Source organism: Anser cygnoides, chromosome 12 (assembly GCF_040182565.1).
Source record: "Anser cygnoides isolate HZ-2024a breed goose chromosome 12, Taihu_goose_T2T_genome, whole genome shotgun sequence".
In the NCBI taxonomy this organism is placed as follows: Eukaryota; Metazoa; Chordata; class Aves; order Anseriformes; family Anatidae; genus Anser; species Anser cygnoides.
In genome coordinates, this window is record NC_089884.1 from 76,336 (window position 1) to 189,962 (window position 113,627).

The following is a 113,627-nucleotide window of genomic DNA, read 5'->3' on the forward strand; positions in this document are numbered from 1 at the left end:
ACCGGAATTGTAGCTAGTGTGAGGAAACAGAATATCCACATGCTGAATAGTATCACGTAGGCTGGGAAGTACCCACACTTCAGTGAGGTTAGAGAGAAAACCGGAAAGAAGTTTCCAGCTTTTATACGGTTCAGAATCAGGGCTGACACACAAGAGTGCACAACTGAACAAAGGACAGTCCTCTTCACCTAAAATCTCAGATGATATTCGCGAATGCTGTGTTGTACACTGATAAACCGGGCAACTTAGAAATATGTATAAAGGCTAACTATTGAGTTCTGCAAAGAAAGGACACAAGACTATAGACGCACACTTATTCATTTTAAATAAATATTGTACTTTTATTTAACTATGTTCTGAGTTGAGCGATACTTCTGTTTACCTAACATGTAAACCCTAAACTCTACCGCCAAACTTCCCAGAAGTTCTATGCGAACAAACACGTCACAGATTAAAGCGCACAAGTGAAGAGTACCTGAACTCTTCCTTTACAGCTTGGGAAGGAAAGGACACTTCTTTCCATAAAGAAGATACCACAGCAAATGAAGAAGCTGTGAGGAAATGGGAGCGGTGTTTTCGTTTGTTTTTTATTTTTATTTTTTTTTAAGTTGTTTGGACTATCATTTTTGTTATTTTTTTTTCCTGAGGCAGTCATTTCAACTAGAATCAACCATGAAATCCATCTGAAACAGCTGGAAGAAACTGTGGTTATGAAAAGCCAACCTCCTTCCTTCTCGGGGCCTACAATATGGACCAAAGTCCAGAAGCCACCGAAGGAAACACGTCTGGAGTTGATAAAAAGAGTACGTGATTTTGTTGATGTCCTGGTGTGAAACTGTACCTACCACCTTCCTCTTTCTAGAAAAGTACCTTCAGCATCAACAGGTGACAGACTTCACGGCAGCACAGCTCACAAGACTAGACCACTACCAGCCACACGTCTGGGAGACAGAAAAGCTAGCAAGCTCCAGGTATCTGGAAAGCAATATCCAGGACATGTAAAGTACCCATAAATCACTGAAAGACAGAATCCACTGCCAGAAGGAGCAAACGATTGTAGAATAGCGTTCGGCTTATATGCAGGGAAAGACTATGTATTTAGAATCAGGAGTGTTACTCGTGACTATATACAATTCCGAGGACCTAGCAGAAGTACCGTAGCGTCCACACAGGGCGTGCCTTCCAATCCTTTTACCGGCTTTGTTGCCCTCCTCTGTACGCTTTCAGGGATCTTAACGTTCTTTTTATATTGTAGAGCCCAGAATCGCACACAATATTGAAGGAGAGGCTTCGCCAACGCTAAATACAGTGGGAGAATCACCTCTTTTGACCAGCTGGCTACGCTGTGTTTAATATATCCCAAAATGCTAGACGATAACCTGTGCTTCTGAATCCTTTAGCTATCTTCCCAGGGCCCTGAAATTTATTTTGATTGAACACAGACTTCTTGCTGCAACTTTGTTGGTACCCACGTGAAAGAGCAGGAGTAGGGAATAATCTGAAGTTTGAACTAAGCTCGTAAGCTCGCTAGCAATGTCCCTGATCCAAGCCCCAGGCTGGTAGAAAAGCTCTCGGTAAAGATGGTCTGGTCTGCAGATGGGAGCCTCTGTTCCCTTCAGAAGGCAGTCACCTGTGACTATAACCTGGCACTATTTCTTCACAACGCTGGCCTTGATCTCTCGATCACTCTGCAATTCCACGAAAGGAATTGCCTCCCAAGTCGTTCTTGACTGACCACAACTAGCGTTCCGGAAAGCCCTGCAAGCACTTGTTCATTATTTCTAGGATAATTCTTAAAGCTGAAGCGGGACAAAGTTTTGTCCACAAAGGCCTTCGGGGAGACTTCTGAAAGGAAAACCAGGCCAAACCAAAAAACTAGGAACAGCAAGCGGCGTGTACGTCGGTTTTGCTAACAGAGTAACACTAACGTACTAGAAATTTCCACGTTCTTTGCCCTCTACCTTGAAAGTGTCACCCAATTCTGTCAGTGTTCACCATCAGCTTCTTTTTTTTTTTTTTTAAATTTTCACATGGACATCTGAGAAAAACATTTCGAGTCCCCGTCATCGAGGGAGAAGAGGAGAGGAAAAAAAAAGAAAAAGAGAGGGGGGTGGGGAAGAAGCACAGCCATTCCTTTCCTCAGTAATGTGAGCAAAAAGCTCAGGCGCTCGGCAACAACAGAATCATAGAATATCCTGAGTTAGAAGGGACCACCGAGGATCATCGAGTCAAACAACGCGCTTTGAAAGACAAAACGCAGAAGAACCTGCACGTTATTTAATCTCAGCGATGGAGTCATGTGTATTTGTACCCGCTCATTTCTTCACCTGCCAGTTTATTGTGCTACAGATGTTACAGAACACGCAAACTACAAGGTTACTACTACTTTTCGTAACCGATGCGATCTTTGGTAGGACTAGCTGTGTAAGAGAGCCACCAAAATCCCCTTCACGCCTGGATTTCACCCGGAGGTCGCTGCGACTTACCCAGACAGCTGGGACAGACGGGTTGCTCTTTCTCCTGGGAAACCTGCGACTGCAGCACGCCAGCTGCAGCTTTCCTCCCTTCAGCTGCCGCGCCACCTTCGCTCGGCGACAAACCCCGCGGGGGTCCCAGCGGCGGGGAGCTGCTTCTGCCCTGGTGAGCCGCAGGGAAAGTAGAGAGCCGGCCGTCAGCACGCGGGGGGAGGAAAACCTCCGAGGCGCAGCCCGACGATCGAGCGCAGCGAGGACCCGCGCCCGGCCGCCGCAGCCCCCACCCCTCCCGGCCCGACGCTCCGGGGAAGCGCCCCCGAAGGCTCTCGCTCGCCTCACCGCCGGCAGCCGCGCTCGCAGCCAGCGGCAACCTGCGCCTCCCGGCGCGCACGGCCCGGCCCCGGCCCCGGCCCCGGCCCCGGCCCCGGGAAAGACCGGCCGCGCACCACAGAACTACAGCTCCCAGCATGCCGCGGGACGGAGCAGTCCATCCGACGCAGAGGGGAGTCGGCCAAGCGCACACAACCCCCCCCCCCCCCCCGCCGCACTCTCTGTGCCCGCCCGCCCCCCCCCCCCCCCCCCCCGCGCCGCTTCGCCCCCCTCTCCCCCAGCCCTCCGAAGCCCCGCGCAGTGCAGACCCCGCCGCACGCCCGGTCCGCTCCGCTCCGCTCCGGCGCGGCGCCGCCCCCGCCCCGCACAAGGGCCGTTTCCGTAGAAGCCGCCGACCGCGTGGCGCCCCAACCGCCCGCCGCCTCGTCCCCTCCCGGCCCGGCCCGGCCCGGGGCGGCACCGACCACCAACCTCGTTGCGGCACCGCGCCTCGGCGGCCCGGCCCGACAGCTTCCGCCCATAGCGCCGGCAAGCCCTGCACGGCACCTCCGCCCTGGGTTCCTCCGAGCCAATCACGGAGCGCTTCCGCCCTGAGTTAAGGCTAGCCGTGACGCCACTTCCGCCCTCACGGTCCAGCCAATCACGGCGCCGCTTCCCTGTGGGAAGGCGACCCTGAGACTGCCCCTGTGATGCCTTTTTTTTATTTTTTTATTTTATTTTTTTTTTCAAAGAAGGGCGGTGTGTTCTTGGTCCTCCCTCGTCAAGTATATCTGCGAGAAACATCTCAAATAATTTTCTTGACACACGATCTTCTCTGAGGCTATTTTATTCGCGGTTGCAGTGGCGGGCGTCCTGCCGATCAGGAGCGCATTGCAGTAAGCACAGCATCAACTTTTATTCCCTATTCCCCGACGCCTGATCCCCTCCCCTGTGTCCTCATTGGCCGAGTACGGCAGGTTCACAAGCTGCTTGACGCTCCTCTATACCATGTATGTACAATTTTACTTCTTTTTCAACCCTTTAATTGCTCCCTTCTTATTTACTTTTTTTTTTTTTTCCCTTTCTTATGTTTCAGGAACCTGTGATCTTTGTTTTACCGTTCCCACGCTGCTCAACCTGTTTTTCCTCAAGCTTCTGCCTTATTTCGGAACAGTGAGGCCGCCTACTGTCCGCTTACCCACGTAGCGTTTCTCCTTATTATGACTGCACAACTACCTCGGAATACAGAAAATTAGTTCTCTACTGCAAAAACACAACTTAGTTTCTCACAGTTCCCTCCTCTCCTTTCCTTACTCCTACTGTTGTTTTTGCACCTCTTCACGTACCGTGCTCTTGAGTTTCTCCAACGTTAAGGCGCAATAGTCTTCTTCGGATGTCACGGGGGATGGTAGGCGTACAATGCCATTATTTTTACAATACCAACAAATAGTTGTTTGAGCCAATTCTGTTCAGGTAACCACGAAGTTAGTTTCTCCCAAATGTTTCTAAATGCCCAGGAACTGTCATCTTGAGCTACTCTATGTAGGATCTTTCCCCTCCACGCCCCCCCAGTATACTTTTTTTTCCCCCCAAATATCAGTCAAATTCGTCCCGTTTGATCTACATCTATACAGCAACTAGCATTAATTACAGTGCACGCTCCTCCTTATGAGGTTATTAATGAATCTAATACTATTTGATTCTACAGTCCTATTTTTGCAAACTTATCAAACTTATTTTCTAGTTCTTCAGTTATAGCGGAGATATTTACAATCGCTTTTTCTAATTCACCCACCCCTAACCAAGGTAAAAACCACCTTGCAAAGCTGTGAAATACTAGAGAATTTTACTAGAGAATTGTCTGGAGTCCGCTTAATCCTGCGTGTGGTCTCAAGGGGCCTTTGGCTTTGTGGGTCTTCAATAATAGTTACGTTTGGAATTATTGCCTCCAGGGTGCAAGCTCCCTTCCATCCCAGGGGCAACACCTTCCTGGCTTTATTGCCACGTAGCCAGTACCACCTCTCGCCATTTGGGACAGGCCATCCAGTTGCAGGATTCTCACGTTGCATCTGGCGTGCGCTATGTATATTGGCATTCCTGTGGCTACCATATTTGGTGCAGTGTGGATTATTCCCTGCGTGGATAGTTCCACACCCAGGGTCAGTACTATCGCCCCCTGAGTTTCTATCAATGTTGTTTAAAAGGCACCTTCGATAACGCGGTATATTGTAGCCAGGATTACGCGCAGGGAGTGTGAGAAACACTCCGTAGCCAGTAGCTTAGGCTCAGGCGAGGATCTCAGTGAAGTAGTAATTTATTCGCGATCGCAATGGCACGCGTCCCACAAGCAGGAGCGCGCCTACTAGTCACACAGTACGGTTTATGTACTTTCTTTCTCGACGACCGGGACCCTCCCCTGTTTCCCCATTGACTGGGTATTCCGGGTTCACAACCTATCCGACGCTTCACAGACACTACGTGGCCTTCAGTTGCCGGCCTGTTCAATTTCAAATTTCTTTTGACTTTTTTACTGTTTGAAGTGGTAATGTTTCTTCACTGATCTGACTTGACACCGTGATTTTCATCTAGCTGCTCTGAGGAGTCCGGTTGTCTGCATTTTACAAGGTTGTCCGTTAAGCTTTCTTATCACTGGAGGCCTATCTCAACACCGCATTCCTTCCCTCTAAACAACGTAACTCTGCAAAAGCAACATTTTTATTCCCACAATTCCCCCCTTTTCTTCTTTATAAATTGTTGATTTTTGCAAAACTTTTCTCTGCGGTGTAATTTGGTAGATCTCTTCCTCTTCTTCACCTTCTTTGCTTTCCATCCCCTCTAATATCATCACCTTACGTGAGTAAGGTGGTGGCTCCACGGTCATTTCTTTCGATAGTGCAGTTTCAGTGAACCACTGTACTAGTCCTTTTACACAGGGGATAATGCAACAACCAAGGGTCGTCAAAACTCCTGCTACTACGATCAAGGATGCAGATACGGACGCTAGGACCCCTTTCCATTTACCAAACCAAGATTCCGAACATCCTGTGATGGAAGTGCCTGTTCCTAATCATTCTGCCAATTCACTGGCAAGGGTGGTAAGCCCTTGCAACGCTCTAGTTACTGTGCCATCTGGGGCAGTATTGTTGGGTATAAAAGTGCAACAATGGTTGCTCAGTATCACATACACACACACACACACACACCTCCTTTCTCCGCGATCAACATATCTAATCTATTCTGTTTTCCCAAGCCATTTTGCTGGTGGCATCTAGTTGTTCAGCGATTTCTCTTATCGCATCCCTTGTATGATTTATGAATATCTGCTGACTATAATAAATACTCTTATTGTTACCCACCAGAACAGCGACTCAAACCCTGCAGCAATTTGATTCCTGGCTTTCTGTTCATCGGGAACTCCTCTAGGCACCCCAAGAGAATCTATGTACCCTCTATCATCAAATGATATTCCTAAGCCTCTTTTACTTCTTCTGGGTATTTGTGATGTTTCTCTTTCAAATGCCAGGGTGAAGGGTATAGCTAATTGAACAAGTGCAAAAATGCCTCCCGAATTAGATGGTAGGGTGGACCATAAGATCTTCCCTCCGCAGTACCACCACAGATCTGCCCTGGGGATCTCAAGTCTTGAGCAGTTTCCCATCAGGTCCTTGGTAGCATTCAAGGTCCTCGTGCACAAGGCAAATTCTCCCAGATGCCGGGTAGCGCTCACACCCTGCCCTGAGAGGCAAGCTGCATGGTCACCTTTAGCTGTAGAGAATGCAGGGGGAACCCTGATATTGCTATCACGCAAGGAAGGGAACAGCAAAGAGAGAGACCTACAGGCCTCATTTCCCCAGGCAGTCTTTTCTTGGTACAATGCAATCATACATCGCATCCCCTGGGAATCCCTGGTCCACCCCAATGGGAAGGGCACTATCCGGGCAGTCGGTCGCCCCGAGGCACAAGCATAGCAAGTGCTACGGTTGAGACTCTGGACAGCATATTTGACCCATTCTATCCAGGCATTCACATCCCCATACCCTGTTTCAATCTCAAATGTTTGAACTGCCACATTTCAAAGAGAGCCTCCTCTTTTCTCTCCTGTTTTCTCCTTGAGTTTCTCCCTTTCTCTGATGGCAATAGAGGATCGTTTCCATACAGCTGTTCTCAATCTGGCTGTTGGGTCTCTCCCAGTTACTTGTTCTCTCTGCTCAGTTGTCATTGGGCATTTAAATCTCCACAAGCTAACACCTCACAAGCATCAAACATGACAGATTGTGGTACATAACCCTCTGTCACATTCACCCCTATTTTGACGGGGTATCCCATCTTACTATTATCTGGTCATGCCTTTTCCAAGTTGCCAATTGACCAAGCCCTTCTCTGAGGCCTACAGTCACTAGAAACAAAATTAATAGTTGATTTTTCCCGGTCATTATTTTTAACCCTTAGGTTTCCAAATAATTACCAATACAAAGAGTAAGATATATGTACCCTACTACTAGAACAAAAACCCCTTGGGAGCACTTTGATTCGCTATAGGCCAGTCCTTTCTCATATGATTTCTGTGTTGTGCATTATTATTATTCCAGCCAGGATCAGCAAGGATCCTACTAGTTGTTACCTCACAAAGAAGGATGTACCTATCTCTACTTGGAAACGCATCAGTCCGTAGACTCTGACCCACCTAAAGACCCCTGCAACTGACTGAAGCAAAAACAAAGCACTTACCCCAAACTGCAGCCCAGGCAGAATGAGCTCTCTGATGGGATGCCTGTGACTCAGTTACCATTAGGCCCTGCCTGGAACCCAAAGCCAATCACCTGGGAAAGGGGAGGGGCAAAGCACAAGAAAGTAGAAAGCAGAAAGAGAGCAGGAGAAGCAGCAGCTGTTTTTCTTTTCCTTTATTTTTTTCTAGCTTATCTGAACAGCATGCAGAGTGCAGACCGGAGAACTGGCGTCTCTCTAGAAGCAACAATACCAATGCTTTTGCTTCAGCTTTGAATATTGAAATGACAATATGAGAAAGCAAGTTACTGAAGCTAACTGGAATTAGCTCAACTTTTCTTCTGCACAGGAAGAAAAATTTAGCAGCATAACATATTACACCCCAAAACCAAAATCAACGTAGTAACATCACTCGCAGGAAAAAATGTAGTAAATGATGTAGTAACATCACTCGCGGCCCCGCGGCGCCTGCAGTACCCACTTTCGGCCACCAGGAGGCGGCAGAGGGCGCCGGGGGCGCCACCGCGCATGCGCGGCCCCGGGGCGCCTGCAGTACCCACTTTCGGCCACCAGGCGGCGGCAGAGGGCGCCGGGGGGCGCCACCGCGCATGCGCGGCCCCGGGGCGCCTGCAGTACCCACTTTCGGCCACCAGGCGGCGGCAGAGGGCGCCGGGGGGCGCCACCGCGCATGCGCGGCCCCGGGGCGCCTGCAGTACCCACTTTCGGCCACCAGGCGGCGGCAGAGGGCGCCGGGGGGCGCCACCGCGCATGCGCGGCCCCGGGGCGCCTGCAGTACCCACTTTCGGCCACCAGGCGGCGGCAGAGGGCGCCGGGGGGCGCCACCGCGCATGCGCGGCCCCGGGGCGCCTGCAGTACCCACTTTCGGCCACCAGGCGGCGGCAGAGGGCGCCGGGGGGCGCCACCGCGCATGCGCGGCCCCGGGGCGCCTGCAGTACCCACTTTCGGCCACCAGGCGGCGGCAGAGGGCGCCGGGGGGCGCCACCGCGCATGCGCGGCCCCGGGGCGCCTGCAGTACCCACTTTCGGCCACCAGGCGGCGGCAGAGGGCGCCGGGGGGCGCCACCGCGCATGCGCGGCCCCGGGGCGCCTGCAGTACCCACTTTCGGCCACCAGGCGGCGGCAGAGGGCGCCGGGGGGCGCCACCGCGCATGCGCGGCCCCGGGGCGCCTGCAGTACCCACTTTCGGCCACCAGGCGGCGGCAGAGGGCGCCGGGGGGCGCCACCGCGCATGCGCGGCCCCGGGGCGCCTGCAGTACCCACTTTCGGCCACCAGGCGGCGGCAGAGGGCGCCGGGGGCGCCACCGCGCATGCGCGGCCCCGGGGCGCCTGCAGTACCCACTTTCGGCCACCAGGCGGCGGCAGAGGGCGCCGGGGGGCGCCACCGCGCATGCGCGGCCCCGGGGCGCCTGCAGTACCCACTTTCGGCCACCAGGCGGCGGCAGAGGGCGCCGGGGGCGCCACCGGGCATGCGCGGCCCCGGGGCGCCTGCAGTACCCACTTTCGGCCACCAGGCGGCGGCAGAGGGCGCCGGGGGGCGCCACCGCGCATGCGCGGCCCCGGGGCGCCTGCAGTACCCACTTTCGGCCACCAGGCGGCGGCAGAGGGCGCCGGGGGCGCCACCGCGCATGCGCGGCCCCGGGGCGCCTGCAGTACCCACTTTCGGCCACCAGGCGGCGGCAGAGGGCGCCGGGGGGCGCCACCGCGCATGCGCGGCCCCGGGGCGCCTGCAGTACCCACTTTCGGCCACCAGGCGGCGGCAGAGGGCGCCGCGGGGCGCCACCGCGCATGCGCGGCCCCGGGGCGCCTGCAGTACCCACTTTCGGCCACCAGGCGGCGGCAGAGGGCGCCGGGGGGCGCCACCGCGCATGCGCGGCCCCGGGGCGCCTGCAGTACCCACTTTCGGCCACCAGGCGGCGGCAGAGGGCGCCGGGGGGCGCCACAGCGTATGCGCGGCCCCGAGGCGCCTGCAGTACCCACTTTCGGCCACCTGGTGGCGCAGAGGGCGCCACAGCGTATTCGCCGTCCCGAGGCGCCTGCAGTACCCACTTTTCGCCACCTGGTGGCGCAGAAGGCGCCACAGCGTATGCGCGGCCCCGAGGCGCCTGCAGTACCCACTTTTCGCCACCTGTTGGCGCAGATGGCGCCACAGCGTATGCGCGGCCCCGCGGCGCCTGCAGTACCCACTTTTCGCCACCAGGCGGCGGTAGAGGGCGCCACAGCGTATGCGGTGCCCCGAGGCGCCTGCAGTACCCACTTTTCGCCACCTGGTGGCGCAGAGGGCGCCACAGCGTATGCGCGGCCCCGAGGCGCCTGCAGTACCCACTTTTCGCCACCAGGCGGCGGTAGAGGGCGCCACAGCGTATGCGGGGCCCCGAGGCGCCTGCAGTACCCACTTTCGGCCACCAGGCGGCGGCAGAGGGCGCCGGGGGGCGCCACCGCGCATGCGCGGCCCCGGGGCGCCTGCAGTACCCACTTTCGGCCACCAGGCGGCGGCAGAGGGCGCCGGGGGGCGCCACCGCGCATGCGCGGCCCCGGGGCGCCTGCAGTACCCACTTTCGGCCACCAGGCGGCGGCAGAGGGCGCCGGGGGGCGCCACCGCGCATGCGCGGCCCCGGGGCGCCTGCAGTACCCACTATCGGCCACCAGGCGGCGGCAGAGGGCGCCGGGGGGCGCCACCGCGCATGCGCGGCCCCGGGGCGCCTGCAGTACCCACTTTCGGCCACCAGGCGGCGGCAGAGGGCGCCACAGCGTATGCGCGGCCCCGAGGCGCCTGCAGTACCCACTTTCGGCCACCTGGTGGCGCAGAGGGCGCCACAGCGTATTCGCCGTCCCGAGGCGCCTGCAGTACCCACTTTTCGCCACCTGGTGGCGCAGAAGGCGCCACAGCGTATGCGCGGCCCCGAGGCGCCTGCAGTACCCACTTTCGGCCACCAGGCGGCGGCAGAGGGCGCCGGGGGCGCCACCGGGCATGCGCGGCCCCGGGGCGCCTGCAGTACCCACTTTCGGCCACCAGGCGGCGGCAGAGGGCGCCGGGGGGCGCCACCGCGCATGCGCGGCCCCGGGGCGCCTGCAGTACCCACTTTCGGCCACCAGGCGGCGGCAGAGGGCGCCGGGGGCGCCACCGCGCATGCGCGGCCCCGGGGCGCCTGCAGTACCCACTTTCGGCCACCAGGCGGCGGCAGAGGGCGCCGGGGGGCGCCACCGCGCATGCGCGGCCCCGGGGCGCCTGCAGTACCCACTTTCGGCCACCAGGCGGCGGCAGAGGGCGCCGCGGGGCGCCACCGCGCATGCGCGGCCCCGGGGCGCCTGCAGTACCCACTTTCGGCCACCAGGCGGCGGCAGAGGGCGCCGGGGGGCGCCACCGCGCATGCGCGGCCCCGGGGCGCCTGCAGTACCCACTTTCGGCCACCAGGCGGCGGCAGAGGGCGCCGGGGGGCGCCACAGCGTATGCGCGGCCCCGAGGCGCCTGCAGTACCCACTTTCGGCCACCTGGTGGCGCAGAGGGCGCCACAGCGTATTCGCCGTCCCGAGGCGCCTGCAGTACCCACTTTTCGCCACCTGGTGGCGCAGAAGGCGCCACAGCGTATGCGCGGCCCCGAGGCGCCTGCAGTACCCACTTTTCGCCACCTGTTGGCGCAGATGGCGCCACAGCGTATGCGCGGCCCCGCGGCGCCTGCAGTACCCACTTTTCGCCACCAGGCGGCGGTAGAGGGCGCCACAGCGTATGCGGTGCCCCGAGGCGCCTGCAGTACCCACTTTTCGCCACCTGGTGGCGCAGAGGGCGCCACAGCGTATGCGCGGCCCCGAGGCGCCTGCAGTACCCACTTTTCGCCACCAGGCGGCGGTAGAGGGCGCCACAGCGTATGCGGGGCCCCGAGGCGCCTGCAGTACCCACTTTCGGCCACCAGGCGGCGGCAGAGGGCGCCGGGGGGCGCCACCGCGCATGCGCGGCCCCGGGGCGCCTGCAGTACCCACTTTCGGCCACCAGGCGGCGGCAGAGGGCGCCGGGGGGCGCCACCGCGCATGCGCGGCCCCGGGGCGCCTGCAGTACCCACTTTCGGCCACCAGGCGGCGGCAGAGGGCGCCGGGGGGCGCCACCGCGCATGCGCGGCCCCGGGGCGCCTGCAGTACCCACTATCGGCCACCAGGCGGCGGCAGAGGGCGCCGGGGGGGCGCCACCGCGCATGCGCGGCCCCGGGGCGCCTGCAGTACCCACTTTCGGCCACCAGGCGGCGGCAGAGGGCGCCACAGCGTATGCGCGGCCCCGAGGCGCCTGCAGTACCCACTTTCGGCCACCTGGTGGCGCAGAGGGCGCCACAGCGTATTCGCCGTCCCGAGGCGCCTGCAGTACCCACTTTTCGCCACCTGGTGGCGCAGAAGGCGCCACAGCGTATGCGCGGCCCCGAGGCGCCTGCAGTACCCACTTTCGGCCACCTGTTGGCGCAGATGGCGCCACAGCGTATGCGCGGCCCCGCGGCGCCTGCAGTACCCACTTTTCGCCACCAGGCGGCGGTAGAGGGCGCCACAGCGTATGCGGTGCCCCGAGGCGCCTGCAGCACCCACTTTTCGCCACCTGGTGGCGCAGAGGGCGCCACAGCGTATGCGCGGCCCCGCGGCGCCTGCAGTACCCACTTTTCGCCACCATGCGGCGGCAGAGGGCGCCACAGCGTATGCGGGGCCCCGAGGCGCCTGCAGTACCCACTTTAGGCCACCAGGTGGCGCAGAGGGCGCCAGGGGGCACCACAGCGTATGCGCTGACCCAAGGCGCCTGCAGTACCGGATTTTCACCAGCAGGTGGCGGAAGGGGGCATTCAAAGGCGCCACCGCGCATGCGTGGCCCCGCCGCCTGCAGTACCCGCTTCTCGCCGGCAGGACGCGTCCTGAGGGCAGCAGGGACGGCTTCCCAGACCATTTTCTCAGAGAAAGCACAAATGAAAACAGCAGAAATTTGCACCCCACGCCGCCTCAGGGAGGAAGGGTCTGCCTTGAGCAACGTGCCGCTCACGGCTGGGAAGCTGAGTGGCGGCAAGCTGAAACAGTACATTTTTGATCGGGACAAAAAAGGCAGGGAGATAATAACAACGAACCCAACGGGGGCAACGGGATGCTCTGAGCCCAATGACCACAACTCCCGGCTTGCTGGGGGAATGGTGCTCCTGGCGGCTTGACACTGCAAACACCACAGAGCCAGCCCCAGGCTTCCCCACCTGCAGCCCAGCACCCACAGACCTGTGCCTGCCACCCCATGCCACCCCCGCCTGGGCTTTCCCTGCCCCAGCCGCCAATCCCCCAGGACCCGGCCTACACAACGCCATCCCCTGCCCTGGGGGTCCTGCCGGGAACCCCCAGCCCCCTCCCCACTTGCGCCTCTGCAAGCAGCCCCCGCCACACAGAGCAGTCCCCCCAGCCCGGGGAGCAAAGACAGCAGCGAGCTGCCCCCCCACCCGGCAGGGCTGGCCCCGCACTCCGAGGGGTCGTCAGCATCCTGCGGCCGGTGGACACGGGGCCACCCCCCCCCTCCACACCCACCCCGCTACGGAACCTGCACCCACACACAGATGGCGACAGCCACTTCCCCCCATGGCAACCACCAAAGGGGGCACGGGCCGGAAAGCAAACTTTATTAAACTGCTGTGCAGGACTCCCGGGAGGGGGTTGCGGTGGGGCTCCCTGCCCGGTCGTTCTCCCCTTCCCCTGGCGGGCAAGGCAAAGAGCGGCGTCTGTCTGTCCGTCCGTCCGTCCGTCCCTGCGTGGGGAGCGGATGCTGGAAGTGGGCTTCTCACTGTCGCTGCTTTGGGCAGTTGCGGAGTAATTGCCTTAAGTAACAAGGCAAATTAAACTCATATTCACCTTTTAAAGAAAGTGTACAGCATCGAAGAAGCTTTCAGGGTGGAGGGCAGCTGCGCTACCTAAGCGTTCCCTAGGCCTCCAACTTTACGTGCTATCGCACTAGGGGAACTTGGTGTGCTGACTCTAAGGAAGGGGACGGAGCGTAAAGCGGAGTGGAAACACCACAGATAGGCTCTGCGACCAGATGGGGACCAGATGCTCTTGTGCACACTGAGACCGATAAGCTGCACGTTTGCTACCCTGAGCCAACGACCTGTCACGTTTTTAACAAAACACTGCACTCTAGGGAACTTTTGCTCATTCTAGTATCATCATAATACCAAAACACACCTCCATCCCAAAAGCTCCGTATCTCCAAGGTGCGACCACCCCTCACTGAGGGCATGCTCTGAGTTTCTCAGACCCCTCTACCTTTAAACGAAAGCAAGAAAACTTTACACCAAACATAACCAAGGTATGCCTGACTAGAGTCACTCAAGCCCCACCTAAAGGAGAGAAAATAAATGTAAACTGTCTTAAGTGAAAGGGGGTGTTAGGGAAGATACCATCACCAAGGATACCTTTCTGACTTCCAGGATCAGTCGACTGGCTGAGCCTCTCTTCCCCCCGCACTGGGACGCTGTGGGGTAATACTTGAACGCTTGGTTGTACCAGGTGTCTCCTTGGAAACTTAGAAATCTCTAGAGCCTTTGTGCCTTTTAATGCGTTAACAGCCAGGACGAGTACCTGTGTATTTCATGCGTGCTTGCTTGCTTTCGCGGACAGTGAATTTATCGCTGGCGATCCAAAGAACCTGTGTCCTTGTTGCTGTAATAAATTGCTGTTCATTGCATTGTTCCTAGCCGTGACAGTTCTCATTGAACGCGACTAGAGCGAGGGCGTGCTACGTTATTGGTGAATCCGTGACCGTGATAGTTCAGTAACCTGAATCCGACCAGACCCGTAACAGTTAGTCAGCTACGCCCCTTAGCGCGACAGTATTTCATAGGGAAAAACATTAAGCCTAAGATTTCCCATGCCTAAGGCCCTGGGGGTCAGGCAGAGAAGGAACCCGAGACTCTTAGCCATGCGACTCCTGAGAATCGCAGCTTACAGTTAGTCACTCACCGTCTTCCGGTCTCACAGGATGAGGCAGAGGTATAATTAATTCCTTCTCCATCTCTCTGGAAAGAGCTTTTCTCCTATCTGTGACAAAGGAAAAAAAAAAAAAGTTGTGATCATGGGAGTCAGTACACAAAGCCACACGCTGTGAATTCACTACTACAGTTAGGATCATTTTTAGTCAAAAAACACCTCGGCAGCAATGTTACCACTGCAAACATAGCGTGGCAAGAAAAATTCCACTCAAGGTAAAGTAAAGGGCAAGCTAAAAGGACGAATGACGTGACCAAAGGCAACTGCAACAACCATCTACCAGATGGTTCCACAGCCCTCGTCCACAGCCCTCAGATTTCACGGTTGTCTTTCCTGACGAATGAATCCTGGAAGAACAGAAAAGATACACAAGGTGTCCTTTGTGGAGCCTTTGGGGAGACTACTGAAAGGAAAACCAAACCAAAAAACTAGGAACAGCAAGCGGTGTGTACGTTGGTTCTGTTAACAGAGTAACGCTAACGTACTAGAAATTTCCACGTTCTTTGCCCTCTACCTTGAAAAAGTCACCCAATTCTGTCAGTGATCACCATCGCTTTTTTTTTTTTTTTTTTTTAAATTTTCACGTGGACATCTGAGGAAAACATTTCGAGTCCCTGTCATCAAGGGAGAGGAGGAGAAAAAAAAAAAAAGAGAGGGATGAGGGGGGAAGAAGCGCAGCCATTCCTTGCCTCGGTAACGCGAGCAAAAAGCTCAGGCGCTCGGCAACAATGTGCTTTGAAAGACAAAACACAGAAGAAACTGCATGTTATTTTATCTCAGCTGTAGAGTCACGTGTATTTGTACCTGCTCATTTACTCATCTGCCAGTTTATTTTGCTACAGACGCTACAGAACATAGAGACTGCGAGGTTACTACAACCTTTTGTAACCGATGCGATCTTTGGTAGGAATAGCTATCTAAAAGAGCCAACAAAATCCCCTTTGTCGACAGCCATCTGAACTTTTATCGTCTAACAACAGTCCTACAAACATCCCCCGGGATGCTCAACTTCAGAAACTTTCCGTTCAACCTGAGGCAGAACAAGCCCTTACCCTGGACACCTTCACCTGGCTCTCCACTGCTAGCAGGGTAGCACTCCGATACTGCCCAGTACACGCTGCAGCCTACTCGCTTACACATATTTACTGCGGCTTGGTTCGATACGCTCACAGAGAGACCCATGAAAAATCCACCCTTTATTTCAGAAAAGTAAATAAAGACATACATACATATGACACAGTAAGGAAGAAAAGCTGAACACACGGGATGCCGTCCTTTACCGAGGGGCAGATCCAACATCAGCACAGGGAGCTTTGGGGCACGTGAGCGATCATCTACACCAGCCATCGGAACAAGCCAAACGCACGCACACAAGCCTCGATTTAAAACAAACAAACAAACAAACAAACAAACAAAAGTTAAGTTCCTTTATAACTTATGGAAGTAACAACCTACAGCTTAGATGCAGTTGGATTGCATCAGCTTAGGGACTGCCTCCTTCAAAATGCGCGGGGGGGTGGGAAAACCAGTCTCGAAAACCTGTTGCCTAACAGGAGACTGTTGCCTGCTCCTCCATAGGTTACGTTCCTCCAAGCATCGTCCTGTTCCTGGATTTTACCAGCCACAACGGGATGGTCCCACTGGCATGATTCGGGGACGCTTCGCACGGGGTTTATTTGACGCTGAAGTAAGTCTTCTGTGGGTATAAGTAATGCAGCACAAGATGGAAAGTAAGCTAAGGCACCGTCTGCGGCACAACGCTTGTGCGATATTGGACCTGAGGGGACCAGTCGAAGCCTGCAATAATCGCTGAACGGGTGGGTAAGTAGGGAGCCCTACGGGAAACAGAGCTCATGTTCTGCGAAGCTCTTTTCCCGTCAAGAAGAGGACCTTTTCTATTCAGCGTCTTTACCAAACTTTAGGCTACTTCCTATTCGCTTTGGCAAGTTAGCCTCCGTAGAAGCCAAGAGATTTTAAACTGCCAAGCACCATTTATAGTTCCTGTTCTCCAACGACAGGGAATTTCAATCGCGGCGCTAGTTAATAGGAAAGTCTGGCTCTGTTTCACGCAAATCAAGTACCTAAACCACAGACAGGAGTCTGCAGAAAGAATACTTTAAAAGGTGAATTTAAAGAGAGTGATAATACTCACTTTTCCAATATTTCTGCAATGACTGTGGCAAAAAAGGCTGAACCAGGGACGTCTCTATCATCCACTCTAGGATTTAGCAACTCCATACAGTTATGGGTCAAATACCACAGCTTCAACGCAAGGCAGACAGGGACCTCGAAGGTCACGTTTCTGTCTGCGTACTGAGTTCCACTGGAAAGCCCCCAGCCGCTCAATTCCCAAGCAACTTTGCCACGGCCAGCGCTTACCTGGAGTTTTGCTTTCTCTCGCTGCTCAGTACGGGCCCAAGGCCTCTTTTGTTGCACACAGGTCAAGCAAAACTCTCGGGACATAACCAGTAGACAGACAGACAGGCAGAAATTGCCTCTCATGTCTGTCTTGACCGACCACAATCAGCGTTCTGGAAAGCCCTGCAAGCACCGGTTTATTTCTAGGACAACTCCGAAAGCTGAGGTGGGACAAAGGTTAGCCTCTTGTACCACAGACTGAGCAACAAAGAGACAGAGCTCGACAGGCCAATTCATTCTAGGTCTAAGAAGCTACTACAGCTCGGCAGGCACCACGCGGCTTTCCTTTGCGCTTCCCCGCGCCGAACAGTTCGCGCTTCTGCAAATTCGATTAAGCCTTTGAGCCTGGGCTGCAGGAAGTTTACGAGCACACCTCAGTTTCTCCCAAAGGTTGCTGCGACTTACCTGGACAGACGGGCTGCTCTTTCTCCTGGGAAACCTGCGACTGCAGCACGCCAGCTGCAGCTTTCCTCCCTTCAGCTGCCGCGCCACCTTCGCTCAGCGACAAACCCCGCGGGGGTCCCAGCGGCGAGGAGCTGCTTCTGCCCTGGTGAGCCGCAGGGAAAGGAGAGAGCCGGCCGTCAGCGCGCGGGGGGAGGAAAACCTCCGAGGCGCAGCCCGACGATCGAGCGCAGCGAGGACCCGCGCCCGGCCGCCGCAGCCCCCACCCCTCCCGGCCCGACGCTCCGGGGAAGCGCCCCCGAAGGCTCTCGCTCGCCTCACCGCCGGCAGCCGCGCTCGCAGCCAGCGGCAACCTGCGCCTCCCGGCGCGCACGGCCCGGCCCCGGCCCCGGCCCCGGCCCCGGCTCGGGGAAAGACCGGCCGCGCACCACAGAACTACAGCTCCCAGCATGCCGCGGGACGGAGCAGTCCATCCGACGCAGAGGGAGTCGGCCAAGCGCACACAACCGCCCCCCCCCCCCCCCCCCCCCCCCGCCGCCGCTTCCCGCCGCTCCGCGCCCCTCTCCCCCAGCCCCCCGAAGCCCCGCGCAGTGCAGACCCCGCCGCACGCCCGGTCCGGTCCGCTCCGCTCCGGCGCCGCCCCCGCCCCGCACAAGGGCCGTTTCCGCAGAAGCTGCCGACCGCGTGGCGCCCCAACCGCCCGCCGCCTCGTCCCGTCCCGTCCCGGCCCGGCCCGGGGCGGCACCGACCACCAACCTCGTTGCGGCGCCGCGCCTCGGCGGCCCGGCCCGAGCCGAGCCCGGCCCGGCCCGAGAGCTTCCGCCCATAGTGCCGGCAAGCCCTGCACGGCACCTCCGCCCTGGGTTCCTCCGAGCCAATCACGGAGCGTTTCCGCCCTCAGTGAAGGCGAGCCGTGACACCACTTCCGCCCTCAGCGAAGGCATGTCCTGACGGCAGTTCCGCCCTCGATTCCCAGCCAATCACGGAGTGCTTCCAGCCTCAGTGCCCGCACGCTCTGTAGGCCGCTTTCCGCCCTCGGTTCCCAGGCCGGTACAGAGCCAGCCCGGCGCGGCTCCAACTCCGGAGAAGGGCGCCGCCATTTTGCCGCGGGCAGGGGTCCTGCGGCGCCGCCCGGCTCCCCCTCGTTAGGCGAGTCGGCCCGCTCCGCGCATGCGTGGAAGCAGAGCGGCAGGCACGGCTTCCCGGAGCAGACACAGAATCATCTAGGTTGGAAGAGACCTCCAAGATCACCGAGTCCAACCTCTGACCTAACACTTAACAAGTCCTCCACTAAACCATATCACTAAGTTCAACATCTAAACGTCTCTTAAAGACCTCCAGGGATGGTGACTCAACCACTTCCCTGGGCAGCCTATTCCAATGCCTAACAACCCTTTCAGTAAAGAAGTTCTTCCTAATATCCAACCTAAAACTCCCCTGGTGCAACTTTAGCCCATTCCCCCTCGTCCTGTCACCAGGCACGTGGGAGAATAGGCCAACCCCCACCTCGCTACAGCCTCCTTTAAGGTACCTGTAGAGAGCGATAAGGTCGCCCCTGAGCCTCCTCTTCTCCAGGCTGAACAATCCCAGCTCCCTCAGCCGCTCCTCGTAAGACTTGTTCTCCAGACCCCTCACCAGCTTCGCTGCCCTTCTCTGGACTCTCTCAAGCACCTCCATGTCCTTGCACTAAGCTGTGCTGATGTGTGAGCTAAAAAAAAAAAAAAAAAAAAAAAAAACAAACCGCCACTCACAGCTTTATGCGTTTACACAACTTAGGGCAGAGGTTGCCCTGTGGTGCCTTTTTTTTTTAACCTTTTTTTTTTTTAAAAAAAAAGAAGGTCTGGGTATGCTTGGCCCTCTCCCAACAAAGCTTGCAGCAGGTGGCATCTTCCTATCGTTTCTAGCCGAAGGGAAAAGTAGCCCTAGCCTAAAGGTAACAGGACTTTGTCTTTACTTGTTTGGAAGTAAGCTAAATGTTTCTAAGTGCTTCCTGCAAAATACAAGCTACCAGAAAACGTAACCACAGAACAAGAAATTTTATCTGCAGAATAAAATTCTGCACTGCTGAGGCACATGCCTGTTCTTTAATCCCAGTCCTTTCGGGAATACCAAAATCCGCTGGAGGCAAATTGATGCTAGACAGGTAAACTTCAGAAGGGGGTATATGTTATACTTAGGAAACACCTTGCACTTGGCATCCAAGGTCCAAGCTGACAGCGTGCTCTGTTTTGCCGGTGACTGCCACCCGAGCTGACTGTAGGAAAGTCACAGTCCTTTCTGAAGGCGTTTAAGAATTCGGTGCAACTTTTTCCTCAAAGCACGAACACCTCCACGACTTTAAAGCATACTCCTAAGCATGGCTTCATTAAAATATTTTCAAAACTAAGAAGTAACAAAGTACGGGCGTTTAGAAAAGGGTTGTCGGTTAGCCACCCCAGGCAGCCCTGAGCGCCCGGCAGACCCTTGCTCGTTTCCTCTCCCGAGCCAGGTGGGGGAAGACAATCAGAAAGGTGCAAGCAAGGAAAGTCACGTGTTGAGGTCAAGACAGCTTAACGGGCACAGAAAAAGCAGCATGCACAAGCAAAGTAAAGTAAGGAGTCCAACGTCCACTCCAACCCGCCCCATCTTAGCCCCAGCTTTTACTGCTGAGGGTGCCACACACTATGGTCAGCCATCCTGGCTGCGTGCCCTCTGACATACAGTTAAACAAGAAAACAAAGCAAAAAAAAAAAACCCTCAGGATCTGAGAAGGCAGTGGGTGTCCTCAGAGGGGGCATGGAACCAATAGCAGCACGGTACAAGCTGGAAAGGACGCTGCTGCACAAATGTGAAAGACCTGCAGGACCTCCGGAGGGTCCTGAGCAGAGCACGCAGGTCCTTGGGAAGTGTGTGTGTGTGTGGGGTGGGAACTAGGATGTCTAAGTAGAGGAGAAAGTAAGTGTTGTGGGCCTCATGTGTGCACAAGAAGGGTTCCTGAGATGTAGCCCTGGGGGTACCTCCCTGCACGGTGGGCATCCCACTGTCCTTCAGGCCCAGCAGCTGGCTCTTGTCACGTCTCACAGAGTCCTCCTTCCTTTTTGTAGTGTCCGATGGCGGAGAAGGAAGAAAGAAGAGTCCCAGTGTGGAGCTGCAAGGCAAGAAGAATGGAGGAGGTAGCCAGAGAAAGGCAGCCTGGGCAAAAGGACTCTCCTGTCACCGGGACTGCGGGCACGTCAGAGCATGTCTGGTTTGCATTGGATGCCCTCCCTGTAAGCACAGCTGGCCTTTAATACAGATGTACTGTATTAAAAGAGACACCTTACGTTTCTCAGTGACCTTCAGTAATAATACCTGTAGTGTGGAAGAAAGGGGATAATGATGTACATTGCATTCGTGGAATCAAGCATGTGCCTACTCCGTCACAGCATTAAAACACACAATTGGGACAGCATTATATTCCACATATTTCCACAGTGACTCCCCTCAAAGTTTCTTTACCTCTTTTCTTTTTTTTTCCATCCCAAGAATAGAGCTGTCTGCCAACTTCCCATTCAAATATCTGACTACAAAATCTGACATTCCAGACAAAGCTCTAAGAAATCTATCAGTATGTGAAGCTACTTCTAAAGCCTTTTAAAACAAAACGACTGCTGTTATCCCTGCACTTGGAGAATGTTTATGTTGAAATTAAAAGCTTCAAAGGAAGCCTAAAAAATACACAACTGCACAACTTTAGAACAAAAGACAAAAGTCAAGTGATTCTAGGTAAAAAAGTGAGATCAGTTTCTACTTTGTTCCCTATACACAAGTTAAAGACAGAAATTCTTGAGTATTTAAAGCACAGACCTATAAGTAAACTATTATCAATGATCAAACTTCTTTAATACAAAGTATTTAAATTATATTTTTAAAACAATGATGAGAACAGCCCAGTTCTGCCGTAAATTCGCAATCACACAAGTACCTTGCTGCATTTCTCATGTGTTTTTTGTTGTTGTTCTGTAGTGTACGGAACTCAGGAAAAAAAAAAAAAGAAACTGCTTACACTACTTGGAAAACCATCAGACAGGAAGCTAATTAACCTCATCAGCCAGGGATTTTCATATTACTTATGTACTGCACAATAGATAAATACTCCCCACCCCTCACCCCCATCTTTCAAAGTAATGTCTTAGTTCTTTGGATTAAATGATGACCAGCTGAATTGGTTTTGTCTTCTTGGCAACACTAAATCCAGTGACAGATCTCTTTGTTCTTTTTCTGAATCCACTAGCTGATAGCCAAGCATGTTTATAGCACCTTTGCAAACTTCCTGTATTTTCTTAATTTTCTGGAATGAAAGAACATTTCTCCAGGCCTGGGAAACATTAACTGCATCTCGAGACGTGATTTTGAAGGCTTCTTTTTTTCTTCCTGGCCCCTGTCCATGGGTGATGTTATAGACCCAACTTTTGAGTGTGGGGGTCAAACTAAGATCTGCAAATTTATACATTTCTGAGATTTCTGACAATGGATCTCTTACCAGATCTTCAAAACGGATCATTAGATAGCGATCTTTAAGGAAACTAGGTGGTTTCAGAGTAGCTGTTTCATAAATCTGAACATGACTTCTACAAATCTCTTGCATTACTTTGTATTTGCTATCTTCCACTTTAGTGCCATTGGTACTCAGAACAATTCCATTGTCACGGGCTAATGCTTTGACTGATTGTTCTCGTGACTTGACAACTGCCCTGGGGTCACGGACCAGGTGAATGATTTTGAGGTTCAGGGATGGATCAGTGAGAAGTGGGTAGAGGACCTTCAAGTCAAAAAACCGAACCTCCTTGATGACAACATGGCTGTAAGTTTTACAGGCTTCCTCCACCTTGGTGAATGGGTACCGTCCACAAAGAGTCTTGCACGCCATTTCACTGGTTATGTCAGTACGCTGAAAGGAGTCACAAGCAGGAGCTGAACATAGAGCTCGACTCACTGCCCACTGGAAAAGATCAGATAAGTTTCTTTTCCAAGGCATGTAAGCGTCAAACACAGACATGTCACACAGAAAGACCGACCTGACTAGGTCCCGCACTGCCATGTGCAAGACCTTGGCACTGTTCTGATACATCGTAACCCATACGTGCCAGGCAGGCTCCATCAGGTAGAAGACACTGGGGTGCTGGCTGAAAAGTTGACCAACAAAAGAAGATCCTGACCGCCAGGAGGAGAGAATGAGGATGTGGACTTGAGACGGTTTCTCCTCAGACTGAAGCATGAAGCTACTGTACCGGGCATACATGAAGACTAAGAATCCAGTCTGAACCATAACAAAAAGTATAACAATTGTGCTAGAGATCCGAATCCTTGCCATTCTCACCGAGGAAAAGCAATTTAAAACGCTGAAAAAGAGAAGGAAAATGCTGGTGAGCCGTTGATGCTATGGCGTAACAATGATAAAACTTACACAATACAAACTCTTGCATTAGTAAGACCTTTCTTTAGATGTTCATATACATAATTCAGCACTATTTGGTTCCTTTATCAGTAGTACTCAGAGGAGAACATCTGCAGATGGACGGGTGTTGAAAACAGAAAGAAAGAAATGCATTACAACAAGGTCACAGTAAAAGTAAGTTTGTAGTGAAGGTTTGATGCTGAAAGAAATCTTGTGTTGAGGCTGCTCAACTGCTGGAATAAAAACAATAAAAAATATAAAAAGGTCTCAACTTGGATTCTGGGAAACGCTGCCAAGGAAAAAGAAAATCTTAGTCACTCCACTCCACTGTAGTTCAATCTCAGTCTAACAGTACAAGGGTTTCTATCGCTTGAAAGGAGTAGATGGGAACATTAGCAACTGTGGGTACTGAAATTAAAATCATCTTCTCATTAACTGTAAGCGTTGCACCCTGTGGTGACTGTAGGACACTACACCAACTGATGATAGTGCACAACTTTCTATTTTTCAAAATTACAGGAGATGGGTGAAAACTTGCAACCTCGAGCAGCTTCTGGCTATAAATGTTATACGGAACAAGCAGCTGATGCATGCCTTTCGTATGGAGTGCATATTCCCCATGACTGATTACTCTGAGATTGCATTTAAGGAACTATCCATTTTTGAGTTAGAATTAGCTACATGCACTCCTCACAGCTTTTCCCTAGAGATTTTTGTCACCTGACTCTTGGTACTCTCACTTTAGCAGATTCCACTTGAAAGTAGTTAGTATGTTAACAGGCTGGGTTTTAGGGAAATATGAATTCTCAGGTACGAAGACCATATCAAGGCTTTTATATGTAACTATTTACTATCTAACTGCATTTAAACATTTTTTTTCTTGTTACAATGAATGGCAGATATACCAACACACTCTGGACCGTTGAAAACAAATAATGCATACTAGCAAATACAGATGCAAACCCATTTGAGGTAATACGTGAGCTAAGTTCTTAGTGCTAGCATTATGAAACATGAAAAAGACTATTTACTAGTACTGAAAGCTGAAACAAATGGTTAATTAAAAGAGATGGTAGAAACAGGCAGTCTCAGCTCTTTCCACTGCCCAAATGTCTTGTCAGGATATAAACACTATTTTAAATGAACACAATTTTGCTACTAAACTTTTGTTTATAAGCCGAGAAAAGCAGCAGAAATATTTTTTTTCTCCCAAACTACTGTCTTTCACTTGCATGATATACTCTTTATATTCACCTACTCAGCTACAAATGCCTTTTCACTGCTTTATTATGTTCCCTGCTTCATCACATAATATCATTCTGTAGCTACACGAAAGCATTTATCTATCTCTAAAACCATGGATATCCCCAATTTTGTTACGCTGCCCATTGAGGCAAGGACATTTTGTCCAGTGACTCCACATTTGCATCAATGCTGCACCAATATCCATGACACATGCCTGCAATAGCACCTCTGAGGATGAAACCCAAGGCCCACTAAGCCTCCCTTGCATAGTTCCCAATGCTTATCAGACGCTCTGCTAAGCCACTTCAGTCTGCTAGCTTGGAAGAGAACTACTCACTCATTTTTTTGAACCTAGCTCTTCAGTGTCTAAGCAACGCAACACTGTACATAACAGTACCGGAGCTGGCACAAGGAAGGGGGGGAAAAAGGCATAGTTACAAAAGGAGGAGCCCCAGATCACAGCTGCCAACAAAATACATCTCGAGCCATACACTCAGATCTTTACAGTAACAATTATTAGACCTTTTGAACATCTACTGCATAATTGTGTCATGAAATTATTTACATATACTTTTCAGGTGGAGTTATGCTAGGCCTCCCTTACGATCGGTCCCTCAAGCCTCCTGGGTCACTACTCACATTACAGAACCACACAGCTAACTGCCGAGCTTACAAAGTAGAAATGAACAGTGAAAGGTATAAACTCACACACCTTCTGTGAAACAAACCAATAAACAAAAAAGCACGTGTTTTTCATCAAGCTACTGCAATTCTTTTGCCATGTCAAAACAGTGATTAAAGGACCCTGGTTAGTCTCACAGTATCACTGAACGATTGGGGTTGGAAGGGACTTCGGGAGGTCTTCTGGTCCAACTCCTGCTCAAGCAGGGACACTCAGAACAGGTTGCCCAGGACTATGTCCAGGATGAATATGAACCACGGGCAGAAAGGGAGCACAACAGCAGCCGGACTTCCTACCCATTACTGCCACTTCAGATGCCTTCTCAGTGACCAGATCCTCTAGCAAACACCTTCTCATTCGCTCATGAGACCAGAATGAACAGAAGTGGCAATGGTGCTGCAAGAAAATCTGATTGATACGGACATCAAGTTGCTTCACACCTTTCATGTCTCTGCAAAGTCTGAAGTATCACAACAGTTGGTATCACAATATACGCTTTTATACATAAAGATGCTGCTAAGCATAAATTATTTTAATAACAGTTACAATGGTATTAACAGAACACTTTTCAGACCTAAAATGGTACCAAAATATGGAGAAGGGAAGAAATAATTTGTGCAGAGGATGATCATTTACCTCATGCTTTTAGGGACATCACATGAGGGATTTGTCACATGAGACAAGTAATATTGTAATCAAGCAAACATCTTTGCAGGTCTGAGAACAGCATTACTGTTGAGTGAACTTCCTTTCAGTACAGATTTCAACCTGAAAATTAACAAAAATTAACTTTAGAGTTAGAAAAAAATCCTCCTATTATATTATACTAAAGACAGAAAGAGAGCAGCGCATATGGGCTCTCTGAGCCTAGGGCAAAAGACTGGCATGAAAGACTCCCTCGGAACAAAAAGATCTGGGTTTGTTGCAGGAAGACTGAAAATTTGGGCTAGAATAAAGCAAAGAACTGAAAACAACTGAGGGAAGAATTACAAGTACCTGCTCCCACAAAATGAGTTCTGAGCAACTGAATCTTAGCTGCCTTTGCCAAAGTCTTCCCCAGCCATTTTGTGTCTAAGAACATTTCAAGCACACTTTCTTTTAAAACAGCTTATATTTATGAAGTATTTTTTAAAGCCAAAGTCTTTATAGATTACAAAGAAATTAACTTCCACAAAATGCAAAAATACAAATTTGAATGAATATCCAATGATGTATTATATCCTCAGGCTTTCACTAGCTGAAAATTATTTTGTCCAGTATGATTGTCAAACACTAAATACTGACTTTCAGACCAACCATTAGAGCTGAATGTACGTAAGATTTATGTACTTATAATTCACCAAGGTACACCTCAGTACTGACTGTGAAAACGATCATATTGGTGTCATGAATTTTACGGAAGTAATACGAAAATGTTTGTGCATGGCTTGATAAACAGAGCAAAGGTCACTTGGAGGTCTGTATTTTACGAAGGTGTTTACTCACTACATACTTCAGATATAAGACATTACACCGATACGTATAAGAGAAAACAAAACAAAACAAAACCACCACCACAAGAATTGCTTCTGTGAGCTTACATTAGAAACAATTTTGCTGCTCAAAACAGTGAAAATGCATGAACATTACAAAACAGATCCGAGAACAATGCACAATATTACAGTAATTCTTCCTATAAATCACACAGCTGACAACACATTGCTTAACAATAGTATTCCACAACTGGAAATGGAACATCTTCAAAAGACAAAAGCTTGCTGCATTGTCAACAATGTGTGGTAAAAAATAAAAAATAATAATAATTTAAAAAGCTTAGAGGGTGCCTTCTATAACCACCAGTACTTCAAAAAGAGTTAAAAGTCTTTCCAGTAGTTGTTGATTGCTAAATCATTGAATGGACTGCCTGCTTAATTATTTTAACCTAACGGTGAAAGTACAACAACAGAAATAATTAAACTACAGTAAAAGTACCATAATCAGATGTTTCAAATTCTGACGTTATATTAGCATTTTAGCTGATAGTGCTATTTCTGCTTTCGAAAACAGCGTTTCTTTTACAATTTAGTGGTAAAAGACATGCAGGAGTCACTCCCAGGTAACCATCAGGATTCAACACTTCATAATGCAATGAAACATACCACAGATTTCATGATATGACCATAAAAGTTTTATATATATATACATATAAAAGGTATCGGGAATTGATTTTTTTTTTACTTCTTTTTTTTGGCCAAAACAGTTTGGAGTTAGATAAAGTTGTACACCTTGAACAAACAGCAGTGTTGAGGCATAGCCCTACAACACCTGTTTTTCCATGCTGAGGATCACAAGGTGTTTTCAGCTACCAGAAAACAGACTGCAACTGAGCAGACCTCGCGTCTTCCGATCTGCGTTGACTGCTTCTAAGGATGGCAAAACTGGGGCCGTGGGGACACCTGCGGTGACCGACCGTTCCCCTGCCGCGGACTTTGGCAGCACCAGGGCGGCGGCGGCCCAGAGCGGCCGGGGACGGGAGGGCGGAGGCGCGCTGCGCAGAGCCCCACGGAAACAACCGTTACAGGTAAGAAACTATGGCAAGGTCGTTCGTCCTACACGCCGCTTTCACCTACAAACAGACGCTGGACACTGCAGAAAAGAGGGAAGGGACTTCCCGGAACGGCAGGAAATGCTCTCTACAGCACCTGATTTAACCGTCTAATTCCAGCAAAAACACCTTAACTCGGATCAGCCATATTCTCTAGGGAAGGAAAAGACAGGAAAAAAAAAAAAAAAAAAAAAAAAAACAAGGCAAATTTTCAGCAGCGTTCCCTTGACCACAACCGACCGCACCGCGCGGAGCCCCGCCGCCAAGTCACCGGCGCGCGCGAGCGGCTGAAAGAGAGCGGGCGCTGCCGTCGGACGGGCCCGTCCTCGCCGCGGACCCCGCGCCCGCCCGGCTTGCCGGCCGCGGCAGGGGCCCTGCGAGACGCCCTTCGCCCCCGCCGGCCCGGCCGTACCTCCCCGCCGCCTCCCGGCACCGCGAGGATCCGCGCTCCCCACGGAGACAATGGGCCGCTTTCAGACGTGGCCAAGGCGCCGCGGCAGCGGGAGGAGCCCGGGAAGGCGCCGATCCGCCCCGCGATGGAGCATCCCCGGGCAGGGCCCCGCCTGACAGGGGCCGCCCGCCCCGCCCCGCCCCCGGCCGCCCAAGCGGGACCGGCGCGGCAGGGAGCAGCCGGCCGGGCCCGCCCCCGCTGCCCGGAGGCGGCGAGGAGCTGCCTGTAGCCGTCCGCTCGCAGGGTGCGGGGGGCCTCACCGGAGCCTCTCCGCTGCCACGCCGCCAGCCTGGGCCGTGTCCCCACACCCCCCCCACGGCGCTCTCGAAGGGCCCGGGCCTGCCGCGTTCGACGCCCGCGGCCCAGCCGCGGTGCCGTTAGCGGCCTGGCGCGAGCCGTGCAGGGGGGCCGGGTGGCGCCGCCCGCCGCAGGCCGCTCGGCTCCTTAAACGAGCGCGGAGGCGTTTTCAATCTGGCATCGCCCCTGAAAACGCTCCTGAGGCAGGCTCTTAATACTCGGCCCTCCAAACATTTACGTTCCCGCTTTTATCTATGTGAGAGACTTTTAACCCACTACTTACTTCTTCTCTTAATGAGACACTTCCAGAAAGCGAAGTGATTTTAGCATGCTTCTGAATCCACCCTCAGTGAACGAGGTTTAGATTACTCACTGACATGTGCATACACGGTAGTTCTGTGCAGTAGCATGGTGTTGGACTGCAGTGGAATTTTTATTTACTGCTGCTTAGCAAGCCAAAGGAATAGTCCTTACAGCCAGCCTTCCAAGAAAAGGAGCTTCAGGAAGAAGTCTCCCTACTAGTTGTTATGGATCCACATGCAGGTATATTTTTTCTTGTACTCTGCCCCTGTGGCCACATAATCTCATCAAAAACAAAGAACAACCTGTTTTATGGTGTTTTGTTTAACTGTCCAAAATTAAACATTTCAGTCCCAGAGCAATGTTCCCACAGAAATGCATGAATGAACATATTTTAAAAAGAAAAAAATTACATAATGTCATAGCAACATATAGCAAAAAGAGAACATACTCAGAACATACGTACCAAGTTCTATCTTTCAAAGTAAAAAGTGTGTACAGATAATAAAAGCAGGTACTTATTTTTGAACTGGGTTTCATTAAAGTTTTCTCAGGCATTTCCTCAGGACTGATGCTGTTTGTAAGACAACACTGGAGACAATGGCAGAACTGCTGATATTGGAGTTGTAGCGAACACCTGATTCTGGAACACAAACATTTTAATCCTACCAAAGACCCAGAGAAAGATAAGGAGAATGCTGACATACTGGATCCAGGCAAATTTAATAATTTCCCAAAATCCTGGCTGATATTTAAAGAGAGTCAAGGAGTGTTAATGAAGAAGCTTCTGATACAACCACTGCAGTAACTAAACAATAGAATCAGAGGTGAAAAGGCACCAAATTGGTTAAACATCAGTTTGTGTGGCAACTGCAAAGCTTCTGAGTCACAGAAATCTCAAAAAGCATTTTACCACAGAAACGCTGTACAGAATACCTATCCTTGAAGATGTTCAAATCAATTCTGTGGGAAGAGTCTATTTTGTCCCTGCTTCACCAGAAAGTAGATATTGGTAATACTCAGGCAGGTAAATAAACCTTGTGAGAGATGTGCTATATACATTTTCTTCAAAACACAGGCCAGCTCTTGTCTGAGAAACTGAGTAAAGAACATAAATCATTCTTTTGGAGCAAAACGTTTTCAGGTCTGTCTGCATATATAACAGATTTGCCACATCCACTTCAGGGGTTATTGTTTGCTGAACCTACCTCGTATACAGATTTCTGCTTTGCTTTAGGTCAGAAAATATAATATCATGCTTTGCCAGTAGCAAACATTACTTCTCTTCTGTATCCACAACAAAGTGCAGGACCAAAGCAAGGCTTACTGACAAAATTCCCTATGAATTGCTCAGAAACCACCTTAAATGGTCATTTTAGTAAGGGTGAAAAGCAGCAGAGGTTCCTCCCAGTAAAGACAGAAAGTAGTTACGTAAGCAGAACCATCTGGAGGGTGCACACATGGAGTTATGGGCAAACAGGTATTCAGCTAACTCTGAAACTACAGCATATGCTGAGCAACCAAAGCAAAAGTTTAGCAAGAAGTTGAGAGAGAAAGCAGTGTTCATTTGGCCTGTATATGAAAGGCTCAAATAATGCTATCCAATTGTGTTTCAGTTAATGCAGTTTTCTAAGGATATAGGATAACTTCCTCTGGGTAATGAATTGTAGCATTAATGATGAATGGTGTATCTGCTGCTCTTCCAGTCATCCAAACAGGGTTGGGATCTGAAAAAACTGTCGTCACTAAAATGGGGAAAGAAAACATCCAAGTTAATGGGGTTTTCAGTCCTAATACAGAATTTAAATCCTCAAAGAGCAGCTACCAATATGCTAACTACTGCTGTGCTGCAATTAGCAGCTGTACAGTCAGGCTTACCATTTCTATCTCGATATGCTGCAATGATGTTTGTTAGATCATAGTCAGCTGCAAAGGGACTTGTGCCATTGACCACAGACACCTGTTGCCACAAGGAGATATTTGCATTATTTGTCCACTCTTTAAGAAAGTAATTCTACCGAGTGTGTTAAGCAAAGTAACCATGTTTTGAAAGGAAAGCACATAGATGTCAGACTAAACATCTTGGCAGAAGAACCTCTTCTACCCTTCAGCCTTACAAATAAACAAGAGTTCAGAAGTTCTACGGTCCACTCTGTGCAAACATAGAATCACAGAATATCCCAAGTTGGAAAGGGTCCCCAAGGATCATCGAGTCCAACTCAAGTCCAACAAGTCCCCAGAGGACCACCCAAAAAATCAGACCAAGTGTCTGAGCATTGTCCAAATGCTTCTTGATCTGAGGCAGGCTTGGTGCTGTTGCACCTTCCCTGGGGAGCCTGTTCCCGTGCCCAACCACCCTCTCAGTAAAGAACCTTTTCCTGATACCCAGCCTGAACTGCCCCCCCCGTTGCAGCTTCAAGCCATTTCCTTGGGTCCCTCAGGTATGAATAACTAGAGTGTCACCTATGGTGCTAGTAAGGGAGGAAATTAATGGACAAGAGAAAAAAAAAAGTAAAAAAAATAATAATAAAAAAGTCCTCACATTGTATCTGGTATCCAGTCCACAGTGGTTAAGTAATTGCCTCTGGTTCAGTTTCAGGTCTCCATTCATATAGAGCTGAGACCCTGGTACAGGAGAAAAAAACTGAAGAAAAGCCATGCTCTGCATCACAAGTGTTGACATTCTCTGAAACAGTGAACATGAGAAAAAAAAATCAGGAAAAGCAAACAAAACCACAGTTTTCTACCTCTTTGTATCTATAAATTTTCTGCATAGATTTTATTTTATTGATGCCCAAGTTTCAAATCATCACATTATTCTAAAGAAGGGAGGACCAAATGAGAAATAGTAATAAGTTTTTGTAAGTGAACTAGCATAGTTCTTGATTAACTAACTTTGATTGATTTATAAAGTTCCATACATAATTCAGCGAAGTCCAACAGTTTGTGGCTAATGACAAAAAAAAAAAAAAAGACTTTCCATAACATGTTAAAAGCAGCAAGATAATTAAACACATTCATTGCAGGTAAACTTTAAAATATTCAGACATCAAAACCAATACCCTGCAATAAGGGCTAGATAAGGAAGTTCCTCTGCCCTCACCACCCACCCAATCTGAAGAAAAATTTTCACATTTACTGTAAAACAAAGGCATTGTGACTACTGGAACTTTCCACATCATATTAATGACTAACCTGATGCTTCAGCACATAAATTTAGGACTGTAAAGACTTTTACTCTGGAACTCAGAGGTTTAAGGTTTTTTTTGTTTTGTTTTTTTTTTAACCTCAGCTGTTCTTGCTAAACTTGTCCACCTGCAGCCAGCAAGAGTCTCTCAGACAAGCTAAACCTAATCTCTCTAGTAAAACGTCCTCATCTGTTTGGCTACATCAAACTCTATGCTATATATTATTGCTCCTTTCAGATGCATCCATGGCTTCTCTGTGCAGCCGTGTTTTATCCACTCTTCTAGCTATTAATCACACTGCTACTTGAGAGAGACAATGGCAGCAGAAGCGTTCTTGTCTCCCTGAGACACCTTCTTGTCCCCTCACACCTATGAGGTACAGATGATCCTGACAGATGATTATCATTGCTTCAAAAGCTCTTAAACAAACAAAACCTATGGAGTTTCAGGATCCTGCAGCAGCCTGTCCCTCCAACCTCTACTACTGTGCATCTATCCTCTATGCTGCACTATAACCCAATAGGATGTACAGCTTCAAAAACAAACAAAAAACAACCACAAAACAACGACAACAAAACACACACCAGCCACAATACTAATGGAACAAACCAAAACTAGGAATGACCCAGTAGAGAAGGAAATCAAGTATGTTAGCAAAATAAATCTTTTGAATAGGAATTTCAAATGCATAAAGATTCTTTCTTCCTTTGCATAACCACTGCTGGAATATTATATTGGGCCTATATGTCACAATGAATAAAACGAAAAATGCTCACGTAGAGCTGGTAGGAAAAGATTAGAATCAGCTGAACACCAACTACATGCTCGGTAGGTTGTAGTGGAAGCTCCAATTTAAAATGCAACTGATCCATTTTGCCATCTTGATTTTTGTCTTCTTCCCTAGTCTAAAAGAAGCAGTAAGAATGGTTTTGCGTGTTTGCTTAAGAAGTTCCTGTTAAAAAGAAATACAAAAAATAGTTATTGTCCAGGAAATCTCCACAACTGCAACATACACATAAAAAGGAATCAAACGAACCACGTCAAAAAACCAGTAAAAAGCTACTTTAAAGACACGAGGCTAGAGACAAGCAAGAAACCTAAATTTTGTTTGTAACACTATGCCCCAGGTGCTCCACAGGGAGGGAAAGTTCATCAGGCTCTATAAGAACTCTTCTGCCCTATGCCGTTCCAGCAATCTTCCCTGTATGCTGGCATTGGTATGCATAATGATGGATCTTCTGCCACATCCTGTGTGAATGCACAACTTCTGCCTTCTGCCCTTGTAGCCTGCTTCTTATTGGCTTCTGTATGCCTTGTACAATCCCTGGTTGGGAACCAAGACTTGCTATGCTTCTGTGCCACAAATGCCCAGTTCTTCAGCCATCTGCAAACGTAACAGGGAGGCATAACAGAGCTTTTACAGATAAATAACTGCTACTGTTGAGTCCCAGAAGGAACAATTGGTTGCAGAGGAGAGACTTCAGGCTTTTGAAAGCACATACCTGGATTCAAAACCAGGGGTTACCTGTGAACCCCTGCAAGCTTCTGAGTGCAATAAATCATACAAGGAGGAAAAAAAGGAAAAAAAAAAAAAGAGGGAGGAAAAAAGAAGAAAAAAAAGAAAAGAAAAAAAGAGCTGATTAAAAACTACCTGTCCCGAGAGAGTCGTGCCATGAGGCGCGAAGTTAGGCACGAGGCTGCTGTTCCTCGACGGCAGCGGTGCGCGCCCAGCCGCTCGCTCGCGGGCACCACCAACGCGACCCGCGCCCCCGCCAGCACCGCCCGGTACGCCTACCGACAGAAGCGGGACTCGCAGTCTGTCCTCCTGGAGCCGGTTGAACGCTGGGAACGTGCTCCATGCCAAGAAACTGCCCGGGCCGGGCCCGGTAGTTGCCACGAAAAGCACCTCGTACCGGAACCGCACAGTGGGCTGCTCACGGTACGCGCTCTGCTTCAGCCAGAAACCTGCGGGCAGACACAGCGCGGGGCCTCAGCGCCGGGCCGGGCCGGGCCGCACGGGGCCGAGCGGCGCTCACCGTGGCTGCGGTAGGCCACCAGCAGCGGCGGCACGTAGGTGAGCACGGCGATGAGCAGCAGCGCCAGCGCAGCAGCGGAGCAGAGCCCGGCTCGGTACCGAGTGTGGAGCGCGGGGTGCGAGAAGAGCTCCACGCCCGCCATCGGGCGCCCGCCCGCAGCCCTCGCCCTCACCGCGGCGACGGCGAGGCGCCGGACTGACGGGACGCCGCGCCTATCAGCGCGCCGGGGCGCCGAGGAGCAACGGGCGCAGCAGCCAATGAGCGTTGGGCTCGCGCGCTCCGGGACGGCTCGTTGCGGCCGGCAACGGGAGCGGGACGCGGCCGTGGGCGCTTGCCACGGCACCGGGACCCGGGACGCGACCTCCAGCGCCCCGGGAGCGCCTCGGCGGGGCCAGGCGCGGCCTCGCGCCCGCCGCGGAACTCAGCGGTCCGACTGCTCCGGCCCCCAGCGCTGGGCCGGAAGCGCTGCGTTTCGGGCGGTTGCTAGGCAACTGACCGGAAGTCCCGCCTGCCGAGCCGCGGCTGTTGTTGTTGTGACAGGTACCGTGACAGCGACAGGCCCCGCCGCCCGGCACGAGTCCCTGCCCGCCCGCACTCGGGCCCCGCCGCCGCCGGCTCCGCTTCCTGCCCGGCCCGCGCCATGAAGTGGATGTTCAAGGAGGACCACGCGCTGGGTAAGGGCGGGCCCGGGCCAGGTGCTGCCCGCCGGCGGCCCTGCGCCGCCCCGTCTCCTGCGTCGCCATCTGCCCCGGGCCTCCCGACTCGGTACGCGGTCGCGGCCGCGACTCCCGGTCGTCGCGGCTTTGGGCGGACAGCCCCCTGCGGCCCTCGCCGAAGGCTGGCGCGGTAACCGGGGACGGCCTCCCCGAGTAGCTGGGGTCTCGTCGCAGGCAGGCAGGACGGCCGCGGCTCCCACCGGCTCCCGCGTCTGCAGGGCTGCTGGCTCTGCCTAGGACACCGGTGATAGATACTGTTACCATCCCAATGACTAATTACGAGTTTTGTTCACAGAGCACAGATGCGTCGAGTCAGCAAAAATCCGAGCCAAATACCCTGACCGTGTCCCGGTGAGTAACCAAGCCATCTTCATTCCAGTACTTAGAGGCAAAGATGGATATCTTGGGATACCCAATCCTGCCCTCTCTTCTTTGACCAGATCCTACTATGTAAATTCAACTTTCATGTATTCATCTTCATTTTGTGACATAGATGTTTTAAAGAGGCTCCAAACACATCTAACTAATCCAGCATTCCCTCCTCTACCCCATACGTATTCTCAAGTAAGCAACACTGCCTGACTTTCTGAATGCTCACCACACATCTATGGTTTATGAGTGTCCTGGTTTCTTCTAATAGCAATTATATTCCCAGCAAAGACCCTATGCTTTTTTTCTCTTGAAGATTTTATTCTGTGCCAGAGAGAGAGAATAAATTCATTACACCTTGACAGTCATCCATCATAGCTAGATGAGTTTGGTAATTTTCCCCTTAATATCTGACTGTAAGCAATCTGATCTTGAACCCACCTCATGTAAACTCTATTGTTTGAAGAGCCATTGCAAGTGGTGACTGCTCCTTTCTGCATTAATACTTGCTGCCTGCTAAATAGCAAATGACTTTTCTTCACTCTGTAATCCCTTTTATCATGTTTCAGTCAGTGAAATGACCATACTTCATGCTCTTGTGTAACAGCTAGCAACACGTTCACATTCTCAACCAATATACTTGTGAGTAAAATTTCCGCATTCCATCTGATCACATGCCAATTAGTGACATTCCTATCTGACCTCTAGGTAAGTAACTTAGCCAGTAGACAGCACAGACCAGAGAACCTCTAACCATTTTTCCTTTCTCTGTTTCTGACTCAAACCTAGTCACAGCATCTTCTCCAGTTGTAGTCTGGCAAGTTCATCCAATCCTTGCTATTTTCTGCTTGGCCACCTACCTAATATAGACTGTAGCATGCTAATAACCATATATCTTCACAGGTATACTTTTGCACATTTCCAGAATATCTTTCATGACCCTAGAGGAAAAAGAGAGACATTGGAACTCATAGTGTGAGTCAGAATTACATGATACTTTATCAGGAATGGATAGCGATGTGTAAATAGATACAGGAGTTAAATCTCAAAGTCCATTGTGATGCTTTGTCTGGGCAAATAAAAAAAATTCTGCTTGATGTTTCAGATTGAGACACCTAACTTTTACAAAGTAGTTGGTATCGAATATACATTTTTTTGTGTTTAGTAATCAAAAGTGTTTTTCAGACTTAATGCATGTTTTCTTCTTTCCAGGCTGTAGTCTGCATCCAGAATGATGTAGGTCAGAGGGTTCTGACCTTCAGAGCAGTTCTCAGCTGCTCTCTCTGGCTCCATGGATTTATAGATATTTCAGTGGCTCAAACATCTTAAGATGTATTGAGATAACATATGAACAGCCCCTGTCCTAGTCTGGACCCTTTAGAAATAAAATGGGAGTTGAAAAGACACTCATGCTTCCTAGGCACTGCTATTGTAAATTTGCTTGGGTATCACATGATCCAAGGGTTAGAGGTATCTGCATGTTTTACTAGAAGCAGTTCACCAATAGCCTTGACTTCCAATTATGACAGTTTCTGCATTGTAAAGCTAAAATGCCTGGTAGATTATTACAATCTCTTTTTTAAAGTATCAGATGGTAAAGCTTGAATGTTCCCTTCAGTCTGTTCTTGGTCTTCTTTACACTTCCCACGTACTAAATTGCAAGGGCCACTTACTGTACCATCCTGTTTCTGCAGGCAGCACCAAATAAAAGAACCCTCCACAGATCATAGTGTATTTTGTAAATTTACTCGAGCCTTACCTGTATGCTGTAGCAATAAGGAATGCAGAGCTAAGCAACAGAGACACAGCAACCTCTTGTCAGCCCTGTTTCCCCACATACTGCATTTTTCCTTCAAGACCTAGCCTGTGTGGAGCAACGAACATCAGGTCCTTTCCACAAGTTATACTTAATTCTCCTTCCTCCCATGTATGTTGCTTTTTGCTTTGTTTGTGACCTTGCTGTCTTGCCTTCCTGTGGTCAATTTCTTAACTTCCTAACATATGAAGTAAGATAGTTTAATGTCAGTTCAGTGTAACACAAGAGAATAGCATCAGTGAGACAACAACAATAAGGTAGAACAAACTGTATGCTTTAAAGTGCAGTTATGCATATTCAGAATAAAACTTTTTTTTCTGCTGTCCAGTGAAAAAAATCAGTATGTTACTGCAAACCTGAGTCCGTAGACATTCTAAAATGGTGATTAACATAGGCATCTTTTTTTCCAAGTGTCAAACAAAAGCCTGTTAATGCTGTAAACACCATCTTATCTAGGCATCTCTGTTTGGTTCCCTATCTGCTTTCTGTTCTGTTCTCTCCTGGTGTAGGTAGAGAAAAGCCAAGTTCCTGCGACCTGGCAGTATAAGCATGGGTTGTGATTTTTATCCACGCCACACCCCCCCCCCCCGGTCTATGTATCCCATCTGGCTCTTATTCATATATAACTCATATGCAGCTAAAAACAACATTTCATTGGTACGGCTTCCCTGTCATCCTGTAACTTCATCCAACTGATGCTGTAATCGTATTGTTGATAATATCATACATAACATGTACTGCTGGATCATCTCTCAGTTTAAGTTCGGTATGTCAGAGGCATACAGACAAGATCACATCACAGCACATTTCTGCTAATTTGGTGGAGCACTCAACTGGCTTCACTGCCAGACTAACTGGTACTCCAGGGCGCGCTGCAGGCATGCTTCCTTTCTCTGCCTAGGCTCATCATACAGCCTAGCTAAAATGCCTAGTGCCTAACTGTCGGAGGTGAATAATCATTGCCAGATTAATTATGCAAACCCCGACAGAATGGATGTCAATTCAAAAGCCGTGCAGAAAAACACATAAAAGAAAAAAAAAAAAAAGAACATGGGATCTATGGCAAACTGGAACCTTACATTATACAATTTACACTGCAACTCTATCAGAATTTTGACTATATTCAGATATAACATGGTCTTTTCAGCTGTGCACTAAGTTACCTACGGTATGGCTGCTCCTCTACTTAGCATGACAGTTTCTGAGATCCTGGTACACGTGTGATGATATTGGTACATAGTCTGTGATGGTGCAGTACACTGCACAGATGAATACAAAAGACTTAAAAAATAGTGAATACTGTAATGCTTTACATGGAAGCCTAAGAGACATTTTGGCATCTCAGGATTGTGTACAGCAGGTGAAATGGAAGATGTTAGATTCTAGACTAGGCTGGTGGTTCTCCCTCTATCTTAGTACTGATTTTTTTTTTTTTGCTTTAGTGTTGGTGAATTTTTTTTTCCCTTTTGCTGTACTCCATATCAAGGCAATCAGTTCTGTCATGTGTTAGGAATGACTTGGGGCTTTGTTCAGAGGAGACAGTTAAGTTTGACGGGTAGAAGTGGTGTGTGTGTATTAAACCTGTACTTCTTGGTTTGCGGATTACTATTTGATCATATAGCATTTTAAAAGAGAAAAGTCCTTGCAGACTACAGTTCTGTGTAACACAAAATTTCAATCAATAACTGCCACTTTCTGTGTATGAGATAGTGACAAAGACAAAATAAGCACCGTATGTACAAAGGGAGCGAGTGGACTTCACAATCATAGAATCATTAAGGTTGGAAGAAACTTTCAAGATCATCTGGTCGAAACCATCACCCTACTGCCAATATCACCCACTAATCCACGTCCCTAAACGCCAGGTCCAACCTTGAACACCCTCAGGGACGGTGACGCCACCACTTCCCTGGACAACCCATTCCAGTGCCTGACTACGCTTTCTGAGAAGAAATGTCTCTGAATTTCCAACCTAAACCTCCCCTGGTGCAACTTGAGGCCATTCCCTCTAGTCCTATCGCTAGTTACCCGTGAGAAGAGGCTGACCCCCAGCTCCCTAAACCTTCCTTTCAGGCAGTTGTGGAGAGCAGTAAGGTCTCCCCTGAGCCTTCTCTTCTCCAAACTAAACAATCCCACGTCCCTTCAGCTGCTCCTCATAGGGCTTGTGTTCCAGACCCTTCAGCAGCTTTGTAGCCCTTCTCTGGAAACGTTCCAGGACCTCGATGTCCTTCTTGTACTGAGGAGCCCAAAACTGAACACAGTACTCGAGGTGCGGCCTCACCAGAGCTGAACACAAGGGGACGATCACCTCGCTGGTCTTGCTGACTACACTATTCCCGATACCAGCCAGCATGTCATTGGCCTTCTTGGCCACCTGGGCACACTGCCAGCTCATGTTCAGGCGAGAATCTATCATCGCCCCCAGATCCTTTTCCTCTGCACAGCTTTCCAGCCACTCTGCCCCAAGCTTGTAGTGCTGCATGGGGTTGTTGTGGCCAAAGTGCAGGACCTGGCACTTAGCCATGTTGAACCTCATCCCGCTGGCCTCTGCCCATTGACTCATCCTGTCCAGGTCCCTCTGCAGGGCCTTCCTACCCTTTGGAAGATCGACACTTCCCCCTAACTTGGTGTCATCTGCAAACTTCCTGAGGGTGCACTCAATTCCTTCATCCAAATCATCAACAAAGATATTAAAGAGGATGGGCCCCAACACTGACCCCAGGGGATCACCACTGGTGACCGTTCTTCAGCTGGATTTCACTCCGTTCACCACCACCCTCTGGGCCCAGACATCCAGCCAGTTTTTAACCCAGCAAGGAGTGTACCTGTCCAAGCCACAGGCTGCCAGCTTCTCCAGGAGAATACTGTGGGAGACTGTGTCAAAGGCCTTGCTGAAGTCTAGGTAGACTATGTCAAGAGGCTTTCTCTCATCCACCAGGCGGGTCACCTGGTCATAGAAGGAGATGAGGTTGGTCATGCAGGACTTGCCTTTCATGAACCCATGCTGACTGGGCCTGATCCCCCAGTGGTCCCACATACATTGTGTGATTGCATTCAAGATGACCTGTTCCATCACCTTTCCTGGCACCGAGGTCAGGCCTGCAGTTCCCTGGGTCCTCCATATCACTTGCCATTGCTGATTTACCAGTACTGCAGTCTTGTTGATTTTTTCATGACTCCAATACATTTGGAAGGAAGGAATATGTGAGTCCAGAGGAGGGCGACAAGGTTGAATTAGAGGGCTGAAGCACCTCTCCTGTGAAGACAGGCTGGGAGAGCTGGAGTTGTTCAGCCTGCAGAAGGGAAGGTTCTGGGGGGACCCTATAGAGGCCCTCCAGTCCAGTGGCTACTGGAAAGCTGGGGAAGGACTCCTTGTCAAGCAGTGCAGTGATAGCACAAGGAGTAACGTCTCTAAACTAAAAAGAAGATAGATTTAGGTTAGAGCAGGTGATTTATCAAAGCCTTCTGTTCATACCCATCCTGAAAAGCCTCACTTTCACGCTTGTGTTTTACAGGTCATAGTGGAGAAGGTCTCAGGATCTCAGATTGTTGATATTGACAAGAGGAAGTACTTAGTTCCATCTGACATCACTGTGGCCCAGTTTATGTGGATCATCAGGAAGAGGATTCAGCTGCCCTCTGAGAAGGCAATATTCCTCTTTGTAGATAAGACTGTCCCACAGTCTAGGTAAGAGGCTGTTCACTTGGTATTCAGAACTGTATCAGAGGGACATTAACTCCTTTTGAGGCTTATTTGGTGATTTTTAGAAGGCACATACTTACATTTTAAATCTCACTTATTGCTTTTTCCCCCCCTCACACGTGATAAACATCTTGTTTCTCAAGCTAAGCTGAAAGGAAAGGTGACTGCAAAATGTATTATCATTACTTTCATGGTAAGAGGGTAAGCTCTGGCATTGCATCTTTGGTTGAACGTAGGAACACCACCGACATCAATGGCAAATAATCCTCAGTGTAACAAGAAGTTTGCGTGTTAAGTGCTCGAAAGCCAACACCATAAATTATTCTGAAAAACCATTAACTGTCATTTCACAAAGAAACGATGTTATATGTTAGTTACTGTTACTTTTTTAATCACTTTTTTTTTTTATAAGCATGAACTGCAAAATGACTATAGAAAGGTTTTCCACGTTGCTTTCATATTGGAATAAGTTTCAATGGTTGCCTGCTATGTACAGAACAAGATATAGCAGAAGCAGCTACTTAACTATACAAGCTATTTTAATATTTGAAGGAATAGTATGTAACATTATGTGGCTTTGATGCAGCGTTATTCTTACTCACCCTTACCTGTGTAATAGTACTTCCAGGTAACTTGTCCAGACTCAGCTAGAAATATTATTTAATTCATGATACACAGTAGGGACCTGTGAAGACCACCTTTTTCTACTTTCTCTCTTCTGGGTGCATTAGGAATGCATTAGTCCCATCTTCTTAGTGCTGTACAACTGCTAGTAACAAACAGGAGAGGAAACGGCACATTGTCTAATCTCACATTAATGATGAGATCTCTCATCTCTGCTGGAAATACGGGGCACTGAAGCTTCAAGCTAATGGAAAAATATTAACTTTTGATAACAGATAAAAATCTTATTGATCAATGGCTCTACTTCTTTTGGAGAACAAATTTATTGCATAGACCACTAACTCTTGACATTCTTCTCTCCTCATCCAGAAGTTTATCTACTATTTACCCATTTCCTTCTATTTCTAGTATTGCCTGCAACTCTCTCCAGTTCCTCTCATGTGGCATCCATTTCTTACGGGTAAAAAGCCATGACTGTTTTCCCCATCACTCACATTCAGCCTGCATCTTCCAGTTCACTAGTCTTTTCTCAAACACTCTTGGGAAGTCAAAGGTGAGCTGAAGAAGCACCACTTGTGCAGCTGACTGTTGTCAACTGCCTGTTTCACCTGTGGTTCACAGATGGTAGGAACAATTGTACTGGCCAAGTAATTGCTTGGCTCTGTTAACTGTTTTTCACAATAAAGCATCCCACTAAAGACTGCTTAGACTGTGAAGGGCCACATGCCTATTCTGTTTAAAAAAATAGTCCAAACATTCAAAATTTTATCCATTGAAAAAACACTAGCTTTTAGCTAACATGGAATTTATTGCCCACACGTTTTAGTAATAGCACTATTTTAAGTCATCACTTTTTAACAATACAGAAAACAAAGCTTTAACTCCCCCAAACAACCTGGACCTCGGAGAAGCAGTCCAAATAGTGTAAGTTTGGTAAGCTTAAGACCATCTGAACATTCAAGACTACAGCATATGGAGAGAGAAATTAGGTTCCTCACACAAGCAGCAAGGCTTCAGTTCAGCTGCATTGAAAGATGATGCTATCAGGCTCTTAATCTTGCTATTAGTCACAGCATCAATAACATACAATTCAGAAATTGAAATACATCCAGTGAATCATTTCTAATAAAAATAAGGAAGCATTTTCATAGATGTACTCGTTAGGTACACAGGTAACAGAAATCTAGGTGTCCTGCAGGGAGCCCAGGATCATTTTGTGAACTCAGGAGTCAACTGCTTTTCTTTTTTTTTTTTTTTTGTGTGTTTTGATTTATACATAGACTTAATTTTAGCTTCTATTAATCCTTATGTGAGATTCTATTACCATTTGCAACTGTCGTGATCCCAGCAAGCTGTTTCATTTTTCCCCCTTCAAGCTTAACTATGGGACAACTTTATGAGAAGGAGAAGGATGAAGATGGATTCTTATATGTTGCCTACAGTGGAGAGAACACATTTGGTTTCTGAATGGTGGGTCTTGGCTACTATACCATCCTGCTGTGTATCTTGTAAATAGCTGATCATTTTCTGTTTTGACATCCACATAAGTTTCTTCTATATACATGTATTTGTAACTGGATTTATTTCCTAATGTATCTATAGGTCTTGTTTTATTAGACTGTTAAATTATAAAAAAAAAAAGTGTGTTTTTTCTCATGGCTATGGAATCGCAGAGCCTCACTCCTTTAGGGGATACATTTAATGGCATTGATTAAATAATAAAGCAAAGTAGTTGAGCTACTAAAACACGAAAAGAATGCACATGTATTCTGTTTTAAGGAGTTAATTTATGAAAAATAAAAACATTAAATTAGTATTGGGAACACTGGATTTGCTAGGTTATCCTAAGCAGCAGCAAGATGCTGATCATGTTGAATCGAGAAAGTATGTTCCTCTTTCTCAATTAACAGAGTACAATAAAAATTCCTACCACAAACAGACAGTGCTGTCTTTTCTTTACCTTCACTTTGGCCACGGTTATGTATCATTCACAAGATAGCATACAACTGCTTGCATTATTTACTAGACATTGTACTGCTTCTCAGCATTTAGGATGCTGCTGATGATAGAAGGAAAAAACAAAGAGTTATCTGTTAGTTCTCAAGACTAAAAGATTCAGCGCTATTACATCTAACTGGGAGAAAAGCCAGGCCAGCGCACAGGCTATAAGCGGAGGAATAAATACCATGGGCTTTGGAATGCAGGACCTAGGTGAAAAAAGCATAGTATATAAGGAAAGGGCATCTTGAAGAAGGAACGATACAAATAGAAAACCGGAGAGCTGGAGAACAGGAAGGAATAATTTGTCCATGAGTTATGGCCAGGAGAGAAATAACTAGTAAGGAGTTCAGATTAAAACAGTTGCATAAGCAGTTTTTAAAAAAACAGCAGTAGTTGTGTTACAGTTAGTTATATAAATATACATGTATTTTCCAACCAAAAATTTGGTAGGTATTGTAAGGAATTTACAGAACCAAGTATGTGAAAAAATAGCTTTAACTCACTTGAAATAGACAGCCAGACTTAGAAATGCTGCATGCAAGATAAAGAGTTCAAGATCAGTTCCTCTCCTTTATGAGCACTACTGCTCGAGCATGTGGCACAGCACAGCAAAAATAGAGAAAGGTTTGCCATAAAACCAAAAAAGCTGTTATTTGTGAGACTCTCAACTTCCTTCCAAATGGGCTTACCATAGCTACATGACTACCTCTCCTTAAGATGCAGAGGCAAGCTTGTGGCTCTGAACTACGAGACTGCAAAAACAAACAAAACCACATATAAGTGCATAGTACTGGAGGTCATGCTCTGATATGAAAGGACAACACTGGGTTGGAAGAGTAGCATTGCTCTGGAATTTGTGAATCAGCAAGGAATCACTAATTACGGTTTAGATTCTTAATAAAAGTATCACTTGATTTTCACGCTAAATGGTGTAGAAGAGTTTAAAGTGTTTCCAGACACAGGGAAAATGTTATCACTTTCTAAGCTTAAATCAAATTCATATTAGACTAAAATTCCCGTGAAGCCACCTTATGCATGGAATTGTGTTCAGCACTACAGGTTTTAGAGGTGCTGGCAGAATGACTCCACATTTGAAGAGATAGGAGCTTATGAAACATTGATACTACAGTATTATTGGGACTTGTCACAGTAGCAGTGCTGTATGTGCTTACTGCATCTGAGAATGCGCAGTTAATTTCAATATGCCTTTCATTATTTGAAATAGTACTGCACTGTATAGCAGTGCCTTAGTTAACATTCTGTCCCTGTTTCTTTCCAGAATGTGTTCCGTCCCTCCCTTCCATGGACTTAGTATGTTTATTTACTTATTTACTCTAAAACATTGTGATTCAGATTTAAGTGGTTGCAGCTGTGATTTAATACCTTTTTCTGCTGAAAAAATGTCTCCTTTAAGCTGAAACATCACAGTTTGTCTACAGTATTAAGTAATTTTTTTTTGCTAGCTGTGAATAAGAAGAAAATGTACCTTAGCCCTCAGAACTGCACAAGAAAACTAATTCCATGCTAGCACAAATATATCTAACCAAAACAAGGGAAGATGAGGTTTTATTGCCAATGTTACGATTCACATGACTTTTGGAATACCCTTCATAAGCCTCTAAAAACATACATAATTACTCTCTTAACTTCTCTGTAATTTTTCACTAGTTTGGTTTTAGAAGCCCAGGTACCCAACTTATTCCAGAGAATGAAGGGATAAAGGCTCTACATATACTTCACTTTGTATCTGCAAATGTACTTAAAACGTCAAGAAAACAAAGATTTTCTTTTGAACTGCGTACCTCTCCTTTAGAGAGGACAGTGTGTCTTGTAAATTGATTAAAAGCAACTTGTCTAGAATGTGGGTCCCATATAGTCTTATCTTTCTGGTAACCCTTAAGGACTGACAAGGCGTTTCAGTCTATACAATGAATGAATCACAGAAGCGCAGAATCGTAGGGGTTGGAAGGGACCTTGAGAGATCATCGGGTCCAACCCCCCTGCCAAAGCAGGTTCCCTAGAGCAGGTTACCCAGGCAGGCGTCCAGATGGGTCTCGAGTATCTCCAGAGAAGGAGACTCCACAACCTCCTTGGGCAGCCTGTTCCAGTGCTCCGTCACCCTCACCGTGAGGAAGTTCTTTTGCATGTTGGTGCGGCACTTCCTGTGCTCCATTTTGTGGCCATTGCCCCTTGTCCTGTCCCCACAAACCACTGAAAAGAAGTTGGCCAAATCCCTCTGTGTCCCACACTTGAGATATTTGTAAACATTGATAAGATCCCCTCTCAGTCTTCTTATCTCAAGGCTGAACAGAGCCAGGTCTCTCAGCCTTTCCTCACGGGGAGGAAACCCTACAGCCCATAGGCCCCGTATCATCTTAGTGGCCCTCTACTGGACTCTTTCCAGAAGAACCCCGTCTTTTTTGTACCAGGAAACCCAGAACTGGACACAGTACTCCAGGTGAGGCCTGACCGGGGCAGAGTAGAGGTGGTGGATCACCTCCCTTGACCTGCTGGCCACCCTCCTTTTAATGCACATCAGGATCCCACTGGCCTTCTTGGCCACCAGGGCTCACTGCTGGCTCATGGTCAACCTGTTGTCCCCCAGGAATTTCTCCGCAGAGCTCCTCTCCAGCAGGTCGTCCCCCAGCCTGTACTGATATGTGTGGTTGTTCCTTCCCAGGTGCAGGACTCTACACTTGGTCTTGTTAAACCTCATTTGGTTTCTTCCTGCCCAGCTCTCCAGCCCATCCAGGTCTCGCTGAATGGCAGCACAGCCTTCTGGCATGTCAGCCACTCCTCCCAGCTTTTTATCATCGGTGTATGTGTTGAGGGTGGACACTACTCCCTCATCAAGGTTGTCAATGAAGATGCTGAACAAGACCAGACCCAGCACCAACCCCTGGGGAACACCGCGAGTCACAGGCCTCCAGCCGGACTCTGCACTACCAATCACCATCCTCCGAGCTCTTCTAAATAATGAAGAAATGGAATTAACATCTCATTATTCTTACAGTAGCATTTCTATATAATCTTAAGCTTACTTAAGTATCATCTCTGGTATAAAGAAACAAATACTAGGTGAATTTAGATGGCCTTTCCTCAAAAATTATCTTGCTTCCATCTGTAAACCACCACTGCTGCAATGCGCTTGTAATGATGCTATCAGATTCTCAGGATAGTTACACTCTAAGAAAGAACCTTTCAACTGCATTTGGTTGCCAATTTTACTCTTAACACCTTTCTTTCCTTCTTATTGACAGTAGCTTTTCTTAAGAAGTAACTCACTCACTGTTTTCCTGCTTATGCCTCAAGCATTTCCTCCAGGCATGGTTTCATAACCATCTAGTAGTTTCTAACCATCAGAAGGAAGCCTGGCTCCACCCACAGCAGCACAGCCCTAGCTCTTCCTTTGCTCTTGTGCTTACTAGGTTAATTGCAAAGCTGTGAAAAACTAGCACAAAGCTACCTTGTTTTGGGGGGTCACAGTTTGTTTCTCCACAGACAGTAATTTGAATCACCTTCCATTTACTTTGAACATATTATGACCAGTAAGGGCTCCAGCCAGCATGAGGTGAGCAGTGAAAGCACGCTGCAAAGATGAGAACTTTGCTTTTTCAGGGGGAGAGGGATGCTACCACATAATCTCAAGAAATTTCAGCTTCAAACTCAAACGGATGATAGTTTAATTTAGACCTGGACAAGTACTTGTTCTTATGCTCTGCTTTTGACTTCCTTTAAAATGAGCGGACTGTCTGCCCAACCTTCTTACTGCGATTGAGAATAGAACAATTTCTCCAACAGCAAAGCTGTTAAAGGCATCCCGTAAAAATTAGGAATTACAGTTTGTTTGTTCTAGCAAATAGGAATGATTGGTCCCAATACTAGCTTGGGGTAGCCAAATATCTATCTGGGTAATATAAAGACACACTGTAGAGCATTTTACACACGCCTTGGAAATCCTGCTGCCCTCATAAACTCTGCTGTTCCAATTACCAATTGTTTGGTTGTCCTTGTTAACCATCAGTTTACATGAATTTACATCAGGTAACTGCTCATCTCAAAACTAGTCTGATGCCAAGACTACAGAACAACTAAGCTTTATGCAATCCATTTTAATATTGCAGCTGGACAGGTACTGGAAACATTCCAGTCTGGTCGGCAGGTTCACTTCAGACCTTGTTGATGATTAGTGAAGGGAAACTAGGTACGTTAAGGAACAGTTTCTGCAAGATCTCAGGGAAGGACAGAGGCAAATTTCAGGAGCCTGGAAATTTACCGGTTATCTTTTTAGTTAAGCTACAGGACTCTGCCCTCGGGATGCTATTTGCTCAGTGATGGTAACTGCTACCATTTTTCTTTAGCAGTTCACCCAGTGGCCTATCTGCAATGGCAGCTGGCCATCTTCCAGCCTCCGATGACTAACGCAAGTCACCATTCTCCATAATCCTCTGCCCTTTACACACACACGTAATGTCTTCCCCATCACCAATTCAGCTGGTCTTTCTGGATGTCAATGCTGGAGTTAAGCGGATAGGTTTACGCACACACAATTCAAGTTTCTTGTTATTCCCTCAATAAATAGATCTTCTGTAACACGATCTCTGCTACCAACTGTTCAGTCCCCTATGCAGCCCTGTAGGTTGGCTGTAAAAGCTGTTTTGAGAACTTCTGTACCCATTTTTCAAATCCAAAACAACAGTAAGATAGCAAACAACAGGAAACTCAAATAACTAAAGAATTCTTAAGCTCCAAATTAACCACTTTCTTTCATTCTGCCATTACATTGTCCAAATATTTTAGGAATAGGAGGTTACAGCAGAAAAAGTACAGAAAGGGAGCATGCTCAGTAGCAGTGACACAGTCCTGAAATTACTCACAGAAGGTAATAATTGGGACAGAAAGCTTGAGGATGATTACCCATTGTTCCCCTCCCTCCCCCCTGCTAGCAATGTGGATTGTTTTGTCATGCAGATGTTATTTGGTAATAAAGCTTAAAGGCAATGATTGCAAAGACTGCCAGAGACTACTTACAGTCCCCATCAGAGTGTTTCCACCTTTGCCAGCCTATTAATGAACACTTGCCAGGAAACACTGACATAAATGCTTAAGGCATCCCTGCTTCTAATGAACCACGTATCACTGGAGAAAAAAGAAAAAACAGACCCTGAACCAAGGAACCAACCAACCAAAAACCGCCAATAAAAACCCAGTGTTGAACAAGATCGAACCAAGTAATTCAGGAGATGTCTTTCCTGTCCACAGAAGCACATCAACTGTGAAGGGGTATCTGGCAAAGTCCTGAAATTAAGAAATGCACAGGATAACATAAGCAGTATTATTTGACAGTCTTCTCCCCGGCACTCTTTTAATTCTGCTTTGGCTACTTTTAGGAATAGAAAATTATACGGATTACTTCCAGAAAAAGACCCTTGAACAAAACTATTTCCAATTAGGAGCAAAAAATTCTGTGGGGAGACAGAAAATTCTTGCAAGCACCGAACAAGAAAAGCCAAGAGTTATAAAAATACTACTTACTATACGTTAGGGTTGTCCCAGCAACACAAAAACAATCACAACATTATGAAGAGCAGAAGGAAAACCAGCACCAAAGTTTTACAATGACAGCCTTTCTTCCATAGCACTGTTTCAATTTCAGTTGACATTACTTCCATTTCAACAGACTACAGCTGATAAATCATATCCTCAGAAAAACGATGATTCGCATCACTGCTTCCTTACTTTTGAAGGCACGTTGTTTCATGCAGCTCAGAACTAAATATGCAGTGATTCTTCTCTACAGTTAAATAAAGGGGAGAGGGGGGTGCAGGGCGGGGTGCAAATCAACCAAAACAAAAAGATCTCTGATTTTACTTTCCTTTTCAGTCCTATCTCCTTATAGCACAGGAACTAGAGGACATCTTTACTGGCCCTTGAGTAGCATAGGTATCTGCTGGGTTTCAGGGCACTTTGATGTATTTACTGTTGCTTTTATTCTCATGTGAAGTGCAGGTATTCCTGGGCATTCTTGACCCAGCCCAGCAGCGCTTGGCTGCGCAGCACTTTCCAGGCTTCTTGATAACTTGATGCAGCTTCCTTGTAGTCCCAGTATGTTTTTAGGGTCTTCATCCTGACAGAAAATGCACAACAATGACAAATTGTCTATTATTCTATTGGATGTATTGTAACACCATGAAAAAAACAATCAAGCATTTAAGAATATGATGATGTCATATGAGCTTTTCCACACTAAGTGAAATTCTCTTGTGCTTCTCAGGGAGACTTGGAGAGGCCCAGGTGCTGACGAAGTCAGTGTTTCTAGACATTGTCAGCAGTCTCATGAAAGAAGAAAACAGTAACTTGTCTGCCAAGCTTCATACATGCTCTCCAGCAACAGAAGTATCAGTGCCTGACTGTGACAATAGGTTACAGAAAACCCATGACAGCAAAAAACGTAGAACCAAAGCAGAAAAGGTGGCTAGAGATGAGTGCTTTGAATTGGGTTGAAGTAGCTTTGTTTTGCTGGAAGAACAGATGTGATTTCTGGCTAGAAGGGAAGGGAATAGGGAAGAAGAGTATTTCTTTTTTAACATGGAGTTATGGGGAAGAATGAGACAATTTATTTTTTTTTTACTTTATTTTCTCCCTAAAGCATAAGAGGCTCAGTTTTGGTATTCTGCTCCCCTTTGTTATGTAGCACCTGCTCCCCACAATCTCAGGAAAACCACCAGTCCCTCTGCTGAGTGCATGATACCATTGATTTTCAAAACAGGGAAATACAGGTCAACGGTATCTGAACACATAAGAGAGAGAGCACAAGCACCTCTAAAACAATTTCATATGACTTATTTCTTTTCCAGCCTCTTTCTTCTCCCTTTACCAGTGCCAAACCACATGAGACACACAATGTTTAAACATCAATCCAATATGAAGGGAAATTCGCAGGCAACATGACATTCCTCAATAAAGAGGAAGAGCCAAACTGCTCCAGGGATCCTAATCTAAAAAGTCTGAGAACCACTGCACTAGATTACAGAACAAACTTTCATGCTTAAAGGCACCACAGTCATCACCACCACCCAACACAGCAGAATAGCAGACCCTAAGAAGCTATAATTCAGCCATTCAGCATTCTATTATAAATGTATTTCTAGAACGCTGACATGCACAGCAAACCACGAGATAGCAACTATACAGAAGACCCAAGGTTCAGAAAGTGCAAGAGCAAAGAACCTGCCTACTCAACTGCTGAACATGGGAGACTTATTGAATCTCAGAATCATTTGGGTTGGAAGGGATCTTAAAGATCATACAGTTTCAACTCCCCTGCCATGGACCCACTAGACCAGGTTGCCCAAAGCACCATCCAACCCAGCCTTGAACAGTTGCAGGGGTGGGGCATCCACAACTTTTCTTTTACATACTCTTACAAACCTGCCTGCACTCTTCATTTGTCGTAGCCAATCCATTTTACTTTCTTTACCTCTTTCACATTATTCAAACTCTGTAAAACTAACCACTGAGCTGTTTTTGAAAGTTCTGTGGAAGGGCCCACTGCAACTCAATGGAACAGACACAGAATCCCAGTACCAATGGTAGATCATGCTTTAGGAGCATCACTAAAGAGGTAAAAGACCACCAATTATCTGCGTAAGCAGTGTTCAGGAAACAGCACACATCCAAGTTGGACGGTGGACCTTAACCAGCTCCCTCAAATCTCTTGTGTAGGCTAGCTGTTCCTCTCCCAGGTACTCCAGCAGGGTCCTCAGAGATATGGTACAAGCCACCTGCACCTCCCCTCCACCTCAAGACCATTCTTGAAGGAGCAAAGTGTATGCTTATACTCAAACGTGATGACCAATTCAGTCTTTGGGAAGAAACTTTTATGCTCCCATACTTTCCATACTTAAAGTACTTCTGACACATTTAAGATTTTGACATTGACCCTTCTTCACTGTAAATGCATCTAATGACTTATATTTGTTCTTCACCATAGAACAGCTAATATCAGATGCTGTTTACATCTTCAAAACACAGCTACTTGTACTTATTTGGTTACATCTAGGATGGTTGTAAATCAGAAAGAGACCTACAGAACACAGATTTTTGGACTGACTCAATCTTGTAAAAAGGTGAAACACCTGTTTTCCTTGGATTTGCTAGGAATGATGGTGCTATACACATATACATAGATTCTTCCATCAGCCACAGAGCCAAGAGAAAGACTGATGCCTAGCTGTTCATCATTTCATCCTCGCTAAATGTTGCTTTTTTTTTTCCTGAATTTGCTGGCAAATCAATGGCTTTTAAATGCATATCCAGCAGTCTGATCCAGTTTAACTAAAATACTTAAGGAATTTTCCCAACTTAGATTATTTCAACAGAGTTCTGTTATGAAACTGTTACAGTAGACAGTAAGGGAAAACATAGCTAGCATGAAAGCAGGATGTGCAGTGAGAAGCAGCTCAGTATTTTCAATTCAGTTTAGCAGTTACAAAACCACATACAACTGCAAACTCCTGAGATCCCATTCTCCAGGCAGGCAACATTGCTACAGGATTTAACAGCAGATGTAACAGAAAGCTGCATTTTAAACAGTTTCATCAAAGAGCAGCCCAAACGAAACAGATTTTTTTAATTCATGCTCAACTTCTGCCTTGGGCTTATGAGAAATTTTCAATATATATACATGTGGAAAAAATGCTTTCAAATTCAAAGTACATTACATCTGCCAGAAGAGCCACATGATTTGTCTGTATCTCTACTATGTTTGGGGCGTTAAGACTGCAAGACTTTGAAATGAAGAACCTGTGACTTTTTTGGAGGGAGGAATTGGGGGGGGAGGGGAGGGGGCAGAAATGAACACTTGTCTGCTGACCCAGGCAGTCCTGTAAATAATATGATCTCCAGCCTATCCAGGTCTGACTGTCTACATTCCTTTTATGTTTCCCTTTACTATTCCAATCTTACTGCTAGACTACACTATAGGAGAGAAGCAGAGTGGTTCCAACGCATGCCAGAGACATGAGAGGTGAGCCAATAGTGTCACACACTTGGAAAAAGCATCACACCAGCACCACTATGCTTAAAAAGGCTCATACATTCAGCCACGTGCATAACTGAGCTGAAGTGATTCTTTTCACAAGCAGGGCAGCTTACTAAGAAAAACAATACACTGCTGCACACTGTCAGGCATTGACCAAAACATTACTCTTACGGAAAAAAATAATGAATCACATCTAAGAGGATAAAAGCTCATATGTGTTCAATATATAAAAATAAGTGGTGAACCCCTAATGCTAGAGTGCCAGGAAACCATACTTTGCCTGATTCTCATAGCATCTTAAACATGAAACCAAGAGAATGTTCTGTTCTTTAGGTATTTTAATTTTAGCCATCTAAAAGTCCTTGTACCCTTAGCACACATACTCTTCTGTACAACAGCCTACCCGCCCTCCCCAGTGAGGCTTCTCCAGAACCGGAATCACCCATACATAATGCAGACTGAAAGGGAAGGAGAAAGAAAACACAATATTAAATGTAGTCAGGACCCATCACAGTTAAGAGAAAAGATGATCAGCCACCCATTTAACAAGCCCAGCAAGAAACTCAGGCTAGGTTTTTGTTGCAAAGCACCACTTAGATTCACAAAAGGGGTTGTGCAACTAGCCACACCTTGCACAAACTGCAGTGCCTGCTGACTCTGTAGAGTGGATGCCACTAAAAAAGGCTTTCAGTTTCCCAGGTGATGAACGAGGTATGAAGAAAAAGATTCTGCCAGCAGAATAAAAAACAACAATCCACAAAAAATTCTTTGCCATACTACCACCAAGTATTCTAAAAAAAAAAAAAAAAAAAAAAAAAAAAAAAAACATAACTACAGAGGTTTTCACATAATTCAGATTAGGATACTGGGACAGTTAAAGCTTTACATGAAACTAATGTAGTGATGTTCTTTTATTTTCTTCTTTCCTGTATGTAAACATGCTTCTCCTGCTTTCTGTCCCTTCCTTTCTCCTTCATTCTTGACATCTCTTCAGAATCAGTGCAGGCACTGTTCAGTTGGAACAGGTTGAGAGCATACTCAAAGTAGAAGTTTGCTGGCTCCTCTTAAAAAGCAAGCTAAGAAAATTGTGGTGATGTAGTACAGCTAACATGTGAAGCATAACAGTGGACAACAGGAGGTGAGAAAAGGGCTAAATAAAGAAAGATTCTTGTCCTAATACACCCCAAAACTAACAAGACAAGCTAGCTAGCAAATTGCACAGGACTACAGAATGAGATTCCCTTGGGTGAGCAGAACAGATGGGAGCCAAGAGATCAAAAAGTGGACCAGAAAAGGCAGGGAAGGAATGTAGGGGCAAAGCGAGAAAAATAAATGGTGTGACAGCATAGCACAGGAGCCAACCATCTATGAGAGGAGATAAGCTACCTTTGCGTAGGAGGAAAAAACCAAAACTGGTAAGAGTTGAATACACAGGAGTTCAGAGGAAGAAATTCCACGCTTTCAAATTGTTTATCTGAAGTCTACTTGAATTCAGACTACAAGGAATAAAAAGGAAGAAAACATCAGAATATTGTGCAGAAAGGGTAAGGGAAGAAGAAGGAAGCAGCAAAGCAACTTTTCATTTTGATTTTTAATTGAAGAGTAGGAAAAAGGGAAGACTTCAAAAGGAAAACAACTGAACAGGCTGACTGGTGAGCTAGCATCTCTGCTGTATAAACTGAGTTTGTGCAGCCTAAAAACGATGCCACATCTGCAAGTCAGCTGGACTTGGTCAGGAGAAGCCCAGAGAGAAAAATGGTAGAGGACAAAAAAGTCAAAGGAAATTACAAAGCCACTGAAGTCTAGAAAAGGCCTAAGGTAAGGTGACTTTACATAAGCAGCACACGATCAGCACAATGAGTCAACTACTCAACAATGAATTTGTTCATGCTCTATTCTGAGAAAATTACAGTGACTAAACAAGTGAGAACCCATTCCCTCTCAAAAGAGTTGATAATTTTATATTTAAAACTGAATTAAGAAGAAAGTGCATCTCTCCATGCAGTCTAAGTACAAGGTGCTGCACCAGATCAATCCCAGACATGAGACTGGGTGGAGAACTCATTAAGAGCAGCCTTGCAGAGAAGGACTTGGGGGTTTTGGTGGACCTAAAGCTTAACATGAGCCAGCTGTGCGCACTTGCAGCCCAGAAGGCCAACTGCATCCTGGGCTGCATCAACAGAGTAGTGGCCAGCAGGTTGACGGAGGTGATTGTGCTCCTCTGTTCTGCCCCTGTGAGGCCCCACTTGGGGTCCTGCATGCAGGTTTGCAGCCCCAGCACAAGAAGGTTGTTTATCTGTTAGAACAGGTCCAGAGGAGGGCCACAGAATTGATCAGAGGGCTGGAGTGCCTCTCCCATGAAGAAAGGCTGAGAGAGCTGGGGTTGTTTGCCCTGAAGAGAAGGCTTTGGGGTGACCTCGTTGCAGCTTTTCAATACTTAAAGGGGGCTTATAAAAAAAGATGGAGAGCAACTTTTTGCCCAGGCAGACAATGACAGGACAAGGGGAAATGGTTTTAAGCTAAAAGAGGGGAGATTTAGATTAGATGTTAGGAGGAAATTCTTCAGAGGGTGATGAGGCCACTGGAACAGGTTGACCAGAGAAGTAGTGGATGCCCCATCCCTAGAAATGTTCAAGACCAGGCTGGATGAGGCCCTGGGCAACCTGATCTAGTGGGTGGCATCCCTGCCCATGGCAGGGGGGTTGGAACTAGATGATCATTAAGGTTCCTTCCAAACCAAGCCATTCTATGATCAGTTGAAACCATTTCAACAATAACATGGTTCACACTGACATCAGAGCTTTTAAATAAAGACACTTACGGACACAGAAGATAACTGCAGTCTTTCATTCACAAAACTGAAAACCAAGCAAGATCTAATAATTAGAACAAAGTACACTCAGGGTGTACTTTGGCCAAGTTTATCTTACCTAATGTATCGGTGCCACCGAAACGCAGAGATGGCCCATCTCCCCTGCTTCCAGACATATCTGCCTTCTACTTTTTTCCTTTTATGTATCGTTTTTTATTATTTGCTTTAGCTTTCCATGAGCCAATTCAGCTAATCAGTCCAATAGATATACAGAAGACAAGGAAAATGTTTTCTGCCACACTAGCTACTCGAACTGGCTCATTATGAGGTGGGAAAAGTGCTACTAATACCAGGGAGGGAACAGGAATGTACATCAGGTAACAACAGAGAGCACTGCAGGAACATGCCCATCAGTAGCTACAAGCAGTTAAATTAGCTCAACATCTACTATGATTTCATCTTAGAGGTGGAAAAATCATACCTGGAAATAAGACTAAAATAAAATAAACCTTCCAAAGCAACAGATTTGGCACCTTCTGCATCACTCAGAATAATCTCTAAGCCAAAGTAAGATGTATGTTTCTCTATATATGAAGCTATAACTCCTAATCATCAGGCATGGCAAGGTGAAATATCACCAAATATGTAATGTGATAATCATCCAGTCTCATACACAATCTCCAGCCTGAAAATCCAAACTTGTTTCCAGTGGTGTAAATGAAATCCCCATAAATGGCTTCCTCAGACAAAAGCTTCTTTCTGTTCTTTCCAGAAAGTCTCCATCTACACAATGCACACGTTGCAGAAACAGCCCTGCACAGTCTCACCTTGCTAGCTCTTACTCCATCATACACTTAGCTGAAAGAAGATTTTAGCCTCGACTTTTCTTAAAAAAAACAGAGTAGTTTTCTGACAAGACAGAAAGTTGAACAGACTTAAAAGGGGTCCACAAGACATCTATTGCAAGAGCAGGAAATGTCTCTGTGATCAGGAAAAGAATTTACTCTTTCCAAAAGCAGCAATTCTTCACACCAAAAGCCTTAACTCCAAACAAACAGAACACCTCCAATTTCTTCTGTTTCTCATTAATGAGCTATTTCTCCAATGAGGCAAAAGACCAAAACCAAAAAGACTCTTCCTAACCCATCAAGGATATGCTGTATTCTTTAGGTATCAAATTTTAACAATGGAGTTATCTCAAGTGAGACTCATTGGAAAGGTCTAGTATCAACACATTATTCTTAAATTTCATGAAGATAACTTTTCACTCACACAGATACTACAAAAATTTCTTTACCGGAGAGAGTCTGGTAGATTCTCTTGTGAAATACTCGTCACCAGCTTTTGGAATGCATGGAAGAGTTCCACTTTACAGATCTTGGATCTGATGGAAAAAATAAATCAGAAATGCACTTCCTTTTAATGCTTACAGCAATACATTCCAGCTGAACATTTTTGCTCCACCATTTAACTTTTCATACCCCACCTGAGCTGCCCACTGCTTTTCTTTTTTAAAACCTTAATTTTAAATGTTATGTTGACAAAGAGCTGTATTGCCCCTATTGTCCCAGCCAGCCCCATCAGTTTGCAGAGGGAACATTTTAATATCCCCACATTATCTGTATGAGACTGGACCATCAATTTGCTCACAATTATAGCACAGGCTGAACCAGAGGGACTAGTCCCAGAAGTGATCACACAAGTACAGAAGGACTTCAAGAGCTTGTTCAAACTGGAAAATTTGTATTATTCAGAAAAAAAAAAAAAAGAACCAGAAGAAATATCTGCAACAGTGCTGCCCTTTTCGCAACAGTGAGAAGGATACATTCAGCAACAGATGGAGGGCAGTTAAATACAAAGAGATTCATCAAAAAGTAAAGTGAAAGTTTGAAAGGTCTTAAAGATACCACAGGCATCTCTGTCAGCTTTAAGCCCTTCTCTTCTCCCAAGTCAGACAACCATATCAGCTCTTCATGAAACATGGATGGGGCTTTCAAAACAAACTAGTTTTTCTATGGAATTAAATTCTTATTACATGATTATCTTTATGATGACTAATTCAGTCTTCCAACACATACAAGCTAACTCTCCAGAATTATTAAAAGAAAAAGCGCTTTCTATTTTGCTTTAGGTTAAGAACCCCAAAACTGGCATGCAAAGATACTCTAAAATTTCATTTTCACATTAATCTGTCAAAAGTTCATATTGTAGTTTTTAGTGTTTTAGTTAATTAAGCATAGGCAAAAGCACATACCGGAAGACTACTTACAAATTGCTTTTAGTCAGTCAACTTTATCTTCCATGAGATTTAGTGTTATCTAATACATTTCACAGAGGAAAACCAAACAACCCTCCTCCCCCCCCATTCCCAATCACCTAAAGGCTCCTTGAAGGGGGGAAAAAAAGGGAACAGAAATACAAGTCTTGTTTAGTATTGAACAAACCCCCTACGTTAAGGCTACAAATTCCTTATATGGACCTTTTACCACAAAAGCTGTTAACAAAGAGCTGCCTGTTACAGAAAAAGAAATCTGTAAAAAAGGTCATGCAACACATTCATTTCCTTCAGTCTCCAGTCCAAAAGGTACAAGGTAAAAATTTTTCCAACTTTGCCAACAAATAAGCTGTCTTTTAGGGAATATTGATCATAGTCCCCCACTACTATTATTGAGAATGTTCTCCTTTATAAACAGTGACAAGCAAGAAACAGAATAAACTTGTTAGCCCTCATTCAGCTTCTCTCACCTTCTCTCCCTTACACAATGACTATTCCTTTATCCACACCACCTTTCCCCACTCAAAGAATTTCTGCTCTGACAATGCCATCACACACCACAGTGACCTAAGAGACAGGCATGTATGCTAAAACCTAAGATATGTGCATCCATGTATCACAATACTCTCACACCTGCTCTGATGGCTCCCAATCCCTTTCTTTGTTGTTCCCTGCCGGAAACCATCTGAGGTGACATCCAGAGGTTGTTCAGGAACTGCACTCCAACTGATAGCTGAGAAAGAAAGGATTATTAAAAGAACAGAAACTCAGCTAAAAATAGTAAGAAAAAATACACACACACTTCATCTTAACCAGCTCTTTTGAGAACCCATGCCTCTTTAAACATTTAGCCTACAGCTCCATAACTTTCTCATTTCTTAGAGGGATTCTCTCCTTGGTGTATCCAGTCTAGACAAAGCATGAATAAATTTCCAAGTCAGATGGCATAATTTTGTATCAGGTTGTAAAACACACCCCCCCATACTACTGGTACCAGTCAACCTTTGTTTTCCTTATTATGATATTGTGCATCCTCTAAATAGTTCTCTGTATGTTTCATAACTGACACACAAATATTTGTAGACATTACCTGAAAAACGTTACTAGCCAACAGTCAAATACAAATACTTTGTTGGAAGAGTTGTTAAATGCTAACAACCTTATCTTTTACCCCCATCCTGATATGTAATTACAATATTAGACCGTATACTTCTTGATGCTGTAACTCAGCGCACCATATCTTACAAATTTATAAATAACTAGCAAGGCATCTGAAGAGGCTCATCACCAGAAACAAAAGTGATTGACATGCCCAGTCTGCGCCTCCATAGCCTAACAACAGTATTATTAAGTTCTACTGTCTTGAGATAATTTCTGCTCCCTTAATTCTCATTTCTCTCTTCCAAGCAGGTGAAAGAGTTGCAACAAATTTAGACATAATTCTGATTTTCCTCTGCTCATGAAAAACTCCATCTAACATAATTAATATATACAAAACTGTTTCATAAAGTATCATTTACCATCTTCTAACAGATGGACTTGAGTAACTGTACAAAAGTAAAGAGTAAATAAAAAGTAGAAGTAACTTTTATTTAGTATATTTAGTCACAGTTTGCTTCAGACGTTTTTTGTTAAGTGAATTCACAGCATTTTCAACAATATATTTTGCTTCCTATCTCACAGTATCAGAATCTTTTCCCTACTGGCACCTGTAAATTGTACACAATTTAATACATCTGTGAATTTCATTAAAGAGACATTTGTTTCTATTTTATCAGCAGGTCTATTCTAAGAGAATAACTTCCAAATAAGCCAGAAAAATATACAACAGCAGAAGGTAACCACGCCCAAGTTCTGAGAAAATGCTTACCCATACGCATACAGTAGCACTTCTTCCCCCCCCAAAAGAGAGCACATTGCTAAATTGCCACATTGCTAAATTATGTGACTTGCAAATTCATTCATCATCATGACAGAAAATGTGATGTCCAAAAACTTCTTATCAATTAAACCTTTATACTATACTACTCTGTATTTCTTCCATATTCAAAGATTTCTGGGGCGATTATAGCCATAACTCAGCGTGGCAAATCTTCTGTTCGTTACCAAGGAGAACACAAAACTAACTTAAACAAGAATTCTTTTGATTCTTCTTGCCCTCAGAACTTTTGTCTTGGCTGTTTATTTTCTACCTTTGTTTAGATTATAAATTCCTAATGGCGTTGACCGAGTGTTTATTCAGTCTGAAAAGTGCTTACAGGAAAATAGGGGCAGACTGCAAATACTATTAAGTTCTGTTCTGAAATTAGTACCTTGATGTACGTCATACTTTGCCTCTAGCACTGGCAATGAATGATGTTACGTTTTAGGAAACATCAAAGCCACATAATTTATATTTTGATTTCTGCACACAGTTACAAAACTAGTCCAAATTAACTCACCCGCGCTACAGGGAACAAGTTTTGTTTTGCTGTTAGTTTGAACTTCCTGGATTGCCTGACGGCTATGTTCAAATCGAAGCTCTGACTGCAGCAGTTTAACCTCCTGAGTGAGAAAACCATCTGGTAAAGATGAGACATGCTGACACCTACAGTAAACATGGAAAAATGCAAGTGATTTAAAGTCTCATCTTCCAGGACGAGCAGATTCTGTGCAATTTCCCTTCATAATCAAAAGCATGTTACATTTTAAAAGTGAACTGAATGTGAATTGTAAGAGATGCAAGGAGATATGGGGACATTTTCCCCTTCTAAACAGTATTTGTTTAGGCTGTAAAACAAACAAACAAAAAAAACCACAAAGCCACAGAGTTTAGTAAGACCTTGTCCTTCCTAGAGAAACAACAACAAACTGATTTTAAAACAGGTCTAATTAAAAACTACTACAACTCCATAGAAGATAGACAGAATAAAAACTGCAATATAATTCTGCAATCATAATGAAAAATAATAATTAGAATGTATTTACACAGTCAACCGTACTACATTAACGTTTTTATGAACCTAAGGGTTCATAACTAAAGACCAGCAAGATACAAAATACACCTAAAGTTTCATGTATAATCTCAGTTTTGTTACCTTCAATTATTGTTACATTCTGAATGATATTAGGATCATACAGGGAGGAAAAAACAGAATCTGTTTATTCACGGTATTTATATAAAGCAAGAATGAATTAAAACTGAGGTTTGCATTGTCAGATGTAATAGTCTGAAAAAGTGCCTGACTTTGCAACCTAAAACTGATGAGGCTGGGCAAACTGACAACTACTGCTAATGCAACCAAGTGTTAACCTGAATTCATGACTTTCTTATCTGGTTGCCAAACACTGATCATCTTTATAAACCTAAATAGACTCAATCACTGCAATTTCTGTGTTAGGTCCAGAATTCAGTTTCCATGAGTTGCACAGCACACCTGAGAGCACATAAAACTCTGAGAAGTATTGTTCTGAAGTTTTGACTAACCTCTACTGAGAGCAGACAGACAATACAATGATTTTGAAAGTTTCCATGGGATGCAATTGCATGCATATGCAGTAACCCAGATATTAGTCTCGTAGAAAATCTGAAGTTTGGATTCAAGCTCAGTAAGACTTTAAACAGAAAAAAAAAAAAAAAAAGTTTTTACTAGTTTTTACTACAGCTCCCTTCAAGTAATGTTTAAAATAACAAATCCTTTACCCTGATAATTGCTGAAAGTAATTCTGAAATTAGGGTCTGAAATCAGTGAGAGATTAATAAGAACTAATAAGGTAAACAAAGGCTAAGTTCTAAAAGGTTTTGTAAGAACAACGAGAAAGACATCCTTTCCACCATTACCCTTTGTAAGAGTATACTGTCGCAGTGCATATATAAAGGGTACATATGTAATATTAACAGCAAGCTATTTCTGAATGACATGCTCCAACTGCAGAGAGATGTGTAATGTGACAACCATGAGTTACTTACCTGAAAGCAAAAGCAGCTAGTCAGACAGTATTTTTATAACCTTTAAATACATGGTGTCTTGAAGACAACAGCACACTCACAAAAATGAAATTAATTACACAGTGAGCAGTCACATAGCAAAGACATAAGGATGTTCTGCTTCCAGGACTAAATAACAAAACAGAGAAAACAGAAACTAACAAAAAAAAATCTTAAGTACGTTATTTTAAAATCAGTGAGGGAAACACTGGAAAGCAACAAAAATCCAGTACCTTCCTAACTCACCCATTTCACCCTAACTCACTCATTTATGAAAATGTGCAAAAGGTCTACCTTAGTATTCATTTGGAACCTTTTTACGCAGATTACCTTCAGGATGGACATACTTCAGAGCTTAATTTAATTTAAGGAAGGTTTTGTTCAGCCATTTGCCATTTTTGGAACTCTATTATTCAGTTATTTCCAAGAAATAAAAGCTGGTTTTGCTGAGCAACTCATTTCTATAAAAGAGAACTTAAGGATATTCAGAATGGTTTCATGGAGTAAAGACAAATAAATAAATTAAAAGCTCTGCTTGACACTATTTGAGGAAAAAAAATATCGAAGAGGTTCGAGAAAGTTCAACTTTGCAGAAAAATACCTTGAACACACATCCTTTGAGGTTTTATTTTCTGCTGGAAGGCTTCTAGAAAAGCTCAGGTGGTTAACAGCCTCTCGCTGCTCCATGAGGGGACAACCAAGTGGATCCTGAATCTAATGCAAATTCTTTGGTACGTTTTCAAGTCTGATCAGCATCAGCAGTAGTCATCTTTCTCCATACTGCACAGGCCTTTCTCAAAATGTGAATTTGCAGAAATCCACACTTTCTGCAAATGACTTTAGTGCTAAGTCCTGATATTTGTATGCCATTGCCTTCCACAACTCAGTTTCCATACAAGCTAGCTGATTTCCAGAGAGAGAACTTACCTTTCAATAACTGCTCTCCGCATAGCTTCTTGGCTATATGGACACTTCCCTACTATAATTGCTGACAAATACACTGGATATTGAAGGAAATGCATCAGGAGAGCTCCTTGACACCCCAACACATTCCAGCGAGCCAGTTTATCACTGCAGGACATAGAGCATGTTCTGTCCCCACGACCTGGCTTCACTCGTAATAATCCTACACGGTGATACCCCATCCCAGGTACTCTGGCATCATCCAGCTCTCCAGGTACACATTTTGCTCCAGTTCTATAAACATCTACTGCCTTCAGTCTGCTTAAGCCAGTCTCATTAGCTGCTTGCATCTGTGCAGAACACTCACAACTCTTTGGATTAGCGTTGCCTTCTGGTTTCACAAATACTTGCTGAACAGGCAGGTCCTCAATGATCATGGAAAACCAACCACCATCGTTATTTTTCCTTCTCTTGATTATATGATTACTTGACATTTTCTGCAATTTCCTTTTATCTTTGAGACCCAAATGATCACAGTTACTACTACACTGTGCTGACTGTCCAGCTGCATCAGCTCCATTCACTGACTTAGAAAGCTGGTTCTCTGGTTCACTAATTGGAATAATAGAAGCATCTCCACCTAGAACAAAAGAAATAGCATCAAAATTAGCAACATGTCTCATGTGATTGAAACATCACTCCAGTAATATTATGGTTACTACTAGCTTTTACAGATCTGCACTCCGGAAAATGTAATCACAGGAAGACACTCTTCAAACGTTCTCCTCTACAATGATGAATCAGACTTAGGTGAAATTTGAGCCAGCGTATGTTAAATTTCAAGCTTTTACATTCTAAGAAGAAATAACCAAAACTGGAAAATTTAAAACAAAAACTATAAAACAAAAGGTATCAAAGGTATCTGACAAACTGCAAGCAATGCAGAAAACTCACAGGAAAATTAGGTGTGATCTAACTAAATGTTATGGAATACTGCAAAATAATAACGAAAAAAATCCTATCAAATAAGGATGAAACTATAATCTACATCACTAAAATGAGCTCAAAAACAGAATTCCAAGGACAAGTTCAAAGCAAACAAAGCCTGAGAAGCATTTGAGGAAAAGGCAGTCCGGAAATTACTTTTGCTATTAAATTTGAAGATGTAGATTCTACTCTCAAGTTGCATTAACAAAGGAAACCATTATAACTTATTCCAGCAATGCCATCAAAATTATGAAAATGTATGTACAACTGTGCTAACTCACTGTGTGAAATACTGAGGGGGAACATTTTGAGAGTACTTTGACTTCTCTGCTCTGGTAACAGACTAACTGTTGAAATAACACACTGGTAAGAGTGTGCTAACATCAAAACATCCGAAAAGCTGGTAGACTGACAGGTCACGTTCCTACATTTTTACCAATAGACCCTCATCTATGTGGTGGTGGTTTGTGTTTTTTGTGTTTGTTTCTGTTTTTGTTTACTCTCCCACCTCTCCCCCCTCCTGCTCCCCTCAACCGAATAGTCTTTTCTGTGACAGAATAAAAGGTTTCATTCCATTCCATAATAAGTTTTGGGTTGGGAGGACAGTATTTCTCTTTTTTTTTTTTTTTAAAGGAACTGTAGAAAGTGACAATGCTTTTTCACTGAAAGCTGAGCCCAGGAAGACAACATTTAAAACAAAGTAACCAGGAAATATGACACGACTTCAGACATTCTCATTTCTGGAAAGGAAAATTGTAATCATTACTATTCAAAGAGAAAGCAAAGCATTCCACTATATAATGAGCTGTATATCCAGTCTAATGACTGCTCGCGGATTACATTCAGTGAGATAAAATGCCAAATGTATTGGTGGAGCACCAGTCAAGTACATCTTAGGGCACATACCAATGACATGAGCTACTTCCTCACTCGCTCCAGAAAGACCAAAGAGAGGTATAAACTTTTCTGTCCCTTGCAAGCAGGAGCCATGAAATTAGTTCACTCCAACATACTCACATGGGGTATGACTAGAGAAGAAAACAAATATGATATTTGGTTTGAGTTTCCATTTCCCTGTTTCAGTTCCTGGAATAAAGATGCTGCATTGCTGATAGGAAACTGCCAGGCACATCTGATGGAGAAGATACCTGTTAAACAGAAAGTTTCCAAGAATCATTCACTTCACTTTTGATGCATGGGAAAATAACAAAACTTAGATTCCCACTACTGCTTATTTGCTCCTGATGAAGTATTTGAGGAGCCAAGCAATCAGTTATGCTTCTGCAGACAGCTCTCAACATAAACACAAATGCATCACCAGAACCTGAATAACAGACTTCAAAGGGTTATGTTCAGAAGAGTTAACTACCTTCTCATGTTGTGTATCTGAGGCCTACTCCTCCCACTCTTTTTTCCTTTTTTAAACCAGCACAGCCAGTCATCTGATTTGACAGCTGGTCTAGCGGCATCAAACAGCAGAAAATGAAAACTTGCTTCTGCCACCTAAGTTCCTTGAAACTGTTTATCCTATGCAAACATAAGATTTGGTATATGGGAAACAGCAAGAAGGCTACAATTGGCAGCAAATCGTAAGACCAGTATTGACCTCACAGGAAATCACATCCTACTTCTTTGTAGAGTCCCTGCAGTAATGAGTAAAAAACAAGCTTTCATACAAGGGTCTTAAACACAATCCAGACATTTAAAAAAAAAAAAAAAGGTTAAACTTCTGCTAACAAAAGGAAAAAAAAAGATGTAATACTATCTCTTTCTCTGTTACATTCTCATCCCTGAAGCTGCAAAATCTGTCTATTTCACCCATAGGTCAGAAGTGCATCACAACAAACAACTCTCAAGTGGCACTGGAATAGAGCACAAGAACTTCCTGTCTCACCTCTGGAAGCTCCTCTTGGCTACAGTTTCAGCATGACTGTCATTCAGAATGTCTCCTAATACAACGAACAAATGAGAACAGTATGCGTCATTATTGAAAAGGAGACAAACAAACAAAACAGAATTTGACAGACCACATGGTTCTGTAGATTTGCTAACAATTGAATGTTTAACATTGGTATTAGGTTATTCCAAGACGTTTAAATTTCCAGTCACAACAAAAGGAGGTCAAAACCCTGTAACAATGAAGGATAAATCCTTCACTCTGCCACGAGTCAGAGACTCATTTAAACATTAAATTTTAAAACTTCTATTATCTGAAATCCTTTGAGTTGAATAAGCTGTCTTCCTTCAAAACTTTCCTGCAGTTTGTTCTTAATAGTAAATCATGATATTCTCAGCGTATGCATAACATCCAATAGTTTTCAAGTGTGTGTTAACCTTTCAGTCAAAGTTTCTTGTTGCACTACGCCCTATGATTTAAATTACATTTTTTTGTAACTATTTCTGGCATTTATCAGGTTTACACAGTGAATCTTTAAACTTCCTGGAATGTCCACCTATTGCTGTATCTGAAAGAACAGGAGCTGTAAATCAGCTATTATTTCAGGAATAAAACATCACGATTGAGCAGCTCCTCAGGCAACATTGCAGAACTCTCGAAGGCTTTTCACAAACTTTTTCTACATCCACAATCATTCCCACAGTTCTCCTATGAAGTCCTTTCCAGTTCAACAATAAGCCTTTCTACTAGGAGAAAGAATGAAAATAGCAACCGGAATAGAGAAAATAATGCTACTAATATAAATAAATGCACCCTTTTACTCATTCACCCTACAGTTTTGGAAGTATTTTTTTTTTAATCACCCATTACCTGCTAAAGAGGTATTTTGGCTGCATATGCTTATGCTTACCATTGCAAATCCAAATGGCTAATTTAATACCTATAATTTTCTGCTCATGGCAGTAGTGCATGCTACTAGGTCTTTACAAACATTAATTTTTTAATTACTTTTTTCAATTCTTATCAATTTTAACTAGCAACAGCATCTGCAATATATTCTACACGACTATTATCCTCTTTCTAAAGCAGATTAAGCAGAGAAGCTACTCCAGAACTTTTTGCCATGATAAAATCAACCCTTCAACAATTTTTTCTGCCTCTAAAATTCTTGATAGAAAACAATAATCTGCCTCTCAGTTATGTAGAAAAGTATCTGCTACATGAATCTCCGTTTTTTCTTGAAGATGGGTAAATTATTTCTTAGTGCTTCTACCTTCCTATTTCTCAGTTATGCAACTTTGTTGGGGCAACATAGGAGGATTATCATCAAAATCTCAAGAAAAGTTGCAGGAATAATTTTACTTTCTGTTTTTCTGACATATTAAAGACTAAAGGGTTCATCAAGAAACAAGACCTAATTAATCTGACATTACAGTTTCTTTTTCTAGGTCTTTTTCTAGGATTTAATGAAAACAAAATGTGCCAAAGAGCTCAGCAGGCTAATTTCCAGATCATTCTTAGGGCCTTTAAAATGAAACATGGATTTTCTACATTCCTATCTTTTGGAGCAGTAGCCATCTCTAATGAGAAATTATATGTCCTTGACGTGCAGATCAACTGCTTATATTTCTGGGGAACTCTTAAGGATATTTAGGAATCTGACAATTTTCTGCAATATTTAATGCTATCCTCTTTCTGCGCTTCTAAAAATTTGTCAGGTCAATTTACAGAAGTACCTCACATTTCCTATAAACAAAGGAAAATATCTGCTACATGAATCTTCATATTTTTCTTTAAAATGAGTAAATGATTTCCTCGCACTTATCTTCCTAGCCGATTTACTGCCACTATACATTTAGATGATACACTGAATTCTAATATCCACTCTGCTGTAAAGCACAAAACCTTTTTTTTAAAAAAAAAGTTTTGCCTTTTTTTTTTTAAAAAAAAAAACCTTTTTCAACACTATCATGTTTTGTTTTTGTTTTTATCATTGCAACTTACTGTTACTTCCCACAATAGGACAGGATTTTGAATTTTCACAAAATGATATCAAGACTTGAATCACATCTAAACCATAGTAAATTTCCCATGCTTTCATTATAAAAAGTTTGTTACCATAACTTCATTAACATGACCTAATTTAAAAATTGCAATTGCAACAAATATTTAGGGCGGCCATTTTGGCTGCCTAAACATGTCTTCTTGCCAGGGGTGAGGACTACCTTACATTTTTGGCTTCAATCCAGAAGACTGAGCTCAACATCTTGGACATTTTTCATTGATTATACGACATTAGAAAGAAGGAAGCAAGGACAGCCAGTCTGTTCTTAGATTTTACACCACACTTACCAGTTTTTCTCATTTTGTTTTGGCCAATACATTTTGTTCCAGTTCCCATAGCAACAACCTCCTTTGTTACTGAAAATGAAAACATTAATTGAACAAGCTATTTCCAGAAGCATTGCTCTTATGCAGTCATTCTATTAAGACAGCACACAGAACATCATGGAGGAGGCCAGGTACAGAGAGGCAAGCAGTGAGACATCCCAGACAGGAAATTACCAGCTGTAGAACCAACACAGCAGGTACAACCACCGGTGCTCTGGAAAGCCTATGATCCCAAAGCAGGGGTGCTAACGCTGACTTGATATGCTAGGTAACAAGCACTTCACTTGTGTGAACACTAGCAGAGGATTCCTCATATGCATAAGAAATAACTACAGGATACAATCTGCATGACAACATGGAAGTTCGCAATCATCTTCTTTTCCTTTATTGGCACTAACACAAATACACAGTGCACTAACACAGTCCGTTAAACAAGGGTGAAGTGAGACCTTTCCGGGATTCTTATGAATAGCCGAACACACTTTTGCAGGCATTTACTTTAGGTATTCAGGTCCTGCCCAGACTTTCGCCGCTTACTGAACAGCAAAATACAGGCCTTTCACCTTCTTAGTTACAGTCTGGGAAGAACAGCATTCCAGTACTGTCTTTTCAGACAGAAGCTGTAAAAACTCTTACAAAGAATAAAGAATTTGGGGATAGAGAGAAACGGGACAAGAAGGGGTACTTTGCTTTGTTTTTTTTTTAAAGGTATCTTTGAAAGCAAAGAAAAAAGCAACAAAGAAAGCTCCACCACCACTGCTCAGCTAGCAAAACAACTCATTCTTACCCTGCAGATTCCCTGGTCTAGCAGGAACCTCTCTTTGGGCTGCGGACTCTACTTTGACAACAGCTGCCAGTGAAGTCCATTCCCTTTTTGGATCTGGTTTTCCCTGCTTAGGGAGTCTGGTCCTATAATGCTCGTAACATAGCTCAGCAATTTCATCAGCTGACCACGCGGCTCCTGGTGCAAGTCCAGTTTCTAAACAGAATGTGATTCCATCATGCTAATTCATATCCCCCATCCTTTCAAACCCTACCGCCCTGTGGCATATGGCACCTTCCTGTACCAGACCCCAACGCCCAAGGCCCACCTGCACCACCCCTTTCAAGATTATAGGCACTATGTTGTACGGAATAAAGATTTGTGGGTTTCCCCTCCCCCCAAATCGCCAGGAATAGAAAAAAACAATGCTAGAACCCGAACAGCCCAGGAACAGGCGAGGTGGCTGGATCCCCGACGGTCCCGCTGCACAGCAGCCCCCAGTGTTCATCACACCACCGTCCCGGCGCGGTTCCTGCGTCATCACTGACGTGCCTGGCACCACCGCACTCGCCTCGGGGCCTCCGGGCCCCCGCCACACCTCAGCGACCGAGGAGCGCGGGGCTCCGCAGCCGGCGCCGCGGCCGACCCGCAGCAGCGCCTCAGCGCACTCCTCGGCGGCCTCGGAGCCGGCCCCCTCCCCTCAGCGGGCGCCCCACAACCCCCGCCCCCCGCAGGCCCCGCCCCCGGCGAGCGCGGGCAGCGGGGAGCTGCGGCTCCCGCGCAGGCGCACACAGAGACACAGAGGCACTCGCGCGGCAGACAAGAGCTGCGTTTATTGACGACCCGCCCCAGGCGTCACACGGAGGTGCCTTCGGCAGGCCGGTCGGGCTGCGCCTCCTTCCTCTTGTCCTCCGGCTTCATGGCGGGGAAGAGCAGCACCTCCTGCGAAGATCGACACCCTCAGCGCGCGCCAGGCCCCCGGCCTGCAGAGCGCCGCGGCGCGCAAGTCTCGCGAGAGCCCGTCTCGGCCCGGCCCCGCCCCGGCACGCGGCCAGGAGCGGCGCTCGGCGGCTCGGGCGGCTTCTGGGGGCGGCGCAGCGCCCGCGGCTAGGGGCGGCTGCCGGCGTTCCGCGCGGCTGCTCCCCAGCCGCCCCCGCTAACATTTACCTTGATGTTACTGGAATCCGTGAGGAACATGGCGAAGCGATCGATTCCCATGCCCCAGCCAGCTGTAGGAGGAAGGCCGTACTCCAGTGCGGTGCAGAAGTTTTCATCAATAAACATGGCTTCATCATCACCTGCGGCCTTTGCCTAAACGAGAAAATAAGCGATAAAAGGCAGGGTCGTACAGAGCTAGATACTACCCGTTCTACTAGTTGCCATCAGAAAGGAGTATGTTTGTAGCGGCCATGTAACTGATAAAACCAAAGCATTATGCAGCCACAAAAGTGAGTAACAAATGAGGGAAATTCATCACCTGGAAAAAGCAAGCTGTGGAAGCTGGCTGTACAGGTGCTTCCAAATCAACTCTAAGCTCAACTTCTTTGTGATCTAGAAGTTTCTTTTCTAGAGAAACGCTCAGCCTCTTTGCTTCAGTACAAGCAATCTCCGGAGACAGATGGCAGCAGACCACAGTGGAATAAATTGCTTTCAAAAGCTTCTCAGGTTCTTTATCGCTTCCAAATCCCCCTTTAACGTTTGCAGAAACAACTAAGAACCAGAATCATTTGAATCACCAGCAATTGCTCCATGAAACAAAATTAAACAGTTGCTTTTTTCCTCTCTCAAGTAGAAAGATTAAAATCCCTGACACTGAGATAGTAATTAATACTTCTTACATAAATTGGCCCTAACAGCATCCAAGTGCTAAAGGTGATGATAATAAAAATGCAGACTAGTTGACCCCCTCAAGTTTACAAAATGTCAGTGTTGGAACTTTTCTGCCTGAATCTGAAATCCTGAAATGTGAACTGCCACCCTTTGACTCAATTTCCCCCTTAAGTTTTCAGGCAAATTTTCATTCAATACATACATAATCACAGGTCTGCAGAGACTAGCCATAATCAGACAACAAGGGCAAATAAACATACAGCAGACCCAAGAAAAAGAAATCTTTAACAATATTCACACTGACTGAACATTTTGAAATTTACTAACAAGTTAGTTAGTTAACATATTTTCCTGTTTTGGTAACTGTTTAATCCTCTCAGGTACTGTGAAGCCATCAGAAACAGTAGGAATAACAGGAACTCTCCTTCTGCAGACCACACCATCTGACCTCAATTATGTGTGCACACGCATCCATGTGCGTGTATATGTAATTAATAACAAAGCCAGTTTGAGTCCCTCCTTTCCCAGACATATGTAGAGACACCTAGTGCTATCAATTTCCAGGCATAATAATTTCCAGTTTGCAGCTCTATTCTGTGAAACAATTTAAAAGACCTCAGAGTTCTGAAAATTAGACTCAACATTCAAACTTTTACTGGACATGGAAATTTATTTAAGAAACTGGAAGTATGATGTAGTATGATTACATGAAGGCTTAATTGTGGAAAAATAACTCACTTTCAATCCAAGTAACACAGAGAAAACACTCTGCACATCTGCTTTTTTCAGATTAGTACTTCAGGTAGAAAAAAAGCGCATGCTATTCCAAAACCTAGCAGTGCTACTATAAACTAATCAACAGAAGAGTTTAGACATGTTTACCTTAGAGCAAGGTTCCTTTAAGAGGAAGTAAGTTTTAATGGCAGGCTTTCACTTGAGTGAGGAACACTCACTCAAAGTATTAACGACCCTTTTCAGCAGTAGGGACTAGTGACAGATTTGGAATTAGACATAGAAAATACTCTTTACTTACACGTCTAAATCATTGATTCACTATCAGCAAACACCCTACCTTGGCCTGATCCTCAAAAAGCTGCCGCTGCCGGAAAGGATCATTAAGTTCTGTGTACGCATTGCACACTTCCTTCTTCATCACAAAGAGTTCAAAACGTTCTGTTAGTCCCCGATGAGTGCGATGCCTACATCAAGAAGGCAAATCAACCACACCTTAAAATAAATAGCTTTACAAAAGCAATAGAGCACATACATGACTTCAGGAAGTCTACCCACATTTAGCAGTAACAGCTGTCAAAACTTTAAACTACTCAATATGAGCACACCTGTTCTCTGGATGCTGGGCTTCAAAGTTCAAGAACCAACACCTACCCGGATTGGTGTAAGAGCAAACTAGTATGTAACACCAGTATCTCCTGTTCACACGTGACTTTTTTTTTTTTTTTTTTAATAAAGTAGGAGTAGACGATTAAGGACAGTTACATACTAACTGTGTCTCATACTCTTACCATTTGGCTAGAGGACTCATGATCTGAGGGTGATCACAGATGAATGTTGGGTTGATACAAGTGACTTCCAGAAATTCACCGACTAACTGGGAAAACAAAAGCAAAACTTGTGTAGAGTACAATATCACTTCCCAGCACTGCCTTTCCCAAACATCTTATTTCCTTCTCTTCAGTACTGAAGAATGTACTATAAAAGTGAGATGTTTCTCAACTAATAATGCTTAATCATGGTAATGTTCTCATTAATAGAGCACATATGTCCTAGCTGGATAAGAAACAATGACATAGCTGTTTTTTTTTTCTGCTGCTTTTCTTATTGGCCCTTGTTATGATGTGCAAATGAAATTATGTTACTATTTTTGTTAACAGGTTCTATAAGGCAATATATGCTGGGTACAAAGGAAAAGACTTAATACAGTTGATAAAAGAACTATATGGGAAGCCTACCAGTTTGATAAGATACATACAAACAAACAGGTCTCTTGAGAAAAAATTGACATAAAGATAAAGCAGATTTTTAGGGGCATAGGAAAACAGTTTTTATGCTAAAATTCTCTAGGTCTCATATTAAGCAGGTATCAGTCAACTACATTTTAGTGTAGACAATAGGATTTTGATACAACAAGTTTTATCACTGTCATAAAGAAACAGCTTTAGCCCATGTCAGTGTATTTTGTCACATGCAGCTAAACTTGTTCTGAAGAGACTTCTATTGATACAGATAGATCCTGAAAGATGTTAGGACTATCAAAAAATCACTGTTACTTACTCTGTCAAGAAGCCTGGCCGTTGTCCTGGGAGGTGGACACTCAACATTTCTTGCCACACAAAGGTCATCAAAGAACCTGCGAGTTTCTAACACAGTTGCAGACAAAAAATTAAAAAAGCCATCCAGGCAGCCACATCTTTTCTTCCTGCATACTTCAAAATGTTTTAGAGTGGTTCTTTAAATCTCGACAGTGGAAAACATTAATAGCAGAAATCATCATGGAAAATATTAGCTCAGATGTCAGTTTCAAACACTACAAAAGTAGTGTTTTTTTGTTTGTTTGCTTTTTGTTTTTAATCAGTTTACATTAAAATCTAAGTTATTTCGCATTTCAGAAACTCAGAAAATAGTTACATACAATCCCGCATCATAACTGTCAGGTATTATTATTTAAAACAAAACAAAAACAAAACAAACAAACCAAAAAAAAGGCACTAGAAAGTGTATGAACGTGTTTCCTTACAAATTATGATTTCAAGAATAAAATAGCAGATACACACACTTCGAAGAATGCCCAAAATAATCTTACTCCTAACCTACGATCACAGGCATGGAGACTCAATTACACAAAAGATGGAAGAAATAAGAAACAAAAAGCCGTGTGTTTCTTTAACAGATCAAGAACTCCTCAGATTACGTCTTCTGAGTATACAGCATTATATATACTCCACAAAGGAAGAGGTGAAAGAGTCAGAACTTGCTAGAAACTGCACGGCACGAAGGCTTCATTTCATTCTGGACTCTCGTGTAACAGATAAAACGAGCAAGTCAATCCCACGTACTGATACCACTTCAAAAAAGTAGCTGACAGACTGCAGGCTGAGGACTTCAAACCTTTGTGTGTGTTAAGTAAGAATAACAGGACATGCATAAACACCACCTAACCTTCAGTTTCAAAGGACTCGGCTGATGGAAATTTCACTCCTAGAACCTTTTCCAATTCATCCACCATGCTAATGCGTCGGAAGGGAAGGGTAAAATCTATCTCATATGCCTGTCCATCTTGACCATCTGGATGATAAGTGATCTTGTAGCTTCCAGTAATATGTTTCACCATCCCTACAACAGTATAGAGGAGAGTACACAGCATAATATAAAATTCTTTCTGGAGATTCTTCTTCTTTTTTAATTAATATTGCATATGTCACCTGAAAGCAACTTCTCTGTAATTTCCATCAAGTCATGGTAGTCCGCATAAGCCATATAGAATTCACAAGTTGTGAACTCAGGGTTGTGAGTCAAATCAATTCCTTCATTCCGGAACTGACGCCCAATTTCATATACTCTGTCCAAGCCTCCAACCACCACCATCTAAACAAAAGGAAATTCTAGTAAATACTAACATTTTCAAAGAACTGAAAAGAGCTCATACAAGCATAACTACAACATGATCTGAAAAAGCTGATTCAAGATTCATTTTGTTTCCACTAATCCACTGAGTCTACTGTTCTTCAGGAATAATCCTAATTTATTTATGTATTTGTTTGTTTGTTTGTTTATTTTAAAGAATGAGATGTGCCCTTGCCGCTAAGAAGGCTAATAGCGCTCTTGGCTGCACTAGGCAAAGTACTGCCAGCAGGTCAAGGGAGGTGATCCTTCCTTTCCACTCAGCACTAGCGAGGCAACACCTGGAGTACTGTGTCCAGTTCTGGACCCCAGTGCAACAGAGACACAGTCACACTGGAGAGAGTCCAGTGAAGGGCCACTAAGATGAATTAGGGAACAATTCTGCAATGAGGAAAGGCTGAGAAAGATGGGACTGTCTAGGCTAGGCAAGGCTCCAGAGGAAATCTTATCAATATATATAAATAACTGAAGAAAGAACGTGAAGATGGAGCCAGACTCACTTCAGTGGTGCCCAGTGACAAGAAAAGAATCAGTGGGTACAAATTGGAATACAGGAGGCTCCATCTGAATATCAGGTAGCTTTTGTATCGTGTGGTTGACTGAGCACTGGCACAGTCTGCCCAGAGAGGTTGTTAAATCACCTCTTTGGAGATATTCAGAAGCTGTCTGGATACGGTCCTGGGCAACTTGCTCTAGGTGGCCCTGCTTGAATAGGGTGTTTGGACAGATGACCTCCAGAGACCCCTTCCAACCTCAACCATTCTGTGAGATCACAACAGGCTGGAGAATATAGGATTAACCATGAGGGGCTAGTATTTTACCTTATGGTAAAGCTCTGGAGCAATTCTCATATATAAATTCATATCAAGCTCATTGTGGTATGTGATAAAAGGTCTTGCCATGGCTCCACCTGGAATTATATTCATCATAGGAGTTTCAATCTGTAAAATAGTAACAAAATAACGGAATTTAACATTGGCATAAATATTTCCAGGCTCCTCCTCAATACCTACCCTGCTTTCATCCTTAGGGTATTTCTGTTTCCACAGCAGAACTCCGTAAAACAAGAAAACCAACCAACCACAGCTACCCCGGTGAAAAAAATCTCTGCATTTCATTTAGTCTTTGACATTCCAGTATACGAAAACAATTCTGTAGTAAAGGCCATTTCTCCCACGCAGTCAATAATATTGCAAAGAATATACACTATCAACTGCAAGAGAAACAGACTTAAGTTCAACATCAAATTCAGGGAAAGAAGAACCTGACAGGCAAGTAACAAAATAAAGATGACCTTTGGAAAAATGGAATGGCAGAATTATTTACAAATCAAACCTCAGCCCCGTACTCAGAGTACAGGTGAAAGTGGCAAAACAATACAACCAGCTCCTCCTTTATAAGTCTGCCCAAATGATAAAAATGATTTTCTAATTGATTCTGTGGGAGATACGCTATTTAATCTGCTGTGCTGACATACAGGCTTGGCTTACACATCAGCATGAAGAACTTCAGGATGCCTGCTATATCCTCATACCTCACTACCAACAAGATTTAATCTCCTGTTAGTAACCTCAAATCATGAAAACAGGTATTTCATAATTCACAACAGAACTATTTATAGCAGTGCAGAAGAGGAACTACAATGAGACTCAGGGCTTCTGGGAAAAAACAAAGATCAGGGCAAAACCAGAAGCTGATGCGTGATAATGACAGAACAAGAACGCAGCTAGAACTTGAAAAAGAGAGGAATGTTCTAAGATATGTATTAATATAGGTCTCTAAACAAGTATTTTGAATTAATGGGTTTCTCCAAACACATCTGCACTATAAATCAGGCTGAGCTTCAGAAAACAGAATGCAGTGAGCATCCCAGACAGTACTGGAATCAGAAATGCAGTTTAACTTCGTAGCATTGAACTGACTGCAAACAAGGCCTGACAGTAACCTGGAGAGCACGGTACAATACCTATGACAGTTCAGCTGTATTTTTCTCAAAATCAAGCTAGTACCTGCCCATGGTATGACACTACATCATGCCATATGGACACTGATGACTCAGCATTGACTCGTGCATCTCTAGATCACAGACCATTCCCTGACTCCTCTGCCTTCTATTTTGTTTGTGTATTTACACTTTGCATAAATTGAGAAGGACTCTCATGGTTCTCTTTCATCAAATTATTGTCAAAATAGTATAATTTGTAAGTACTAGATTAAAAGCAAAAAAAAAAAGCAAAAAGCAAAAAAAATCGAAGAAATATTTTAAAGCCATTACATGGCAAGACAGAGATGACATAGCACAGGTTCAGACTGCTTCATCCTTCCTCTGCTCTCAAAAAACTCCAATGGCAGATTTTGCAGATTCGGCTGATAAACTCTTAATGGAACTATATTAAGTTCTCATCTCTTTGCTAACTATAAAATACAACTAAAAATCTGGATGCAACAGAGAGCAGAGCTAGTATTATTTTCTAATATACTACTCTTCAAGAGAGCTTAAGATAAAATTAATTTTACTTACAGGAAGTAAAACCTGCATTTATCTCCAGAAGCAAAATGCCATTGCAAAGATGTCACTTCTACCTTATGTTACTGAAATAAGGAAAAGACAACAGTAGTTTGAAGTACTACCTTGATAAATGTTTTCTGAATCACAGGCTACCAACTGAGCAATAGTCTTAACTTTAAAAAGAGAGAAAAAAAAAACAGCTCCTGTTACCTGAAACTGATAAACACACCGTGTTGAGGTAATTGCTTTCACTCTATAAATATTTCACATGTGAGCCTGAATATACGGTATCCCTGAAGCTGAGAAGCCCCAAACACATTGAGTACGCAGACAGAAACAAACGATAAAGCCTTACCTCTAGGAAGCCCAATTCATCTAGAAAGCTCCGGATATATGTCACAATCTTTGCACGGGTTATAAATTTTTGCCTCACATAATCATTAAGAATTAAATCCAAGTATCTCTGACGATATCTAGTTTCCTGAAAAGAACAAATATTTTTAGAACAAGCTAGACAAAATGTACTGCCAAAGAAAAAAGTACCAAAACAAGATGAATGACTCTTTGTTCACTGGTACCATCAGCAGATATAAAAGGTCATCCATTCAGAACTAGCTGTCAAATCACCTCCAAGAGTCACACGTATGGCAGGTACCTTACCTTATCTTTGAGGCCAAAGTGAAGATGAGGCAACATGTGCAGGCATGGAGATAACAGAATTATTTCATAAGGAATAATACTCAGTTCCCCTTTCTTTGTTTTCCCGGGATTTCCTTCTACACCAATAATGTCCCCACGACGCAGCTTGTTGTTAATACAGAAATATTCTTCCTCAGATTTATAAAGCCTGTAATTACAAAAAAAAAAAAAGTAAGTAGTTTTGCTTGAAGTTCAACATTCCAACGGTCCTGCAAGTCTCTCCTCAGGCCAAATTCTTAAAAACAAGAATTCTTCTAAGAAGGAAGCCGTATATAACGGCCTAAGCAAAACACTACCTGCCTACCTAAGCCAATCCCTAGCCAAACAGCTTAGCTAAGGCGATGAAAGAACTGGATGCCCAAATACACGTTTCTAAGTCCTAGAGCACAGTTCAGTTTAGAATGCTACTCAAAATACTTCTACTTACCTGGAATTTGCCATGACCTGCAACTTGACTCCTTCACCACGAAGATCATAGAAAATCAGTTTCCCTCCAGAGGCACGCTTTGCGTGGATTCGACCTAAATACCAAAAGCATGCAGAACACTGAGAAACATGTCCCTAACAGAAGGGCACAAGCCACAATATTACCACCACCAGTAAAAAAGACTGTCAGTTCTGAACTGATCACTAAATGTGGAAGAGAAGCAGTTAACGTCTTAAAACTAACATGACTGCACAAAAGTTCACATGAGCTTTGGGTCCTGGAGCAAAAATCACAATCTAATGTTATACTTGTAAGGTATGTTGCAACAATCCACTCAGTCTGAAAGCCTGTCCTGAATAGCATAACACTGCTACAGACTTAGCTTCATGACTAAGAGGATCAGCAAAATTTGAAAACAGACCACCCCACCTCTAAAACCAGCTAGGACTTAACTCTGAAAAGCAACAGACTATCCTTCTGTATTCCAGACTAGCTTTTACCTGCCACTCTCACTGTAACGTCTGTCAGGTGATCTCCTGGCTGCAAGTGACTGTATTTCTCTATAAAATCTGAGAGAGACAAGTCTACGTGGAACTTGTGGGGATAAGGATCTTCATTGGTGCCCTGCAGCTGCTGGATTGCATGGCTACGGATCTTGTAGTATTGCTGTAACAACAAACAAACAAGACTGAATGATTTTGTTAGAATCTTAAAGTATTTTACACATTAAAACACTGCTACCCTGACTTGGGAATATGTATCTCTCTCCCCCTTTTAACCATTTAGTTCATTCTGAATAAAAATCAAATGTAAATCAACAATATTTATTCTCAAAACAGTAATAAGCACAGGGCCAGATCCTCACATTTGGATCCAAGTTTTCCTCATCAGCACCAATGTTATTCTCAGAGTCAGAAGCCAAGGAAGGCTTATTTGAATGCTTTTCACTTTGTTCTTTCTGCTTTGCCTCTTTTTCAGCTATTTTTCTTTCAGCCTTCAAACGCCTCTTCAGCTCGCTGTAAAACAGAAGGAAAACAGATGCATCAGGTACTTTGATACTTGTATGAGAAAGCACTTGGCCAGATTCTACCAAAACCTTACTGTAAAAATAGCCCTCTCATTTCCCTTACTCTGCCCTAAAGTCAAAATAAAACTTAAGCATGTTTAAGTGTTTCCTTCTCTGAAGGCTTTTAGTTCATTCCTTAAGAGATACAAATACTCAGAGAAAACTAAAGCTGAATTAAGTATTGTGTAAACAAACCTTGAGGATGCGTTCCCTGGGAGCCCAAGGTTCCTCTGCAGGCCCCCTTATATGAGCCTTCACAGAAGCAGAGCTACCCCACGCAGCAGGTAAGTGAAACAAGGCAAACTCTCCCCCGGTTAAAGTCAGGCTCTACTTCAGATTCCCGCTGCCGCCTTCGCGGCCCGCTCGCCGTGGAGCGCAGGGCCCCATAGACCCCGGCCCCGCCGGCCGGGACTTCATGAGGAAAGAGGTGGGCCCGGCCAGATCGCAAAGCACCGACCTGCTTTGGTCATGAAGTGCCTGGCGCCATCGGAGCGCGGGCGCGGCCCTCCAGGCCCAGCCGCGGAGCCGCGCAGCGGCGGGGCTCAGCATGGCGCGCTCCAACGGATCAGCTGGCGGCGCACGCCGGACGCTCAGCTCAGCTCAGCTCAGCTCAGCTCAGCTCAGCTCAGCTCAGCTCAGCTCAGCTCAGCTCAGCTCAGCTCAGTTGCCCTGCCCGGCCCGGCCCTGCCCGCCCACCCTCACTTTTTACTGAGGCGCGGCTCAGCGTCCCCCGCATCACAAGCCCGCTCCGCTGCGGCCGCCATCTTCGCTGCTCCCGCGGCGCTTCCTGTACCGCGGCGCCTGCGCGCCAGGGGGGGCGATGGCGGCGGGCGGGAACGCGCCGGCAGGGCGCTCGCGACAGCTGTTCCTGTGGGACGATGGGAGACCGATGCGGTTCTACGTGCGGCCTGGGCTGACCAAGCTGCGCCTGGCGCCCCTGCTGCTGGCGGGCGGGGGGCGGCTGTGCCGCATCCAGGAACCGGGCGCCGTGCTCTTGGCGCAGCCCGGCGAGGTGGTGCCCGGCGGGGCCGTCTCCGCCGAGTACGTGACGGAGTGCGTGGAGCGCAACCAGCGCCTGCCGCTGGAGCCCTTCCGGCTGCCCGCCGCGCCGCCCGCGCCGCCCGCCGCCTCGCCGCGCGGCCGCCTCGCCTTCACGGAGGCGGAGGACGCGGCGCTGCTGCAGGCCGTGCGCGGGCGGGGCGGGAGGCGGGTGGGCGGCAGGACGCTGTGGAAGGAGCTGGAGGGGGCCGGCCTGACGCGGCACACCTGGCAGGCCATGCGCGACCGCTACCTGCGGCACTTGAGGCCGCTGCACGGGGGTGAGCTGGGGACGGCCGACGGGGGGCGGGGGGGTCGCGGCGGCGGCCCGGGCTCGGCAGCCATTGACCGCGTCTTCCCGCAGAGCCCCAGCAGGCAGAGGAGGAGCGCGTACAAGGCATGGGCATTTTCGAGGCAGCGAACCGGGAGTTCGAAAGCGACGAGGTGAGCGTCGGCGGCCGGCCTGGGAGCGGGTCCCCGCGGCCGGCGGCGGGGCCACAGCCGCTGCTGTGCCGTTGAGAGCGAGCTGCGCGCAGCAGCCCTGGCTGCCACGGAACGGCTTTCCCATGCTGTAGCTCAGTTAAATTCTTGAACTGCTTTGCACCGTGATGCCCCTTCGGCTATGGCGAAATGGGAGCTTCGTGTGAGCTGTGAACTATGTGGCTTGTGATGAGCAGCATCTCACTGTAGCACGTGCAGTAGGGCCCATTTGTATAGCTTGATTCTCTGCCCAAAGTTCAGCTGAGGAGATTATTGTGACTGTTACATGCTATGATGTGTTGGAGCTGTATTGGCAGCTTTTACCTTGGGCATAAAATGTTCACGCAGTTGCATTAACGTTTATCTTTGCTTTTTGTACTTAGGTTGTTCAAATGGGGAGGTTCAGGCTGGATATTGGGAAAAAGCTTTTCACCCAGAGGGTGGTCAGGCACTGGAACAGGCTCCCTAGGGAAGTGGTCACAGCACCGAGTCTGCCCGAGTTCAAGAAGCGTTTGGAAAACACTCAGACACATGGTCTGATTTTTGGGGGGCTGGTTCTGTGGGAACCCAGAAGTTGGACTCAGTGAACCTTGTGGGTCCCTTCCAACTCACATATTTTATGATTCTTTGAAATATTCCCTTATATGTCATGCTTTTCTGTGATCTTGTATATCCTTGTTAACATATATTGCCTCACTTCAGTCACTGAATTTCAATGTGTCCAGTAATTAGAGTGTGTCTTTATATGTTATAGAAAGTCGTGGTGAAAGATAGTGATCACAGGGTAGCAGTAATAACAGAAGCTTGCTGGGAAGTATACCTAACTGATGATTCCTCTTACTTTTAGTCAGGAAGTGACACCTCAGATGCTCTAGAACAACTTCCTACACAAGTTGGAGGGGGAAAGTCTCCACGTGAAATGGCAGCTGGTTTGAAGACTGGGATGGAGGACTGTGCTTTCCCTGGCACTCAATTACAAAGGGAAGACAGACCAAGAAGCGCTTGCTCTTCTTCCAGTGTGGTGGGAGAAGTAGTGAAAACTATGCGGCACTTCATGGAAAGGTTTAACGTGGACCTGTTCACTGTTACACAGGCCTTTCTGAAAAACACTGGTGAAGTGGAGACTACATCATACTTTCTGCAGACAGGGCAGCGTTTGGATGGATACCCTGTGTGGAGCAGAGAGGACGATTTAGAATTGCAAAAGGATGATGAGCATGTCAGAAGTAAATTGATAGCAAAATTTGGAGCTGAAAATGTAGCAAAGCGAGTAGCATTTAGGAAAAGTTAGATAGTAAAGTAAATGGAAATGACTGTTCTGGTACAGTGGCAAGAACTTAATAAAAGCAAGGTCACTTCAGAAATGCAAATGTGATGGAGAATGTTATTTCCGAAACTTCAGAACAGTATATGCTTTAAAATAACTTCTATAAAAGGCTGATTTTTTTTTAAATGCAGAGTATACTGAACATTTAAAAGTAGAAAATGATGAAGATAGAGATCCTGTCCAGTATTAAGTTTTCTCAGTGAAAATTTGCTTTAAACTATATTTACTATATAAGCCATCTGACAGCTTGGCCTGTACTTTACTGTATATAGAGGATTTTGAATGAGGTTTGCTCCAAAGTGAGACAGACTCTCATTAAATACTAAAACCACTGTCTTATTAGTGCATGATATCAACCTCCTTTCTGTTACATGTATCATTTCAGAATGCTGTGGATGATATCTAGGAACGTACTCTGCCAGCTGTTGTCGCTACCTCATGTTTTTGTTAATGGACCTTGATTAGTAGCTGACATGCAGAAATGATACCAGTGAAAATGTAACTGTCCAAAAAGAGGGTCAAGAGCATTCATGTTAGAAGATGTATTTGAGGCGCTCAGTCTCATAAATAAATGCTGAGATCTGGGAACGACCAAAAAGTTCACCAGGACATTATAATACTGATTCATGTTACAGAGATCTCAGTTAAAATCTCAAGCAAGTATGCAGTCATCTCAATTTTTGTTAACAACTTTCAACAGGTGTTTTCCAGTACTAATAATGCAGAATTTGTTTAATAACATTAAATTTACCATCTGTCCTTGTGATTTCAAAAACGATTAGTTCTCCCCAGTTACAGGTTGAAGAGTCCCAAGTCTTCAGTCTAAGCAAAGTAGCACTTCTGCTTAGACTGACCATGTAGTCTAGTTTGAAAAAGTAGAACAGCTTTCAGGGTCACATGCTGTAGTTCTGTCTAGCTGTATCCATCTCAGACTTGAAGTCAAAAATGTGTTCAGAGTTAATTTAGGTATCTTTCAGTTGTGTAACATCTGAGGGAGAGAGAAAATTGTTTCTAATATATGGTCACAATCTGAAAAAAAAAATCAGTACATACAGCTTGAAATTGTGTTCTGGTCTCTATTATTATTTGAACAATCACTTGAAACAACAGCTGGGCACCAGTCATTTATAACTCCTGTTAATCTGGAATTAGGTCATCCTTTTAGTGAAGTAAAATGGGTTTATAAAAGCAAAGGATGATTTTTTTTTTTTTTAAGAATTAACAACACTTTTTTTTAAGGGTCATTCAGGGTTCTTGCTTACTCCACTGTGGTACTCAGTAAAATTAAGTTGAATTAGGAAATTGCTAGTTTTAAGACATCCAAATTATTATTGAAAGTCAACGATAGCTTAGTATAATGAAATTTCTATTTCAGAAAACCAATGTACTGAAGCATCCACTGACTGACTTGTACTGTTGACCACTGTTAACCAAATAAATGCCAAAACTTTTAGACTGTGCAGTGTTCTACTAGACAGGTCATTTCCTGCTGAAACAGTTAGAATGGTTTGGTACATTCATGCTGCTCAGACTGGTTTGTTGGGACTTGTGGGGAAGACCAGACAAGCACTTAACAGGAGACTGCAAGATAACATAGTAAATAAGGTAGTAAGATTTAACAACAACAGAAACTTTTACATGTGGATTCAAAATCCAATCAGTGCTGATAGCCAAGTTCAAGAGCATGAGACCCTTCTGCAGCCAAAAACTCCCATTCCAGCTTATGTGGTGTACCTTAGCAGCACCATAGCCTCACAATTCAATGAAATCATCTTGTGTAACCAAAACTACTCGAGTTCAAAGTGAGAGGTAGAACACCTCTAATGGCTGCAGCATAAAAAAGATCTGGTGTAAGGCCTACTGCATCTTTTATAATTACTATTTTTACCTGCTTTGTGACATTTCTTTTGAGAATGAGCTTCTCTTTTTCTGGGCAATTAGTCAGACCTGCAATGCTGATTTCTAAGTCAGTATATTGTGCTTTTACTTTTGCAAAACCATGCAAAGAAATTGTCTAATTTCCGTATGCACTTAGTGGTCTCTTTAGGTATGGGATCTGGATAAGAAGACAAAAAGAGCATAGCTTATTCAAGGTGGCCCTCTTTCATCTGTTCTAAACTTGTGAAAAGCACTGCTTATCCACAGATACATTCTTTCCTGTGCAAGCGCATAGGTCTAGGTCTCTTCATTGCTCATTTCCATCTCCATATCCTGGAGATGTCACTATATCACACGGTTCTGGTTCAAAGTATTCTGGCTCTGCCTTCTGTCGTGATAAAAATAATTTCTCTGCTTTGTTTTACCAAGGACACGGTTATAGTCCTTTGGCTATGAGACACGTTGTCTTTCTACATTCATATTGGGGGCCCTGTACTATTATATTAGGAACACTTCCTGTAGCCCAAGGAAGTATACATGCATCTTCCTTATATAACTGCCTGGAGCAGCTATATTTGTAAACATGGAAGAATGAGCAGAGTGGCAATGCAAGTGCCAGAACTTTGAGTTAAAGACAAACAAAGGCAGATAGTATTTGGTCTGCAATCCATTATCTGGAGTTTGGGTATTTCCTATTTGCTTCCTTTCAGAATTACACAGCATTCATCAATATCAATGCATTCTGGCCGTTCATAATTAAATTGCCAATGAAGAACTGATTGTATGCCCTAGGTTGGAGAGCAACAGACAGGAATACCCAAGAATTAGTTTCCAAACAACTCCTTGACTAGTGGGTTTACCATCCTACACTTTATTGGTATAAAAGCTAAGTTTGCTCTTCTGAACTTGTAGAATATATACTTGCAATTTGTTTCTAAATAGACTGCAACAATCTTTACTTATGCATGTGCCAAAGGATGTAGCCGTAGTTTTATCAGTCATACTGTCTTGAAAGTTTGCCCATACCATCTTACCTGCTGCTGGCCAGCTGTACTCCTACCAGCTCCCTTGCTGGTAGGTCAGCTAACTTCTACTTACCCCTTCCTGCTCCACAGTTGGTCCTGCAGCTCCCTTCTTAACTGCTGCAGGATGGTCTCTTACCCCAAAGAGCTGTGCAGGATCTGGAATGCTGATGCCTGCTCCAGTGGAGGTGACGACAGAGCTGCTTCTGGTCTGGGAAGCCATCCCTCTTCTCTAGACTTTTACTCTTGGTGGTCCCAAAGCTCTTGGGATGGCTCATTAGTTTATTCCGTAATTGCAGTCTAGCTAGCAGCTACTTAGTTTTGCTAACCAATATAACCGCTCAGTGTTTGTAAGATTACTTTCCCTGCTTTCCTCAGCAGAACCAAAACATAAAACTTTCATTACGTCTCTGCTATAACAGCAACAACAACAACCAGCCACTGTGCATGTATCAGAAGAGCCTTTTTCCTGCTATTGGAGACTGCTAATTAGTCAAGGTTAAGCCTCCTCTGTCACCCTTCAAACACAATACAAAGAGCCTGGACACTGTTTCTTGCCTATACACCTTTAAACCCTTGCAGAGTGCCACAAAGATGATATGGGGCCTGGAGCATCTGCCCTATGAGGAAAGGCTGAGAGACCTGGGTCTATTCAGCCTTGAGAAAAGAAGACAGAGGGGATCTTATCAATGTTTACAAACACCTGAAGTGTGGGAGACAAAGGAATATGGCCAACATCTTTTCAGTGGTTTGTGGGGACAGGACAAGGGGCAATGGCCTGAAAAATGGAGCACAGGAAGTGCCGCACCAACATGCAAAAGAACTTCCTCACGGTGAGGGTGACGGAGCACTGGAACAGGCTGCCCAAGGAGGTTGTGGAGTCTCCTTCTCTGGAGATACTCGAGACCCATCTGGACGCCTGCCGGGGTAACCTGCTCTAGGGAACCTGCTTTGGCAGGGGGGTTGGACCCGATGATCTCTCGAGGTCCTTTTCAACCCCTACAATTCTGTGATTCTGTAAAACATGAACACAGTCACTAGAGAACTGTGAAGACATTTATATTCCTGGCAATACTGCAAAGCAGTACAGGCCTTGGGAAAGGGTCGTAAGGAGAGCAGGGATACCTTATGCTTGTGCCACATAAATGGGGACATGATGCAAAGACAAGCAATTAACAGCACACCAGTTTGTATATCATGACAGGAGCTGGAATAATCTATTGCAATTGCTCTCTAAACTCCCAGGATAAAGAGGCTCATAATGTGTCTGAGATTGTTTACCCCTGGGTAACTATAGATTAGAGAGAGTAATTTTGCCTGATGAATTAATTTAAAGGAGCTGTTGCTTGCCAGTTGGTTTAAGGTACTGGAAAAGGGAGTCAAATTAAGATGTTATGTCAGTGATTTTTTTAGATATGCATAGCTTTTCTTCATATTTCCATAAAAAAACATTTAGCCCAGCTGGGGACCCACACCTACTCCCCACTTTTGGTTGTGTTGGAAGATATACAATACAGAAAACAACCAAACCCTGATAACACAAAGTAAAATGGCCAAAAAAAAGTACTTAAACCAAGGCACTACCAGAGAGGATGCTGGCCTAAGAAGAGACATACCGCTCATCCCCTGCATTGCCAGCCTCCATGTCCTCATTACCCTGCAGCTGCCCCATCATGTCATCCAGTGAAGGTCTGGAGCTGGTTGTCTCTTGGTCCCCAGTTATTGAAGACAACCAGCAGTTGACTGGTTTTATTTATTTACTTATTTATGAAAAGGAGAGACTGAATGTGCAGGGGCTTACTGAATTCAGGATTGGGGTTCCTGCTCTGACATGAGAAAGAAACAAAGCCTCTTACCTCTCGGCAAATGTCAAAGTACTAGACATACCGTTCATATCTTGGGTCTGCAGGTACACAGCAGCACTGGAAGAAGGCTTTGTCAGCATGGTAACCCTGGTCTCTCCCTTAAATCCCTTCCTTGCAAAACCCCTGCTCCTCAGTGCAATTGTACTCCCTGCTGCAGAGCCTCCACCCCATGCCATTACATGCTCTGCTTCCACCTCCCCCCCTTGTCTCTGTCTGCCCTGTTCTTCTCACGCTTTCCATGGCCTTTGTCATTAGTCCAGCTATGCTTCTGGGGCTTGCTGTCCAAACAGCACTCCCTCCTATCCTTCTCCATGAGGTTTACTCTTCACTCCTGATTTTTGCCTGCATGCTTCCCACCACACCTCTCTTCTGCACATCCCTGACACTCAGCTAATCATGGCAACCTCCACAAAAAAAAAGGAGAGAGAGAAGGATTTCTCTGAGCCCCATTATTCCACCAGGTTGCCATGTCAGACTGTCGGATCTCAGAAGCCAAACCAGGTGATTTTACCCTGAACAGATTAAGACAGTTTACAGGATCCCTTGCATTGGCTGATCTGAGGAGAAGCAGTGACAGTGGTCATACGAACTTCAAAAGAGGCTAGCCTGTAAAAATTGTCACATGATGCAATTCTTAGTACCGGTCTGGCAGAAGTTCATAACACAAAGACTTATTGAGCATTACTAATGTCTTTCATTTAAAAGATTTGTTTAAAGAAAACAATCCACATAAACCAAGGTCCCAGAGGACTTTTTGAACAAGTAGCTCTGAACGTACTGTTAAACTGACACGTTGAAAGGACCCTGCAATTTACACATGAAATGGGATGTTTGGAGGAAGATGGTTGTGGACGTTTCGTTCCCTAAGCGTGCTAACAAGCTTTTCTCCTTGTCTTACAGAACGCTGTTAAAAATATGCCAAAATAGTTCTGTTGTTCAGGTTTAAGCTACATATTCCCAATGGAGACAGAAGAATGGCATCTCCAATGGGGATGGGAGATGGTGCAGAATGGCACAGTTTATTAAACATAATTTTATTGTGCTCTAAGACAGGAAATACTGTGTTGAAACAAATAATTCAATAGAATAGCTTCCTGTTCTCCTCTCAGCTTTTTCGATCCACTGTCATGAACCTATGTTGTCAGTTCCAGTATTTATACCAATGGAATCTGTGTCCTTACCTTGTCTTTACAGTCTCAACATTAGCATGAATTCTTCTCAGTCACACATGTGGGCTGTGAGAACTCCCAGGGCAAGAACTGTCCCTAGTTGTGAAAGCTGGATACAGAATTATTTCAGCTGAAAAATAAATGGATTGACATAGTCCCAGTAATGGATTCCTATACAAAAACCTAAGAATTTTCACTTTCAGCTATAGATGGTTTATTCAAATTTCCTATTCCATAGTAAGTGAACACAGACATTTTGCCAACATTACCACCAGTGCTGGACGCTCAGGCACAGGAATGGAACAAAAGAAAGACTGAACTTGAAAACTTAGCCATTCTGAAAAAAAGGATCTTCCCAGAAAACAATGTCTGGTTACCCTTGTGCTTCTTTTGGCATTGTATGTCGTGAGTGGCAGCATGACAAAGAATGTTCTCTTTATTCAGCTTCTGTTTATGTCTCCTCTTCCTCTACAGTGCAGTTGCTCCCTGTGGTTTCACTAGTACTTAGCTGCAGCCTGTGGGAGATCAAGCTCTGATATCTGGTCCCACTCCTTCGGAAGTCTGCTCCCAACACACATACTTCCTCTTTTGCATATACCTTGGACTTAATTTGGAAAACAGACTTGCATTATTCCATCCTGTGTTGTGGCCTTGGAGAGTGAGCTTGTGCTGCTGGGAAAGCTGCCATGAGTGCAGTCAGGGCTCCTGTGCCACTCATCACACACACAGATGCCCCTCTGCCCTCTTTTTCCACTGGTAAGCAGTTCTCCATCCTGCAGCCTTCAGAGAGGAGGTACAACGAGCAGCTTTTCTGCTTTCTGAATTTGTTACTCAGAGGAGTTCTGGCCAAACAAAAGATCCAGCGACAGGTTTTTCTGTTCTTCTTCAGAATGAACTAGCCGGTAGCCCAGTAAGTCCATCGCGTCCTTGCATGCATTTTGTACTTTTTCTATTTTCTGGAAGGGAAGGGTCTTCCTCCAGGCCTCGGATACGCTCAGCGCATCTCTGGATCCAATCTCAAAGGCATTTCCTCCTTGCCCCTTCCCATGGGTAATGTTGTGCACCCATTTCTGAAGTTCTGGTGTGAAATGGAGTTCTGCAAACCTGTACATCTGAGCAGCCTTTGCTAGTGGATCTCTGACAATGTCTTCATAACGAACCAGCAGGTAACGGTCTTTCAGGAAGCTGGGAATAGCCTGCCTGCCTGCCTTGTAAATCTCAACGTGGCTTTTGCAGATTTCTTGCATCGTATTGTAGGGTCCCATTTCTCCCTCCATCTTCTGGGACCCCAGAACAATGTCACTGTCACGTTTCAGGTCTACCACTGTATTCTCTCGGGACCTGAACACAGCTCGAGGATCTCGGACCAAGTGAATGACTTTGAGGTTCAGGGATGGATCAGTGAAAAGGGAGTAGAGGACTTTCAGGTCAAAGAACCGAACCTCCTTGATGGCAACATGGCTGTAGGTTTTACAGGCTTCCTCCACCTTACTGAATGGGTACTTGCCACAGACTGTCCTACAATTTCCTGCAGTGATTATGTCATTGCGACTGAATGAGTCGCAGGCAGGGGGGGAACACAAGGCTCGGCTTGTCTCCCACTTAAATAAATCAGACTTTTTCTTCTGGGTAGACATGTAGACATCAAACACAGACATGTCACACAGAAAGACCGACCTGACTAGGTCCCGCACTGCCATCTGTAAGACTTTGGCACTGTTCTGGTACATAGCAACCCACACATGCCATGCAGGCTCCATCAGGTAGAAGACACTGGGGTGCTGGCTGAAGATCTGTCCAGTGAAGGAAGATCCTGACCGCCAGGAGGAGAGAATGAGGATGTGGACTGGAGAAGGCTTTTCTTCCATGGGAGCATTGCTGCAGGTTAGGAAGTGGATCAGGAAGGACAGAACTGCCAGACTCAGGAGTACTTGCACCCATCTAGATTTCATCATGGTTGCAAGGGACCTGCAGAGACAGACAGAGGAAGATCAGCATCACAGGGTCATGAAGAAGGCACTTGTGGTGAGTTATGCTCCTACCAATCCCACTGCAGGCTCAGGGATTTGGAAAGTTGCCACACTACCATGACACTGTGAAAACCACAACACAAGATATCCTTCCACAGCCAGATCACATAGAGGGAGAGAGAGACAGGCCTCCAGGGCAAGCTGGAGGCCAACCTGCACAGGGCAGTGCTGGAGCCCAGCTCCTGACAGCTTGCTGTGTACAACATTTGTGTGCAGCCCACCATTGCACTGAGCTCAGGCAGCCATGCCCATGCAGACCAGCTTCCTCCCTACTAAAGTAGCAGAGGTCTGAAGTGTGCCCTAGCAGGCCACAAGGCAGACACTGCTTTCCCCCGACATGTGCTCACTACCTTGTCTTCTGGGTCCATTACAATGTGCGAATGTTCCCAGTCAGAATTTCTCTAACCTCCTCCTTATGCCCTGCCTCAATTTCCCTTTGCATTGAAGCCTTCAGAGTAATTTCCATGGAGGTGGGGAGCTGAGGAACTGCCTCCTCCCATGACTTCAGTTACTGTAGCACTGATACTTATATTTCCAGGTGTAGTCATTGCTGATAACCAACTAGAAATCATAGTCATCTCTCCCTCTAGCATATATATGCATAATTTTTCTTGTTTATCTTATCTACCTGCTACACACTCTGTCTGATATTTGAGTTCATAGGGCAGCAATTACCATTTCTCAGAGACAGGACAATAATGAGTTTTATCCATTGGATTGGGTATTGCCAATATGTGCTACCACAACTTGAATATTATTTCAGTAATGCCTTGCAGGGATGAGGCTGTGCATTTAGTGAAGGACCACGTACTTCTTGTCTCCCGGACAAGAAGCCCACTGATTTTTTTTGGTTATACAGATGCCCTGTAGAGTTCAGTTCTGACAAGAAACTGATTTGGATAGACATTTGGACCAAGCCTAGTAACAGCTGCTAACAAAGACCATTGTAAAAGTAAGTCATATATTAGCTTCTTCCGTGCAAATAAATACAGTAGCGTTTACCAAAAGTCCTGGCTTCCAAATGAACTTTGTGATATCACTTCCATCTGGCACCATTAACATCTTTATTCTAATGCCCAGCAAAGTTCCTGGACTGCAGCCAGGCAATCTTAATTCAGAAAAAGATGTTGAGCAGGCATGAACACTGGCCTTAAGACACCCAGGGAGATATAAAGCCACAGAAATCATTATTTCTCTGAAAATCTACATGTGAATAGTCTGAGTAAAAAAGAATGGGTTTGGTTTTGTTGGGAAGCAAGGGTATACTTTTACGTTCAGTAAAACCAGGGTAGGACAGCTGGATGTTGTAGATTTCACAAAGCATGCCGACCATCCATGTGACTGCTGTTGTTGTTTGCCTGAGGAACAGCCTCATGTGAGGCAACTGACTCAACAGGGAATTTCTTCATGCGTACAAGCAGCAGTAATGATTTGTGCCCTGACCAGTCTGCCCCAAAGGGAGAGGAGAAAAACTGAAACAAACTAGGAGTGTCTGGTGATGTGGAATAGAGGAGCAGTAAAGAGAGGTAGAAGTTCTATCAGACATTTCCAAATATGAAAAAAATACTAATTGAATGCACTTATTTTTCACTGCAACATCTCTTGCTCATGGCAGCTGGGATGGTTGTAAACTAAGGTCTTAAGGTTAACCACTTTTTTTTCCCCTACAGCAAACATCCAGAGTCACAAGCAGAGTGAATTGGTTCACTTCTCATTGCAAAAGTGAAATATGAAAGCCCTCACAGAGCTGCAGAGCAGATAGCCACAAATGACTGAGAAAAGCTCAACTGCAGTACAAAAAAGGCACACTGTTACTGTCAGCTGCAGCAAGACGAGCCAGGATTTAACCGAGAGCAGAACAAGAAGGAAGAATCATAATGTGTCAAGGATGAAGAACAGAAACTACTGAAAAAGACAAAATCCAGTGTCATCATGTTAGGTCTTCCTATAGTACATGCAAGAGAGGACAAAGAACTGGAATCTGCCTGCATTGTGCAGCTAATAAAAACAAACAACCCCTCCCTAACAAACAAACAAAACAGAGTTGTAAGCTTTTGTATTTCACTTATGTGTCAGGTTTTAGGTACTGGGGGGTCTGCAGGGGTGGCCTCTGTGAGGAGTCCAGAAGGTGTCCCACGCTAGATAAGAGCCGGCTCCAGCTGGCTCAAAAAGGGACCCACCACTGCCCAGAACTGAGCCAATGAGCGATGCTGGTTGCACCTCTGTGAGAGCACAATTAAGAAGGGGGGAAAAAACAAAAACAAACAAAAAAAACCTGCTGCACAACAGCAGCTGGGAGAGAGGAGTGAGAAAATGTAGAGAGAAACAATTGTGCAGACACCCAAGTCAGTGCAGAAGGAGGGCAGGAGGTGCTCCAGGTGCTGGGGCATAAGTTCCCCAGCAGCCTGTGGAGAAGCCCGAGGTGGAGCAGGCTGTCCCCCTGCAGCCCACGGGATACCATGGCAGAGCAGATCTCCACGCTGCAGCCTGCGGAGAGGAGTCCAGAAAGGAGTATGTGATCTGGGGGGAGCTGCTGCATGTGGGGGACCCATATTGGGGCAGTTCCTGAAGAGCTGCTGCCTGTGGGAAGCCCACACAGGATCAATTCAGGAAGGACGGCGTCCTATGGGAGGGACCCCACATGGAGCAGGGGCAGAGAGTGACCATGAAGGAGCAGTGGAGGTGAAGCATTATGGACTGACTGCAGCCCCCATTCCCCTGCACCAGTTGAGGGGAGGAGGTAGAAGAGGGTGGACAGGAGGGAAGGTGCTTTTAGTTTGCATTTAGTTTTTCACTGCTCTAGTCTGTTAGTAATAGGTAATAAATTACTTTAATCTCCCTATATTGAATCTGTTTTGCCCATGATAGTAATTGGTGAGTGATCTTCCTGTCCTTATCTCAACCCTCGAGCCATTTTTCATCATATTTTCTCCCCCAGTTCCTTTGAGGAGTGGAAGCGAGAGAGTGGTGTGGTGGAGTTTCGCTAGCCATCCATGTGGAACTACCACAGCTTTTGTGGAAACACACAGAGACCTTGGGAAAGCTTGATCCTAGCAAAGAGCGAGAGTTAGAGAAAGCAGCAAGCAGCCCCAGGGACACATACCCACCAAATACACTGTGATTATGGGTGGCATGTCTCCAAATTACAGGGTTGGTGCACCTGTGCATGTCTGAGGGAGCTGACAGTACAGCGCAATATACTTCACATCATGCAGACTGTGGCTTGGCGCTCTACCATACAAGTATGGGGGAGCTCTCCAGACCTGCACTGGTGTAGCAAAGAGTATTGGGTGCCCAAAAAGCCCCTGACATGAGTCTTTGGTGGCAGTGATGCTTGCTCATTGTTTTATCATATCCATCCTCAGCTGGCCTGGTTAGCTTCTGCAGAGTTAGAAGCAGCATTTGCCAATTCAGAGAACACATGACATGACCGAAACTAGTGGGAAATATGGAGAAGACAGTCTGGAGAAGCAGGAAATACCCTCTAAGCCAGACCAACAGCTTCTGTCTGCCCAAGGAAACATATAGCACTTTAATGACAGCCATATGTCTATAGCACTTTTCAAAAATTATCCCCAGTTCAGGCTGGTGAGCACAAGCAGAAAATACAATCCTGGGCACCAGAATATCCACAGCAGCTACCAAGAAATAGTTGGAAAATCTCACCTCAACATGTCCTCTTGAAGCACCACCAGACCTGCTTCAAGCAAGGCTTCCCTCCTGCACGTACACTGCTGTGGTATGTACTCCTCCAGGCAGCCTTACAAACACCTGTGCATTCATGTACAGGCACTTAGCCTTTCACACCAGGATCTCTTATACACTAATGTACTCAACTGTTACCTGTATCTGTGCTTGCACCTTCTTGTACCTTTTATTTATGTCCGAGCTCTGACTACCGTGCCCGCCTACTTTGACCTGCTTTAAATTAGAAAACTCCACCCTCCACTAGCGGCAAAGCACGAGAATGGCAGTTTCTTGAAGGGGCACAAATGACCAAACACTACTAGTAAGTGAGAAGGGCCAGGAAATTCACAAAGGCAACTGAGAATTGATTTTGTTGAGACCCTTTGCAGGCCGTGAAAGAGCCTGCTGTTCTTAAAAAGAGGAAGGGGGATGTTTGTGGAGTGTCAGAATGAAAGATGAACAGCAAACCTTGTTGCAGGGAGGAACGTCTTGCCCACCAGGAGCGCTGGTAGGGCGTATTTGCCCACTAATGCTCTGTCTGTGTGCCACGTTGCTAGTAGATGCAGCGTCTCATACAGTCTTATAGACTCCTTTCTGCCTGTGCTCTGCTTGAGTTACTCTGAGGGCTGAAAATTGTCTGAATAGAGAAGCTGTGGGAGGATCAGCAGGACTTGTCCTATTAATGATTCACTGCCGGAAATGCTTCACTGATTCACTGCTGTGACAGACAAGGTGGTGAAGAAGGGCAGAATTGGACTCAAGGGAAACGCGTGGTATTCTGCAACTATGAAGAGACAGTCCCTTTGGGCTATTCCTATTCTAAGTGTCATCATTTCTGTCACACCTTCTGGTGAGGTGTTGACCTCCTGATGCCATCCTGTGTCCCGGGGGATCTCACCGTGCTGCTTTTAGGACTAGTAAAGTGTAAGAGACAGCAAAAGCAAGAAATCTGGGCCCTTCAGCAGGAGGGACACCCTGAAAGGGGAAGGTCATGTTCCCTTTCACTTGCTGCATTACAAACACAGATGGTCAAGCCCTGCTAACCCCGGGTTGGGAAACAAGGTGAGGAGCTGGCAGTGGTCCAGGTAGAGCCCTGTGGAGAGAACCAAGCAGCGTTCTGTGCAGCCTGGATTTCAGTTATGTGTTCCTATGCCCTCCACGGACACCACCTGTAGGATTGATTTATCTCTATGTCAGTAAGAGTTACAAAGCTGGTTTGTATGGTCACACCACTGAATAGCTCTTCCTGAAGCCTAATTTCTCCCTGCCAACGCTTGCATGAACAAAGATATATGGAAATCCCGTTCCACCTGTATATCGTTTGCCCAGGACATGCTGGTCCTTTGGCACCAGTATTCAGGCTTTGTGACAGCCACTGAGCACTGCTGTACAGTCCTCTAGTCACAGGGTTCCACAGACTTTTTCAGTTGCACAGAGCCCAAGTACGAGCTGCTTGGCTGAACTTTCCAGACGGCAGCTTCTGTGTCATGAGCAGTTTTACAGAGGGGAAAAACGTACTCCTCTTTGGATACAAGGCTTGGGAAGGCACGCTCTTCTAGCACACTGCCCCCCAAGAGACCTGCACATTGTGGAAAGTGAAGTAGGAATCCTCTGGCTCTTGAACAATGGACATGCCTCTCCCTGTATGTCTGACTGATAAGCTTTAAGTGACAGATGAAGCAAAGCAGAAACATGTGGCAGTAGTCATCATGTGCTTGACGGCAATTAGCCCAGTGCCACTTGGCCTTGATTGCCTTCCTTGCATCCCACGCAACAGCTGACCAGATTTCTGTTTTCTACCCTGTTCCTTGATTAAAAGTGTTTTCTAAGGACTCAGAGACTAGTGAGCCCTGTGAGCCATTTCATGTTCACTGAAGAAGAGAGCAATGCACAGTGTGCATGCACACACTGGCACAACCGACCCAGGGCAGCAGCAATGGGAAGAGACTGAGGAGTAATGTCAAAGGCATGATCTGGCATATTACAACTATATTTGGTAATACCATCATTTTGTATCAGGAGAGACAGTGAGCCATATCTCCCTATTCACAGTCTTCATTGCGATACAGCTTTCACATGCCCTGTAGAACACAATTTGTCTTATACCACGTTGAGATCTAAAGCAGCTCATGGGAATGCTGCTGGAGTCTCTGTCTCCTTGCACCAATTGCAAAAGGAATCATTGTGACTAAATCAGAGGAGGAACATTAACCCTGAAGCTGTGTGTCACACACCTGTGTAACGCACAAGGAGACTCAGACTGACAAAGGCCTTCATACATTCTGTACCTTTCTTCCCTCTTCAATATAGGAATGCCTCTGTCTCAAGAGCCCTGTCCTTGAGAGCACCCTCCTTTAGAGACATCAATAATTATTCACTGACAGGATTCTGGGAACAGATGAGAGGGGCATTCTCTTCTAAAATTTGAAGGGAAGTTTGCTCTCTTAGAACATCCTGTCTGGCTCAGATCACAACTTTGACCTTGGCGACGCATTTAGATTCTCAAACACAAGGTCTGATGCACAGGTACTTCTGTTTACCTTCCTGTTGGAAAGGCAGATTTATGATGCATGTGATGAGGTGACTCACATTTCTTGCATCCCTGAAGTATAAAATCAGGAGCCGATGTATGAATCTATGCAGTGATTACACACTGGTGAAAGAGATCTCCCTCTCAAAGCAGAGGGAGTTCAGGTGTTTCCTAGCTGGCACCATTAAGGCTGTAGAGGACAGACAAGGTTTAGGGATCTGCTGGACTGAGCATGACAGAAAGCTGCAATGTGGCCACTCACACAAGAGCCGTGCAAACCCTTCTATGCTGATCACTGTATTTTGAGTACTGCTGTATTTTAGTGTTTTGAAATGCACAAGGAAAGCCTTGCTCCTTGCAGAAGAGAAACTTGCAAGTAATTGTCAAAAAAAAAAAAAGACTACTTAAATTTTTTGTCATTTTCATAGGGCTGAAGGGAGCAGAGCAGAGCAGAACTCTCTGGCTTTTTCAAAGAGCTCTATTTGGCAGGGATGCTTTATGCAGTCACTATGGTTGCTTTCGATTAACACACAAAGCCAATAGCTAGAAATTATGCACATGTGGAAAATACACTATAGATACACTGGGTAACTGAATTTCCGTCTGAAAACCTTTACATGTGTGGAAACAAAACCTGAGCTTACGCATAGGAATAGGTTAAAATGTTCTTCAGAAGAAGAAGAAACTATTTTTTTCCACTTTCACTGTAGGAAAGGAGTCAAAAAGAAAAATGAAACAGTGGAGCACAGAATACTTTAACAACAACAACAAAATCCTGAGTCTCCCTGCACAAAACAAAATGGTAAGAAGATAAAAATATCTTTTTCACAAAAATCAAGCAGCAATAGTAGGAATTAATACCTCTGCTAAATATAGTGTTTATATATCGCCATGGAGTAGGTACAACTTTCCAGATTAAAGAGATATGCATATACTATTTCGTATTTTGGTCATTGACGTGGGCAATAGGTCAGAGTGCACTCTCAGGAAGTTTACAGACAATACCAAAGAGAGGGATGGCTTCCCCTCTGTTAGGGAAGACTGAATTTGGAATACTGGGTTCAGGAAAAGACAGACATTGATGTATTGGAGTGAGCCCAGAAAAGGCCACAGAAGTGGTTGGAGGAGGTGCACAAGATGCATAAGAGCCTGGGAGGGTGGAATCTGTTCAGCTGGAACAAGACAACAGGAAGATGTTATTGCTGTTTGACACTGCCTAACAGGAGGGCACAAAGAGGCTGGAGACAGCTCTAAGAGGTGTATAGGCAGAAGATGAGAGGCTCAATATGAGGAGAAAGTTTTTCACAATAAGGGTAGCCAAGCCCTGGAACAGGAAACCAGATAGGCTGTAGGAACTCCATTCTGGAAGATAAAAATTCATCTGGACAAGGCCCTGAACAACCTGCTGTATTCAACTCTCCTGTAAATAGGGGGTCGGACCATAAATTTCCAGAGGTTCCTTTAAACCAAAATTACTCTGTGATTTTGTGATTTCAAACGGAAGTGGCAAGACTTGAAGGAAATAGCTCTTGCCTCAGAGATGCATCCAAATAGGTGGACAGCTGAACTACTCAAGAAAGGAGCAAAACCCTGTGCAAAAATATACGCAGACTTGAAGATTCCAGCATGCAAAGCAAAGACAAGCAGGCTATAGATGCAGCCATTAAGAGCTAGAGGTGATGTGTGGTAGGTAGCAGGAAAGTCATAATGAAACATACCGAACCTTCAGGCAACAGAACATAGTTTTGAGTTGAACCATTCTGCCCTAGTTCTACAGCTATAAAGAAAATTGAACAAATGTATGTTGCTACTGAGGATGTAGTGGTTTGGAACTACAGAAAACATTCAGGTAGATCACAAACCGTTAGCAAGTATCATGAAATCAGCACTGCTGAGTGTTTCCAGACTATAGAGTTGAAGATGAAAGCTTGTAACTTTCTTAGACTCTTCACTGTCATCCACAGGCTAGTATTTGTGCTCCTCATTTCTCCTGATCTTTGTTTCTCTCTTTATTATTTAAACTGATTCAATCTGAGTTCATGTGATTGCAGGTTACTTTCTATGACTCTTCTGCGAGATAATGACTGCTTGCCAAACCAATTTCTAGTGTTGCTTCTTATTAACTCAACAACTAATTCAGTGACCAAATCTCCCACTCACATCAAGAAAAAATATTCTTATCATTATTAATAATATTGGTTTTCCAGTCTCTAGCTGAGAAGCTAGAAGTCTTTTATAATCACACAGTCTTTCACTGTATTTATTATTCTAATACCACGGAGATCTGCGTATGTAATCACACAGGGGCAACAAGACCCCTTCTGTAATGCCTTCTTTTAATTCCTCTACAAAGATATTTTGAGACGAGCAGTTGTATTTTACATTACCAGCATTACTTGTAATATGACTTTCACTTGTTCTTCTACCCTTCATAAGCAATGCATCCCTTGAATATATATGCTCAATTCATTAGTGCTAATCTGTAGCAGTTTATAAGTCTCCCCAACTTTATGACAAGTACCAGGAGTTGTCACTCCTCTATTTTATTGCCTTTTTTTTTTTTTTTTGCATTAGTAAATAAACATCATGGCCATATTTGTGTTACATTACTCCATTTCCTGTATGGACTGCCATGTCTCCACTATCACCTACCTTTGAGGTTACTTGAGCTAGCGTTACTATTTTCTCCTTACTCTTATCTTTTAACTGATTTTATTTTTATCTGCTTTTTAATTTTCTTGTGTAATGACATAAAAAGTTATCCTACCAGGCTTGGACAGATAAGACAGTTCTGCCCTAGTCCTGCCTGTTCAAGAGCAGGAAATAGAGATCAGTAACCCAGGAAGAACCTTACTAGACCATGTTTCCACACTTTACAAAATACTGCTGTGGCAAGACTCATGTATTGACTTCACTGTACTATAGCACTCAAATATCTAAAGGGGAGGAGGAATGGGAAAACAGGAGAGGAAGAATGAAGCTTATATAAATAAGGTCATAAGAATGAGGTCACATAATACTTTACCACCAACTCACAGAAAAGACACAGTAAGAAAAAAAAAATATTAGGCTGTTGGATTCATTTCACTGGTCATCTTATGCCTTTTTTTTTTTTTATGTATATGGACTATCTAAAACCAGAAATCAGCACATGCACTGTAACTTGGAGTAGAACAGCTAGTCTAGAGTTGAGAGGAACAACAGCAATAAGTACAGCTGAGGCACGCCTAGTTCACAGAAGAGTGCAGAAAAGTCTGTGCTAGCAGCAGCTACTTCGTAAAATCATAGAACCATTTAGGTTGGAAAAGACCCATAAGATCATCAAGTCCAACCAGCACCTAACACTTCCAAGTCTACAACTAAACCATGTCCTTAAGTGCCACATCCACACATCCCTTAAGTACCTCCAGGGATGGTGACTCCACCACCTCCCTGGGCAGCCTGTTCCAACGCCCAACATCTCTTTCCATGAAGAAATTCTTTTTGACATCCAATCTAAACCTCCTCTGGCACAACTGAAGGCTAATTCCTTGTGTCCTATCACTTGTCATCAGAGAAAAGACACCAACATCCACCTCACAACAACCTCCTTTCAGATAGTTGTAGACAGCAATGAGTTCTCTGCTCAGCCTCTCCTCAGCCTCCTCTTTTCCAGACTAAACAGCCTCAGTTCCCTCAGCCACTCCTCATAAGTCTTGTTTTCCAGTCCCTTCACCAGTTTCATTGCTTTTCTCTGAATGTGTTCCAGCAACTCAGTATCATTCTTGTAGCAAAGGGCACAAAATTGAACTTCTAGTTGACTTCTGTCAGGCATTCATGAAATAAGTGGTTCAGATGCATTGACAGCACCGGTTTGCTCTGGTGAGGCTACAGGGGACAGTGACTCAAGAAGCCTGTACAGCCTGGACAAATGAGGTTACGTGCCAACCCTCATGCACAAACAAGCTTCACAAGACCACCTTCCCCCGGGGATCCTGTTCCCCATCCCCCTCCCAAGCGATGCTCAAGTCTCACCCGAGCTCCCCAGCAGGCTGCACCGTGGTTTGCCAGGGCCTCCCTGCTGCCTCTGTGCAACTGCCCAGGTCAGACCCCTCTGGATGCAGGCGTCCATAGTGTCTGCATGCTGGTGCATGGCAGGTTAGTCCAGGCAGGCTCTCATAGCCAAGGGCCATAGGCCTATGGTGGGAGGCACTCAGCGACTGTTCCAGACAGCGGTCCCATGCAGGGGCAGTAAGGGCTGCTGGAGGAGACAGTGAATGAGATAAGGGCCAGGGCCTGGGCTGCATCCACAATCTTAAGGCACCTGGAAGAGCTGATGGCTTCACTGCTGGCAGGTGTGATTGAGCCCAACCCACCTGCAGTGCCACAGTTTGCTTGGCTGGGCTCTGCTGCCAGACTCTTTGGAAGCTGAGGATGTGAACATTTCATTTCATTTCTTCATCTGCCCAAGAGCTGAGAAGTTCTTTCCTTTTCCAAGAAAAGCACTAGGTTGTCTTAGTGCCTAGGTCTCTGTTTGAGGTCATCTTCCTCCTAAACATGACCAGCCCAGACAGTGCAGCAAAGAGCAGAAGCACATTGTAAGCCTGACCCAGGAAATAAAGCTCATGCTCACCAGCTAAGACAGGGAGTATGGCTATGCGTTAGCCATAAAAGCACTGAGAGGATTCTACCAAAGCACTGCCAATCTTGTCTGGGTATCTGAGGAAGAGAAGCTTGAGATATTTGTTTTAGTTTTCTCCTTGGTCTCTCTGCTGAAGGGGCCTTCGTTGACACAAAGAACCTCCAGATGCCAGCTTAGGCTTGTTTGTATGGCTGGCAGAGTGCTACGAGCTACACCCACATCGTGAAGCAAAGCATCTGTGATTATGATGCCTGGAGAATGATTCCATCGTATTTGTGTTTTAACGTTAGTTTGCTATCACAACAGGGAAAACTTGGGTGTGGTCAAATGGCAGTGGTATGTTTGCAAAAGATGGCAATAGAGGAAGTGGCCTTGACAGATCTAAGTGTCTTGAGATTTGTGAGGTATTTACATGCGTATGTCTCTGGCTGCTGGTCAAATGACATTGGGCTCAGAGGAAACAGAACGTTGTTAATCACTGTAGGTTATTTGCATGTTAACAGAAATCTCTGGAGGGTTTTTTAAGGGAAAGGTGTCCACGAAGGGAGAGGGATTTGAAAGGAGCAGCTTTCTCTAAACAATGAGACCTATTCATTAGTAATAACAGCATAACAATGCAGCAACAATGAGCTGTAAAGTCCACCTGGCCCAACAGACCCTTTGCACATCATCCTATTAATCATTTATCAATCTTTGTCTTAAGCAGCTCGGGTTATTTGGTTTTATTTTGAGGTCTAAAGGCCCCAGATCTCCTAAGTGTCGTATCATTAACTCACAGCCCCAGCATGATTCTCTTTTTGTTCTAGGATTGCTTTGTTTGAAAGGAAAGGATGAAGCCTGGACATTCAGCTGATGTGTACCTTTTCATATAGTATTTTCCTCAAAAAGACACCTTCCCTCTAATGGAGTACTGGTACCCAGATTTTGTCCTGGACAGGACAGGAGAAGGCAATCAGATGTCCACAGAGCCTGGCATGAGGTCTGGGAGCACACAATGCAGAGCTAGCTCACTTTTCCCACGGAAGGGGAGGCAGGATCAACCTGTGGGTCTCACCTCTGCAGCAAGACAGGTGAACAGAGCTGGAGGTGACAGCATGAGGCATTCTGCATATCGCTGCTCTGTGAAGAGAAATGTCTCCCCAGGACCCTGACTACAGCAGCCAGTATGATGGGCATTACCTTCTTGTGACTGCACAGGCACTGCCCCCTCTTTCCATGGAACAAGCGGGCACCTGGCCACCAGTTCCTTCTCACTTTATGGGACTTACGCACTCAGTCATCAGCAACCTGGGCAAGGTGGCACATCACACACACACAATGCAAGCATTTCACAGGGGTACCACCCTCTCCTTCACTGCTGTGGCAGGAAACACTCAGCTACCTCAGCCTTGAACAGCTGGGAATTGGCACCCGGCACTGCCCACACACCAGTACCCACTGCTCTGCTGGCAGGGAGCCGTAAGGGCCAACCCACAGTGGCAGGTGGGGCTGTCTGTGAGGAGGGGTCCAGCCACTGCAGGGAGCCTCTGGTGTCACTGGGATGGGGTGGCTGGCTCCAGCCTATGCCAGGCTTGCTGGGCCCATCCTGCCCTGACTATCTGCTGAGCACAACTGAGGTGCAAAGGGCTCTTCCTGTGCCCCTGCTGATGGCTGGGCAGGCCCCAGCCGGACAGCTGTAGGGACAGAGGTGAGCATGGGGTACCACCAGCCAAGCAAGTAGGAGCACACCATGGGGCCTGCCATCTCAAAACATTTATTAATAAAAAAGAAAAAGTCAAAATAACTTACTCCCTTTGTTGCACAAAGGGCTTGGTATAAAGAGCTCTGACCTCCTAAGTTAAGACAGGTGAGAGGTGGGTGAATGTCTCTTGTCCTCTGAGACCACGACCATCTCCTGCCCCAGAGTGGGAGTGCAGGCAGCACGGGAGCTACTGGCCACACAGGGCCATAGGCTGCGGGTCCTGGTGCAGGATCAGCCACATGCCCCTGCCTGCAGCTTGTTCATGGGCAGCACAGACCACTGTGGGGTGCAGATACTGAGTATATGGAGACCACAGACACCAGATGCCAGAGGGTGTGGGAGCTGCAGTGGAAGAGAGAGAAGTGTCTGCTTCTTTCCATGGTGCTTAGGGGGTCTGTGAAGCAAAAAAAAAAAAAAAAAAAAAGTGAAGCAGCAGGACAGCAGCTGCCTACAGGCAGGGGGTTGTGGGGCTGGCCGGACACAGCCCTGCCTGCTGCTTCACACAAGATCTAGCCAGGCAGAGGCAGGAGGCTGGCTGTGGCTACTTGTCACACTCCAAATCCTGGGCCCCCTCAGCACCCTGGTAGTGCATCTCGCAGAACTCCTGGATGCGACTGCAGGCCTCCAAGATCATCATCTCAGGTACAGTGATCACCACACGGAAGAAATTTGGGTACTCAAAGCACTGAAATGATAAAGGATAAAACTGGCAGATTATCTGGGATAATGCTGGTGTCTCAGTGCCCTGCCTTGGGGCCACATGTTGTGTCATAACAAATGAAAATGGTCAGTGTAGGACACTGACTGAGGACAGTAAGGCCAGGCTCTTGCTCTCTTAGACTGGTTGTTCCATTTCAAATAGGTCTCCCAGCTCCATCTGGGGAACTTCTCAGTGCAGACATAATGCTGTAGGGGTCACAGACCAAAGGACTGCATGGACTGTGTAAGACCTAGGGAATGGTCTGGAAGGAGCTAGGGATGCCTCCCTCCTCCTCAAAGGCTTAGGGAAGGATAAGGCTGGAGAATGTCTGGGGCCTGTCTGGATTCAGTGTAGAAAGTGGAGTAGGAAGGAGATAGGCAGAGGGACAGACTACAGGCTGAGAATTATGCCCGGTGCCTAGAGGCTTGGGAGACTGTAAATGGGGCATACAAAGGAAGATGGGTGGGAACAGTCCTGAGTCTCTGAGGGAGTGGCTTCAGCAAGGAGGTATGGGGGTACATTCGTTCCAGGGATACAGCTCTGCCAACATCAGAAATACAGAGCAAATTTGGAGCTGCGAAGATCCTGAGAGCTTGACCAAGGGCTGTTAGTAAGCCAGATATCTCCAGTCCCCATCCTTACACACTGCACTTAGAGCATGACAGACCATGGACATTGCATACAGAATTTACAAACTGTCCCCAGAACTTAGGGCTGCAGTTTGCTATTTGCTTCTATCCCTGTCATTAGGCCCCACACATCCATGGCACTCTCAGTGTCAGACTTACTGAGGCCGGCAGGCAGAACACAGACTGCTCCGAGATGAGCCGCTCAGTGAACTCCACATCATTTTCAAACTCAGGGAAATGCTCCATCTCAATTTCAACCTGCAGCAGAGGGATGGAACGTGGCAACCAAAGGCAAAACTATCTGCAGTGTCCCCTGCTTACCCACATTGCCCAACAGTTTCCCAGCCAAGTGCAGCTGCCTGCCCTCAGGGATTTTTGCTCATTATTTGGGCTGACTGGAATGCAAGACACAAACAAATATATATAAGTGAAAACTGGGGGTTTTTTAATAAGTAAAGTAAAAGTAAACCAAACTGCCTAAGCTGGCATTTCTGTTAAGGGCAGCTTTAGTCAAAAGCTGAATAACACAGGTACAGGAACCCATTAGAAATGAGAACGGATAAATCCAGATAAGAGAGAAGTGTGAGAAAAGTCTATCCAATATCTATTAGTAATTTTGTCATCCAAGAAATCTGTAAGGTAAGAAAGAGATAGAAGACAAATTAATGAGTTTTAAGATTAAAAAAAGGTAATGTCTGGAATGCTAAGAAGAAAGGAAATGTTCAATAACTACTTCTGTATTAGGAAAGAAGGAGGCTGTCCCCTTATCAAATAAGGACGGTGAGATCCTGTCCTTTTGTTTTTAAACCAGAGATAATTGTAGACATCTCATTAAGATATTATAAATTAAAAGCAGTTGAGAAATAATTTGCATGCAGAAGTTCTGGAAGAGCCAGTGGAAGAAAAATTTTTACTAGGTGATTTCTTTTGGAATAAGTGTTCAAATACTGCAGGAGTACTAGAGGCATGGGTGAGTCTTAGAACTATGCCTCTACACAAACATCATAAAAAGAATGACCTGTGTAGCTCTGGGTAAGGTTGGAAACAAGGTCTACTGATATAGATTTTTCTATTGAACTTGGGTGAGACTGACATTGCAGTATTTTCCACTTCTGGATCCACCTTTTTTTTTTTTTTTTTAAAGTTGTGGAAAAAAACAAAACATTATGAGACCAAAAAAAGATTAAGATGTGCTAAACCTGAGACTTAAGTATGTAAGTTGAGCTTGTTGAGATTAGAAAGGAAATTTCACTACACCATAGAGTTAAAAAAAATTAACATACATGAAAAGGCGGAAGAATAGGCAACAGCATAGGCAGAAGACAGCCATGTGGGAGGAAGACTACACCTTTAACAGCAGGTATGATAACCTGATTTGTGATATAGAGGCTTTTCATTGGCAGCTGGCTTCAAATCCAGATAAAAACAACATTGTTTTGCAATATACAATTCACCGAGTGCTCCACAGGTACAAGCAGGTTAAATGTACCAGCCTCTACTGTGTGAGAAGTAAACAATATACAGTAGCCTTCTAAAATGACCAAGGGATGTTTCCACTGTTCTGGGAAATGTGAAGATGCATGGTAGTGGGGACCTGGTGCTAAGCACTAATCTGAAGCCATTGACAGCTACAGCAGAGAGACTTAGGGTGACCAATGATGGTCAGAAAACAGCATTTCACTCTCCTCACTTACCATGAGGTACATGGCTCCAGCAGGCCGGACAGGCTGCAGGCCTGGGATAGCTGATAGGGCAGCATAACAAAGGTCAGCGTTGGACTGAAAAGCAGAAAGAAGAAAGTTCAAGAACAGGAGAAATTCCAGGAAGCTGATCAGCAAATGGAAGCCAAGCTCTGGATCAGGACTATAAACGGGTTTGCCCACGGCAAATAAAGGGGCAAGGAATGCAAACAACATGGGTGATCATGGCCTTGAGTACACCGAGCTGAGCTCAGCAAGTCAGGGCTGAATGCCTTACCACTCAGGTCACAGCTCTAGCTGCAGGGCTGGGCTTCCTGAAACTTTTCATAGCCAATATTCCTGCCATGAGGATAGGCTAGAGAGATTTATTTCCCCCACCACAAACAACACATGAACAAACTGATGTCCTGTGACAGCCTGTTTACCTTGAGGATGCTGAGGGTGTTGTGGTAGAACTCAGGGGGCGTCTGGTGCAAGATACGCTCCAGTGCTCCTTGGACAATTGTACATGGTCCTAGGATCCTCTGACTCAGCCTAAGAAGGCCATCCCTGATCTGAAAGAAACATGGTGATATTTGCAACTCAGAGTGTGCTTTTTTGAAGAAAAGAGACAGTTCCAAGGCCTGTTGTCTGCATTTCTACAGCTGTTAACGTTGTTCTCTTCAGTAAGCATATAGAGTACTCAAGAATATTTGCTTGATTACATTATGGGTATCTGCAGACTATTTACAGTGTCATTCTCTGGTCCCCAGTTGGGATTTGTAATGCCAGCGGAAACATCCTTCTGATCTTCCTAATCAGACTCAAAACATGCTTGAATATAGCTAATATTCTTGCTAAATAGAGACAGAGCTGCTCCAAAAGCCACTTTGCATGTGCATTAGGTTTTGGTCCACAATCCACAGTTTTGAAGCCAGTTAGGAGAAAACAACTTTAGCTCTTCTGTTCACTCAGTTGCTGCTCTCTTCTCTCTCTTCTCATGACGAAAGCCCTCTAGGTGGAAGGGGCACTGCAGTAGGTGGTTGCTCTTGTAACACAGATGAAGCGATAGATAACACACTGGCTACAATGCATGGTGCTTTGGTCCCACTTTTAAGGGAAAAATTATTAGAGCACACAGACCCCACATACTGGATAAACCATGCAATGCTAACAGTACACAGTGGAGCTGTTTGAGAGAAGGCAGCAGAAACAAGTAAGACAGGTAAAAGGCAATATATGGGAGCAGGTGGACTAAGGAATGGACATGAGCAGCCAGCATGTGCAGAAAAACAAGTGAGCAACCCACATGACAGCAAAAGGGGATTACATGCCTATATCAGTCAAAGCCCTGGTGATTCACACACTGAATACACTGCAAGTCTGTTGCCATGACAGTGACACTTGGAAGTTCTCACCTCATTACCGAAGATGTCTCTCCTGTCATGGATTAGGATCCAGCCCATCCGCCAGCCAGGGACAAGCCATCGCTTTGCCAAGCCACCACAGGACAAGATGGGCACATTGGTGCTGAGAGTTGCAATGGGTTCATATTTGCAGTCAGCAAACACCTGTGACAGGAGGCTTTGTTAGGGTTGTTCCCATCTCTCATTGGGAAAACTGGGGCTTGTGCACAAGGCACAACAAGAAAGGAGGTGGTAAAGCGATAGGAAATGATGATGAAAGCTCCCAGCTTCAAGGGTATGAAGACTGTAAGTGCATTCACATCGGAGTGAAATATTTGGAAAGAGAAAAAGGAGCTGGACATGAGAGGTACTCTCAGAACTGCACTTTACAGGACTGGGAGCTCCAGGTGTGGACTCACACACAGTACAGGGGAGTGAAGCTGTTGCTCACCTCCTGAGAGCTCACTGCCCCGGGCTGAAGGGAAAGTGCATCAGAAAGGACAGGTAGCATAGGGATGCAACAGACTGCAATAGGCACTCACCATGTCTCCATAGATTTCATCAGCAAGGATGGGAACACACTGTCTTGATGCCACTGTGGGAGAGAGGGCATTCAGCCTGGTCATCCTGCATCCTCCATAAGAGGAGACTTGCCCTTTCCTACAGGGCCCGGCAGGGCTCCCTCAGAGCCCTTAGTACCGGGGCAGCAGGTCCTATCTTCCGCCTACAGCAAGGAGTTCACTTGGAGCACCTTGTCCTGGATGAGCCTACTTCTGCTCTAACCTGCAGGTGTAGGTAGTACAGCCCCCTGCACTGACAGGCCAGTGCTCAGGAGCTGTAATGCTCCCTGTGATCACACTCCTGTGGAGCAAGAGTGGGGAAATGAGCAGTCCAAGTCATACAGGGCATTTGAGAAAGACCAAGACACACTCTACATGTTCTTGCCCACATAAGGCAAACCCTTCACACTGAGCAAGCCCTGCTTCATGGTCTGCAGTCAGTCATGAAGAAAGAGGCTGCCCCCAGGACCACAGCACTGCTTCCCTACAGTGCTGTCACATAGCAGGGCAACCACCACAGCCCTGCAGAAACAGTGATCAAGGCACAGGCACTGTGGGCAGACGCTAGACTGCATTCATACTCCAGCTACATGCAAGCAGTCTCACCTGCCAGGATCTTCTGGAGGTGGCTCTTGCTGAACACAGAACCACAGGGGTTTGATGGGTTGTTCACAATCAGGCAAGCTGTTTTCTCATCCACCAGGGACTCCAAGTGCTTCAAATCAATTTCCCAGGACTTCTCTGGCTAATGAAGGGAAGAAAAGGGGAAGCGCAGTGGAAGAATCATACATGCTTACACAGAGGTGCGACAAGGTGCCCAGGGGTGCTCAGTCCATCTTTAGCCACTTCCCAGTCAGAGACAAGGTTATTCTTTTGTTTCACTTCCCAAGCAGAGAAAGTGTTTTTATTTCTTTATTTAAAAAGGAGAGGCAGAGGTGTCACAGCTGCCCTTTCCAGACCTGTCCCCACTTACCAAGAGGTTGTAAAGTTTAACTTCAATTCCCATAGATAGTGCCAGAGTCTTGTAGAGGGAGAAGCCAGGCCGTGGCACCAGGATGTTCTGGCCCGGGTTAGCCAGCACTGCCAAGGCAAGCTCTATTGCCTGGCTGCAGCCACTTGTTAAGATGACATCCTGCAAACAGCACACAGGAGTGAGTGGAAAGCACAGACACTCTGAGGATTTCCAGCCACACAGGAGTGCCCAGGCTCTGCCAGGGGAGAGCTTCTCAACCAAAAAGACTAGTGTGGAGCCTGACTGAAGGCAGGGAACCTCCAACAACTGGAGAGCTCAGCCTCCTCCAAAGAGAAGTGTCCAGGGCAAGGGATGGGAGCAGCAGGCCAGCGTAGGACAAGGCCACGAGGTACCCTTCTGTCCCACATTTGGGCATGGGAGGGACAGAGCTGGGGCAGGGTCCCCATGCTGCATGGGCTAGACACAGACAGCAGCACCCTGCCTGCACTGCAGTGGGAATTCCTCAACCGGGCACCAGTACCTGGGCCTCCAGTGGTGCTTCTGGACAGTTGTAATATGCAGCCACTGCTTCCCGGCAGGACTGGTAGCCTGGGGAGAGAAGAACAAAACATGGCAGGCAGGCTTTTACAGAACATTTCAGTTTTCTTGCCAGGAAAAGGCTCATAGCTGCCTGTCTAGACAGGGCAAGCCCATTTGTTAGTGACATTGTCCCAAGGTGGCAGAGACCATCCTGCCTCAGGCCAGGTGCAATGCAGCCCCATGTCTGGACCAGGTGTGTCAAACGCAAGAAAGTCTCTTGAAACTCTCAAACATGGAACTCTCTGAAGATGGGTAGAATGTAGTTAGGGAGCTGCTGCGCCCCAGCAGAAAGCCAAATGCTGTTACATGACCTTCACTGTTCAGTGGTGGCACAAGGGCAGCCCTCCCTGTACCAGGTCCCTCACTGTCACCACGCGGAGAGCGTCCTGTGAGGCAGGAGTGATCTATGCTCTGTACATGCTGTTTGCATTAAGTGCAAACAAGGCTCATGTTCTCTGCGAAGGCAAGGAATGCAAAGGGAGTCCTGGTCAGGGCATACCAGAAGCAAACTGGCTGCAGTCCATGGCAGGGAGACACAGTCCTTTGGCCTTCTGGATTCCTGAAACCCTGCCAGCTCAAATGGCATGGGGAACAAACACAGCTATTGTGAGGCACTGGACCTTGTTGGTGTTTCAGGGAAAGCACTTATATGATGCCCTCTCAAACAGATCATGCAGGAAAGGGCACTAATGGCATCTTGGGGGATGTATGTTTGTGTGCTCCTGGGACTACTGGTGAGAGCAGCTGCAGGGTGCTACTGTGGACATCTGTAGGCTCTACATACTTGCTGTAGGGTAGGACCTCACATGTACCTTCATCCCACTCTCATAGGAGTAGCTCTGTCAACTTACCAACAGATGGAGCATAGCCATTGTAACGTCCTGTGTCCAAAACCTCTTTCACAGCCCGTGTGACCTCATCATTTGTGGGAAGATTTCCAAAGACCGTCGGGTCTCCTTTTCAAAGATTGAAAAATAGTAAAAAATCAATGGGGAAAAAAAGTTCTCACTGGTCTGTGGCAGGCACAGAGCTGTGTGGTAACCTTCCATATCCCTGTGTGGTTCCACAAGCTTTGTGCTTCAGAGTCCTGCAATCTGCTAGCCCCCATAGCCCACCCCACTGCTCGGAGTCTTCAGCAATAGCACTGTGCTTACCTAAAGACAAGGAAATCATAGCTTTCTTTGGGTTGGGCTCCACCTTCATGCTGTCTACAATGGCTCGGACAGGATTGAAAGTCTTCTTTGACATTTCAGAAGCCCTGACAGCCCATCTTGGCTTCCGGCCCTTCGCCTTCCCCAGTGACATGCTGTTTCCATTGGTCTTGAGCTGAACATCCAGCAGAGGGGCATGATCTCCAGGGCCGTTCACTTGGATCAGGTACGAGTCCATCCTGAAAACTGTCAGTGGTAGATGGATTGCCTTAACTTAGTTAACATATGCCAGACAAAAGCTCTGCCTACCTGGAAGAGTGCCCATGACTCTCCAAAAGCAAAACTTCTGAAAGCTGCAGAACTTACCTACTACCCATGGACAAATCAGTCACCAACAGGAAGTAGAGCTGTTCTCAGGGCCAGGATGGAGTGAAACTGAACATGTAAATGAGTACAATGGAGTGGGAAAGACAAAGGCAGCACTCTGGAGTAGCCACACCACTTCTTTGCATGGCTGCACTTGCTGTGCTGTGGAGGAGCGACCCTCGCTAAATCCATCAGCTAGGAGTTAGCAGCACACTACAGTCATTTTGTGGCTTCAGATTCAGTGTTCCACTGACAGGAGGGCCAGCTGTTGTGTTGTGTCCCCCCGGACCAGACCTCAAGCGGTAACTACAAGGATCAGCCCACTCTGTGTGTGTGTGTGTGTGTGTGTGTGTGTGTGACATCCAGAATGTTCCTCCAGTCCACAGACTGTTAATACCTAACTTTAGATATCAGAAAGGTAGCTCTGATCCCATGTTATCAGGATACACTTGGCAGTGATAAGGTATTAGCTACAGACAGTTGTCTCTGTCAGCAGAGCAACAGGGAGCAACAGTCCAGTCCAACGACTCCAGATTAAAGGGCTGTGCTTAGAAAACGGAGCAAGACCGGTTGGGTCAAGAGGGAAATCTTGGTAGTGACACCATACTAGGCAAAGGGCCTGTAGCCCTGCCTGAGGCTGGCTAACAAGCAAGCCACAGCAGAGAAACAGCTGCCTTCTAGACCTCAAAAAGCATGCATGAAAGTGGCTTACACACCTGAGCATGTATACCCAAAGCACAGGCCAGTCCCAGCCAGCAAATTCCTTACTTAAGAACTGGAGCTGACTCCAGAGTTTCTACCTCGAGAAGGTTAGAGAGAATGCATGCAGATACCTCTAGAGCCACCAAGCCCTTTCTCACTGACACCAGCACAATGTCTCCTAATCTCGCCATCAGCAGCTCATGCTCTGTCTCTGTACTGCTCTATTTCTCTGCTCCACTGAAAGACAGTTCACTGAACTGTAGCCCTTTCCTGATGGCAGTTACTTAGCCCACGCACTGTTAGATGCCATGCTCTCAGATACTCAGGGCACAACAGACAAGGGATCTGGCTACCCTGTCCTTGCTGCAGACACTGAGGTGGAGGGATTATAATATTAACTGGTTCTGGCAAGATTTGCCACCTGAACAAATATCTCATTGCTTCAGTGAGGTTTGAACCTAGAGATGCCCCATGCTGCTACAGTTACTCTACCAGCAGTGCTTCCTTAACTTATTTAAAGTGACTGAGATTATCATAACAGGGTGGTGGTGACAAAGGAAGACTTCAGGTCCCTGCTATTAACACCTTCTGGGTCTCCTTTGCACCAAAAGAAAGGTAGAGGAAGGACTACACAGCAGGACTGCACAAAAACTGAGCAGAGAAATGAGCAATATATCTCATTTCAACATTAGGGCTGAGTCCCAGTGCACAGTGCAAAACCCAGCAGAGTCACACATGGTTCTTATGTGAATGGGAACTGCATATGCAGGCAGAACGGATGCCTTCAGCGTAGGCAGGGAGGGAAAAACCCACTACTCCCCCTGAAAGAAGCAAGATACCAGATAGTACTTTACCTGCTACAGCACAGACAGGGAGGCACCAACAAGCTTAGAGGTCCAGTCCCTACTTTTCATCCAAGACAAATCCTCTCAAGAAGAAATCCCAGCAAATTCTTGCTCATGAAATAAGCCCCCAAACTGGGCGTTGGGTCAGAAGCCGTTAGCCATTGGCTCACAGAGAGGGCTGCTCTCTCCACCCAAAAATGCCCTCTCCTCCCCACTGTAACTTCATTCATTTCAAACACCTGAAACATGCCTGCACATTAACTCTTTCTGGGGGTAGCCTACAGAGGGACAAAATTTTGCTTCCTGGAGGCCCTGGGCCACCACTTTTCTGCATCACTTCCCTCTGTCCTCAAAGGGGAAGAATCCCACAAAGCAGACCCCAGTATTCCAAGCCCTAGCATCTTGTAATGAACCAAGAGAGAAGTGTTGGACCCTGAAGCCTCCAGACAGAATTAGTATGTCCTGCTCACCTCAAAGGCCCTGGGCTCCCAGTGCACCAGCTGAGAAAGTAGTTTGTGGCATCACTTACACACAGGGAACATCTTTGTCCATAGGCTGAATATATTTTATATATACATATATATATATTATGACACCATTCCCAGAAGGCCTTTTTTTTCCTAAGAGATGTAAAATCTGTGCTTTCCCGTCCTTTGCCTGCTACGTGCTTGGGGTAAGTAAGAGGCATCTGCACCCTCCCTGTCTTCCAAGGGCTGCTCCCTGCCACCCTGGCAGCAAATGGCTGGAGATCAAAAAGTTGGTCAGGGGCAAGAGGCATCCTGCTAATCCCCTGGCAAATGGACTGCTGACACCATTGCAGAGGCCAGCGGTCACTATGATTTTTGTCTGTTCATACTCTGCTCCTGTGTGGGAGGAGAGATGACCACCTGCATTCAGCACACGCCCACTGCTCCACCAGCAATAAGGCTGCACCTTCCCAGGTGTTAACAGTGTGTGTGCTCTCTAGCCCAGCCCTGGGGCTGGGTGATGCTGCTGGGGAGTCATGACCTGCTGTTGGCCACAGTGCTGCAATGGGGGTGATGGGGGCCAGGGACTCCGGTGCTGGAGACAAGCTAGGAGATGGTGGGTTGCAGCCAGTGGGTCTGGGCAGAGACCCCAGTCCCAGGCTGGCTGGCAGGCCTCCCACAGTAGCCATGCTGGGGGCTTTGGCCGTGGAATAGTGCCTTTCAAAAACATTTGACAGAGAAATGTCTTGTGTGGAAGCTGGCTGGATTCTCTTCTGTCAAGAGCCTCACGGTTCTGGATTGTTTCTTCTCTCCTTTTTGCTGAAGCCTGACATGAGCAACATTCAGAAGCTCAGTCATGCCCTCTCCAAGCATGTATGGGTACCTTTCTTGCTTCCCCCAGCTCTTACCATGCTGCAGCCCTGACAGAGTTAAAAGTGGTGTCAGGAGGCTTCAAGGATGCTGCTGCCTGTTCTGCCTAGCAACAACCCTGAAGATGATGCAACCGGAGCTCTACCTGACATCCTGCACACTGCAGTGGGGTTCAGGGGAGGGCATGGTGGAAGTCTGCTGCCAAGAGAGAAAAAAAATGTGGCTCTGGAGGCAGAGGTAGACTCAGTTACATAAGGATGAAAACCTGGCCAGATAGGGGAAGGACACAGTGCAATGGGATCAGTGGGTTTCTACTGCTATTGCTATGCCCTTCTCCTCTCTCTGCGTGACTCCAGTCCTTTTCTAGATGATCCAACATCATGCAGCCCCCCTAACCCCACCCCTTGTGGTACGTGGAGCCTCTCAGGAACAAAGCATGAGCACACAGCTCAGCACTTCATGTTCCAAGTGCGAGGTCCTGCATCTGGGCCAGGGCAACCCTAAGCACAAATACAGGCTGGGTGCAGAATGGATTGAGAGCAGCCCTGAGGAGAAGGACCTCTTGCAGCCCAGAAAGCCATCTGTATCCAGGGCTGCATCAAAAGCAGTGTAGCCAGCAGGTCGAGGGAGGTGACTCTCCCCCTCTGTTCTGCTCTTGTGAGACCCCATCTGGAGTGCTGTGTTCAGCTCTGGGGCCCCCAGCACAAGAAGGACATGGACCTGTTGAAGCAAGTCCAGAGGAGGGCCACAAAGATGATCAAGGGTCTGGAGCACCTCTCCTATGAAGACAGGCTGAGGGTGTTGGTGTTGTTCAGCCTGGAGAAAAGAAGGCTCCAGGTAGACCTCACAGAGGTATTCCAGTACCTAAAGGGGGCTACAGAAAAACTGGAGAGGGACTCTATCTGGCAGTGCAGTGACAGGACAAGGGGGAACGGCTTTAAACTAAAAGAGGGTAGATTTAGATTAGACATTATGAAGAAGTTCTTTGCTCTGAAAGTGATGAGGCACTGGAACGGGTTGCCCAGAGAATCTATGGATGCCCCATCACTGGAAGTGTTTAAGGCCAGGCTGGATGGGGCTTTGAGCAATCTGGCCTACTGGGAGGTGTCCCTGCCCATGGCAGGGGGGGTGGAAGGGGTGGGGTGGCGGAAATTAAATGATCTTTAATGTTCCTTCCAACCCAAACCATTTGGTGAGACTTTGATTCTGATTCTCCAAATACAGTGAAGCCAGCCCTTGCACAGTGCAGCAAAAGAGGTGGCCACACTCTGCAGGACGCATTGCTACCAGTAAGGCAGTTGGTTGCCCTCTGTACCCCACCAGCCCTTGCTAGCCCCTGCACTA

At 45.9% G+C, this 113,627-nt stretch overlaps 8 protein-coding genes and 1 long non-coding RNA gene across 70 annotated transcripts; 2 read left to right on the top strand and 7 right to left on the bottom strand.

Moving 5' to 3' along the window:
* Window positions 1-13,087: 13,087 nt before the first annotated feature.
* LOC106046634 (carbohydrate sulfotransferase 5-like) lies at window positions 13,088-27,993 on the bottom strand. 49 transcript variants are annotated; one of them, XR_010834464.1, is made up of 8 exons: window positions 22,369-22,508; window positions 18,864-20,459; window positions 18,089-18,555; window positions 17,336-17,477; window positions 15,742-17,053; window positions 14,486-14,563; window positions 13,709-13,789; window positions 13,088-13,274 (listed from the first exon to the last, which is right to left on the bottom strand). XR_010834464.1 is itself a non-coding variant. In XM_067004376.1 (4 exons), exons 3-4 carry the CDS (start codon window positions 25,314-25,316, stop codon window positions 21,483-21,485), a joined length of 1,215 nt encoding a protein of 404 aa, XP_066860477.1. In that variant the 5' UTR covers window positions 25,317-25,443; window positions 27,357-27,412; window positions 27,672-27,801; the 3' UTR covers window positions 21,172-21,482. The 49 variants fall into 49 exon arrangements, 6 of the variants coding, with proteins under 6 accessions (XP_066860477.1, XP_047906404.1, XP_066860476.1 ...); XR_010834462.1 differs by having other exon boundaries at window positions 13,088-13,344; XR_010834459.1 differs by having other exon boundaries at window positions 13,088-13,378.
* A 617-nt stretch (window positions 27,994-28,610) lies between these two features.
* Window positions 28,611-33,854, bottom strand: TMEM231 (transmembrane protein 231). 4 transcript variants are annotated; one of them, XM_067004383.1, is made up of 7 exons: window positions 33,532-33,854; window positions 33,291-33,460; window positions 32,272-32,400; window positions 30,850-30,993; window positions 30,186-30,267; window positions 29,942-30,052; window positions 28,611-29,054 (listed from the first exon to the last, which is right to left on the bottom strand). In XM_067004383.1, the coding sequence occupies exons 1-7, from the start codon at window positions 33,671-33,673 to the stop codon at window positions 28,870-28,872; spliced, it is 963 nt and encodes a 320-aa protein (XP_066860484.1). In that variant the 5' UTR covers window positions 33,674-33,854; the 3' UTR covers window positions 28,611-28,869. The 4 variants fall into 4 exon arrangements, with proteins under 4 accessions (XP_066860484.1, XP_066860482.1, XP_066860485.1 ...); XM_067004381.1 differs by having other exon boundaries at window positions 33,147-33,460; XM_067004384.1 differs by lacking the exon at window positions 32,272-32,400.
* LOC136791791 (uncharacterized) lies at window positions 32,543-33,140 on the bottom strand. The gene is made up of 2 exons (XR_010834520.1): window positions 32,998-33,140; window positions 32,543-32,879 (listed from the first exon to the last, which is right to left on the bottom strand). It is a non-coding gene; the product is annotated as an uncharacterized lncRNA (long non-coding RNA).
* Window positions 33,855-34,022: 168 nt separating the features above from the next.
* GABARAPL2 (GABA type A receptor associated protein like 2) lies at window positions 34,023-42,699 on the top strand. The gene is made up of 4 exons (XM_048050454.2): window positions 34,023-34,205; window positions 34,543-34,598; window positions 39,948-40,120; window positions 42,136-42,699. Exons 1-4 carry the CDS (start codon window positions 34,172-34,174, stop codon window positions 42,224-42,226), a joined length of 354 nt encoding a protein of 117 aa, XP_047906411.1. The 5' UTR covers window positions 34,023-34,171; the 3' UTR covers window positions 42,227-42,699.
* On the bottom strand, window positions 41,997-68,513 carry ADAT1 (adenosine deaminase tRNA specific 1). Of its 6 annotated transcripts, none has more exons than XR_007158931.2 (11): window positions 68,234-68,513; window positions 67,823-68,014; window positions 66,997-67,065; window positions 64,642-64,696; window positions 63,765-63,895; window positions 61,785-62,400; window positions 59,332-59,477; window positions 57,524-57,623; window positions 55,913-55,999; window positions 48,296-48,887; window positions 41,997-48,058 (listed from the first exon to the last, which is right to left on the bottom strand). XR_007158931.2 is itself a non-coding variant. In XM_013197713.3 (11 exons), the coding sequence occupies exons 1-10, from the start codon at window positions 68,337-68,339 to the stop codon at window positions 55,950-55,952; spliced, it is 1,593 nt and encodes a 530-aa protein (XP_013053167.3). In that variant the 5' UTR covers window positions 68,340-68,513; the 3' UTR covers window positions 41,997-48,887; window positions 55,913-55,949. The 6 variants fall into 6 exon arrangements, 5 of the variants coding, with proteins under 5 accessions (XP_013053167.3, XP_013053166.3, XP_013053173.3 ...); XM_013197713.3 differs by adding an exon at window positions 60,357-60,484 and having other exon boundaries at window positions 41,997-48,887; XM_013197712.3 differs by having other exon boundaries at window positions 41,997-48,887.
* Window positions 68,514-68,609: 96 nt separating this feature from the next.
* Window positions 68,610-78,863, bottom strand: KARS1 (lysyl-tRNA synthetase 1). Of its 3 annotated transcripts, none has more exons than XM_048050444.1 (14): window positions 78,671-78,863; window positions 77,768-77,918; window positions 77,403-77,568; window positions 76,903-76,996; window positions 76,437-76,623; window positions 76,132-76,257; window positions 74,089-74,208; window positions 73,069-73,231; window positions 72,806-72,979; window positions 71,921-72,006; window positions 71,152-71,237; window positions 70,701-70,827; window positions 68,966-69,109; window positions 68,610-68,740 (listed from the first exon to the last, which is right to left on the bottom strand). In XM_048050444.1, the coding sequence occupies exons 1-14, from the start codon at window positions 78,730-78,732 to the stop codon at window positions 68,654-68,656; spliced, it is 1,773 nt and encodes a 590-aa protein (XP_047906401.1). In that variant the 5' UTR covers window positions 78,733-78,863; the 3' UTR covers window positions 68,610-68,653. The 3 variants fall into 3 exon arrangements, 2 of the variants coding, with proteins under 2 accessions (XP_047906401.1, XP_047906400.1); XM_048050443.2 differs by lacking the exon at window positions 78,671-78,863 and adding an exon at window positions 78,426-78,619; XR_010834421.1 differs by lacking the exons at window positions 68,610-68,740; window positions 78,671-78,863 and adding exons at window positions 69,276-69,487; window positions 78,426-78,620 and having other exon boundaries at window positions 68,974-69,109.
* Window positions 78,789-82,266, top strand: TERF2IP (TERF2 interacting protein). The gene is made up of 3 exons (XM_067004385.1): window positions 78,789-79,287; window positions 79,371-79,450; window positions 80,334-82,266. The coding sequence occupies exons 1-3, from the start codon at window positions 78,789-78,791 to the stop codon at window positions 80,775-80,777; spliced, it is 1,023 nt and encodes a 340-aa protein (XP_066860486.1). The 3' UTR covers window positions 80,778-82,266.
* LOC106046629 (carbohydrate sulfotransferase 4) lies at window positions 81,665-99,263 on the bottom strand. Of its 3 annotated transcripts, none has more exons than XR_010834423.1 (3): window positions 99,009-99,263; window positions 86,760-88,715; window positions 81,665-81,801 (listed from the first exon to the last, which is right to left on the bottom strand). XR_010834423.1 is itself a non-coding variant. In XM_013197724.3 (2 exons), the coding sequence occupies exons 1-2, from the start codon at window positions 92,449-92,451 to the stop codon at window positions 87,575-87,577; spliced, it is 1,149 nt and encodes a 382-aa protein (XP_013053178.1). In that variant the 5' UTR covers window positions 92,452-92,614; the 3' UTR covers window positions 86,594-87,574. The 3 variants fall into 3 exon arrangements, 1 of the variants encoding a protein (XP_013053178.1); XR_010834422.1 differs by lacking the exon at window positions 81,665-81,801 and adding an exon at window positions 84,855-86,184; XM_013197724.3 differs by lacking the exons at window positions 81,665-81,801; window positions 99,009-99,263 and adding an exon at window positions 92,444-92,614 and having other exon boundaries at window positions 86,594-88,715.
* A 2,086-nt stretch (window positions 99,264-101,349) lies between these two features.
* Window positions 101,350-111,116, bottom strand: TAT (tyrosine aminotransferase). Of its 2 annotated transcripts, none has more exons than XM_013197663.3 (12): window positions 110,956-111,116; window positions 109,037-109,279; window positions 108,734-108,838; window positions 107,824-107,891; window positions 107,304-107,462; window positions 106,937-107,075; window positions 106,313-106,365; window positions 105,783-105,935; window positions 104,811-104,939; window positions 104,380-104,463; window positions 102,845-102,943; window positions 101,350-102,041 (listed from the first exon to the last, which is right to left on the bottom strand). In XM_013197663.3, the coding sequence occupies exons 2-12, from the start codon at window positions 109,269-109,271 to the stop codon at window positions 101,898-101,900; spliced, it is 1,368 nt and encodes a 455-aa protein (XP_013053117.2). In that variant the 5' UTR covers window positions 109,272-109,279; window positions 110,956-111,116; the 3' UTR covers window positions 101,350-101,897. The 2 variants fall into 2 exon arrangements, with proteins under 2 accessions (XP_013053117.2, XP_066860475.1); XM_067004374.1 differs by lacking the exon at window positions 110,956-111,116 and adding an exon at window positions 109,400-110,921.
* Between the last annotated feature and the right edge of the window lie 2,511 nt (window positions 111,117-113,627).

Excerpts from the sequence above, each read along its gene's own strand:
- TMEM231 (XM_067004381.1), bottom strand. The coding sequence starts at position 33,673 with ATGGCGGGCGTGGAGCTCTTCTCGCACCCCGCGCTCCACACTCGGTAC. Across the intron at positions 30,994-32,271 it reads TCTTTTCCTACCAGCTCTAC|AGAATGTCAACACTTGTGAT; the intron begins GTGAGCATTTTT and ends TCACTGTTTCAG. Across the intron at positions 30,053-30,185 it reads AGCATATCGAGATAGAAATG|TGACGACAGTTTTTTCAGAT; the intron begins GTAAGCCTGACT and ends TCCCCATTTTAG.
- GABARAPL2 (XM_048050454.2), top strand. The coding sequence starts at position 34,172 with ATGAAGTGGATGTTCAAGGAGGACCACGCGCTGG. Across the intron at positions 34,206-34,542 it reads CAAGGAGGACCACGCGCTGG|AGCACAGATGCGTCGAGTCA; the intron begins GTAAGGGCGGGC and ends TTTTGTTCACAG. Across the intron at positions 34,599-39,947 it reads AATACCCTGACCGTGTCCCG|GTCATAGTGGAGAAGGTCTC; the intron begins GTGAGTAACCAA and ends TGTGTTTTACAG.
- ADAT1 (XM_013197712.3), bottom strand. The coding sequence starts at position 68,339 with ATGACGCAGGAACCGCGCCGGGACGGTGGTGTGATGAACACTGGGGGC. Across the intron at positions 63,896-64,641 it reads GCCAAGAGGAGCTTCCAGAG|GTATCTTCTCCATCAGATGT; the intron begins GTGAGACAGGAA and ends TCTGTTTAACAG. Across the intron at positions 48,888-55,912 it reads AATCTACCAGACTCTCTCCG|GATGAAGACCCTAAAAACAT; the intron begins GTAAAGAAATTT and ends ATTTTCTGTCAG.
- KARS1 (XM_048050443.2), bottom strand. The coding sequence starts at position 78,517 with ATGCTGAGCCCCGCCGCTGCGCGGCTCCGCGGCTGGGCCTGGAGGGCC. Across the intron at positions 77,919-78,425 it reads GCACTTCATGACCAAAGCAG|CGAGCTGAAGAGGCGTTTGA; the intron begins GTCGGTGCTTTG and ends TCTGTTTTACAG. Across the intron at positions 76,258-76,436 it reads ACTTTGGCCTCAAAGATAAG|GAAACTAGATATCGTCAGAG; the intron begins GTAAGGTACCTG and ends TGTTCTTTTCAG.
- TERF2IP (XM_067004385.1), top strand. The coding sequence starts at position 78,789 with ATGGCGGCGGGCGGGAACGCGCCGGCAGGGCGCTCGCGACAGCTGTTC. Across the intron at positions 79,288-79,370 it reads CTTGAGGCCGCTGCACGGGG|AGCCCCAGCAGGCAGAGGAG; the intron begins GTGAGCTGGGGA and ends GTCTTCCCGCAG. Across the intron at positions 79,451-80,333 it reads GGGAGTTCGAAAGCGACGAG|TCAGGAAGTGACACCTCAGA; the intron begins GTGAGCGTCGGC and ends TCTTACTTTTAG.
- TAT (XM_013197663.3), bottom strand. The coding sequence starts at position 109,271 with ATGGACTCGTACCTGATCCAAGTGAACGGCCCTGGAGATCATGCCCCT. Across the intron at positions 107,076-107,303 it reads TTAAACTTTACAACCTCTTG|CCAGAGAAGTCCTGGGAAAT; the intron begins GTAAGTGGGGAC and ends TCCCTTCATTAG. Across the intron at positions 106,366-106,936 it reads CCTCCAGAAGATCCTGGCAG|TGGCATCAAGACAGTGTGTT; the intron begins GTGAGACTGCTT and ends TCTCTCCCACAG.